The sequence below is a fragment of the Triplophysa rosa genome, linkage group LG16 (assembly GCF_024868665.1).
Source record: "Triplophysa rosa linkage group LG16, Trosa_1v2, whole genome shotgun sequence".
In the NCBI taxonomy this organism is placed as follows: Eukaryota; Metazoa; Chordata; class Actinopteri; order Cypriniformes; family Nemacheilidae; genus Triplophysa; species Triplophysa rosa.
Genome location: NC_079905.1, coordinates 3,670,898 through 3,794,930, shown reverse-complemented (window position 1 = coordinate 3,794,930; position 124,033 = coordinate 3,670,898). Strand labels below are relative to the sequence as shown.

The 124,033-nt window shown below is 37.9% G+C and overlaps 10 protein-coding genes and 1 long non-coding RNA gene across 20 annotated transcripts in view; 7 read left to right on the top strand and 4 right to left on the bottom strand.

The window, feature by feature from the left end:
* Positions 1-2,631: 2,631 nt before the first annotated feature.
* On the bottom strand, positions 2,632-22,505 carry LOC130567298 (class I histocompatibility antigen, F10 alpha chain). Its single transcript, XM_057355297.1, has 8 exons — positions 22,397-22,505; positions 22,015-22,275; positions 5,383-5,661; positions 4,817-5,104; positions 4,371-4,475; positions 4,055-4,072; positions 3,763-3,813; positions 2,632-3,681 (listed from the first exon to the last, which is right to left on the bottom strand). Exons 1-7 carry the CDS (start codon positions 22,443-22,445, stop codon positions 3,767-3,769), a joined length of 1,047 nt encoding a protein of 348 aa, XP_057211280.1. The 5' UTR covers positions 22,446-22,505; the 3' UTR covers positions 2,632-3,681; positions 3,763-3,766.
* LOC130567299 (uncharacterized) lies at positions 14,361-16,303 on the top strand. Its single transcript, XR_008964569.1, has 3 exons — positions 14,361-15,148; positions 15,253-15,328; positions 15,510-16,303. It is a non-coding gene; the product is annotated as an uncharacterized LOC130567299 (long non-coding RNA).
* Positions 22,506-25,396: 2,891 nt separating the features above from the next.
* tapbp.1 (TAP binding protein (tapasin), tandem duplicate 1) lies at positions 25,397-34,579 on the top strand. Of its 3 annotated transcripts, none has more exons than XM_057355295.1 (8): positions 25,397-25,418; positions 30,160-30,354; positions 30,597-30,845; positions 31,096-31,455; positions 32,774-33,097; positions 33,651-33,752; positions 34,029-34,057; positions 34,180-34,578. In XM_057355295.1, exons 2-8 carry the CDS (start codon positions 30,240-30,242, stop codon positions 34,189-34,191), a joined length of 1,191 nt encoding a protein of 396 aa, XP_057211278.1. In that variant the 5' UTR covers positions 25,397-25,418; positions 30,160-30,239; the 3' UTR covers positions 34,192-34,578. The 3 variants fall into 3 exon arrangements, with proteins under 3 accessions (XP_057211278.1, XP_057211276.1, XP_057211277.1); XM_057355293.1 differs by lacking the exon at positions 25,397-25,418 and adding an exon at positions 29,751-29,923 and having other exon boundaries at positions 34,180-34,579; XM_057355294.1 differs by lacking the exon at positions 25,397-25,418 and adding an exon at positions 29,754-29,884 and having other exon boundaries at positions 34,180-34,579.
* A 610-nt stretch (positions 34,580-35,189) lies between these two features.
* On the top strand, positions 35,190-42,553 carry daxx (death-domain associated protein). Of its 3 annotated transcripts, none has more exons than XM_057355289.1 (12): positions 35,190-35,253; positions 35,974-36,028; positions 36,411-36,650; positions 36,820-37,179; positions 37,316-37,447; positions 38,296-38,412; positions 38,572-38,803; positions 39,177-39,346; positions 39,939-40,104; positions 40,345-40,843; positions 41,786-41,909; positions 42,183-42,553. In XM_057355289.1, the coding sequence occupies exons 1-12, from the start codon at positions 35,207-35,209 to the stop codon at positions 42,240-42,242; spliced, it is 2,202 nt and encodes a 733-aa protein (XP_057211272.1). In that variant the 5' UTR covers positions 35,190-35,206; the 3' UTR covers positions 42,243-42,553. The 3 variants fall into 3 exon arrangements, with proteins under 3 accessions (XP_057211272.1, XP_057211273.1, XP_057211274.1); XM_057355290.1 differs by having other exon boundaries at positions 35,198-35,253; positions 36,357-36,650; positions 42,183-42,538; XM_057355291.1 differs by lacking the exon at positions 35,974-36,028 and having other exon boundaries at positions 35,206-35,253; positions 42,183-42,538.
* A 170-nt stretch (positions 42,554-42,723) lies between these two features.
* zbtb22b (zinc finger and BTB domain containing 22b) lies at positions 42,724-49,501 on the bottom strand. The gene is made up of 4 exons (XM_057355292.1): positions 49,375-49,501; positions 47,987-48,201; positions 47,038-47,907; positions 42,724-45,743 (listed from the first exon to the last, which is right to left on the bottom strand). The coding sequence occupies exons 2-4, from the start codon at positions 48,197-48,199 to the stop codon at positions 44,868-44,870; spliced, it is 1,959 nt and encodes a 652-aa protein (XP_057211275.1). The 5' UTR covers positions 48,200-48,201; positions 49,375-49,501; the 3' UTR covers positions 42,724-44,867.
* A 1,320-nt stretch (positions 49,502-50,821) lies between these two features.
* kifc1 (kinesin family member C1) lies at positions 50,822-56,778 on the bottom strand. Of its 3 annotated transcripts, none has more exons than XM_057354260.1 (17): positions 56,684-56,778; positions 55,305-55,352; positions 54,905-54,988; positions 54,729-54,822; positions 54,566-54,619; positions 54,429-54,464; positions 54,123-54,321; positions 53,875-54,040; positions 53,589-53,756; positions 53,380-53,499; positions 53,005-53,289; positions 52,754-52,918; positions 52,347-52,485; positions 51,887-52,026; positions 51,689-51,762; positions 51,492-51,567; positions 50,822-51,407 (listed from the first exon to the last, which is right to left on the bottom strand). In XM_057354260.1, the coding sequence occupies exons 2-17, from the start codon at positions 55,314-55,316 to the stop codon at positions 51,363-51,365; spliced, it is 1,857 nt and encodes a 618-aa protein (XP_057210243.1). In that variant the 5' UTR covers positions 55,317-55,352; positions 56,684-56,778; the 3' UTR covers positions 50,822-51,362. The 3 variants fall into 3 exon arrangements, with proteins under 3 accessions (XP_057210243.1, XP_057210242.1, XP_057210241.1); XM_057354259.1 differs by having other exon boundaries at positions 56,626-56,699; XM_057354258.1 differs by lacking the exon at positions 56,684-56,778 and adding an exon at positions 55,692-55,887.
* Positions 56,703-65,651, top strand: znf384a (zinc finger protein 384 a). 3 transcript variants are annotated; one of them, XM_057354261.1, is made up of 12 exons: positions 56,703-56,854; positions 58,129-58,196; positions 58,526-58,823; positions 59,001-59,096; positions 60,307-60,345; positions 60,713-60,867; positions 61,135-61,211; positions 61,326-61,550; positions 62,472-62,639; positions 62,951-63,029; positions 63,366-63,524; positions 63,603-65,651. In XM_057354261.1, exons 2-12 carry the CDS (start codon positions 58,134-58,136, stop codon positions 63,996-63,998), a joined length of 1,755 nt encoding a protein of 584 aa, XP_057210244.1. In that variant the 5' UTR covers positions 56,703-56,854; positions 58,129-58,133; the 3' UTR covers positions 63,999-65,651. The 3 variants fall into 3 exon arrangements, with proteins under 3 accessions (XP_057210244.1, XP_057210246.1, XP_057210247.1); XM_057354263.1 differs by lacking the exon at positions 60,307-60,345; XM_057354264.1 differs by lacking the exon at positions 62,472-62,639 and having other exon boundaries at positions 56,704-56,854.
* A 1,437-nt stretch (positions 65,652-67,088) lies between these two features.
* On the bottom strand, positions 67,089-72,007 carry flot1a (flotillin 1a). Its single transcript, XM_057354265.1, has 13 exons — positions 71,843-72,007; positions 71,106-71,155; positions 70,936-71,011; positions 70,764-70,854; positions 70,536-70,679; positions 70,220-70,339; positions 70,006-70,101; positions 69,745-69,897; positions 69,450-69,631; positions 69,311-69,356; positions 69,043-69,180; positions 68,702-68,866; positions 67,089-68,323 (listed from the first exon to the last, which is right to left on the bottom strand). The coding sequence occupies exons 2-13, from the start codon at positions 71,146-71,148 to the stop codon at positions 68,306-68,308; spliced, it is 1,272 nt and encodes a 423-aa protein (XP_057210248.1). The 5' UTR covers positions 71,149-71,155; positions 71,843-72,007; the 3' UTR covers positions 67,089-68,305.
* Positions 72,008-72,485: 478 nt separating this feature from the next.
* Positions 72,486-87,765, top strand: LOC130566872 (uncharacterized). Its single transcript, XM_057354686.1, has 9 exons — positions 72,486-72,657; positions 75,336-75,394; positions 76,637-76,657; positions 76,796-77,071; positions 77,416-77,718; positions 78,443-78,730; positions 80,887-81,065; positions 82,819-82,911; positions 83,000-87,765. Exons 2-9 carry the CDS (start codon positions 75,349-75,351, stop codon positions 83,417-83,419), a joined length of 1,626 nt encoding a protein of 541 aa, XP_057210669.1. The 5' UTR covers positions 72,486-72,657; positions 75,336-75,348; the 3' UTR covers positions 83,420-87,765.
* An 85-nt stretch (positions 87,766-87,850) lies between these two features.
* Positions 87,851-92,655, top strand: tcf19l (transcription factor 19 (SC1), like). The gene is made up of 4 exons (XM_057354687.1): positions 87,851-88,354; positions 88,923-89,496; positions 89,650-90,577; positions 91,152-92,655. The coding sequence occupies exons 2-4, from the start codon at positions 89,202-89,204 to the stop codon at positions 91,486-91,488; spliced, it is 1,560 nt and encodes a 519-aa protein (XP_057210670.1). The 5' UTR covers positions 87,851-88,354; positions 88,923-89,201; the 3' UTR covers positions 91,489-92,655.
* A 19,190-nt stretch (positions 92,656-111,845) lies between these two features.
* pvrl2l (PVR cell adhesion molecule related 2 like) overlaps positions 111,846-124,033 on the top strand; it is a 100,797-nt gene continuing 88,609 nt past the window's right edge. Inside the window, exon 1 of one of the 2 annotated variants that reach the window (XM_057353967.1) lies at positions 111,846-112,208. In XM_057353967.1, coding sequence (XP_057209950.1) covers positions 112,145-112,208 — 64 coding nt within the window. In that variant the 5' untranslated portion in view covers positions 111,846-112,144. The remainder of the gene's footprint in view (positions 112,209-124,033) is intronic. The other variant, XM_057353968.1, reaches the window with a different exon arrangement.

Here is a 124,033-nt window from a genome sequence, read left to right as displayed (position 1 = left end):
TTTTGGCAAAATCTGTGTTGGAAAAGGCTTGCAAACTAATTTTGCATTCATCCATTATATGCCACTGTAATGACGATGTGTTTGTTGTGGTCATCCCTTGCATCCTAACCGTGTGGTTCGCCATTATTGTTTGCAGACTTAAATGTTTCTTGGAATGTTCGCTATTATTGGTGTCTGTGATTCATAGTTTATTTTTATTTATGTTTCGGTGATAGATTTTGGGTACTGTGTTGTTATATTAAATGAGAATCTAGCCAATGTACATCTGTTAACATCAAGGATGTTGTTCACTTATACAGTAGATGCACATGTTAATGATCAATGTCAGACTATTTTATATCATCAAATAGTCTCTATTAGCAATATTAAAACACACAGAGACCAGTTGGAGATTACATATGATTTATTTTGTATTATATTGTATATGTGTATGTATCATCTTACATGCCATGTGGCATACTCAACACTTCCTGGACTGATACCTCCTATTAAGAGAGGACGGGAAAATAGTTGGCCTTATTTATTCTTGCGGGTCATACCATATTGCAATGTGGGGCAAAGTAATATATCTTTAGGCTTGAGGTTGTGACCAATTGTTCTCAAAGCTGTTTAAAGAGTTGAATACTCCATAATGGGACATGTTATTTGAAGAATTTTCTTCATTGATTTTATTGTTTAAAGGTTATATGTTGGATATGTACATTGTGAGATTGTGTCACCCCTATAGTTGGTAGGGTTCTTCTATTAGTGAGGCTGGCCAAGGTTATTTAGACCAGTCTAGTTGTAACCTGGGGAGAAGGGTGTCCATGCGCTATGTATTGTTTAAAGCAACTGTTTTCTTTGTTAAGGTTGCGACAAAGTAGGCACTGAGCCTAGTGCCATTATGTTTGTGTACTTGTTGTTAGATTGTTTTCCTTTTATTTGCACTTTTATACCTACCTACATGTTTCCTCAATTTTACCATCAATTAAACACATTTTTGGGACTATATTCAGTGTCTTCTGAACCATACACCGCACACCCCACGACAGCCACATATGTTCTTAAAAAACGTACATTATGCAACATGTCCAATATGAAATATGCAGCCAGTTGTTATCGCAGAATACACAACCCATTCAACAAATTGTTTATTTAATACAATAATAGCCTATAAAATAAAATTAAACAAATTGTTAATTTAATATAATTAATATACAATAAAATATGAATATAAATAAATATAACGTAAATTGTTATATTATAGCCACTAGCCAGACAAGCAAACATAGACCGGAAGAAAACTTCGGGCAAGGTGCGTGCGTCCGATGAAACCATCTATAGTCTAAAAACTTTTTTCCACTACAAAGCGCCTTTTGGGAAACAGATAGCTTCTTTAAATATTTCTTCTTTAGCATCATTTAGCAGCTTTTTTAGGAGTATACCTAATTTCTGGACAGTATATATTTCACCACCTTGGAATTATAAGGTTGTCTGACATTTTTGTCAAAATTTAGTGATTCATATATTCTTATTCTAAATAAGTTCTTATTTGAAATTTTTTCTTTACGTTTTGGGCCTTTTTTAAGAAAATTAAAAGGTTTTACCTACAAAGTTAAATGGAATCCAAAAACTTTGAAGTTTGTTTTCTCAAAACTGCTAGAATGCAGATAGAACCTTATAATTCCAAGCTGATGTTTTGTATTTTCTATGCAGCTGCAATAGCAAAAACTTGATAGGGATATGTAACTATAATGTTTGACACAGAAAATGTGCTCTGACTATTTACATTCTGAATAATGTTCAGATATGTTTTGCTTGCTTTGTATTCTAATGTTTTCAACTAAACAGCTGATCTGTTAAGCATTATGTTTAGGAAAAGTTATTAAGTCTGTTTAAGAACTTCACTATATTTACAATATCATATGTATCATGTCATATTTGAAAGAATAAAACTTGGCAGACGCTTTTATCCAAGCAGCTTAAAGTGCATTTAGTATTTACATGACTTTATCAGCAATGCGGTACCAATTGAGCTACAGGAACAGACAATAGGTTATTTTTGTCAGACAGGGGGCTCGTCCGGGATTTAAACACTGGATCTCTCAATCCCAAAGCATGAATCATACCTCATAGACCAATGAGCGGATATTTACTGTCAAGCAGAAAAGTCTTTGTACCTTATTTACCCTAAAGGGTACATGGATTTATTTTTAAGGTGTTAAGCAGATGTTGTTTAAATTATCCTGCCCTAAGCGTACAGATTTTGCAATTTTGTTTTGCATAGCATAAGCCTGTAACTACAGTTCTGGAATAAGAAATTTACAAACATTTAAAGAATATCCATGATGAGTAAATACAAACTATGCTTCATGAAAAGAGCTGTAATGACACTGATGTATTTCATCCTACATATGTTTCACTTATAAATCAAGTAAAAATTGTTGTCACATTCTTGTCATACTGTATATTGTTTTCTCTGTGTTAAAGTATAGTTGTTTACAATAGAGAATATGACTAATGTGACGAAGCTGATCTTTGATGTAAGTTTTCAAAATGTTATTGGGGTCAAGTCTTCTGTAATACTTCTAACTATACATTTGGCAAACACAAAGGTTTGAACTGATATTTACAAAGACTGACATGCACCACTTCCATTTCATGTGACAGTTTATTTCAAGGCAAAATGAAAGTCAATCTTGGAGAAAGGAAAAAGTTAACATTACATAATTTTGATTTTTACTATGAATAACCCAAAAAATAATATTTTACTGTTTCAAAAGTAATGTACAACTAGAAATTTCAATAGCATTAATTGTCATTATTTTCCTTTTATAGTTTATTCTTAACCTCATCTCTAAAGTAAAAAGAGAAATAATTAAACAAACAGATGAACACCATAAATCATTATATATATTTACAAAGAGTGAGATTATTAACCCAATTTCAATAATGCAACCTTAATTTTAAAAGGATAAATTTCATTATATATAAAAGTAGACAATTTTCTTCTGTCATCCACCACCAATTCTGTTATTTTCTATCTATTCAAGACTTCTCTATAGTTAACCAGGAACATTAAAAGAACAATAAAGTGAATTGTATTATTTTGTAATGAAAGCAATATATGAGTTTTCAGACAATGAAATTACCACATCTTAATAATAAAAAAGAAAAGAAACAAACGCCTTCACTATTTTTCTACACATTGCCCTAGTCAAAATGTTGTTATTAGAGTTTGCTCTTTCATAGCTCTGGAGATTTGATGGAGTTGTCCTTGTGTTTTATATTTTTAACCCAGTCTCAGATGTTTATCTTTAAATTTGTTTAGGGCAAATAAGACAGAACTGAATAAAATCATTAATGTAAAATTAATTTAGAGATTGTATAGATATAGTAATCTGGATTTGGATAAATTGAGTTCATATTGATGTCTTTAATGATTTTGACTTTTGATTTGCAGATTTGTTAAATCTGAGCTCAGGCTGTGACATTTGTTAGATTTTAGTCTTTTTCTGAGGAGAAATATCTGAGACAAAAGAGGCTTAAGCAGTGTGATGAGTAGGTGTATGTGTTATGACAGTATGTTTGTGTATGTTTATGTGTATTTAGTTGAGTGACTGCTGTAGAAACTTTGACTGCAAGATGAGCGTCATGAAGTCATCAGGAAGGTTTAATTCCCTCACAGTCATCTTGTGTCTCCTACAATTGGTAATGAAAAGATTTTATTTTGTGCAGTTGTTTAATTTTACATTTTTCATTGAGTATTAATTACACACTTACATTTTTAGGCTGGTGGTCCCTGACTTGAGTTATTAGAACCACCATCAGAGGCTAGAGCACAAAAAATAAAAGTTAACAAAAAGTATTACAACCGGCACAAATTCTAACACCATTTTTAAGTGAAATATTGGTTATGACATAAGATAATTTAAAAGACAGCATGACTGAAAAATATTTTTGTTTAAATCCTTTTTATGTCATATTTAGATATCCCTAAATTACTGTTCAGATATGTGAGCAATATATTATTTATCAGTCTATTAACCTCAAATACATATTATTAAGGACTTACTGTTGGCAGGAACAAAGCCTATAGAAAAAAAATAAAAAATACGGACTTACGTTCAGTCATTCAGGAAATTAATAAAATAATAACTTCTGTTGTTTTCTGTTAGGCCGAATTGTAAGACACAATATTATATTACAAAATACTTAATAAATAAATAAATGATTGAAACTGAAAAAACACAATTAGTCATGTTTAGCATCATTAATTGATTTCTCTCTCTACACATCTGACAGTGAACTGTGCAATGTTTTCATTAGACTAGACACATTTAAACATGGAGATATGTTTTTCAGACATCAATTATTAAATCAGTTCTCACCTGACTTCCCTTTCTTCTGATACACCATATACCCAATAACTCCAATGACAACCAGCAAGACGAAAGCAGCAACAACACCAACAATGAGGCCAATGGGAACTCCTCCTGTTAGGTCAATAAATTACAAACGATTATTCAATTTGCATTTGGATTTTTGGGCCCCATAAATCCTTACCCAATGGCAGTTTGCTTCAGTTAAATCTGTTATTTCAGTTATATCTAGTAATATATCAACTAGTAAAAAATTATCCAAAACATAAAAAAATATTATCATCATCAACAGTACAATAATAATAATTATTATTACTACATTATTTATGAATTATAATTATTTATTGAACTGAATGTTAATTAATGTGGCTGTGACAGACACACCAGTTTCTATGAGGGCAGCAAGTGAGGCAGAATATTTTTAGTTCTATGATCCACTTATACTTTATAATCACTATTATTAGTTTTGATATCCTGCTCTGTCACAATTGTGTTGATGGTTTTGCCCTGGTGTTCCACCACACAGCTGTACTGGTTCTGCTTCCACTCATCAGTTTTGAGGGTGCTTGTTTTCTGAAAGGTTCCATCTCCATTAGGAACGAGTTCACCAATATCAACATCCTCATAATGGTCTTGTCCCTTTCTCAGCCAGCTGATTTTCACTCCACTGGGGTAGAAACCTGTTGCGTGACACAAGACTGGAGAAGAGGAATCCTTCTGCAACAGAGACACCTGAGGAGAGACTGGAGAGAGCAAGAGAGTGAGAGATTATATCAATAATTTACTAAAACAATGATCAACTGTTTGCAATGCTACCATGCTACATGTGTAAAAAACTGCAAAGACCTCTGCCTCTTTATCTAACACGTTTAACCACTGCATGGCAAATTACATCAAAATATCCAAATAAAAAATAGAAATATATTAAAGTTTAAGATTATTTTACACCGTTTTATTTTATAATTGAAAGACACAAAAAATGTTTAGTTTTCAGTCTAATGTTGGATATAAAGGATCGTACCTGTTTTTTTCAGGCTGTTCTCTGCAAACTGTACATACTTCTTCAGCCACTCAATGCATGTAGTACCATAGTATTGTCTGTCATTCTCAATTTGACCTTTGTCATTGTTCCACTTCAGTAAGGTGAGGGAGGCCTGCTGCACTGGAGAAATATACCTCATCTCCTTTAAATCCAGAGAGAGAAAGTCCTCTCCATCATATCCATACGCTTTAAAACCATTTGTTTCTCCGGTCTCATCATTCCACTCACAGCCATACATTCTCTGGAATGTGTGCACACCTGAGGAAGAAAGTTTAATGTGTCTGTATTAATTATCATTTGTCAGTGTGATCTGGTGACATTTTAAACTGATAAAACTTGACATTACACAAAAATAAAGTTTAAACATGTTTAAACATGACAGAACACTACAGAAAACAGTAGCACAAAATACATTTGTGAAAGAAAGCATAATTGTGTATCAGAATATTGTTAAGATAAATGATAAATTGATTGAACTGAAGTGAACACGTGACGCTTCTCTGTGCGGACATGTGATGCTGCCTCAGATTTTGGCCAAATCATGGTGCTGTCTATCTTTTGAAACAGTCTTAATGTCGGGAGCGTGTCTATGTTGCCTTAAAATACTGTTTATGTGGAGCTCACTGGGTCTTGGAACAGAGCTGCTGCTGTATATTGTCTCGCTGTTCTGACGTTGTCTGTTGTGTCTCACTGTTGAGTTTCTGAACTGTTTAACATTTTTCTTTAAAATACCTGTTCAGATTGCATGCATGCTATGTTGTATGAGTTGATGTTAATCAGCTCGAGTGCTTTCAGACTAAATATGAATAATTGTTGAATCAGACATTTAAGGGACACCGTTGAAGCTTCAGAGAACTGTTGTGAGATCCTCTGTTAGCTCAGAGTTTAACGTCATCTGCTCTGCACATATAAAACATCTCTTCACTCTCTAGTCCTCTCATCTCTGTGTCGACAGCTCACATCACTGCTGTGTTCATTAGGACTCAAAGACACTTCGTATTGTGTAAATACTTTAATGGGGCTCTCACTAAATCCTTAGTGTTTCGAGTCTGACGTCATCAACCGTGTTTTTTGGCAAGTTTAACAATCATAGGTAGTTTAGATGGTTTGAGTTAGGTTAGGGTGTGGGTTAGGGTAAAGGTTACGCAAGACTTGAAACACCAAGGATTTAGTCAAAACCAACACAAGGTTTACAGTGATGGCTGTGTTCTCTATCAACCCTGCTGAAGTCTGTTTAAGCAAAGTCTTGTCATTTTAGTGTTTTGTTCTTGTTCTTGTTATTTTTCTGTTTTACAGTGTTGTGGGTTTTGTTTCCAGTTCTGTTTGCTTAGGACTTTTGTTCAATTCAATTCAATTCAGTTTTATTTATATAGCGCTTTTCACAATGTTTCATTGTTGCAAAGCAGATTTACAGGAAGATAGACACAAAAAATAAGTTAGTAGGATTAAAATAACAAGGGTCCATCTTTGCTCTTGATGGTTGATGGAGATTGCCTGGGCTGGAGCTGATGATCAGTTAAAAGGTTTCTTTCAATCTGCTGTCTGCGCTTGGGTTCATCCTGCCTTAAATCCGACACTACGCATGTAAATGTTTATGTATTTGAAGTTGAGAATGTTACCTTATTTTTAAAGCGTGAGGGTTACACTTATCTTCATTACAGCACTTAACATATAAGATAAGACACCTGAATATATATTACACATGTACTCATTCTGAAATCTAAATGCATGTTTGTGACCCCACCTTTAAAAACCCAGCTAAAATAAATGTTTGAAATGCTTCTCTGTGCAGAACACACGTGATGCTTCTCATGTAGGGCGCTCACTAGGTTTTGAAACACAGTTGCCGTTTTATTTTGTCTAGCTGTTCTGTGTTCTGTAGTTGTCTGTCGTATCTCACACTTTTGTAGGGTTGCGTCTCAAGATTTTCCTTTAAATAAAAAGCCTCGATTTTTAAAGTGTTCAGATCACGCAAAACGTCACGCCTATGAAGTTGAATCTGAAGGTTTGAGCTTCATGTATTATCAGGATGATGTTGATTCTCTAAACCGTCACTGTGCGAGTAGATCTGAATCAGCTCGAGTGCTTTCAAACGAAACTATTAGTAAATGTTCAATGAAATGTTTAAGGGATACGGCTGAAGCTTCAGAGAACTGTTGCCAAATCCTCAAAGTGGAATGTCATCTGCAGTAAACGTAACATAACAAACATCTCTTCGTTCTCTCTAGTCCTCTCATCTCTGTGTCATTAGGTCACATCACTGCTGTGTTCACTAAAGCGGCAATCCGCCATCATTTTGTGCTAAAACTAATCCGAGATCAATTATTGAGTAAATATAGACAGAAAAGTGTTCAAAACGATTGTCTAATCTTCCCCCGATTCACAACGGTAAGCTTATAATAATGATTCATAAATGATCATTTGTGCTGTCGGGTCGCCCCGTGCAGGAAATCTTTACCTCTTTGCGTCATTACATCACGTCGGTAAACAAAGAAGAGGAACCAGCTAGTTTATCACGCGTGTGCTTGTAAAGTCTTTGGGATCTTTCGTTTGAACGCGGACGATATTGGAGGTTAAAGTGATGTAACTTTAACCAGTGTCCTGCCCCAAATCCCTCACACTACGCATGTAAATGTTTATATATTTGAAGTTGAGAATTTGACGCTATTATTAAAGTGTGCGGGTTATAATTATCGTCATAACAGCAGTGAACACATATCAGACATGACACCTGAACATATATTACACATCTGCTCATTCAGAAATCTAAATGCAGATTTGTGACCCTTCCGGTGAAACTCGGCTCAGATCATTCGTTGTGATGCTTCTCTGTATAGGACACACGTGACTCTTCCTGTACGGGACACACGCGGCGCTTCTCTGTTTAGGACACACGTGATGTTGCCTCAGACTTTGGACAACCGAAAGCACTCCGAAGCCAGCATAATTCTGCTATCTACATTTGGGAACAGTCTTCACGTCGGGAATATATCTATGTTATCTTAAAATGCCGTTTATGTAGGGAGTTCACTAGATTTCGGACCAGAGCTACTGCTGTATTTTGTCTCGCTGTGTCGTGTTGTGCAGTTGTCTGTTGTGTCTCACTGTTAACTTCCGTAGTGTTGTCTCAAACACGTTTTTCCCTCAAATAAAATGCTTTTTAGGCTTTTCGGGGTGGTTTCCCAGACAGTTATTAGATGAAACTAGCACTAGGCCTTCGTTAAATCAGGACATTTCAGTAGTTTGTACAAACACGCCTTACAGAAAACATTACTTGTGTGCATTTGGAGACAAAACAATGACGCCGATGTATTTGAAGACGTGTCGGCGCGAGCTGTTTTCAGTTTAGACGACGCTAACGTTTATTTAGTCTAAGACTGGTCTTAAAGCCTGTACCCCTCAACGCTTTCAGATCGCAGGCTTAACTTCCCTCCGTCTTATGAAGTTGAATCTGGCGGTTTGAGCTTCACATGTTCTCAGGATTATGTTTAGCGATGTTATCTGACACTTTACAGCGCAAGTGCTTTCAGACGGAGTTATTGATGATTGTTGAATCAAACGTTTAAGGGACACCGTTGAAGCGTCAGAGAACTGTTGTGTGATCCTCTATGACCACAGGGTTTAACGTCATCTGCTCCGAGCAGAAAACATCATTCTCTCTAGTCCTCTCATCTCTGTGTGGACATCTCACATCACTGCTGCGTTCATGAAGACTCAAACATACTTCAAACTGTGTAAATACTGAAACGCAGAGGTTCTCAAAGGGGGGATCCGCCATCCACAGCTGGGGGGTCTGCGAAATAATATGAGACCCGTGCTAGCGTAATGAGTGTCGGAAAGCACACGGTCTAATTGTGAGCTACGGCAAGAGAAGTGAAAAATGTCCATTTTATAGAACTGGAACAAAAAAAAGTCCATTAAGCTCTTGTCTAGCGATCCCAATGCTCCAAATAGTAATTCAACGTCTGGAATGATCTTTATTTGTACGTTTTCTGAGAGGCGCACCTTCCTGAATCTTTCCTAATACAAAGGATGAATTAAAACATGAGCCTATTTAGCAGCAAACGCTCGAGATGGGTTGGGTTACATGGAGTCTGGAGAAAAGATGTTCAATAAAAGAATCCACCGCAGTCATGCATTTGTGTTTCTACAGCTGTGTTAATAATGTGCGTGTCTGTCTGTGCGTGACTTCATCAGTGTGTTTCTCGAGGCTGAGACATTTCATCTTTAAAAACAGAACAACCTCTATTTAAAAATGTATAGGTTTAAAACGCAGCTGCAGGAATGCTGATTCGCACTAAAGTAAGAGATGACTTTATTTACTCCAGTACTCGCATCTCTTCACTGGAGACCCGTGTCCTTCACTATGAGTTCAAGATGCTCGTGTTTAAATGTCTTCATGGTGTTTTCCTCTCATACCTCTGCAGTATGTTCACTAAATACACTCCAGATCACTCCGATCGTCCAACAGAAACACGCTGGTTGTATCTAAAACACGACTAAATAGTGTCGAGTCTGCCTTTAGTCATTAGTCACGAGCTGGGTGATGTTTATTGTGATGTCCTCGCTGGTCGCACACTACAGCAAACACACAGCGACCGGTGAGTGTCATGGGTTTACTGGGCGGGGTCGTTTTGCTCTGTGATCAGCAGGGGGCGCTGGTGAAACACGCAAAGTGTTTGGTGTTCAAACAAATGATAATACACGTTTATTGTACGCGCTCTATCAGCATACATAAAGGCACATGTGTGGTATCTAAATAAAGACTTTAATAATGACTTGCAGTTGACGTTAAATACGCTCTATACATGAAATCAAGCGAGGCGAATATTCAAATCGCGTAAATGTTAAATAGGACGTCGTTTCTAATGGAGCATCGCTGTACATACTCGGATACCAAAACCATAATATGCGACAAATACTGACAGCAAATGCCGTTAGGATACAATAAACATTTCAACTCAATTATATAACAACGAGTAAATATAACAGCACGCTGCGCTAGGTGAACCTGTTCGAGACGAATATATTCAACCAAACTTAATTGTCACTAAACACAACAAGGAATAAAAGGACGAATGCATGTAAACTACGGCTTTATAACGGGTGATCATCTGAGCTTCAACAAACTAAACGACGAGCTTCTTCAGGGCGGGTCTTAAACACTAACTGTCAATCATACATGAACCTCCAATCAGAAAACATCATGAACGACCGCTAAACCTTTTCGGAAGCAGCTGTTATGGAAGCGTTGAAACAGAACCGTCAAGATGATTCAGAATCAGAGTCTGTGAACTCCTCATGATTCCCACTGAAAGAGTCAGTAGATCAGACAGTTATTCAGACAGCAGTGAGATCAAGTCTTGTCTGATCTCCATACTGAAGTTGATCTGCTGTGAGAGTCTCTACCGTCTGTATATTGAGATCTAATCTTATTCTCCAGCCTGTGGAATCACTTCTAATACACATCTGCACAGGTCAACATCATCTGGTCACATTTGCCCACAGCACATGTTTTATGTTTATGTTTTAACACATGCTTGTATCATGTTTGGTCTCATTCGACGGCTGTTCATTTCAACATGCAACACAATCCACAGAAGAGATATGTTGAATGTGCCTCCTCCCCGTCAGGACACTGTCTCGCAGTAAAGATGTTTCTGAGGTCAATTCTGTTTCCTATCTAATCTTTAGGGTGTTTGATTAACAGTGTTGATCGTGGGTATAATCGGGCAAAGGGTGCAGATGATGGATGAAATGCTTTTATCTCAGCTCTCATGCACACGGGCGTATAGCTCCATCATTCTGGAGGTGTGTGGTCACTTTATTTATCGGTGCGTCTTTTCTATTCTATTCTATTCTTGTTTTGTTGTTAACTTGTCCTGATGATAAATCACTTTCGACTGGTTTAAAGGCTTTGGGAATCTTTCTTTTGAACACGGACAATATTGGAGGTTAAAGTGATGTGACCTCAAAGAGTCCCTTAATAATCACCGCAGTGAAAACTATACACGTTTAGACTCTTGTGTATCATAAATGTAAACCTCTGAGATAGATGTTTCTCTCCCTGATAAACCACACAGGATTTTATTAATGTTCACATAGTTACTTAACATCTCAGGTAAATCCTACACACTGTAAAACATTATAGCATCATTAAGTTATGTCTACTAACAATTTCTATTTAATTCCAATAATCATGACAAGTTTTATATATTAAACTTAAGTTTATACGTTTTTAAAAACTCAGACTTAAATTTACAAGTTGTCTGAACTACAAACCCGATTCCAAAAAAGTTGGGACACTGTACAAATTGTGAATAAAAAAGGAATGCAATAATTTACGAATCTCATAAACTTATATTTTATTCACAATAGAATATAGATAACATATCAAATGTTGAAAGTGAGACATTTTGAAATGTCATGCCAAATATTGGCTCATTTTGGATTTCATGAGAGCTACACATTCCAAAAAAGTTGGGACAGGTAGCAATAAGAGGCCGGAAAAGTTAAATGTACATATAAGGAACAGCTGGAGGACCAATTTGCAACTTATTAGGTCAATTGGCAACATGATTGGGTATAAAAAGAGCCTCTCAGAGTGGCAGTGTCTCTCAGAAGTCAAGATGGGCAGAGGATCACCAATTCCCCCAATGCTGCGGCGAAAAATAGTGGAGCAATATCAGAAAGGAGTTTCTCAGAGAAAAATTGCAAAGAGTTTGAAGTTATCATCATCTACAGTGCATAATATCATCCAAAGATTCAGAGAATCTGGAACAATCTCTGTGCGTAAGGGTCAAGGCCGGAAAACCATACTGGATGCCCGTGATCTTCGGGCCCTTAGACGGCACTGCATCACATACAGGAATGCTACTGTAATGGAAATCACAACATGGGCTCAGGAATACTTCCAGAAAACATTGTCGGTGAACACAATCCACCGTGCCATTCGCCGTTGCCGGCTAAAACTCTATAGGTCAAAAAAGAAGCCATATCTAAACATGATCCAGAAGCGCAGGCGTTTTCTCTGGGCCAAGGCTCATTTAAAATGGACTGTGGCAAAGTGGAAAACTGTTCTGTGGTCAGACGAATCAAAATTTGAAGTTCTTTTTGGAAAACTGGGACGCCATGTCATCCGGACTAAAGAGGACAAGGACAACCCAAGTTGTTATCAGCGCTCAGTTCAGAAGCCTGCATCTCTGATGGTATGGGGTTGCATGAGTGCGTGTGGCATGGGCAGCTTACACATCTGGAAAGGCACCATCAATGCTGAAAGGTATATCCAAGTTCTAGAACAACATATGCTCCCATCCAGACGTCGTCTCTTTCAGGGAAGACCTTGCATTTTCCAACATGACAATGCCAGACCACATACTGCATCAATTACAACATCATGGCTGCGTAGAAGAAGGATCCGGGTACTGAAATGGCCAGCCTGCAGTCCAGATCTTTCACCCATAGAAAACATTTGGCGCATCATAAAGAGGAAGATGCGACAAAGAAGACCTAAGACAGTCGAGCAACTAGAAGCCTGTATTAGACAAGAATGGGACAACATTCCTATTCCTAAACTTGAGCAACTTGTCTCCTCAGTCCCCAGACGTTTGCAGACTGTTATAAAAAGAAGAGGGGATGCCACACAGTGGTAAACATGGCCTTGTCCCAACTTTTTTGAGATGTGTTGATGCCATGAAATTTAAAATCAACTTATTTTTCCCTTAAAATGATACATTCTCTCAGTTTAAACATTTGATATGTCATCTATGTTGTATTCTGAATAAAATATTGAAATTTGAAACTTCCACATCATTGCATTCTGTTTTTATTCACAATTTGTACAGTGTCCCAACTTTTTTGGAATCGGGTTTGTACTTATGAGTTGTCTCTGGGTAGTCAACATTCATTCAACTCACTTCTGTAAGTTATAAATTAGAAGGAGGGGGAGGGGTGTTTGTTTTCTAAAAGACCACGGAAAGTTCAGTTACCCTCAGGCGCTACTATATGGAAAAATTTATAAAAATTGTATACATGTCTAATATATTAAATGTATATGCACGCACAAACACTGGAAGCCAGCGCTCACAGTGGGGCAGCGAGCGTGCACTAAGCACACAGTGGGTAAAAGCACCAACAGCAAACGCTGGGAGTGAGCGCAAACAGTGGAGGCAGCAAGCAAAAACGCAGGCAGTGAGCGCACACATCCCGGGCAGCTGCCTTAGATTGCAGCGGTATGAGCTTGGCTATGCTGCAGCAACAACAAACGATCAACCCGTGTAGTCTTGTGGGCGTGGTCGCAATTTGAAAAATGTAAATCCTTTTTATTGCAATGTAAGAAGTTCCACTCTCCAAAACAGCATGTTTGAGTTTGATTGGATAATAACAACAAATAACTGGCCACTGTGGCCAAAGCGCTCCGTTTGACTTTTCCGAGATCATCTACTCTTCCCTGTGGATGACCTCTGACCTTCTTTCTGTACGATCTGAATTTCTGCGTTTTGAATTTTAGAAAATTGAACTTGATGTTCCGAATTTCTTCTTCATCTTGAAAACGCGAGGCTGTATTTTAAAAAACTGGATATTTGCAATCTAAGAATTCAGAGCAAAACATAAGTTGTTTGAAAATGCATGCCTATAAAACTCTGCCTTAAAAAAAGCAATTGTGTTAAATTTCAAATGTTCAATATTCAAGTAAAAAAAATTCAAATTCGAAATCAAAATCAAATTCAAAACTATTTTAACTCCCATATAATATTCAGTTTTGTTAAAAAACACTTGTCAATAATTCAGATTTACGAAATTCAAATTCAGATTGTTTTGTCATATTTCTGGCTCCATACTACTAGTGATGCTCAGCAGCTGAATTGTCATTAATACATGTTATATACGGCGGCGAAGAGGTAAGTTATCATTTTTTGTCTTGATTCAATGGTGTTATGCTTTATTATATATAAAAGACATTTTTATAATGTTAAAAGAAAGTTTAGCACTTTGACGATGCTCTGCGAGTGCGACGGCGTCACGGCCTGAAAACCTAATCCACGGGTCTATATCGGATAATGTAGTTAGTGAGGGCGTATATAGATTTTAAATGCATAGTAACGTTATGGCATAGTTTGCATTAAATAAATATTTTGATTTTCAGTGTGTGTCAGGGAACGCAAGTTAAGATAGCTGGCTGCACTATCAAAGCTAACGTTAAATATTCAGGGGCATGCACGTCTATTTTTATATATCAAAGTAACGTCAAGTAAATGGGTTATGTAGTGTAGTTTTTATGGGGCTCTCAGTTGGACACACAGGTGGACTAACGTTACCAGATTTTGGGAAAGTAACGTTACTCGAAATCTGTTTGGTGGATGGAAACATATTTTTATTATCGAACTGTTCAGTGTTCACAGCTGGCTTCTTGGAGCATCGAAGGTGTTATGAGCTTATCAAAAGAGACCCCGTGGTAACTGTGGTGGTGCAACTACATCCCCCGGTTGCATAAAGTTACCCTGTTGAAGGAAAGCTGCTCGACACCTCGAGGATGTTCACGTTACAATAAGGTGTTGTTAATGTACTGTTTGCCTAATGCTATCATTTTAATACATTTGCTGTAGATTGTGTAGTTCTTTTCTCATTGTACATTGTCTCCTCGTCTTTTTTTTTCAGTCTTATTTTGTCACTGTGCCTCTCATTGGTTGCATACCCTGTTGAAGGAAAGCTGCTTGTTTATTGAGGACGTTCACGTTACAATAAGGTGTTGTTAATGCACTGTTTGCCTAATGCTATCATTTTAATACATTTGCTGTAGATTGTGTTGTTCTTTTCTCACTGTACATTGTCTCTTTTTTTTCAACGAAGAAAGAAAATCATAGGTGATGAGCCACTCATCTCTGTAGTCATGGACAGGTGGCCTGCATTATGTGATCAGAGACAGGTAACATGCTTTTTAAATGTGATGCATAAATAAACTGTATTGTATTGTAAGTATATTCGGATGACAGTTTTTGCTCTGAATTTCAGAATAATTTTCAATTGTACTTGCTGTGCCTCAACTTTGCTGTTTTCATTATTCAATTACCTCATTACCACTTTGCTGTCTTATGTGTCTATTTCAGATAAGTGCAAAGTTCAATAGAATAGTCACTACAGGTTTGCTGCAGTCCAGCCGTGGTGGTGGAGGAGACGATTGTTCTTTATAACTTCAGAGATGTGCTCACTGCTTTTGCTATGCTAATGGGAACCTACTGCCTAATCCTCCAATATGAAGTACTCGTTTGAATTCCTGCAGAAGGTTGTCATGAGGATTAAACCTGACCACTGTTCAGCTCGGATACACGGACTTGGAAATAAACTGCTGAGGTATCCTTTATAGACTGGTGCCAAGCCTTAAAGGAATAGTTTACTTAAATATGAAAATTCTGTCATATTTTTCTTACTTTCATGTCATGCGTATATGATATCCATTCTTTAGTGTAACAGAGTTATTGTGACTCTTCCTTGTTTTATAATGCTGTTGATGGATATGTGTGAGGAATGGAAGTCATACACACCTAGGATGACTTGAGGGTGAATCAGTTATAACAGAATTTTCATATTTAAGTAAACTATTCCTTTAACTGGATGGAGATGGTGTGCTGACTTGTATAGGCGTGTTCTGAAAAGGACATTTAAATGCTGGTATATCTGAGAGCTTTAGTTACTTGACTTTGTTAGATTAATTTGTAATTTAGCTTATACTTAAATGAAAACTGTCTGATTGTTTTGCACTGTTGATGTTTTGTTAGCATTGAATATATCTGTTTTTATTGCAACTAAGAACGATTTTACTATGTTAATGTTCAGCGTAATAAATGGACAAGTATTGTTTGAACCATTCATATGTCAAAAAGGTATGTGAACTGGTTCATAAAGTACAACTTTAGCTTTTTTACTTATTTGACAACTGGTTGTGTTGTACACAGTCCATTTCTGGTTCCCTAACTTCTTTTTATTCATCTTAATCTTTATCTTTCTCCCAATTAAACATTGAAGAACTCCATGTAATATTTAAAAATTGATGTTTTTAGAATATGTTTGTATGTTGAAATGCATTTTCAAGCCAATGTTAAAATCTGCATAACATGCTTGTTAAAATAAATGTTATATTTTTGGACTAAAGTTGTAAGTTGATTGTGTGAATAACATTAGTAAATATGAAAATTAATTTAAATAAGATGGGAAATTAAAAAAAAAAAAAAGAGTTTTCTGTAACAAAGCAAGTTATTTTAACTCGGATTTAAAAGTTAAAACGACAAATGATCATCAGTTAAACACAATGTAAAACATATCTCTTTAAATTGAAACAAAGAATATAAGTTCACTTAACTCACGTTCTTAAGGCAGCAGGTGAACTTTCGTTTCTAAGTTTAACCAACTTAAAATGTTTTACAGTGCAGCTTCACACTTTGATGGAGTCAGATAAATAATCTGTACAGGACACACATGATGTCTATGTTGCCTTAAAATGTTTCTTATGTAGGGAGGACACTAACCAGGACCATAGTCTTTTCATATCTGTGTGGACATCTCACATCCTTTCTGAGGAAAAGATAATAAATAATGCATACAGACTTTAATGGACATACTTTTAATTACCTCTAGTCTTTGCAATTATATCATCTGTAGAAGATTCAGTGTGTTTGTGCGTGCGTTTCTCTGTTCAGATTATCTATAGATATGTGATGTCTGGTGTGTGTGAAATAAGATTATTCACTTCAGACACACATTTGTTTCTATAGCTCTGTTATAAATGTCCATGTTTGTCTGTGTGTGATTTCATCTGTGTGTTTCTTGACTCTATGAATGATGATGATCTACAGAATAAATGATGATGAATGTGATTTAATTATGAGCTGTATGGACTGATAATAATAAAATTGAGGAGTCTTTGAAAGGAGGCACACTTTTAAAACAGTTTTGGTTTTGATGTCTGTGTTTGGTTTATGCTGTTTGTTAACACGTACTTCTGCTAAAATCGCTGCCAGCTAGGTCACTTCCGCTCTCATAGCACTAAGGGGATTTTTCACCATTTTTGATAACAATGTGTTTAGTAAGAAAACGTTCAAATTTCTGCGAACCGACAGCACTACAGGTGAGCATTGTTAAGTGCCTCTGTGATAATGCCAGAGGTGGACGAAGTACACAACTTCCTTACTTGAGTGAAAGTACAGATACTACTGGTCAAATATTACTCCACTACAAGTAAAAGTTGTAAAGACAGATTCTTACTTGAGTAAAAGTACAGAAGTACGTGCTTTTAAAAGTACTCAAGTATTAAAAGTAAATTTCCTTTATGTCAGTTGTGCATTGTTTTATTGTCGTATACCTTATGCCTCTGAAGCAACCTACTGAATACACTGAGTAGCTCACAGTATCAGTTGTATTAAAGGAGTAGTTCACTTCAAAATTTGCCCCCATTGACTTTCCATAGTAGTTTTTATTCCTACTATGGAAAGTCAATGGGGGCAAATTTTGCAGTGAGCAACTCCTTTAAGAGCTTTATATGTTTAGCACACATATGTTTAGTTTAGATATAATCCTGTATGATCATTTAGCCTAATTATCCTCATTAGCCCCCTAGGCCTATATGTATTTATGAGCAGTGTTCTTTTATTTTGTATATTCCCTTTACCAGTTTTAGCAGCAATTTACCAGTAAGTAGTAAGGTTCTTGTAAATAGTAAAGTGTAGAAGCCATGTGTTTGTTGGATTTATTACCATTTGTATTACCATAATTTAACTACAAACATACTGTAAACTATAGCTAGTATAATGAACTATGTTCATTATATGTTTAGTTGCTGTGGTTTTACTAAAGATTATTAATTGGAGTATGGTTCCTATATATAGAAAATGGTAAATATGTGGATACTGTGGTTTTACTGCAAATACCATCCCTGCTGAAAAAAACAATGAATTTTTGAATTAGAATGAGATTTTTAAATTAAATTCCTCTTTGTAGTGTGTTTTGGGTTTTATTCCAATAGGATTTACCATCCCATCAATAGAATCCATCACATACAAGTAGACAACAAGTATCCATAGTACAATTCCCATTATAACCATTAAATCCATTACATTTTATGTTGTATTTTGGGCAGGGTTCTATTGTTTTTATTTCAACAGGAATACTTCAACTATAGTTACTTCAGTAAAAACATCATTCATTTTCCAAATCGCTTTAAATGATATAGCAGCAGATCAGAAGTTAACACGCACGTGTAGCTCAAGGTGTATGTGATGCTTATTTACCGTTTAGCCGTTATGCCGATCATTTTCATGACAATGTTTCTACGATCTTTGACTGATCGTAACCCACAGATGATTACACCACACTTTAACATGTGCCTTTTTCCTCTTTTAATGTTCTATTTGCCTTTTCAGAGCGCTATCAACGATGTAGCAGCGCCTACGTTTACATTAGTTTAGCGGGGAAGATCCCAGAGTTGCCAGATTTGCGTTAAAAAAATCTGCCAAATGGCCATTCAAAGCTTGCCGGAAAACCGCGAGCTTAGAAAAACTGAAATACTTGGCAACAGTAAAAGGTCCTGGCAGATCGCAAGCCAGATAAATTGTGCACACAGGAAACCCCGCTGCATAGAAACCATTTTCTACTTTTGGACCTTTTTATAAATGTAGTGGAGTAAAAAGTATGATATTTGTCTTTCAAATGTAGTGAAGTTAAAGTACAAGTACTCAGAAAAAATAATACTCAAGTAAAGTACAGATACTCAAAAAGTGTACTTAAGTACAGTACTCAGGCAAATTTACTTCGTTACTGTCCACCTCTGGATAATGCCTCTAGTAAGTGCAAAAGTTCACTTTGCTTTTTTTCATATTTGTTGATATAGGCCTACCTTGAAACGGATAGCCAGAAGTGCTTCTCCTTTTTGGTTGTTGACTTATGGCGAAGTGTTTGAATAATTAGACTCACGTTGTTAATTGTAATCCTATGTGCATCCTGAAGCGAAACGCCATTGTTCCCTATGGCACCAGATGTAACAGAGCTGGCAGAGATTTTAGCGGAAGGACGTCATCGCTTCATGTGCATGGGGCATCCATTACCTTGACCTCCGTAAATGATTAATATGATTCTGAACACAGTTTCCTTTTACTGTTCGCTCTCTACTGCATCAATTTCTATACAAAAAATGTAATACTCTAATAAAAATACGCCTTGTAATACTACACTCTGTAGCACTCTTTCATACCTCTGCAGTATGCTTACTAATTATACTCCAGCATGATCACACAGATCATACAGAAACACTTGTGGAGTGTCATCATTTACTAACCCTTATGTCATTTCAAACCTATAAGACTTTCTTATTTTTGCAGAAAAGAAGATATTGTGAAGAAAGTTGGTAACCAAACAACGGCAGTGCCCTTTCACTTCTATTGTATGGACACAAAACCAATGCAAGTCAATGGGTACAAATTCTTCAAAATATCATCTTTTGTCAAACAGAGTCACACAAGGTCAATCGGGTTTGAAATAACAAAAGAGTGAGTAAATGATGACAGAATTTTCATTTTTGGGTGAACTATGCCTTTAAATACCAATGGAATTCCTTTTCAACAAAAAGATTTTACATAATAACAATGACTTTGACCAGGTCAGACTATCTTAATTGTAGTTGAATAAAGAGGTAAATTAAATAATTCCATTCTTCAACTGTTTTTTGTTTCGTTGATGGTTCAAAAGAGTAGCACATGCTCTTAGCCAGACATTCTCAACAGTCTTTCTAAAGTAGCAATACCAGTCAGATACTGAGAGGGAAAACATCTTTGTATGTGAATCATAAGAACAAAGGGCTAAAGTTTTATCACCTGTGGAATCTGCTGGTGCTACATGAGAGCAGCAGTAACAATACAACTAATGATGGTTTTCAGACATGCTATATGCTCCTAAGTAGTGATGTATAAAGTACCTAAAAGCAATACTTGAGTAAAAGTACAAATATCTTGCCAGAAAATTACTTTGGTAGAAGTGAAAGTATCAGATAAATATTGTACTTAAGTATCTAAAGTACTTTTTATATTAAATCTACTTAAATATTTAAAGTAAAGTTGAAGCAAACGTCTTTAATAAAAATGCAAAAAAATAGCATAAAGATAAACAATGGTGCTTACATAGAAATGTACAACTTTGAAAAAGCTCTGTCTCAAGCTCCGTAGTTTTATCAGGAACAACATGTTGCCAAATTGGTAAACTATAAAAATACAAGTTCAGAAACCACATCTTTATAACTTTACTTTATAACTTTATAAAAGGATAGTTCCCTCCCACCCCCAATATTATCCCTCAACAACTTGGAACAAAATCAGAACAAATCTGTCTGGCCCTTACTTCTTTCTTTCCTTGCATTTCCCTTACAGTAACCCAGTCATTTGAAAATTCATTGAAACTGTAACATTTGCTGTTTATCTTTAAAAGAAGCAGCACATTAAAACCTTGTGTTGAAATTAACTGCAGAGAGCACCTTTTTGCACTTGCACGTTGAGCTTTAACCAAATGATTGGTTCAGCATTGTCATGGTGGTGACCCGATCGCCGACTTGTCTATTTCAGTTTCTATGTAAAAGTCTGCAGAAATATAAAGACTAAAGTAAAAGTAAAGTACAGATACTCTCAAAAAATACTTAAGTACTGTACTTAAGTATTTTTACTTTGTTACATTACAACACTGCTTCTAAGTCATGTTATGTTGCTTTCATCTTAGTGTCTCTCATCTGTCTCACTGCTATGACAATAAATAACAATCACAATCTATACATTTTAATATGTCAATTTAATTATAGAAAATGTAAAAAATATGCACCAAATTAATTAATCCATGTTTACACTATTATTTTATTAGAGAAACAACCTACCCCACCTGCTGTTAAAACTCAAGCTAGGAATCGGGTAAGCTTTCTATACTTGACGTAAAAAAACGTTTCTAAATGCAAGTCAGGGAGAAGTGAGTCCATGTAATTTTCTAATTAACCACCAGGTGGCATCAAGAAGACTCTGAAGCTGCTGCATATACAGTATGTAGCTGCTATAGTATACTGTATACGAGTAATAAGAATAATCAGCTTACTGCATAAAAATACTTTTAAATTTTATTTCATAACTGCTATCATGCTCATCTAGATAATTTGGAGAACATAATAAACATAATGCTTTAAAAATACTACATGAGCTTTTAGATTTCTGGTATATCATATACATAGATGTTTTGTGCATCATGCTGTATTCTTTGAATTCTAAGAAACAATGCTTACACGTATCCGACTTCTGAATACACCTTTTGTGTTTTTTTTCTGATTCTTAAAATATATGTATTGTATGTATTTTCTACAGAGGGACTTTCAATCTGGACATTTTTTAATCTGGGTGTGTAACAGTAGTTAATTACTTAACTTTTTATGTGCATTTTAATGTGATTCAATTTACACTATAAAAAATTTGGCATTCCAATTGTGCAGCTATAACGTTAATTATTTGGTATTTTTTAAGGAATGTTTGTAGTGTTTTACCATGTGTAATCAAACAAAGCAAGAGACAAAAAGTGTATTCATTACAAACCTACACTTACCTCCAGTGTAGTTAAACCGTTGTTTAAGAGTCTCCTGATTAACTTTGCTGTTCTGTTCAAAATTAAGACAGTTGCCAGTGTTCCTCTCCCAGTACTGAGGATCTGCAGCTTTGTTCACCCAGTCCTGTTTGGGCACAGCTTGATGAATCTTGCTATCATAGTAGAACATTTGTTCACCATCGACCATTCCTACAATAACAACCTCTGGAAAGCTCCTTATTTCTGTAGTTGCTGTATAAACGTATTCCAGAGAATGCATTTCTGAGAAGAACAAAGTTCAAATTAAACAAATAACACAACACTAACACAAATTAATCTAAACAGCTAAATCTATTACTGGCTGTTCTAAATATCGTACTACTGATTTATACATGGAACTTACTTGCATAGATGACACCTAAGTTGATTAGCAAAAGTAGAAGCCTCCACATATTTTCGCTGTAGCAAGGAACGAAAACGCACTTCAAGCTTCGGTTTTATTTGAACAAATGATGAATGCGAATGCGATTTGCAGTTTTATATAGCCGAAATGCCACGCCTTTACAGGGGCGTTTTTTGTAATTCTCAGCCAATGCAGTGCGAGTATCTGTAACATCACCAATCGCCAGAACATATTTGCGATTTGGAGTTAACTTCGAAAACGTGCCAGTCAGTGTACCCAATATATACAGTAGCTGTCACATGCAATACTTACATTTGAACTTTTCCCTAACCAAAATGCACAATTCTTTAAATATTTATCGAATGTGTATCATTGAAATCAATTTACAAGGAGGCTGCCACGTTTTTAAGTATTCTTACAGTGTCATAAACAATGAATTTATAGGAAACTATATTTGTTTATTTAGTTGATGCTTCTATCGAAAGCGACTGAACAATAAGCATATAAGCTGTTTATAAGTTTGAAACTAGGTAAAGATGAACAACATAAAATATTTTTTAAATGGTTCAAGGTTTTAAAGAGTCAATTGGTATGTAATAATAACGCGTTACCCAATGTGTCACACCAATTAATAAACATTACAAACTTTTGTTTACAAAGCTTTCATCAGTCTTTCAACAAATCCAAAACCAAAAGAACAATTTATATGCAAATAAACAATGCATACAACTACATTGGCCATACAGGTGTGAGCATCCATGACTTCGTTGCATGATTTACGAGCCACTGTGTACCTTGACAGGTGTTTTGTCGAAGTCTGTTGCCCCTATGTTTCCTCCTATCAGAGTTGTTCCTCATAGCGCCCGCTACGCAATCAGCGTGTAGAGGGCAGGCGCGTGCACGTTCCACTGGTGATTTTTAATTATTTGTTGAAAATACGAGATATTCTCATACCATGAATTATATATATTTTCACATTTCCTTTTTGTATGACTTCTATCCATTCTTTGGTCTGTTCAGTTTGTTTCAAAATGCATTTTGTAGAACAACGCAAAATGTTGAAAAGCAATATAAAATTCGTTTAAATTAAATAAGGATGAATTTAAATACATTGTAAAATGGTTAGTTATGTGTATGGTGAAGATAAAAAGAGTAGTATTGCATACAAATACGATTCTGAACGCATACGATTCTGAACGAATGAATCGCTTTGAATGAATCGGTTGACTGAATGGATCAGTAACTGACTTATATGATCTTGCCTCCACCTACTGGCGGTTCCTTTGCATTGAGAAAAAACATTGGATATTTTAATTGTCTATCGAAAATATTTCAATCGAAATGGCAGGGTGCATGTTTTTGACACTTAGGGTTAGTGTCACAGCCACTTTAGCATAACAAATGTTTCAATAATATTTCTCATCATTGGGATAAGGGAATGCATTTTGTCAGCTATAAATTTCACCATCGAATTCTATTTCCTCCTTGTTTTTTATTCTAATATATTATAATGTTTACATAGACTGATGTAGGTGAAGCTCCTCCCACAACTGGAACAGAAACAGCCACTTTAAAGCCATTACATTAATATTTCTCATCATTTTGGTAAAGGAACGCACTTCGACAGATATATTTTTCACCGTCGAATTCTGTTTCCTCCTTGTTTTTTATTCTAACATGTTATAATGTTTACTTTAATTGATGTAGGTGAAGCTCCTCCCACAACTGGAACAGAAACAGTTCGATAGCCAATTGACCCTTCGCTAAGCCACGCCCGAAAACCGCCACAGGCCAATCGTGGTTTAGCAACCGTAACTAGGCGCGGGAGGTCTGTCAAGCTTTCGAGCGAGGGAAACATGCCGAAGCGTTGTGCGTATGGATTGTGTAAATCTGATAGCCAGTATCCTAAAAGTTTGGACAGGGTTATGGAATTTTTTCCCTTCCCGAAACCTAAAACCCAAGGGGAGAAATGTCGGACGTGGATCAAGCAGTGTGGAAGGCCTCATTCACAACTAAATGTGGGACATTCTAAAACGCTTAACGTGAAAAACGCTTAACGTACCTAAACAGCGATCAAGGAAAACCAAGTTTCTGTCAAACCTTCCTTGTATTAAACACTTGCTGCTGTCAAAAGAACGAACTCTTGGTCCGCGGATAAAGTGAATATCACGTTAAGCGTTTTCTCCCCCATAGAAGTCCATTATAAGGAAACAGTTTAACGTGGCGTAACGTACCTAAACAACGCACTGTATCATCTCATTTATATTTCTGTCCCTTTATCAGAGCTTTTAGAAACATTTGTGCTGTTTTGTTCTAGTTTGCTCCACAGGCTATTCAGCTCGATGTAACAACACTGAAGCCAGGAGTTAGCAACTTTATTGCCTTTCAGCAACATTTCTTAATATTGATTTCAGACAGGGCATAAAGAGTAGGTTACGCCACTTTTCAACACAATGCACGGTGGCTTTTGAAGTATTAATTACAACTAAAATGACAGAAATTTGTCTAAGCCAGGTTAAGCTGTTTTCTCTTATAATGGACTTCTATGGTGAGAACGCTTAACGTGATATTCACTTTATCCGCGGACCAAGAGCTCGTTCTTTTGACAGCAGCATGTGTTTATTAGAAGTAAAATGTGACAGAAACTTGGTTTTCCTTTATCGCTGTTTAGGTACGTTAAGCGTTTTTCACGTTAAGCGTTTTAGAATGTCCCACTAAAGGTCGACAGGATTAACAAAAACACCTGTTTGCTCCAACGTAAGAGACTGCGGTCAGGCCAGCCTCCACTTTGAAAATGACTGTCAAGCCAGCCCTCACGGTGGTTTTCTGTGCGCGCATATATGACAGATTGCGGTAGGAGCGCGGGAGGACAAATTTCAAAATAAAAGCAGTTTCGCACGCTATCATTTGTGGTAGTGTTTTTCCGGTTGCAAGTGATGTTGCTAGTGCAATGAGAGACGATGTTAAAGGGTTGCTATGCAGTTTCTATGATGTTCTGGGTGATTTCTAGGCCGTTGATAAGGTATTTTGGTGGTTGTAAGAGTGTTGCTATGTAGTTTCAATGATTTTCTGTGTGATTGCTCGGCTGTTAAGGCATTCGGGTGGTTGTAAAAGTGTTGCTATGCAGTTTGTGTGGCGTTCTCTGGGTGGTTGCTAGGCCGTTGCTAAGGCATTCTGGTGGTTGGTATTTGCCTAGTGGGGCAGTTGTGGCCTGGTGGTTAGAGAGTCAGACTCGTAACCAAAAAGTTATGGCTGTACTCTGCTCCGGGTGTGTGTGTTCACGACTTGCAGTGCATGTGTTCACCCCTCACACGATTGGTTGAATGCAGAGGTCACATTTCGGTCATGGGTGACCATAACTGACTATGAAATAACTAAAAATAACTGACAAATAGGTAACTTTTAATACACAATATCAGGACTGTCTGATGTGGTGTTTTTAATAAAAGTCCCCTGAATATCCTATATACACTGTTTTTTATATATATGTTCAGATAGGTGTTATAAGGAAACTACCTGTTTTGTGAAAGTGATTTCACCTCATAATCATAGTACACCATCTCAGATTGTCCATCATACAATATCAGGACTGTCTGATGTGGTGTTTTTTAATAAAAGTCCCCTGAATATCCTAAATACAGTGTTTTTTTATATGTTGAGATAGCTGATAGATATGTGCTGACCGCAGTGGTAAGAGCACGCTAATGTTAGCTAGCTAGCTAACTCAGCACATCATTGCTTGGAAATAATGATGGTTCTTTGTTCATAATGCATATATTTGAACGTAAAATAAGATGATTAAAGGCAAGACGGAAATTTGTTTGTGTTGTTGATGATGTATTGCTCAGCTCAGCATCTCTGGCTCTTGCCAGGTCCAAGGCGTAGATTAGACCCACGACGTGTGAGCAGTAGCCTGGCGCGCTACTAAAATATTAAACGGGAGAATGTTATCATTCATAGGCTTTAGCTTCAATTTTGATTAAATTATTTTCTAATCGGTTGCATATTATGTCGTGGATATATCCCTCGAATGCACACTGCAGTCCCTTTTGTCTTGCTCTCTCAGATATTTCACATGTTCGCCAAAAATGACTAATTATCTCCTTGGGAATGTCTGACACCGGTGCATACATACTGTAATACACTTGCCAGGCGTGAAAGCTTGACAGGCGTAGCAACATTAACTAAGGAGGGCGGGGCTTAGCGAAGGGTCAATTGAATAGCCCGGCTTTAAGGGTGAGACCTCCGGAGGACACAAGGACGCATTTTTACGAAACGAGACACAGCTAATGACGCTGTATCGGGGAGGGGGTGTGACCAACTCGAAATGCATTTTCAAGTCCACATTGACTACGCGCTGTGTAAATGAAAATGCAAACCCAAATGTTCAACCTGTTAATGTTAATGCGTTTAGGGAAAATTACATTTGAATTTTCATTTTGCTACAGTTTTGCTTGACTATCTAAAACATATATAATAAATCTGGGAAATGCATTTTCATTTTGCAACTTAAGGAGCGTTAAAAATATCAATTTAAATAACATATTAAAACTAGTGTAGGAACTGACAAATGTAATTTATATAATTTAATTTTTATTTTCAATTTGCACTTAATGTTGTGCAAATGTTAAGCACCTCCGTAACCTCATAGAAACTAACAAAAACAATCTAAGGTTTTTATTTAGTACAGTTGCTAAATTAACAAATAAACAGACATCACCTGATCTGGTTATTCCGCCGCACCTTGGTAGCAATGATTTCATGAATTTTTTTTACAGAGAAAATTTAAAACATAGGAGACAAAATAGTAAAAACTCAACCTCCAAGTCTGTCCTATGAATTAGTACCAACCATCGGCCCAAAAGAAAGGCTACAGTGTTTTTCACCTATAAAACAGGAAGATTTAATTAAACTTATTGCAACATCTAAACCTACAACTTTCTTATTAGACCCCATACCAACTAATTTATTAAAAGTTATTACCCGTATCAATTGAGCCCATTTATAACATTAAAAAGCTTATTCATGCATTTGTGACCTCAAGACTTGACTACTGTAATGCACTTAGTGGTTGTCCTGCATCATCAATAAACAAACTACAGTTAGTTCAGAATGCAGCTGCCAGAGTTCTAACCAGGTCCAGAAAATACCATCACATAACCCCAATGTTATCATCCCTTCACTGGTTACGTATCGTATTGACTTTAAGGTTCTTTTAATCACTTATAAAGCCTTAAACGGTTTAGCCCTACCTACATAACAGAGCTTCTACCACACTACAACCCATCACGCTCTCTAAGATCTCAAAACTCCAGACTTTTGATAACACCTAGAATAACTAAATAACCTAAACTCTGGAATAGCCTTCCCGATACTATTCGAGGGTCAGACACACTCTCCCAATTTAAATCTAGATTAAAAACACATCTTTTCAGCCAAGCATTCACTTAATGCAAAATATGCTAAATAAACCACCGGGAGACTGCATTTATTAGATATTATTTACTAGAATAATCTTGAACCTTGAATCTTAAACACCATGCACTGTGCTGTGTTTTACCTTTTCTTTGTGTTTTTCAGTTTTTCTTATTTTCTCTGTAAAGCTGCTTTGGAACAATGCACATTGTGAAAAGCGCTATATAAATAAAAGTAGAATTGAATGTTGTACATATGTTATTTAAAATAATTGCATTGTCATTTTACATACTGCATTGCCATTTTGCATATTGCATTTCAAATTGAAAATAGCTACCAATATGCTTCCATAGCAAACGTGTACATACTGAGTAACTTTCTATCATCCACCAGCACAAAGCACTTTCTTCTGCATGAAAAATAAATGTAAGAAAAATATAAATTACCATAAGAATAATAGAATAAATCAAATTTCCATCACATCTCGTAAAATGTCCACAAGTATTGTGTATGGAGCAGACCAACAATTTAATGTACACCTTAGTAAAATAACAACAGGCAGAGAATAATGTACATTTAATTTAATTTATTTTTTTAAGTTTGTTTTTCCTTAACATTCTGTTTAATTTTAACCCTTTTACCCTCATATTAGTAAAATAAAACAATAACTTCTGTTTGAAATAAACATAATATTAAAAAATGGTCGGCTCATACAATAAAACGTACAATAAAAACTGGAATAATAATATGTCGCAGGTATTAAAGTGTAAAGGTGAAACATTCAGAAAGATGTATCCAACAGCACAAAATCACTGGTATCAGGTTATGCTTTTGGCTGTGGTTGATCAGAATTTTCAGAATCACTGTCTTGGGCTATAAGACAAAAACAGGTTAGATTAAAGAATGACTTTCTTTTGAGCAAATTTTTTTTAATGAGACTAAAATACATATATTATATTACACATTTTGGCAGGAGAAAAGTAATACTCACTGCTAGCCTTCATGTAGCCTGCAGAGCAACAGAATATATCAAATATATTAAACAGGTTACCTTTAGCTATCAAATGATTTTAATTTATCTTAATGTGCAGCCTTTGTACTTACCCTTGGACTTTTTCCACACAACCAGTCCAATTACAGCAGCAAGAACAGCCAAAGCCACCACACATGGCACAACAATACCAATGATGACGCCAGAGTCTGCAATAAAATCAAAATTACTCTAAGTATTACACTGTACTACAAGCAATTAGGGAAGGAACTGCAAAAACAAAACCTCCTCCCCAACTGTGCAATTTGCTGTTTAATTAGCACACTTGTGTAAGAACCACATACCTAGATTTAATTGGTTCAACGTGTTAATTATGTCATTATTTGTTCAAAACTAAGTACTGTTTAACCTAACGGTTTTAACATACTGTTTAACATAACAACAGACCTGGGTTAGTCCTGACGTTGTTTTCATTCAGGAGGACAAAAATCTCTTTCTCTGCACCCACATGTTGAATCACACATCTGTAGACATCTGGATTCTTCTTCCACTCCATGACCATGACGTTGATTCAACAGTGACACAACGTTGAAATGCCCGCTGGGTACATGATTTCAACCAAATATCAAAGTTGAAGGTCGGTCGTGTGCCAGCTGGGTTACATTGCAAGAGATATGAGCTACTGTTTCTATATTCTATACTACATGACATGAGCTACTATTTTTATGTTCTATATACAATATGATATGAGCTATTTCCCTGTGTCACCAATTGAACTCACTGCATTCCGAGAAACCACGTGCCATTATGGCAAAAACAGAGCAGGCAACATTTGTATTTGGTCAGATTGAAATAGAAACGTTGGCTCGGAGCGACAGCTAGTGGAGACTAGACATGTAATGCTAACGAGTCCAAATCGACCTGCCATCATTTGCGCATGCGTCACAAACATTGAAACAGAAAATGAAACGCACGTAGGTACTCGGATGTTTTGGGGGAAATCCGTCTGGTACAACACGGTAACATGCAAAGAGGCATGATTTCAACCAACAGAGGGAAAATGTCTGAGTTTTTGACCATCTGTAAGTTGTCTATCATCGCGTTTACATTGTTTTTTGGTGGTAAGTTTTGTTGCATTTTTTTCTTCAATAAAATACACAACGCAATACATTTACGTTAAGCATTTCAAATAGCAGCAACTTTGAATTGTTTGACTGTCGCTTCTGTCTCGTTTATGCTTTTACGATTAAAATGTTGCCGTCGAACACGCATTACAGAAATTGTCCAGAAACGAATACAGAGATGTTTATGAATACTGTTATTTATTTAAAACAACTTTCATAATCTGTCTTTGCAGTTTCTGGTTCTGGTTGTCCAGTTCTGGAGTGTTGGTTTGTACAGGAGAAGCCGGGTCACAGAGGGGGTTTCACGGTACCAATGGATCAAGAGAAATCTCTAATGTTCATCACAACTGAAGCCTACAATGAAAAAACATTATCTGAACTTCATCCTCCAGCAGATATCAGCCCGTCCAGAATTTACCATGTCACTGGTCAGTGTCAATGTGGCTTTTGCATTTGCGTTGATTTGTAGACTATAGCTGCGGTAACAGTATTTTATGAATTCAGCTCTCAAATCAAAGAGGATGTTCAGAGTGGTCTTAGTACATTTATATATTACGTTTATTCATTATTCATCTTTAATAGTGACTTACAAATGAGAAAGCATGTAACATTTGTCAACATTTTGTCCAAAACAAGCCATTAATTTAATGGATGAACTGTTATTCTTTAGATCCAGCCGGCACGTTTTGTAGTTCAGCCCTGAACCCACCCAAAGGTTCTGTGAATAAACCCAAGTGTGAGATAAACCCCTTCATGCCTCACGCCTCAATGGTCAGATGGGCAGCTGCTTTGACTGACTCCGCCCAAAGTCCTGTCTACCTGCAAGCTGATTGGTTCTCAGTGGCAGCACAGGGACTTGATGAGCAGCTGACTTTGTCCAATATTATGCGAGCGCCTTCAACTTCTAAAGAGCCAAAAGGTAAAGAGCCTGGCTTCTCGGATTTTACAGAAAAATAGAATATGTGTTTTCTGTATTAAATCACACAACTGTAAAGTTGATTTGTGGGGTTTGTATTAGTAGACACTTGACTGTTGTTAGAAGAAAACTCTTGATCAAGAGCATAAAAAAGGGGGAGACAGAATTTATGTTGGCTTAAGGTTTGGCCACATTTATCTCTTTTCATTCTTGCCTCACTTGTATTTCCTGTTATTCTGTCTGTTTCCAAAAGTGATTCTCAGTGTGTCCAGTAAAACTCCAGTGGTCCGCTCTAGACTGGGGGAGCAGGTTCTTTTGGACTGTGGGTTCTGGGTTGACCCATCATCTCCACTTCACGGCTCTGGTTTCTCTATCGAGTGGCGCTATCAGTTCCGGGGTGAAGGACGTCTGGTCATTGCTTATGATGGCAAGAACGATTGGTTTGCTGAGACATCAGAGACAGGAGCTGATATTGACGTCACAGCTCTCTATGAGTCTGGAAATGCATCTCTGGTTTTAGAGGAGGCTCAAGTGAGACACTCTGGTACTTATATCTGCACTGTTTATCTTCCTCACCTGCTGGCACAGGTAGCTGTGGACCTGGAGATCGTTGGTAAGTTGTTTGTCTACAAATATATTTACACTACATACTAGTGTTGTCACGATACTGGAATTTCTAACTTCAATTCAATACCTAAAAAAATATTGATATTCGATACCATTTTCGATACCACGAGGAATAAACTGCCATAGCAATAATGCCCTAATAAGCAATAGCAATATAGGCCTTTTTAAATTTTATTTGAAGTTAAATTGAACAAGACTAGACAATGAGGTCTATATTTTTACATTATTTATTAATTGTTAATCTAATGTTAATTTTACGAATACATTTACTATTTAAAATCAAAGTTGTATTTGTCAGTATTAATGGACCAGACCCTGTTGAAAAAACCAGCCTATGCTGGTTTGGTATGTTTTGATGCTGGTTTGTGCTGGTTTAAACTGTTCATGTGCTGGTTTAAGATGGTCATATGCTGGTTTAAAATCAAACCAGCATCGATCAAAACATACCTTACCCAGCATATACTGGATTTTTCAACAGGGGAGCTTACATACAACTATTTATTTTTTAACTAACATTTAAAAGAGATTAATAAATACTTCAACAAATGTATTGCTCATTCATTGTTCGTTAATGTTAGTTAATAGCCTACATTTTTATTTGGCTAAATTGGCTTTTATTCACATAGGCCCATACTGTAATCATTGATCAGCGCACATATAGACAGAAACGCAAACTTAAACGCAAGAAGTGTTGCAGAGACTCCGCACTGGACATCTTTCTAACATTAACAACTTTTAACCGGAGCGAATGAGACGAGTGGATGAATCATTGAACAGCGCACACACATAGAGTGCTATGGTAAACACTGGAGTGCAAACGTGTATCACACGCGAGAACTGTTGCGGAGACTTTACTCGCACCAGCATTACTTCAAACATCAAATTAACCGGAGCGAACGAAACGAGTGGATAAAATTATTGATCAGCGCACATACATGGATCGCTATGGTAAACATGGGAAGCGTAACGAGCGTGCACCACGCCAGATGTGTTACTGAGACTGGCCATCTTTTCTAACATTAACACTATTTAACTGCCGCAAACGAGTCAAGTATGTGAGAGGAGGCGGGGCTCTGTTGTTATGCGTTCACGTGCAGTGTGCGTTAACTCACTGTCGGAAAAGAGAAAGAGAGCGGGAACGCGCAGCTGATATCGATACGTGGGACATGGGTATTGGAACCGTTTCAGATTCTTCAGTATCGATACTTATCGAAATATCGATATTTTTGACAACACTACTACAGTCTACATATAAAGGCATAAATGTGTAACCACTGTGTTTTTCTGTTTCTTTGTCTTTCTAGAGCCTCCATCTCTCTCCATCTACCCTTCTCCTCTTCCTCTGCTTGTACCTGGTCAGGTGGTGGTGGCTCAGTGTGAGGCGTCTGGTTTTGCTCCTCACACTCTGGAGCTGGGCTGGGAGTTCACTGGGGCTGATGGGAAGTCACGGTCTCTGGGTCAGGGGAGTGTGACGGGTCACAGACAGGCATCTGATGGCACATTCAGTCAGAGCACCCGTCTGGAGCTGGACTCAGGGAAGCTGAAGCTCGGCCGTGGTGGTGAGGTCACCTGTGTAGCCAAACATGAGGGAGAAGCGAGGAGAGCTAGTGCAACACTCAATGTGATTGGTAAGACATATTGTAATGTTATAAGAAGGTTATTCATGCTTTTTCTTAGAAAGAATAAACATGTTAAATATATGTGTATAGATATATAGGTATGCACATACACTACTTGTCAAAACTCATTCCTTATTAATATTTCTTTCCACATTAAGTAAATTAAGTAAAACTATGGAATAACACAAATGTAATCCTTATTATTCAGAAACAATTTCCCTTTTTAAATCAAATCAAATAGTTTTCTGATGAAAGATTTTTGCGTACAAAATTATTGTAAATATTTAAGCACAACCATTGAGATTAAACTATTTTTAGGATTATAAAAAACATTTCAGTCAAGTGACCCTAAACCTTTAACAGGTAGTGCATGTATTATACACACATCTATATATCTGTTAGTACTGCTATATATCTAACTATATATTTGTTAAAATAACCTTTTGTAATTTAATACTGTAAATGATATCCATTTATTTCATTTTGCATTTTTGCTTTAAAAGAGTATTTATGCGAGTCAGAATGTTCTGGATGTTGTGTTTTTTTATCGTGTTGATATCAGGTGTTAGTGCCCCCTCTATTGAAGACTCTATGGCGATGGTCGCTGTTGCTCTTGTGCTTTATGGAGTCATAAAGGTTCTTTACTGGACAATTAGTTCTGCTGGTGAGTTTGTTCATTGTGATCTTTACAGTGCTTAAATATTTAGTGTCACGTAATAAAACGTAGTACATTTATTAACAAACTAATATATAACTTGCCTCATCTTAAAAACATCCGTTTTCAATGCCTCTCCTCCTACTAGAATGTGAACATTTTGGACATGCAGAACATGTTAAAAGTAGAACTGTGTAATTCCATGAAATGTATTCATTACAATATGTGTGCACAGGAATGTAAACTGTTTTATTTTTTAACTATTTTATTTCTGTTTTTATGTAGACTCCAGTGACACTGATTTAAAGGATAAGGTACATAACATAGTTTTCAATACTATAAACCCTACTGTCAAGCGTTTCAAATATACTTAATGAAGCTTTTAGCTAACGTAAAAAATCTAATTAATCTTTATTCTATGTTTTGTGTTTCCTAGAAGGAGAAATAAACCTGGACGTGGAAGTGGTATTTTCTGTACTGTCACTGCAGAGCTTCTGTTTTTCAACATTCTTCCTAAAAGCTGAATAGTCTGCTATAAAACTGAAAAGAAAAATGCTGTAAATAATTCCCAGAATAGTTGTATGTATTGTATTTCCATATTGGCTTAACATTTTTATTGTAGCTATGGATAAAAATGGATAAAAATGCTATATTTAAGTTGCTTATCAAAATTCTAAAAATGCAAAACCTTTTTGTTAGGTGTAGTTTAACTACTTTATAATTAGCTATATAAAAACAAAAGAAGTGTATGTTTGTCTATGTTTGGGATGCATTTTACATTCAAATATTGTCATAAATGCTGGAAATAAAAACAATTACAACATTTATTTCGTGTCTCAAAGGGATTTTAAATCACTGCAGGGGTTGTTTTCAATATTTTATTATGAGACTCAGGTCTTAGCTATTGTTTGGCTTTTGTTGATAAACAGGACATTATTTCTGATGTAAACATGATGAAAAGTTGATTATTAAATATTAATTATTAGAGAATTAAAAGACACTGTCTGTCACAGATATCAAGCTCTTACCTGTCTGCTTTTTCGACTTTATGCAGGTCCTAAAAGAGAGCAAGATGCAGTATATGTGTTATATTTAGGAAAAATTACAACGTTGTGATATAATTATAGTGTATATAATTTAAGATATAATACAAGGAACTATATAACGTTAATAGTTTTCTTGAAGTCTTTAGGCAGGCAATTACAGACGCCCCGACGTCACAAAATAGCTTCAATGCTTTTTAGTTTTGTTTTCAAACAAACGTCACATCTGCCAACGCTACGAGTTTACAATGACATCACTTAAAGAAAAATAAATGTTGATAAGCAGTTGAGTCTCCTGATCCCTGCGCGGCGCTGATAAGCTTCGAAATAAACTGCGTGGAACACAAACTGCAGAAGAAATCTGACGAGTTCGGCCAATGAGCGATCAGATTACTGGCCGCCAGCGAATCAGCGCGCCTCATGTTGGGCTGTACGCATATCCAGCGCCGAGCTAAGGATCCAAACGCGTAAGTTGTTTTCTTTTTGTCTCAATATACATTGATTAACGAGCTTTTATGATCAATGTAATTATGAAGTGTGTACGCAGATCCCGAGAAATTTGACATGGTATCAAACACGTGATTGTGTTTTTGTGGGGCATTTGAAAGGAAAACGGATGACCAGATATTCATGGCCAAATTATTTAGCCACAGTTTCCAGACAATCAGGCTGTCTCGCCACACTAATTATATGTATATCAAAATATAATTGGGAGATTATTGTAGTGTTAAAGTCACATTGCGTCAATTGTCTTGTAATTCTGGTTGCTGGGGAATTTAAATCACTCGAGTCCCTTACAAACATGTACAGTGATCAACATCGTTGCCGCCTAAATGCCAAAGTAACATAGTAAATGTTTATTATTATTATATGTGAATACATTGATATGGTATCTTCTTTAAACACTAACAAGCTTTCTACCATTTTAGTTGATTTTATTTGGCAGTGTTAACCAATGCCAAGTTACTACATTTCCATCAAAATGTTATATTTAATTAATTCATCACAGGATTTTTTTTAATCAGTTATTTGTCAGTCATCCGTTATAGTTTTTGTCTTCGATGTATACAGTTTCTTTCTTAAAATAAATGTGTGTACTATGTATTGATGGCTTATAAAACTTGCTTGCTTGAGTTATGCCATGTTCTAATCCATACAGAAATATTAAAATGAATACTACTTTTTAGGTACACAAAGACAAGAGTTCTGCATTTGATCATCTTGGACCAATCCATGTTAAATGTATGTAGAAAAAGTGAAACACGAAAAGTGCCATCATGCTTTTTCTTATCTGACATAAATCATGTTTTTCTTAAAACACTAATAGTAATTTTAAAGTACATATCAAATTAGTTTTTATATACGTACATATGTTATTAATATGTTAATGTTTCTTATATTTACCAAAGCAAAAAACAGGCCTATACTGTAATATATATATATTAATGTGTAATGTCATAGACTGCTTTACCAGTTGCCATAACACTGCAGTATAAGTAGCTGTTACCGCTTTGCAAATAAGCTTCATTGTACAGAGGGTAAAATCACAAAGATAATCTTGTGTTCACAGGTATTCCTGTAGTTGAAATGCTGGTCTGACACCTCCTCCTTCATTACTCCCCAGCAAATTCATCCAGCTCCCTTCCGGATGGCCGGAGCAGTGATGGACAGCATTGTGATCCTGGATGATGACGATGAAGAAGCCTCCACATCTGCCTCCTGTTCTAAAGCTCTGAACTGCCAGCCAAGAACACCTCCGAATAAACAGCAGACACAGCCAACACACATCACACAGTCTCCATTCGCCTCTGCAAAGAAAGACACTCGTGTTCTAAAAGTAGAGAATGAAAAACTGTTTGCAGAGGTATGTCTGTGACGTTTTACATTTTATAACAATTGCCTCAAGTAGACGTATTTTGTCATATTATTAATGTTCTTGTCTTTTTACGTTGTCTTTTTGGATGACTCTTCTTTGTCCCACTTCAAACCCAACCAATTCAACCCCTTCGCCAATTGCTCCTGGCTTCATCCAGTTTGTGGAACATTGCACCAAACATGCGGTGGATCACCCGGAGGTCGTGACCTACCTGCAGTCCAGATACTCCAAGGCTCTGCCGACATTCTTGTCATCGGTGGAGTTTCGTAACACTCTCGGCCGCTGCCTCACACGCGCACAGGCGAACGCAGGCAAAACCTTCGTCTACATTAATGAACTCTGCACAGTTCTTAAGCAGCACACAGTTAAGAAACGGACCTCCATACAGCCTCTTCCTTCTGAGGGGAAAATAGAGGACACCATCAATGGAGGGAATGTAAAACAGGAGGAGCAGGGTAAAGAAGAAGAGGAAAATCAGGAGGAAGAGAAGAAAACGAAAAGGGCTTCGAGGAGACAGGTACTAAACACATTTCATCAGAATTCAAAAGTTTTTTTACTCATGGCTCTCTTACATGATCTCAAAGCATTTTTTTTCCAAAGTATTTAATTTAAATGGATATCCAGAGACATGTATTTCTCTCACGTTCTTTCAGATAGCATACCTGGAGAACCTCCTGAAGGTTTACAATGAGGAGATCAGACGACTTCAGGAGAGAGAATTGAGCGTGGAGGATCTGGAGAAGGAGGATTCCAGTTATATTCAAGAGCACAAGCTCAAACGCAAGGTGAGACTTATCCGTTCCTGCTTCATCTGTCCCTGTTTCCCTTTACTTCCGTAGAAATGAAACACCGGAGATTACGTGCAGCTTTTAAAGGAAATTTACTTCAAAAGATTTTATTAAAACATTTGAAAAGCCCCTAAACATACAGACCTCACTGATTTGCTTAAGTGTACTATTTCATACTAAAGAGGGTTTTTCACACTGCGCTTAACCCCGAGTTATCCTCATTCTAAGCCCTGCTTTTAACCCTGGGTAAACGATTGTTTCACACTTGTAACTTTGAAGCAGGGTTAACCCCGCAATGTGGTTCCAAAAGTGTGCAGTGTGAAACGAAGCGGGCTAGAATGATACTACCAGACGCTTAGCAACGGACACCCAATCAAAAACTGAACAGCGCTTACCTCATTTCACAGAAACTCTGTGCGCTGTGTAAACAATCCTTGGATTTTTTTTGCATATTTGAGTAAGTAACGTCTTAGGACGCTTAAAACAGCCAGAAAGGGTTTGCGAGGCGTAATTTTTCCCCAGATGCGGAACAGCGAGGTATTTGGTTATTTAAAGGGACCACACACTATTTTATTCAGTCAGTTTGACGCTGCAGTATTTATCCAATCATGACACCGCAAATATGCAAATAAGAATGTTAACCCAGGGTTTAGTGATGTACAGTGTGAAACATCAGGTTATGAATACCCAGGGTTATCTCTTAACCCCTGGTAAATTATAAGCAGTGTGAAACAGATAACCCAGGATTCTGTTTACCTGGGGTTAAGAATAACCCGGGGTTAAAAATTTCAAGTGTGAAAAGCTGTAATGTGTCCCACCTATGACCACATGTTTTTGCCTGTCAGATGATGAAGATCTATGAGAAACTGTGTGAGCTGAAGGGCTGTAACACACTGACGGGTCGAGTGATCGAGCAGAGGATTCCCTATAATGGAACACGCTACCCAGAGATCAACAAAAAGGTATTTTTTTGCTTCTTAAAGTCTCTTTCATCAAGATTTGTTCTCCAGATTTGGATCAAGCATTAGGCAGTGGAACAAAGTCAAAATACAGAAAACAAATCTATTTGCTACACGACTACTCTCTTTACTTTACTATATATTGTTTTCTCTTGTCTTTAGATCGCACGCTACATTAACAGCGCCGATGTTCTTCACAATCCTCCGGACTACAGTGATATCTTAAGGGTGGTGGAGCGAGCCAGTGACCGTTACAATCTCCTGCTCTCCCGCAAACAGATCACTCAGATCGCTCAGGAAGCCTTTAGAGAGACGGGCAACAAACTGCAGGAAAGACGGCATCTCGACATGGTTTACAACTTCGGCTCTCACCTCACAGATTTATATAAACCAAGTAATTTCATTGTTTGTTATTTAATTAGGCTAGAAAACAAAAACCTAATTTAATGGACGTTTGTAAAGTTTAAGATTGAGTAGGAAAAATCTAAACATTATCCAGGGCTTCAGTCTGTGACCGAAAGGTTGGATAAGTGTCAGTGATAGTTAAGTCACATCCAGGAAGACTTTATTTGCATCTGTGTACAACCAGTGTAGTATATTTGATGATTTTCTTAGGATATCTGTGCCGTGATTGTATTATTTTTTGATTTGCTCTTAATTTATTACATTTTGTAACATTTTTCTAAGATTGTTTTGTGAAGGCTCAATGACAGTATACAGATGTTTCTGGAGTGAATTAAGAGCTGAATGTAACTTTTATTCCCCAGCGTTAGACCCCGCCCTCTCTGACCAAACACTGCATCGCAAACTTCGCTCCAATAGGGACACGGCTCTCAGCAACCTGGAGGATTTGATCAACAAATACGCTGTTAAACAGGAAGACGTGGAGGTAGAGGAGATCAGGAAAAAGCAAGAGCGAGACAAACAGAAAAAACAGGTAAGAGCAAATACATTTAAAGGAAAAGTTCAACTTCAAAATGAAAATTCTGTCATTATTTACACGCCTTTATAACTTTCTTTCTTCTGCACAACACAAAAGAAGATATCTTGCAAAATGTTGGTCCTCATTGACTTGCATTGGTTTTGTGTCCATGCAATAGAAGGCAATGGGTACCAACGGTTTTTGGTGACCAGCATTTTTCTAAATATCTTCTTATGTGTTTTGCAAAAGAAAGAAAATCAACAGGTTTAAAATGACAACATGGTGAGAAAATTATGACAGTATTTTCATTTTGAAAGTGAACTATTCCTTTAATGTCTAAACACAACTGCAAAGCTTAGGAGTAATATTGGTCCAGTAGAGTCAATTGAGAAACCTTTCTTCTCCATCTATATTTTTCTTAAAACTGCATTTTACTGTAAACATTATATTTGTGATGTTAAACTGTTGTTGTGCTTGATTTGTATTACCCTAAAAGATGGTAAGAGAAAACCATTTTCTTATTTAGAAAAGTGAGTAACTTACAATAACAAACAAATAATGCTTGACTGTTTTTACTGTTTTACTTTTCCCTTCTTTACATTTACAGGCACTTAACGGGCAGCAGAATGACAGCAAAGAGAAAGAGAGCGAGGAGACGAAAGAGATTGAGGAGCAGGATAAAGTTGAGAAGGAAGATGATGAGGAAGAGGATTATTCTTCAGATCCTGATATTGAAGAGGAAATCCAAGCCAGTCAGGCACAAGTCGGCCCAGGTAAGTAGTAAAAAAACTTCTTGTCATCATTTATTCACCCACATTCTTCTTTCTGTATAACAAAAAAGAAGATATCTTGAGAAATGTCTCAGTGGATTTGTGTCTATACAGTAGAAGTCAGTGTGAGCCAGTGTTGTTTGCTCGCCAACGTTCTTCAAAATATCTTCTTTTGTGTTCTGCTGAAGGAATTAATTTATAATTAATAACTGTATAAAAGTATTTTTTTCTAATGTGTTTTAGATGACGATGAAGAGGACGTTGAAGATGAGCAATTAAACAGTGACAACGACCAGCCAATCACAGAGAGCGCTCCTCCGTCAATTAAATCATCTGTCCAGGACACAGAGGAGGATCAGGGTGAGGGGGGCGATGATGATCAGCAGTTACCAGTCAGCAGCACAAGTAAGGCGGTAATGGCCACAAATGGCAGACCAGCTAAACAAAGTCCTCTGACCTCAAAGGGCAACAGCCAATCAGAGGCATTGAACTCTACACCTGTCAAAACAGAACTCAATTCGTCGAATCACTGTACGCCTGTGTCTAAAAGCACCAGTTACTGCACTGAGATCACCACCAATCAGGACTCATCCGTTGGGATGAGATCAGCTAGTTGCAGTCCACTACCTCAAAGTCCTGTGCTGATTGATGAGAGGGGCAGATACAAGAAGAGGAAACGCACCTCAAGTGAGAAACATACGGCTGTCCATAATGGGAACGAATGCACACAGGACAGCAGCAGGTAACAACTTACAGAGTAGCTGTTTGTTTAAACGGTTTAATGAAATAAAGAATCAAAACAAAATGAAAAGTGAGCAAAAATGATGGAAATTGAGATAAGGGATGGCATTTGAGCTACAAGATGATAAAATATCACAAATATGTGTATTGCAATAATGGTTTGCGAAACCTTAGTTATTTAAATACTTAAGAAAGTTATGTATGTATGAATTGATGCAGAAAGCAGAGTGTGAAATATTGTTCTTGGTTATATAGTTTTCAGCTTTAAAGGGATTCAGTTCTGTCATTTACTCATCCTCTTGTCATTTCAAACCTGTATGACTTTCTTCCGCAGAACACAAGATCATTTGAAGAAAGTTGGTAACCGAACCGCGCTGGCACCCAATCACTTCTTTAGTATGGATACAAAACCAGTGCATGTGAATGGCTGTTCGGTTAACAACATTTTTCTAAATATCTTCTTTTGTGTTCTGCGGAAGAAAGTCATACAGGTATGAAAACAGGTATGCATATGAAATGACAAGAGGGTGACTAAATGATAAATTATTTTTGGGTGAACGATCCCTTTTAAGGCGGGGTGTCCGATTTCTCATAGCCAAATCACCAAAACAGACACACCCCCATCTTTCGCTTTCATCAGCGCTCGGCTCGACTAATGTCCGTCCTGTGCACCTTACTGCTGATTGGCTATAAGGTTGTTTTGGTACTCGGCCTGACTTTGTCTAAACAAGTGTAATTCGTAAATCAGACACAGCTATAAAATATGACTTTATTTAGTATTATGTAACAAAAACTTGATATTTAGCAGTTTTTGTTTATGTTTTGCTTTTTAAATGACCTTAAAACATCATTTTCACCAAACTGCCAAGTGTTATCCAAGTACATGAAAAAGTTCAAAGCAAGAGGTTAAAAAGAGTAAAAAGATGTTTTTGTTTGTTGTCAGTTACTGTGATATACCTCTGGATATGGGTGTGATCCCTGAGCGAGTGGATTTAACCAGGGCGACAACTCCCACTCAGGGCAACATCAACAGCCCACCACTCACACCACCACCCAAGAGAAATAAGGTGACTGTTTAAGTGTACATGTTTTAGCTTATATTCTACAACTGCTGAAAATGTACCTATGTTCAATTAATTACTTTTTTTAATAATTATTTTTAATTAATTAAAAGTATTTAAATTTCATCAATCTACTTCAGCAGCAAATAGCAGATGTAATAATATTAGAAAGGCTGTTAGCTGCATATTCATGACTTTATACGACTACAACTTTCAGAAACCAAACCCATTGCAGAATGGTGTTACTAAAGTATTATAAATGACTTTCTTTGTTCAAAGGTGAACGCGGCAACACAGTGTGATCCAGAGGAAGTGATCGTTCTTTCTGATTCAGATTGAGCTCTGGAATCCGCTTCCTGTTCCAACAGTGCCTGCCAATGTGAACAAAAAAACTTTTTGTGTTTTAGGAATTCAAGTTTTGAACTGATGATACTTGCAATGCCACGTCACACTTTTTTATACGAAGAAAACGGCGTATTGTTATTCATTTAGGGTTTAAAGGTATTTTTGTACATTGGAAATGGCTATCATCTTTAAATAGTCTTATTCCAGGAGCTTATCTTGTATTTTATTTATGGCGTCAGTGGAGGGTTTGATAGCGATCCTCAGCTGTGCCAAGAGTTTGAAGGGGAAAAACTTTCCCTGCTCAAGTTAATAAAATACTCTTATTTTATCCCAAGTGTTTGATTTATTTTGTCAATGTGCTGTGGATGGATATAGTTTTCCTTTCGCACATAAAGTCATGAGCTACTTACAAACAACAAAAATACTTTCACAGTCGTTGAACGTGTGAAGATGTACAACGTTTGCAAACCCACTGACTCAATAGTAATGAGCACTAATCCGAACCAAATTAAAAAAGCGAGTCATATCTTAAGTTACTTTATTTGATTTAAACGTAGTATCTTGTGAAAATACTGATGTTTTATCTGATACAGCAAAAACGGTCTCGATTGTGTAATTCAATAACCAACAGTAGATCAGATTCACAACAACGACTGAAGATGGAACACTTTTATTTTTCAGTACAAAATGCAGATGTGTCTAACCACATTACTCTATTAGCAAGCACTGAATCATGCTTTTCCTACAGTACCACTCGTGATCATTTCTCAGGTTTATTTTGAATCATCCATACTTCATTATTCTCTTTACCCACTAATCTGAAATGCACACAGGTTTGATGGGAAAGAAACAGGAATGTGTGGATAAGCAACAACTGTATAAGTCTCTGTGATTCTCAAAGATTTATCGTATTGTATACAGTATATTGTAAATATTTACATAAACGTTGAGGTATCTGGTTCTGGGCAACATATTTATCCATGTACAAATCAACTGTTCATTGATGCATACACGTATCAGGACAACCACAAAAGCAGTTCAATAAAGAGTTCAGCCAAAAATGAAAATTCTTTCTTCAATATCATTCCATGACTGCAGGACACAAATGATGATATTTTGAAAAATGTTGGTAACCAAACAACATTAATTGACTACAAAACTACTGAGACATTTCTCAAAATATCTTCTTTTGTGTTTCACAGAAGAAAGGCTCATATACCGAGGTCAGGTCAGAAGTTTTGAGGGTGAATAAATGACAGGGTTTTTTTAATTTTGGGTGAACTATCCCTTTAAATCAGGAGTCCTGAACAGATCCACATCACTTATATCTCGACTAAATTAAACTCCTCATAGTACACTCGGGTCCAGACGTTCACACACATTTGGCATTTACATACTTCATAGTTTTAGGTCCATTCGTTTCCTTTTCCAAACATTGCAAATCATGTCTCGGCAGCCTTCATGGAAGGCAAACTCTTGCATCACTATTGGTACTGTAGGCTATCTTAAGTCCAGCAGGAGTTCAGTAGTTTGGTGTTTGGGTCTAAACTTGTCTTCGGCCGGTAGATTCCTATAGTCATGTGTTTGCAGTTTGGTTATGCCGAGATATATTTTCTAAGGCTCCAAGCAGCGCTGCGATCGTAGAACAGTGATCGATTTGGATAACATCATCAGGCAATGTGCATGGTTGAAACCACATATTCAGGGTTTTTGGAGAAATGAATAAATAATAATAATTAAGGAATTAAATTGATAAATAGGGTGGTTATGACCCTGGTCATGTGTAATATTGTAAAATGTTTAATGTAGCATTTAAATCCAACCACCAACATGATCCTAAACTTTCCTGTTCTTTAATGAGATCATTTACCCAAAAATAAAAATTCTGTCGTTTATTCTGCTTTATGTCATTCAAAACCTGTATGACTCTTTCATCTGTGGAACACAAAAGAAGATATTTTGAGAAATGCCTCTGTGGTTTTGTGCCTATACAATGGAAGTCAATGGGGCCAATGTTGTTTGGTCACCAACGTTCTTCAAAATATCTTCTTTTGTGTTCTGCAGAAGAAAGCAAGTCATACAGGTTTGGAATGACGTGAGGGTGAATAAATAATGACAATTTTTGTGTGAACTATCCCTTGCAAGCAGTGAAAAAAGAATCTCGATTTCTGTCGTCTATCTAGGAAATCAATGGAAATATACCTTATACAGTCATGTTAAAAAGTACACTGAAAGTCCACATCAAGACCAAATGAGTTACAGTAATCTACACGGACTCCACAACATAATCATACAGAACAGAATGGCACTTCAGAGCAACGGTGAACACACATGTTCTGTGCTAGTGAGGCAGATTGTTTGTATGCAACGTTTGTATTCCTGGTCCTGGCAGTCACTATAGCAGCCTGATCTTGATCGTCTTTAAGAAGTTGGTACACAGGTGAGCTAGCAATGGGCACTTGGCTATCGGTTTACTTCCAAACACACCATGTATGGCACATTCACTCAAAGAGGTAAAGAATCAGATTATTGTGCACGTGGTCCCTTTAAAGCCGAAGACGATCACAAACCACGTTTTGTTTTGAGGAACAGTGATCTTGGATTGACTCGTGGCTTAGCTTATGTGACACTGCTTTCATCGACATCCCCCTCACACATTTCCTCCACACGCCCAACGGAACCGAGGCTGTGCACCACACTTTGTGAACCCATTCCTAGGAAAGACCCGGCCGCCGCCATGCCGAGACACGAGACCCCACTGCTGCTAATGGTATGTTGACCCGAGGCCGCGCTTCTGCTCTGACTGATCTCACCGACTGAGGTCTGGAGCTTCAGATGATGTGGCGGAGAGACGATCGAGCCGTCAGCACTCTTGGCGCCCAAGCTGCGCCTCTCACAGTGCGAGCGATGCCTCATAAAACTATCACGCCACATGAACTTCTTCCCGCAGGCGTGACAGTCGTACGGTTTCAGACCCGTGTGGGTCTTCATGTGTTCCGTGAGGTGATGCTTCATCTTAAACTTCTTGGAGCAGACGGGGCAGTGAAAGGGCCGCAGGTCCAGGTGCATGTTGACGTGCCGGTCCCGCATGCTTTTGTGCGTGAACGTTTTGCCGCAGTGACACATGAAGACCTTGCCGGGACCGCCGGCCCCTCCGCCGTCCAGTCCTTCTATGCCGCTGCCCAAAGCGCTTTGCCCGGGTAAAGGGACCGCTCCGTGTTCAAGACTGCTTTTCATAGGTATTCCTCCTGCGTGACCCAATGGAGAGGTGGATTCGAGGGCAGCCTGATTGTACAGGAAAATCTGGTTTCCTTGCATATCCAGAGGAAAGAGTTGAGCTCTGGCAGAAGTGGACTGGACTGAACTGAGCAGAGCAGAAACGGCCCTGCTGGTACATTGACTGGGAGTCTCAGCGGGGTGATGATGAGAGGACGTCTGGTCCATCAAACCCCTCTCATACTTGAGGTAGTCTTCTGAAGACTGGCAATAGTCACCCTATGGGCAGATAGTAGAATTATTAGAATGATGAAGAAATGGTTAAATGTGCTATAAGCAATTTTTTAAAAATAGAAAGCTACAGAACATGGCTTTACTGAAAGAGCTGTTCTAAAAGATCACAATCATCTCTGTGATACTACTACACTATGTAACCTGCAAAAAAAATGTGGCATGGGCATTTTTATTTTGGCATTCAGAGTGTTTATAAGACTTTTCAAACTTTCTTTAATAATTAAGATGGCAGCCCATATACAGTAATGTCCAAAAATAATGTTTAACTTGAAAATCTGTCTTTGCTTTTTATTCAAATATATTATTGAAGATGTATTTAAAATGTTGTATGTGTGTGGCGAAGTTGTTCTTGAGTTATTATAGTTTTGTTTTTAGTTTTACTAATATTTTAATGAGCTTTTATTTTTATATTTTTCAAAACTTTTTAAATTTAGTTAGATTTTTTGCAATTTTGTTATATGCTTTTGTCATTTTCTTATTTATTTTTATGTTGCCATATAAGATTATTTTTATTTTAGTTTTATTTTAGTTTTTGTTTATTTATTATTATTTCAGCACCCTAAACTTATTTCAATTTATTTAAGTATTCAATTTATTTTAAGTTTTAATTTGAGTAAAATTTTAAGGAGACTTGGCAAACAATTCAACAACACATGCACAAAGCAGACTGAGTTAAGGCCCAGGAGAATGACAACAAAATATTATTACATGAGAGAATCAACAAAATATTAATAACAGATCAAATTGTAATTTTCTTTCCTCCAAGCTATGCATTTTTGTATATATTTATAAAACACATTCTCTGATATGAGAATACTTAGACTTTATGGCAAATAAATTTGTTCAATAAATATAATACATTTAGTGTTTTTCTTTACTTTGAACTACGTGTCAAATGTTGATTGTTAGAGCTAATCTGAGGTAGCATTAAAAGAAAAGATTGTACAAATATGCCCTACGAAAATCACTTTAGCCACTACTGAAGAAGTAGTGTCAGTTAAATAACCGTCTGATGCATATTACAAAGAAAACGGATTTTTTTTGTTCTAACTAAGTAAGATTCTAATCCATTCAGCTTTGTTTTCTTGAATCTTTGGGGTTTATTTGATTCAGATTTGGGTATTATCTGTGACATTTACAGTGGTCTTCAAGCACCCCTGTCTTTTGGAAAGAGGTGGCATATTTACATTAGTCTGGAGGATATTATCGAACAACTTATTCATATTTACATTACAGTTTTTATATTCATATTTACATTACAGAAAAACTTGTGACTCACCTGTGCCTCCATTTCGGCCTGTTCCCTCAGTCCCGATAGCGTCCGTACATTTGATATATTAAACGCCCTGTCTCTCTCTCTGACCGTCTCCATCTCTCGTTCCTCTTCATCCTCACCTCCTTCCTCTCCTGACACCACGATGAGGTCATCATCTCTCGAGTTCTCCGTCTTTACCACCACCCACTGTTTTCTTGGCATGATGCTCGGTTGACTATACGACGGGCGCCTCTGGGGCGGTGTGGCATCTCCACCCTGATAAGAGGAAACTCCAAAACTGTCGCTCACCCCGACCTCTTGATCTGAGACGGAGGTTGAATTCTTGCGCTTCCCACCTTCCCGCTCTCTATTCCTGGAAAACAAAAGCTCATCATCTTCCTCTTCTTCCATCAGAAAACCCTCCTCCCCACCGGAGGGGGTGCAGTAGGTGGGAGTGGAGTGGACCACGCTTTCCCCAACTGCCCCGGTGGTCACCGTGCCCCCTCCGAAGTTTGCCTCTCTAGGACTGAAGTAATTGGTGCTGCTGGGAGATTGGCTCTCGCTGAATGATGGTCGGTTTGGAGGTTGAGGAGAAGAAAGTGCATCTTCTCTTTCTGCTTGGGACACCTTGTTGGCACAGCCGCCGAGCCCGGCGTTGGTCTTTTCTCCCGTTCCCTGAGGTCCACTTGAACCTCCCCGCGCTTCTCGGAGAAGCTCGGTGCATTTGTCCACGATGTGCCACATCTGAAGCACGCTGCCGACGGTGAGGTAGTTCACGATGTCATCACGAAGCATCCGCAGCTGTCCTGTGTAAGCACAATTTAGGACGCTTTCGAACGCCAGCGGGTCCATGGCGGCTGGGATGGAGACAGTGGACATGTTCTTCAGCAGCACCTTTGGTGAGGAGAAACACATTTCACTACACAGGCCCTTGATCATCTTTATTTTTAGATCTAATCTTGTGCAGACAAACCTGATCATGGAAGTAAGGTGATGATGCAGCCAGTACACATCTGTGGGCTTTAAACACCTGACCCTGCACATGGATGGAGAGGTCACAGAGATGACCCTCCTCACGCTGACGATTCAAGCTGTCCAGAACCGATGTCTGCACGCTGGGAAAACACACCTGCACCACTGAACCTGACGGGTCACCATAGTCTTGCTCCACTGTGACCGACTGCATCCCTGAAATGGATGATTGTCACAACTTGTGATGAGTGAACATTCTGATCCAGAGACTTTCTCATCGACAGTGATTAAACGCCATTGGAAACTGCTGTCTTCAACTGTGTTGCGTATCAAATGTGATCATTGCATGATTTGTTTGGATTCTTATTCATACATGCCACATCATGTCACGTGTGTTTGCTCAGAGGTCAAATATGATGCACTGGCAATTGTTAAATCACAAAAAATGTACAATCATACCCAGTTCACCCTTTATTCAAATTTATTATACAAGATGAAAAATGCATGTTGTGTAGTTGTGATTTGAGTGCGATCTAAAATTTGACTAAAATTAAACTAAAATTACAACACATGTATAAAGATTACGGAGTAGTCAAGTCCCATAAGAATGACTACTGTATGGTCAAAAACAAGAGAAGTTATATTAATATTATTAAGTAGGTTAAACTGTAGTCAAATAATTTTGTAAAAAAATACCTTATCCAAGTTTTCCTCATTTTGTAATCAGTCCTGAGGGAGCATTAAACGCATTTATTGGACAAATACTCCCTCTGGACATCCCCTTTTGGCCATTACTGTGTAAATATACAACTTAATATATATAAAATTGAACATTGCATATGCATGTTGTATAAAGAAGAAGGTTTTATATGGTATTAGGACAATCATTTTGTTTATTATGATCAACAGTTCTCTTTGGATTTTGTCAGGTCCATAGAACAAGGGCCACTGACCAGACACTGCCGTCTCCGTATTTACTTTATTGACTTTCTGTGACGTAGCCTTTCAGTTTTATAAAGATTACAGCTCATATTACGACTGTATTATCCACAAGCTTAATGAATGTCGTTTATTCCTGAATGTAACGTAAACCTGCGTTAACCTATACGATATAAATGTTTTATTATACGCGAAAGTTGCGTGAATGTTTGACCAACAGCTAGCGGCTTTGTCAACTCGCTATCGACTTGCATTAAACATAAATTTGCCACAAACAGACATTTTGGACAGAAAGAAATATGATAGTGTATTTGATTAAGGGGGATTCGTTGAGTATCCGTGTTTACATTAGCCAGCCGCTACGAAACGGATCCATGCGTGTAGCCTTAAGAAACACAGACGTGGTTTTAAACATCAACACGTCTTTTTATATCGTGCAAGAGATCTTACCTATTTAAATATGTCCGTCTAACATCAACAGATGGGTTTTCATAATGTCAAATCAATCTTTCCCACCGGGCCGAGACTAATGGTGGACTGACACCAGGGTTGAGTCTGCAGACGGACCGCTGCTTTACCTTTAAGGATCCCAGACAGCTGCGCAGACTCTGCCGACTAAAACACAGGAGCCGAGGGTGGAGCTCTGTTGTCATGGCAACAAGATGTGGTTTAAAACCCGAACTCTCCAAACATCGGCACAAAAACATTAAGATATTATATTGCTACTAACCTCAGCCTTAAACAGCCTTTTCCTAATTCTTGTAAATACAGTTGTATGAATGAAGAGGTTTCATAAAATATTTAGTTTTTACAAAACTAAAGTTTAGTTTAAGTGCATTAAACTGGGGCCCGTTTCAATAAGGAGGTTCAACCAATACCGAGTTAAAATGTGAACTCTTAGTTGATTTACACCGAGATACGAAATTTTTTTGGTTTCAGAAATAATAAAAAAATGATCATGTTCTCACTCACAATCTAGTGATGAGTGTGATACGTCATGCTGTATAATACACTTGTTAGGGTGTCAAAGTTATACTGGTCTGCGGTTCGAACCCTTTTTTGGGTAGGAATGGTTGCACATCTCAGTTGTTTATTACCTTTATCGCTTCATTTATGCATTTGTCTGTATTTATTCATGCACTTTATTTATACAGTTTATTAAGTCATTTCTTATCCTCCATAAAAAACTACCATTTGTGAGGGCATGTAAGGGAAAGAATATGCTCTGATGTAATGCACTTTATAGAAGGCTGATGTTATTGATGTAAGGAGGGATGAGATATAATTTGAAACATCTAATTCACTGTAAAGAACATTGGTTCAGTTTTAATAAAAAAAAGCACAGGGAAATCACAAACTTCCACTCGGGTCCTAAATTGCTCTCCTGAAATCAAAGTACATCACTATGAATCTTCACATACAGGATCCTCTATAAAAGAAATGACATTTTAGTCACTGACATGGTCTCTGTGTGATCAAAATGTGTGCCATGAATGACTGTATTAATGAATGAGGTACACCACTTGCGCTTTAAAAAGGGGGAAGAGATCGAAAGAAACTCTGGGTTTACCAAAACCTGCTCATGGCCAGGTTAGGTTCACAGAGTAAGTTACTACGGTTACTGACTCAGAGTATAAGTTACCTCTCTTTTAGAAACGGGCTTGAGTTAACCCACTTTCTCGGGGTTGACATACCTCACATTCTGAAACGATAAACCCAGTTTCCCTCATTTCAGGGTTAATATAATCCGTTTTCACTTAACCTCATTTCTGAAACGGCCCCTGGAAAACTGAAATGATTGCATTATCTAAATATAAACATATTCATAAATAAAAATAGACAAAAGAAACCTAAACGTGGGAAACAATCATTGAATTGACATAAGACAAAACAACAAATAATAAATGTTTCCTACTGCTTGGTTACCTAATATGCATCTAGATATTCCAATCTTTTATTGGCAAAGAGTGACAATATTTCTAATAGTACAAATATATTTATAAAACTATCATTTAAGGCTTCCCTCAAAACGAATATAGACAGACATTGGTTATTCAAGGTCAATTTTGGTAACGTTACATTTATCAATGTGAATTTCATACATTTACATACATTTTACAAAAATAACAGACAGACTTCACAACAAACCAGACATTTAGAGAGCAAACTTTGTCCACTTGGCAATATAACCATGCCGATCACTGTATTTAAATTTATTGAGTTCACTTACAAGTTTACGAACAATATGCATTGAAAAACAGATAAAAATGTATCTGCCAAGGACATCGTACATTAAAACGCATCATATATATATATATATAAAATTATTTCACAAAGCAAAGGGGATGAGAGTTATGATGGAACAAGTAAGAAAATCAGATAAAAAGTTAAAAACATTTACAAAAAAGACAACAAATTGAGCAAATATGATGGCTAGACTACTTTCGATTAGCAGAGGCTGTTCCAATGACACAGTCGTTTACCTGCAACACAGAAACCAAACAAATATTAATTTATGAAATGTGTGACTAAAAAAATAAAAAATAGTTTCATCATTTAACACTGACCTTGCTGGCAAAGCGCAGAGAATTCAGACTCTCACTGAAGCTCTCTTCCTCAGGTGATATATTGACAAACATCAAACTAAAATGGAAAAAATATAATTTCTTTAAAACACAAAAATATTAAAAATAATATTTAATAAAAAAATATTCAAAAGAAAATGACGTTGGTCACAGCCACATGAAACACATGTCCTGCTTACGTTTTGCTGTTGCCTCCAAGGCAGTTCTGCAGAAGGTAGGTGAGCTTTGAGTTACGATAGGGAACAAAGCTGTCCTATAAAAGGTTAAAGAGACAAAGCATCTGGGTCAAATATTATCATTGTAAAACAAAAACAAGCAACGTATTTTGACTAAAAACTATATACAGTACATAATACACTTAAATCACATCAATGTACCTTGTTGGCCAAAGCTGCAATCACAATCCCCAGGTTAGTGAGGGAAGAGTTGATGGCTGTCATTTCTTTAAAGCGTTCTCCTTGTGACTGACTCTTCTGCACTCGTTCACTACCGGCCAGATCCACCAGACACAGTATGGCTGAAATGCAATTGCAACAAACATTTAACAGACCATCAAAGAACATTTCCCCAGCCCTTACATCAAATACCAAGTTATGGCTTTAACTCTACTATACAGTTTTTTTATTACAAGAGTTTTCCCTTTATCTAATCTAGACCTTGATTCCAATCTTTAAACATCCAACTCTCAGGTATCCATTTGAAATAATGTTCTTACATTAAATATCTGACTCTGAATTTGATTTTTGATAACTGTTCTTATCTGGACCTACAGTCCCCGTTAAAGCAGTGTATTTAACATATCAAACAGAGTCATTATAGAAGCTATGAGATACTTACACTTGCATTTGGTGTCTCGAACAACGTTCTCTCCCTCTATGTCTAGCTGGAACACAGAGTGAGAACGAGAGGAGTGATCGTTCATGCAGGTGCGGGCAGTCGAGCGGTTCTGGTTTGCCAACATGATCAAGTTGTGCACCTGAAACACAAAGAAATGCAAGTAAATAAGTATCAACACACATATGAAGAGACATTTCTGAAATGTAAATTTGTTGTCATTTATAGTACTCTTAACAATTAAAGTAAGCTGATTTCCCTTTTTAAATCTTGAGTATTAGTTCTCAAACAAGGCTGTTAAGAGAAAACCAATTTTGTTTAAAAACCAACTATTACTTCTAAACTTATGAACCTGTGACTTTAATCTTAAGTATATTACTGATGCTAAAATACTTCTTGTAAAACACTACCTCATCTTCATTGTTGACTTTTTGGTAGGTCAGGTTGGTAACTGTGATCTCCGTGTTGGACACCTTCCTGATCTCATGTTCAGGTCTCTTGTTTGGTTTTCCAGTGTACAGAAGATCTCGAAGGGTCTCGTTGTAGATCTCCACAAAGCTGGCGGTAAAGGTGTACTAAAAAGCAAAAAGTAGTTACATTCGAAGCACATAAAGTTACATCACTCATAATTATGTTACGAATAATCCTTTGTCGATCTTACCTTCCACCCTTGCTCACCGAGCGCTTTGGCAGACTTAAATATCTGCTTGACAGCACGAGGAATAACCCCCCACGAATCCTCCAGATCGCCTCCTTCCATGGTGAAAGTCTTACCACTGCCGGTCTGTCCATAAGCAAAGCAACAAACGTTGTACCCGTCCAAAGCCGACTGCACCAGCAGGGAAATCTCTTCGAAAACATCGTTTTGAGCAGTGCGTGGCCCAAACACACGGTCGAAGCTGAAGTTATAGCTTTTCTGTGTGTCAGTCGTGCGACCGGTGTGCGACTAGAAAGAAAAAGGGGAAATTGTAGAACCTCTTCATGTGCTTTCAAAAGGAGATTACAAGAAATCAAGAGTAGGTAGGGGTAAATTTACCTCCTCCATTTTGGCAAGCGTGAGAGATTTGTTGTCATGGGCCGGCAACTGGATATGCAGAATATCAGACTGATTGCTGTTCAGAAGTGGGCGGACCCTACAAAAGACTCTGATGTTGCCCTAAAACAGAATGTAAAAGAATGAAAATCTAAGAAAAATGAAATGTAAACAGATGTATACACACATGAAAAGGATTCATCACTGCTTACTTTCAGTTCCTGAATGGTGTTGTGGAGTTTCCTACGCTCCATTTCTCCAAGATGAAGCTCTTCTCGTTGACGGGCCACTATCTCTTCAAGGTTCCTGACCATCTCCTGACTCTCCTTCAAACCGTCCTGACACCGGCTCAGTGCAGAGGTCTGAATGGAGAGCTGAGTCTGAGAAAGAACACAGATTGATCATTTACACCTACTCATGACAAAGATAAAAACACTTCAAATAAAAGAACACATCTCAACCAATCCGATCACTAGTGGACACGCATGGTGGATGTACCTGTACATTACGGAGCTCAGACTCCAGATGGTCCCTGAGTCCCTCCAAAACCTTGTGCTCCTCAGTTAGCCTGTTGAGATTTTTTTGGAAATCATCTCTCTCTTTTGAGGTCTGCTCCAGATCATCTCTCACAGTCGCCAACTTGACCAGCTCTTCTTCACAGTTCCTAAAACAAGAGGAGCAATATTAGACAAATACTGTGCCACCAGGTTGAGTTATGCTCGGTTTAGTTTTTTTAATTCACTAACCTGAGGCGTATTTTGAGAGCATTGTTCTCCTCTTTAATTTCAGCTTCACGTTTGTGAACTTTGTTTATGGATTCTTTCAGAGTATCGTTCTCATGATTTATAGATTTTACTCTGCTCTGATAATTCTGGACCTTGGCCTCCATGTCACTGACTTTGCCCTTCAGGTCCCAACCTGGCCTTCGGGACATACCTGTAGTTACTAAACATGAATGAACTCCAGTAAGTCGTCTTAAAAATATAACAATCGACTATTTAGTAGATTGTCTATAACAGTAGACTATTTTATTCTGTTCAAGTTATTTTTACCTTTGGCAACTGCTGCGATTGGTCTTTTTTGGTCACCTTAATGCAGAGACAATATTCATGTTAAGTTTTAAATAGATTTATTTACTTAAAATATCAGATGTGATTAAAGATATACCTATAAAGTCAAATTTAAATACCTCTTGATGGGGCAACAGCCACTGTTGCAGCTCCAGTTGGACGAAGAGGTTTGACTGATGAATGATGAGAGGTAAATATAAATCTTCCAAACTCTAATACATTTGCTCTTTTATTCAGAGACCTTTAAAAAGTCATGAGATGCTAAATCACAGCATTACTAACCAGCAGCTTTGACCGGCACAGGTCGTCTAGGAGGCACAACACTAGCGGGTTTGAACCTCTGAGGTGGCTCTGCGTCCACCTTACGCATTTTCTTCTGAAGAAACAGAGTTTATTTAGCATATATCCAAAACATCAAAAAAGTGAAATAATACAGAGTACATGTTAAAAAGATAGACCTGTGCAGGCTGTTGTTGCTCCCCATCCATGCTATTGGTGTGTGCACGTTTCCCAGACATAACTGGGAGGCGGGATGTTGTATTCTGAAAAATAAAAATAATAAAATAATCTGTTTGACAGAAGGAGTATAATAGACCTTCATAGGCACACATTGTTTTGTACGTATGACAGGAGGCGTAGGCACTTCAAGCATATACAATGCAGAGGAATGTTGTGTTTAGATACAAGTTATATTCATGTATTCAGCACTCAAACGTGCTGTTGTGGTATGTAATGTAATGCATGCATTCATCTTACCATATAAATACATCATGCAAAATAACGGCCGCATGTTTATTTTGACAGAACCCAAGCTTCAAATGCATGTACACAAGCGTTTATGTTAGTGCAAAATCTTACCTCTTTGTTCATAGATCTTCTTTAATTCTTCCTCAAGACAAGCACAAACTAAACACAAAACCCAAAATGTAATTTAACGTTAGTTGGTAGATTTATTATTTATATCAAAAACAGAAACAAATAAACAAAGCACAATTTATTGATTTTCGTTGTTTAAAAATAATAAAAAGAGAGCTGCAAATGTGAATCCACAAAAACAAAGAGTGGTTGCGTATAAGATCGTATTGTATTTGAACGTAGCCGACGTCAGTCGTTTAACTTTACAAAACACACACATTCGCACAAAATAAACGTTATTTTGATAAAGAAAATATAAATATGTTCAACACGCATGAACGTTACAATATTTACTCTTGATGTACATAAACAAACAGGAAAATAACCCACCTTACATACGAAATTAAGAGCTACGATGCTAAAACACTCCTGTCCCGTAGCCGTTTGGATTTCAAATTGAAAATGTGTTTGGTGGCTGTTCGGCCGCCACTCATTGGTCGGATCTGAACCAATCAATACAAAGCACAGAGAAGTTCCGCCTAAATGGGCGGGAACAGTCGTTCTTCTCCTTTTTCAATGGATACTTCAGTTCACCGCCCCAAAATGAAAGTTCTGTCATCATTTAATTCAAGTTGTTCAAAATCTGTGTACATTTCTTTGTTCTGATGAACACAGAGAAAGATATTTGGAAGAATGCTTATAACCAAACAGATCTTTCCCCCCATTTACTCCGATAGTAGGAAAAATGCTTTATCATTTTGTTCTGTTGAACACAAAAGAAGACATTTTGAAGAATGTAGAACAGCAAACCGTTCTGGGGCACTTTTGACTACCATTGTATATTTTCCTACTATGGTAGTCAATGGGGGGCAAAATATGCATTCTTCCAAATATCTTTCTATTGTGTTCATCAGAACAAAGACATTTATACATTTATACAGATTTGGAACAACTCGAAGGTGAGTAAATGATGACATTTCAGTGGGATAACCAACGCTTTTAATTAAAATGTAGAATATGTCTGATGTTGAAAATAAAATGTATCAAATGTTATCAGTTTGCGTAACATGTCTTTATTAGAATGGAATATTGGGATATTTCTGACACATCAATACATCATGTATAAGTATTAATAATGCGTAAACACGCAGATCATTTCATATTCACAAAATTCAAAAAGTTGGAAACGCATTGGGAAAAGCCATTTATTTCAAATTCATATTTATTAAGAAGCATAATCAGACATCAACATTACAAATTTCAAACACCCGACTAAAAAGCATAACTTAGATAAACAATTGTTAAACAAAACAAAATTAAAGACCTCACATGCCGGAAGTCATTTAGGCGGTGAGCCTCTTTATCATTTTGACCTCATTTACCGGAAGTACAGTCGAGCGGAGTCGGTCGGACAGCCCTTCGAGAGAAAAAAATAGAAAAAAATTGAGGGGAAAAATCGGTGAATCCAAGGGGTTCGGGCGGATTTGGACGAAGTTTCCGAACTGTCCCAGCCCGGAGGAGCCCTGGGGGTTGAAAGGGAATCGCCAGCACCGGTAATTAACATAGAGTTATGAGTCAATTGTGAATTATTTCTCCAAATATGAGCAACTCACACGGGCGCTTCTCCCCCTGTCTCGCCAGCCGGAAGTCTGCATGAAGCTGCGTCTCTTTCGCATTGGCGTCGACGTTTTTTTCTCTCTTCGTTTTTTTATCCTCGACTTTTTTTTCTTTTTTTCTTTTCTCAGCGAGAGTAACCGAGAGAGGGATGGAGGCGTATGGGGCATTATTGTTTGCGAGCGGAAGTTTACATGTTGTTTAGTTTGTGGCAGTGCTTCTTGCGCGGAAAACAAAAGCTGACCTTTAATGGAGGCTGGTTATGGAAGCCCCGATATCATTAATGGGTGTTTTGTATCTTTTCAGCTACCTTGTTCATGCATATGTTATTAGCGGCAGGCAGGCACTGCCACTTGGCTGTTCTTGCAGTATAAAAACATGTCTGCAACCCTTGAAAAACAAATTATTCAAGAAGTTGCTCGCGTGGTGCCCATCCCCTGGTTTTATTTAGGCATGCATACGAAATTAAAAGATTAAGTCAGATTATGCACAGTATTCTATTCTTCTAATAAACTGAACGATTGCTGTGGTTTTGCTTGTATCAGCAATTGCAGACATTCAGGAAGTTCTCGTCGCAGGATCGCGAGGCGATGCTTTTTGTTTTGATGTCTATGGCACGCGCTTGGTTGAGCGCCCATGCAAGATATGAAACTCCTTTCCGTCTTTAATGCAATAAAGAATTTCAGCAGAAAAGTTATGTATATATGTAAATAAAAGTCAAAATATAAGAGGGTGTAAATGCTGTGATTTTATTCTACTGTTGTGTTTTTTTGTTGCTTTTCACTAATCCACAGTATGCCTAAAGACTTGTTTTTTTTACGTGTGTCTGTTTTACACATGTGTGCATGCGTCATGAATCTGAAACCCAACCTCTTTGCCTGTCTTATGATAGACATTTGGGTCATCCACTAGAAAGATGTCCATACACTCTTTGCCTGAACTCATAAAGGCATTACTGTCACAAGAATAAATATGCATGACATGGCGGTTAGCAGATGTTTCAATGAAAATATATGAGTCTAAGATACAGGTTACAGCAAGTAGCCATGTTGGAATGTGTGGGACGCTTGGGTGTCAAAATGAATGTTTATTCCCCAAGTAAACACACCTTTAAAAGGCCGCACCGGAAAAATAAAATGGCGAGGTGTCATTTCACAACTGTTGCCAAAGGCAGAGTGGGTGTTTTACAAGTTATGTTGCTTTTCAATTTCAGAAATAATGGAAGATTCCCATTTCAACTCATCATACTTTTGGTCTCCCGTTTCAACAGTACAAGGACAGGTAGACACCTTATTATTGGACTCTCTTGTATCATTGCGTCTTTCGACGAGACACCACGCCAACAGAGCACAATCTAGTAATAAAAAAGACAAAACAACCAAACAAGTCCAACACCAGCCCTCTCACTGTGCACTGATCCATGTGAAAGTTACACACTGGAACCCGTGCACGAGCTTTTCGAAAAATAAAAATAACCCTTCCCTCGCTGCTCTCTCCTCTCCCCTTCATCCATCTGTTCATCGTCTGCATTCATCTCTCACTCCATCCTTTCTCTTTCCTCGCTCCCTTTTTCCCTTGTTTTTTCCCCATATACTCCCCCTGTGATTTAGATCGAGAACGCCATGTTTCTGAACAAGATGAAGGAACAGCATGGGCCGGAGAAGAACGCTTCTTTTGCGCACTCGTCCATGGCGCACTACCCGACAGCGGTGTTGACGGTGCCAGGCTCAGTCGCGATGGACGTGGGAGCTGTTGGGAGGGTACCCAAACAAGAGGGTGGCGGAGGTGGCACTGGAGGTGGGGCAGCAGGGGCTCAAATGGGTGGAGTTGGAGCACATCTGCACCCGCCTCACACGTCCCAGAACATCACGGTGGTGCCTGTGCAATCTACTGGCATCCTGACATCAGGTGGGTTTTCAAGGTTGCAATGTAACTTTCACTAAACATCAGGAAACCCCCATGATGATGGAGATATGATATATGAGTATATAAGTTAAGGGTTTTAATGACGTTTTAGCGTGTAAGCTGTACAATATGGTGTTAGTAGAATTTTTTATCTATTCATTTTTCTTTTTCCCCTCTCAGCTGGGTTAGTGATCGCAACTCCTGCTTCCTCTCAGTCATTTGTGTCTGGACCGCCCACCACAACCATGATTGTGTCTGCATTGCAAACAAACACAGGTATACACCTCTACTAACCGGTCTGACCCACTCACCATCCCTTTATTCTTTGGAGATTTTACATATTTGTAATAATAATGTTTCTTTACACTGCTGTATACACAAAACATACCAAGGTTCATTAATGTAATATGTATTACCTTATTAAAGAGTAACTATTACAATGTCCTTAAAATGACATTTCATGCAGTGAGTAATGTTGCTGTGTGTCAATGGAAAGCAGTCTGCCAAGCTGTAAAGCCGAAAGTGAACGAATAACAAAGTTATCGGCTTGGGAAAAAAGGAGTCGACTCTGAATCACCTGAATGAGTCGTCTATCGTTCTAATTTCAGTTCCGGGTCAGATTTGCATCACTCCGTGTAATGCCCGCCTACGTTCTATTTGCGACACTGCACGCGGTAGACCAATCACAGCAGACTAGACCATCAGACCAATCAGATCAGAGTAGGCTGACAGAAAGGATGGGATTAGAGAGATGAATCGCCGAACGAATCATTTGAGAGTCAGTCAAGAAGTGAGGTAATAATAACTGCCTATTATTAGAAAATTAAAGTGTTCTTACACCGTGTATGTACGTAAACTTGTTGTTGGACACTCCATAAACCAAAGTAGGACCTTAAAAATCACAAAATATTTACTCTTTAAGTACTTAAAAAAGCAACAAACCACATTTTTTTATATTTATCACATAAAATATATGTGTTTTAAAGCTTTGTATGTGTACCTTTGTAATAAAATGCAATCTTACAAGCTGGTATTGAAAATATTGTATTTAGTTTGAAGTACATATGGGTTAGGATGCTTAACCAGTTTATAGTTTTCTTAGGTTTTTATATATATATATATATTTATATGTATATATTTTTTTTTCAGCGAGAACCAGGTTATACAACACACCAGAGGCAAGGTCTAGTTGTAGTTTTCTAGTTTATCTAGTTTGTTTTTAGGCAGAAAGTGGTATCAGTTGAATCAGACTCCATAAACTGGATGTGTCCGATAAGGGAGACAAATAAATTGTGCGGTGCTGAAGCTTCATAAAAGCCAAGACGAAGAACTGGAGATTTATAACAAATAACAGCCACACACTCTAAATCAGTGGTCTCCAACGTGGAGGTGGCCCGCATGAATTCTGTAAGGTGCCCGCCAAACACAGTGCTCAACAATAATGCTCAGCACTATATGTTGAGAATGTTCTGCTCTTTTCTATCAGAGGCTGGCCTGCCCCCCTCCCTCTATTTCCACAACCATTGTGAGTAAAATAGCACACATACATTTTTAATAACTAGAAGCACTGAATGAAACCCACTTCTACTGAAGTGAAGTAGCATTTCTAGTCAACTTTATAATGTGTTAGTGATTTTATTACATAGTTTAGAAATGTACTGGCTACAAATTTGGTCTAGAAATGTGATATGCAGCATAATAAAAAGAAAAGTCATTGCCATAGAAAACAAACAATGGTTTGTGGTCGATTCCAAATTTTTGGCCCATTACATGGTTACAGGGTTTAATATCTGTATTTAGGATTGAGCACATGCTCATGTTAGAGGATTTAGCTTTAGCTAAATATAGATCATATTAATGTTTTTTTCTTTTTGTTCTCCTGGTATGCATAGACAAAAAAGAGGATGGCAGTATTCCACCAGCTGTGGTCATGCCAGTGCCCTCAAAGCGTGGCAGAAAGAAAAAGTCTACGATGCCAAGAGCAGCCCACGCGCTCGCCACAGGAAGTGATGCACTCATTCTGGCACACCTGGCTGCCGGGGGACAGGTGAGATGATGCAGAGGTGTCGTAACAATCCGTACTTTCATATAAATAATTTTTGTTTACATCATTTTCCAAAAAGCCAGAATTGACTAACCCAGCAAAGTTAAACATTCATAGTGTTGAAATGTTGTTTATTTCTTTATTATATTATTTGATAAAAAACTATTGGAAACATTGTAATAATTCAAATTGTAAGCTTAGCTATTAAAGAAAGCTTGTGAGTTGAATCTCTGAAGCACTGAAAGTTTACCAGAACTCCCTCTTCCACAGCACAACACGAGCGACCCCTACGACCTCTCTAATGATGAGGATGACCCTCCAGGCAAAGACGGGAACAAGTCCTACAGGTATATACAATCCAAATGATGGAGTAGATTTATAGTACCATGAAAAGGAAATAAGCCACCACTATCATTAATTAATTTAATTTCAATTATTTACGAAGATAATGTTTTCTACAGATGCCGAATGTGTTCAGTGACCTTCTTCAGCAAGTCAGACATGCAGATTCATGCCAAGTCACACACAGAGGCGAAACCGCACAAGTGTCCTCATTGCTCGAAATCCTTCGCCAACTCCAGCTATCTGGCGCAGCACATCCGCATCCACAGCGGCGCCAAACCCTACACCTGCTCCTACTGCCAGAAAACCTTCAGGCAGCTCAGTCACTTACAACAACATACACGGTACAGCACACAATACATGCTTGTGTGTGTTTATGTTACATGGGATGACAATCCAAGTCACAGCATTTGTTTTGTTGTTCGAGATAAGCATCTTTCTCAATGCTTTTTCAATGCTCTATCCTAACATTATACTGTTACATACACACACACTCTTATAGATAGGATGCCAGTTTAGCATATTTTCTGAAGGTGAAAACAAACCTTTGGTCATTTCTCCAGCGCTTAGTTTGTTTCTTACACACATTTTTCTTTTGTTTCATTTACTCATTTTGGCACACTTTAGGTCGCTTAATGTCTTAATTTTGCGTCCTTAATGTGGCATTATTTTCTATATTGTGTACTTTCACAACCTGTTTGACTTTTCATATATTTGCTTTTCCTCAGCTCATGTTTATTGTATGCCTTATGGGCTTCCAAGTACTTTACATCTCCGTTGGTTTTATACTCTGTATCATTTCATCTCAGTTTGTTTCTGAAGCATTATTTCTTCTCTACGCTATTATTTTAATAGCGTTATCTTCTCTTCCTCTCATTTGCCCGTTATATTTATTTCTTATTTTATCTCTATGTATTTCTTACTATGTTTACCTTCATCCTTCATATGATTTTCATCTCTTTCAACTCTTGAGACTTTCCCATGTTGGTTAAACATGGGCTCTGGGAAGGTCTGAAATGGCCCTATACCACACAGAAGTAAGGGAGAGAGAGAGGGCAAAAAGGAGAGGGTGTGAGAGAGAATGAGACGAGAGAGAGGATGAGAACATCGTGCCTTGTGACTCAGACACAACGGAGCACACTGCTATAAGCATGAACCCGACAACACATTTTTAAAACGATCATGATTTGATCCATATTGGTTCTAATACATCTCTCTCTTTGTTTTTTCTCTCTTTTCATCCCCTACCCTTAATCCCCTGTTAGAAACCACACAGAGGGCAAACCGCACAAGTGTCCTCACTGCTCCAAATCGTTTGCCAACTCCAGCTACCTGTCCCAGCATATCCGCATCCACAGCGGCGCCAAACCTTACACCTGCTCCTACTGCCAGAAAACCTTCAGGCAGCTCAGTCACTTACAACAGCATAACAGGTAACAGACAGGGAGAGATAGAAAGAAAGAAAGAAAGAAAGAAAGATAGATAGATAGATAGATAGATAGATAGATAGATAGATAGATAGATAGATAGATAGATAGATAGATAGATAGATAGATAGATAGATAGATAGAATATTGAACCACCCCACACATTCTTCCTCTTTCTTTCATCCTGTCATCTCTTGTGCCATAGTTGTGAGCTGAGATTGGTAGGCTTTCTAGATACATTGTTTGTGGTTAGACAGTGTAGAATGAGAATATATTCATTTTGATCTCCAGTTAATTTATTATTTATTTTTTTAAAGGATTCATACTGGTGATCGACCATATAAGTGTGTCCATCCTGGCTGTGAGAAAGCTTTCACCCAACTTTCCAACCTCCAGGTAAATACATCTTCAACTGTGCTTCAGTTGACTTGGGTCAGTTGTAACTATAGACCAATAAGGCTTGCCAAACACAACGCTTTTGTCAATATAGTTTAGTAAATCAAACCGTGGTTCGCAAACTAGCTACCTAGCAATGTTATTATGCACTCTTGCTGTAGAGCAGCATGTCAAAGAAAAGTGTTCATTTGTATTTTTTTTTGCAAGTGTTTTGTTAAGGAGCTTTTTAAAAGCTCACATTACATTCCTGAACATGTAAACACTAAATGCACTGCAAGTCGAGTGTAAAAGCGTATGCACAATACGTAAATGTTAACATGTCTCCTTGTTTTTCAGTCTCATCGAAGACAGCACAACAAGGACAAGCCATACAAATGTCACAATTGCAATCGTGGTTACACGGATGCAGCCAGCTTGGAGGTTCACTTGTCCACACATACCGTGAAACATGCCAAACTTTACTCCTGCGGCCTCTGCAACCGAGCATACACATCTGTAAGATTCTGCTAACAATACCCAAACCCCTAACTTCCGGTGTTTTGTGTTTCCAATTGTGTTGTTTTTGTGTTTCAGGAGACGTATCTGATGAAACACATGCGTAAGCACAACCCAGATCCTCTGACTGTTGCGGCTGCAGTGGCTGCCCAGCAAGCCCAGCAGGGCCAAAACCCAAATCAACTGTCAGGCGGGGGGAACGGCCGTGTTCGCGGACGGGGCAGGGGCGGCGGAGCCACGGCTACAGGACCCGGAACAACGGCTCAAGGGCAGATCCAGCCGAATCCCAATCCACCAACCAGTTACTCTGTTACAGAGGGAATTCCCTGCCCCTTCGATCTGCATCAGTACAAGACCGTGTCGGTTGGAGAAATCCAGTACAAGGCCGCCAGCGTTGCCGACCTGGCGGCCCACAAAGACCTCTGCCTAACCGTCTCCACCTCTGCCATCCAGGTGGAGCATATGAACTCATAGTGGAATTCAGAGAGAGTGAAAAGACATTGACCATTAAATGGAACGGAAATAAAAACACTGCCTTGGGAAAAAAAGCAAGAATTCCAAATAGAGAGAGATTTGGCAGGATTGCAGATGGAGGACTCTATTGAACGCGACGCATGAACTATTAGAAAACATCTTTCTTAAGAGTTGCTCTGCAGTGTCACTAAAAGGCCTTACCTCTCATGACAGCTTTATATAATAGCAATGGGATTTGCTACATAACAGGAATCATGGGTTATTAAAAAACTATAACCATTAATCGGGGGAATCTTTATCAAAACCATCCCATAAATCTATTGACTTGCAACCCAAACTATGATGTAACCCACTATGTTACTACACAACATTACACCTGTTAACCAAATTGCATGTGTTCCTGTAGCTCAATTGTAAGAGCTTTGGTTAGCAACACAAAGGTTGTGGGGTCATGTCCCAGGGATCACACATGGAGATATAAAATATGTAAATTAAATGCACTGTGGGTCTCTTCGGATAAAAGCATCGGCCAAATACATATAGAAAGATGTTGCACAAATGTCTTCATTTTGCACCAGCATTTTAGCCAGATTTACCATATGACGTTAAATACAATGTGAATTCAACTTATATATAAGCTGTTGTGTAAGTTTATACCTTATCAAACTCCCAGCCCCTGTTATGAAGTTGTAATGCCTTTTATGACGCTGCTTTGCTGGCCTCCTATTGGACATTTCATGTAAACGTGAAAATGGTTTGTCATGAGAAAATGCCAGCTGAGACCTGTTGGAAAGAGGTGGCTAAAGACTGCACTAAAGTGGGGAGGGATAAAACAGAAGCTAAAGCTTATATGGGAGATGGCACTTAAAACCTTTTCTATTCTTCGTTTGTTTTTCGTCATTACATTTTAGCCATTTATTACATGTATGTATTTTTCTATGTCTTTGTATGTGTGTGGTTCGATTGAAAGCGCATGTTGAGAACATTTATGGAAAGAGGAATGTGTGAAAACATCAGTTGTCCGGTTTTTGTTAACCTAAAGAGTTGAGTCATTTTATATTCCCTTGATCCTTCCTACAGAGTGTTTGCTTTTTTCCAGAAAGGGAGAAACAATGGTTGTGCAAACAACAATTTGGTTACCAGGTACTACTTAGTAGTGTTTTTTTAAAACCTTTAATATCAATTATTATTATATTAACAGTTATTTTTATGCAGTTATTATCATCATTATTCATTGGGCTTTACTGTGTATGTGTGTGTATATATAAAGACGTGTTCATTCTATAAAGGGAAGGATTGCTTTTCTGGTCCAGCTGAAATATAATTTTTAAAAAATGTATAAAAGGCAACACTAGAGATCAGAGAATGGGAGGTTAACATGCTCCTAAACCATCTGTTCACTGACCTCCATGCTGCCGTCTGTGTCCAGTAAACAGCCAGGTGATTGGCTGATCCTCCATGTATAACCCCTGTTGTAACCCATGCTGTCTTTGTAAAATAACACAGTTCTCAATATTATTATTAGTGTTGCTTCTGTCGCTCCTAATACTTATTATTAACTAATCTTTAAACGACTTCACTGTATAGCTCAACACTCATTCATCCAACGTAACTGTTTCTCCTTATATGAACAATAAAAAGTTACACAATTAATATGGAACATGTTTTATTTTACAATGTAAACAATATTATAAAACTGTATCATAACTGCAATATACAGGTATAACTTTTTCTACTTCCAAATGTTGATATATTAGGAGAATTTCTGTAGTTTATTTAGTATATTTTGTGGCATGTACATTTGTTTTAATTCTTAGTCAACAACAGGTATTGCTTTCATATTGTCACTACCCCTCAAGAATTACTTCATTTAATCGTACAGTTCATGGAGATAAACTGCTTTTTCTTTAGAACCAACTTGCATACTTTGTTATTATAAAGCTAAAAAATGCCATTATCTAGGGTAATATATATATTATATCAACATATAAGGTGTGTTGTATATATACAATATAAGTTGTCTTACCTGAATGATTCTTACCTTATTTGCAAATCCCGAGATTCGTCAAGTCAGATGTTTTCATTATAAGTTTAAAAATAATGAACGACCAATCAAATATTTAATCACGGTCTTTAGCCAATCAAACTGTTGTCACCAGGCAGATTACGCATACGCATCAATGAACGTTGGAAAACTGTAGGATTTTTTACCTCAGGCATCGATTTGTAAAATTTGCTTTCACAATCAAACTATGCTGTTATTTTGAATGATAACTTGTTTATTTTTTTCAATTACGTTCACTTTTTTATTTTCGCCCGTCTTGTTCAAGTATAACGTTACATCGGTGTAACGTTAACTGCGGCGGTGGACCAGTCATTGAACCAGAGAAGTAACTTACAAGTAACGTTACACACTTCGTTCACAAACGTTATTAAACACTTACAGCAAAAATATGCCCCTGCATTTTAATGTCTTTTTTGGTTGTGTTTTCATAAATTTCACTGGTTCGTCGTGTAGCCATCCTCTGTGTTTGGGGGTTAAATGATTATAGAAATACATAGCATACTTATCTTTCCTTGCCATTTATCACTACAGCTCAAAGGCACCACAGTCGTTACCCGCTGCTTCTCTCAGCGACAGTGGCAAGTTCTTTAACTAATTCCTTCTTTGGATAAAAGCGTTAACTAAACTAAATATAACGTTAAATCACTTTACAGTTCCCAGACTAACAGAAAGTTCGCAGGTTCTTGTTCTAGTTGTGTACTTGTTTTTATTTAAACTGAACAAATAACAACTAATATTTTATGTTGTGAGTTTAAGGCATCATAAGCACAAATAGTTTATTCAGGGTACATTGTTTTTTTTTGTTAGTCTTTTCATGCATTAGTGTGAAAGAAAGAACAGTTAAAACTGGTGATTTGGTTAAACAGGTAAAGTAATATAGCGGAAAGCCTCTATTAAATAAATGACAAATACAAATGTCTTTAATGTTTTATAACACACTGACATAGCAGCACTAGCCTACACAGCTCCACAGTCTAATGCCTTCAAACATTTCATTTATCTAAACAATACAGTATCGGCCTGAATAAGATAATAATCAAGTTTATTCTGCTCGCCAATAATAAATGGACAGAGCTTCGAGTGATGTATCTCACTTATGATATAAAATATTAAGAATTAAAGATGTTAAAGATTGTAAAACAAATACAGAAAAGGTATCGGAAATGAACGGTTAGTTAATTTTGAATTGCATACAACATCTTTGAGACTAAAGTACAGTAACAGTGTTACACACATCATTATTGGTATGACATCAGAATGTTATCAAGTATTACATAAGTGACAAATAATAGTGCTCAATAAAATAACAATAAGTCAACACAAGTAACTTTAAAATATACTGACATTTAAAAATAAATCCTTCAGCATAAATATTCATGTATATGTGTATCACATAATCAGGTAGTATTGTAACATAACCAACATACTAAATACTGCAACAGTACTTGACTATAAAAACGGAAAAGGAAACAGTTTGGATCAAATCTGTCCTCTGAAATAAACGTGAAATCATCTTACAAACAGCTTTTCTTGTTAACTCTATTCCTAGAGTAAACTACAAAGTGATGATCACTCAAATGTTTTACTTTAGGACTCTCAGTACCAACACATACGGTATATGAAGTGATTTAACCCTGCAGTCATGAATGAAAACTTGACATCATATGATACTGATAAAATAAATCATTCCTATTATTACAATTACATACACACAACGACATATTCTCAAACAAATATAACTAAACTATTAAAACTTCCATAAAGAAAAGTGAAACTATCAAAAATAGATGACACAGCATCAGTTACTCACATCAACACATGCTGTGGCAAAAGCTTATAAATGCTTGCTTTCCTATATGAATCCCTTTATACTACTTTAGTTTTCAAAAACTCAACAACAACTAATGGAAACGTCAACTGTAACCTGAATGAAACGTTCTGTCATTGTCAAAAGCTGTAGTGTCTGATGGCATTCAACATAGACATTAGAAAATATAAAGAACAGCATCTTTAAAATGCACTTTGGGTTTTGGCAGCAAGGCAGTGTTAGTAGACAGACTCATGAACATGAAAAAGAGACAACCAAAAATATGCATTGAGGAGAAAGACAAAGAGTACGAGACACACAGAGTTACAAAAAGGAGACTAAAAAGATTTCAATAAAATGAGAGCGAGATAGCAAGAACAGTACAGAGTATGCATACTGCTAAAAAGTCATGGCTGTGTTGGAGAACAGGTGGGTTTAACCAGTGCGGGCCACCTAAAGAGGAAGAGAGATTGAGTCGGTGTCACTTATGTATGCAAGTATATGAAGAGTTTGGTTCCAAAATGAGATAACCATGTTTTTTTATTAGTTATGTTTTTATTGTGTTAGTTAGCTGTATTTTTTTGTTATTATGGCTTAAATCAAAACAAACCAAATGCAGTTTGATTGATATTAATTGGAATGCACAATAAAAAAACATGTAAAAAAACGGAGTTATCTCATTTTGGAACCAAACTCTTCATATACCAACACTACATATTTAACTAATAATGTCATGATTGTTGATGATATTTCTTGATTATATGTCTGTTTATTGACATTGGTTACATATGCATGTACAAAAGAAAACGTGTGTAGTGGTCAAATTTTTACCTGGGAAATGCTGACCCCGGTCAGCTTCTCAATAGTTTCAGGCAGTTTAGTCATGATGTCCAGCACTTCACCTGCCAGCTTGGCTGCACCAATCTCTGAACCTCCACTGGAAACCATGGTAACCTTATTGGTGGCTGACAAAGGCTTACTGATCTCTTCTGCCATCTAGTGTAGGACAGAAAGAACACATCAAGACAATGCATCAAATCAAGCCACATTCAAACACTAGGAGGCGCTGTCTGCTTTTTAGGATTTGGCTGTAGTATAATCTCTTAAAGATGATAGTTCTTTAACGTCAGTATTTTGTCATATTAAAAATATCACTATTAACACCGTCTCACCAGTGGCAGTTTCTCCAGAAGCATGTCAACCATTGCTCCTTCCTTGTACTGCTGGAAGGCCTCAGCTTTCTTGGTCATCTGCTCTGCTTCAGCCCGACCTTTAGCCTCCACAGCGTACGCTTCAGCTTCTCCTCTCACCTGATCAAAACATTTTACTCAATACAACTGAAGGTAGGCATTTAGGTCATAACTTAAATCCATAAACAAACTAAATGTCTGTGTTGGGTGAATAAATGAATCGATTGTTTAATCTAAACTGATCACTTACTCTTATGGCTTCTGCCTCGGCTTCAGCCTCCATGATCAGTTGAAGACTGTCGGAGAGCACATAATAAAGTAATATTCATATTAAAACCTAATATTCATTTTGAAATATGGACCCAAAAACATCACATTATCCATCTCACCGTTCAGCTTCCGCTATTTTCTCCAGCCGGTATCTCTCTGCCTCAGCTGGTTTCTTGACTTTCGCCTCCAGCTCTTTCTCTTTACGTGTGATCTCCTGTTCCTGCAGCGTGATTTGCTGCGAGCGCTCCACCACCAGCACCTGCATCTTCTCCTCCTCGATCCGTTGCTTCGTCTTTGCCACCTAACACAACATTTATACAGCAGATGCTTTAAAAGCTTCGTGGAACATTTGATTTTGTTATACCATATATTTTTCTGAAATAGTACACCTGAAAGGCTTGGTTGATGATTTACCTGTAACTGGTACGCCATTTCAGACTCAGCTTTTTTGGTGTTGACTTCAATGTCATAGGTAGCCTTCTTCAGCTCATAGTCTCTCTGAGCCTTAGCCATCTCAATCTCGTTCATGTATTGGGCTGATACCTTCTCCTGCATTGCATGAGCCTCCTATATACAGAAATGAGAGACACATAATGTGTAATATAATACTACCGGTAAGAGTACAGAGGCATTCATCATATAAAGATAGACTGCTGCAATAGAGAGAACTCTTACCCTGATCACAGAATCTCTTTTATTTTTGGCTTCCCCAATACGAGCATCCTTCTGCACCTGTGCCGTACGGGCCTTTCCCAAAGAGTGCAGGTAATCCTGAAAGAAAGACAGATTTTATTTTGAGATCACGTGGGCCCATCCTTAAACCTATAAAAGCCTTCCCAAAACAATTTAACTTTCACAAACAAGTTTAATAAACTTCTAGAAAACAGACCTGGTCATCGTGAACATCTTTAAGTGTGTAGCTGACCACGCTGATGCCCATGTTGACAAGGTCGGATGAGGCCACCTTGTAAACCTGCTCAGAGAACTTCTTGCGATCTTTGTAGATCTCCTAAAAAACAAATTTAACAAATACAAAGTTTCTGTACAATATATTTTGATCAGCATTCACACATTTTTATTACAAGTTTTGTTTGATGATGCAGAGTGCAATCGCATTCAATTTATACTGAAACGTAAGTCGCTTCGTTTCTAAATTTAAACAAATTTGCAAGCTAAACACAAATCGTTTACATGCATGTATTTACCTCTACAGTCAAGTGAGCAATAATGGCTCTCTGGTGACCCTCCAATGTTTCCAAGGAAATATGGGCAATCTCGGCTTCTGACTTTCCCATGAACATCTGACACGCCGCAGCCAACATCTGCTTATTCTGCCCTTGAATCTTCATCTGTGGTCAAATCAACACTCAGTTTTTGTGCTTATTCTACCCTATGAAAGGTTGTTTACAGCGTATTAAAGATGATAAGAAAACCTGTGCAATTCCAGTGACAGAAATTGGCACTCCATGACGCGTGTAGACTTTATCACTTTTTACGTTTAGTGTCATAGTGTTCAAAGAGATCCTGTAACAGAAAAATAAAAAGAACTGCGAGTTATTTAAAAATCACACAAGCACATACAAACACTCATAATAACAATAATACCTTTGGATCTGCTGAACACATGGAACAACAAAGACTCTTCCGCCAGAGATCATGAGTGGAGGAGAGCGGCAGAAACCTGGGACAGGTGTGACATCAACATGTTCACTTATTATTGATTTCTACCAAAAATGTATTTAAAAACACAATTTTGTGATGTGTTTTAGTCTTACCTGACACCACCATCGCCTCGTTAGGACCGCAAGTGTAAAACATCTTCACACTTTGGACCAAGCATCGAATCACGTGACGTGAAATTGAATAGGTTTACGAAGAAAAAAAGAATTACAATTATTCAGAGGAAATATTCAAAAAATATAATGCAAACAATCAGGTAGCTATGACTAATATGTGTAATATTTTTATTCCAAGAAATTGCACGATATCTTGTAATCGGCATTTTAAAGCCTTCCATGTCTTTAAGTGCTATCGATTGGGTGACGAGTTAAATGCGTCTCAGAAATGGTGGGATCGGACGCTAGACGGCATAGTCCTACGTTTGAGTAAGAAAAAAACGGCCCTTTATCTCGCTTTTAAACACAATAAGCTATAAAATTTCGTCGAGTTTCACGACGACGTTCGTATTTTATAGTTAAATGTGTTCGATGCTGAGATCTCTGTAAACACTGAATCCAATCAAGCGTCGAGGCTCCAGTAATAATGATAACGCTAACTTAATTATAGCACAACGGATGTTATTTAAGCCCCCTGCTACAACAAAAGCACATTGTATATTCGTAGTACATTCAAAATAACAGAAATGATAAAACTGACCATGAATAATAATATTGTATACAGGGACGGGAATGAATCCAGTGTTTACGTTTATCACGTCGCAGTTCACATCAACGTAAAATCGCTCGGAGCAGACTGAATAGAAAACATTATAATGAAACCATAATATGCTTACCGTTGGTTGAGTACTTAGTAAAACAATCAAATAACGGAGTGGATGATAGCACCGGATTGAGGTAATTCTGTAAAGCGCATACGAAAAAGACGCAGTAAGCAAGCTGTTTCTAGCAGCAGTGCGTGTGCCGTAGAGGTGGCGCCCCGCCCGGATCACAGAAGCATACTGGCGCCATCTCATGGCGGGATTTAATTAGAGCAGAAAATGCGCTCCGAGCTAATAACTTGTCTGGTATTACGTGTACTACAAACATTATCTCTCTCTCTCGTTCGCTTTTTATTTGTACTTTTTTTGCTATAAATACATATCAAATATCAGGTACGTGTGTAATGCATACGCTTGTGTAGTTGACTATGTCATTTTAATTAACAGTTGTAGGATGTGTAGGAAATTTCGTATTTGCCATATTTTCAAACAGGATGTTTATTTTAGGCGTTTATTGATGCGTGATAAATATGATATTACTATAAATGATACGATTATAAATCATTTGTCCTACTTTAAATGATATATTTTTGTATCACAAATAAACACAAATTGTTTTAGCGATGCATGGTGGAGAGAGAGAGAGACAATGCTTCCGGAGAATACCGACATTCTCCGAGCGTCGCCGATCTCCAGTGCTCTTTAAAACGAAATCAGCCGAAGGCTTCCAGAAATCGCCGATTTCTAAAGCCATAGAAGTGTCTTTCTTTGGCAGATTGGGGGCGAGGAGGAAGGCTTGGGAAAAAGAAGGATACCCCAAATCATCCTTTTTATTCAGATTTCGCCTTCATTTCATTTGTTTGACTATCATTTGGATCACATATACAAAGGTAACTATAGCACTTCTTTATGAAATGGCTTATAAGATTCGGGGGGCTTTCACACGAGGTAAGAGGGAAAAGGGTTAAATGATGCAGTTCATTGTCGTTTTCACTTTTCGCCTGTTCAGAGATATATTGTTATTAACACGTGATTAAAGGCGTTTTCTATCGATAATGTAAGGCAAGGAATAGTTTGTGTCGAGACAGGCTACGACACGAAATGAGACATATGTGTAAAATATAATAATTTCATAATAATAAATGCAAATGGACGTTTTTGACCATTTATCTCAAAGATTGAAAATTCAGCACCTTGAATGAGAAAATCGTATTAGTAACACGAGAAAATATTGATTTATAGTTAATGAATGCAGTCTCCCGTTGAATGGGACATACAATACACCCATGACATACTGTGATTAAAAGGCACGCGTGGTTTTTTTAACGCCACGACGCTGAGCGTCGGCAGACCACCAGTTTATTTATGTAACGCAACCGGCACACAAAATAGCGGTCTTTATATAAATACTTTACGGTTGTAAATATAAATACTATTACAAAATATAAATACAACTGTTTTCACTTCTGTAAATAATCTGCTTTGTTTAAGCGTATACGTAAGGGGGTAGAAAGAAGGAATGGTTCGTGTATGTGTGTGTGTTGCAAGTGTATATACGTTTTGGGATTGTATAACAAATCTTATTGTAACCGAGTTTCCTGCACGTCAGGTCTGCGTCCAAATGTAGCCTAAATGGGGATTGTTTTATTCCTGTATGTTTGACGGGACAGCACGAGCAGGGGAGTGCGACACACCCTTGTCGCATCAGCGAAACAAAAAGACGCCTTTAAGACGCAAGATACGGACAAAACCACGGATGTGTTAAATGCTGTGCGGGCATTCTCAACACTACAGGGATTAGACGGATCCCTGTAATAAACCAGTCGTTTAACTGGTGTTTAATTGGAATAGACACACGAGCCAGCGATTAGAAACATGCAGATGTCGTTAAACTGATGAAGAAACAGCTGAAACCATCACAGAAATCTGCATTTAATGGAAATTGATTTTGATTAAATGCAAACTGTAATGGTCTCTAATCTGTGAGATTTCATCTGGCACCATTAAAACATAATTGCCCGGTGTAAAATGTCTGGTTCCTTTCGAAGTTTCTTTCTGTGTTTTGGATCACCATTAAAATCAACTCAGAAATAGGCTGGATGTTGTGAGGGAATTCTTCTGCAGATGTGGGAGCACAAAAACAAGACACAGAGAGGCATCAAGCTTTTGAACTCATTTATTTTAGAAACTACAAGTCTTTATATACGTGCCAAAAGACATCTGGCAGGTTTCATATGTGCAGGGGTTCACAGGATGACCAAATAAGGTATAGAAGCTCAAGACAAAGAATGTTTAGCTTAGAAGGAATCCCTTCCTCCTACTATATAGCCAGCAATGTATTCAGTGAGCTTAACAACTTCACAATTCATTATTTTGTGGACTTGTATTCATTTATGCGGAAATTAAATCTAACAACCGGTTTCACAGACGAGGCTTGAGACTAGTCCCAGACTAAAATGAAAGTTTGAGCCGTCTTAACTGAAAATAAATTGCTCTGCCATATATTTAAATGCATCATTGCCATTGTTTTGTCTCAAGATGCACACCAGTAATGTTTTTATCAAATGCATTTCATTAAAAGCGACTTAAATATCCTAATTTAACAAAGGCATAGGCCTGGCTTAAGACAAGCTTTGTCCTTGAAAACTCAAAAAATACATCGTAATAGTTTCAATGGTCATCCGCTTATGGTTCACAATGGTGTTCATAAAGCAATCCATTGGAATTAGCATTATGTTTTCATCAAGGTTTTTCTTTTTTTTGCACTCCAGCGGTTGTTTACATTCATATAGGTTATTCAAAGACAACAAACAGATCAAATTTGTTAATCAACGCACAGAATAATGAAACCATTTGTTTTAAACGTGCACCCATTTAAATAAGGAGCAGATGCAGTTCACATTCATGCTGAGGCGCTCAAATCTGATTCAGTACGAGGCCAGAGAGTACCTTGGCAATGCATGAGAACAAAGCAGATCGTCTCTCTCTTTCTCTCCCCTTCAGGCTCTGTGCATCTCTTTTCTTGCTTATTAAGAAATTAAGGGTTGTGATTATTGACTCGGGCTTCTATAGAAGAGATAATGAATGAGATAAATACTGGGAGAGACACAAAAAGACCGATTTGAGCTTTGGGGTTCTGGCAGACGTTTGGCAGTCAGCAGCCTTCAGTCTGGGCAAGCAGTCCTGCCATCCACATGATCTCATAGCACCACAGAGCTTGTGTTTGCCAGTAAATCAGCTCATTTAATCACATCTACAGTGTCTTAAAGAGAGAGTGCTCCGTCAGGCCATACGGTTTGATCTAAAAGCGCTTTTTTGATCTTGTATCTGTGGTTGGATTCAATTTGCATGAATGATTCATGCTTAGGCTTTCAGTTAGATAACTAGGTCTTTTAGACAACGAAAATCCTTTTTAATTATCTTTGCTTACTGTCATTTCTTATTTAGACCTAATTTTGCATTCTGAACTTATACAATATGTGGTTTGTGTTTTACTTGTGTATTAATTCCATTTGAATCGCAGTCGTAACATAATGCATTTTGTTCCCCATTACATTTATTTTCATAGAAATCTGTCTAAAATGGGCCTTATGTGTGTGGTGGTCCTCAGTACCCTCCTGTGTTCAGGTAAGAGTAAAAGAATGCTTTTCACTGCTTTTCAGATTTCATCGTCATATATTCGTCATGTATTGTTTTAAAACCTTCTTCTTTCATAAGAGGAGGAATGTTGATACTGCTGAAAGTAAATGGTGAATGACGTCTCGCATTATAGCATGAGGGAAGAGATTTATGTGGGTTTGGCAACACCAGGGTGAATACATCTGTATCTCTATTGTAGGTTGATTTAAAGCATGTTTCTGACAGGAGACGTTAATAAAAAAGCATGGTGTAGATCTCGTAGATATGTTGCTTAAATATCAGTCTTTTTTCTTGTCTGATAGATTTTACGATCGAAGGCTTTATTTATTTCCAGGCTAACATTTTGTTGCATAAATAATTGGACGATGTTGGACTGATAGTGCATGGTTGGCAGTTTGACTTGGCTTTATTCCTAATATTCTTTTTATAGTGGGCGCTGTAGAGAAGGGAAACTTGCATATCCTTCCCCTTGATATCTGACATCTCAATCACTATTAAATCTGAGTGTTTTATGTAGTCAGCAAAAGATGTATATTTATGTATCATATATTAGGTATATTTTTAGGACCTGTGTCTGCAGGCCATAGAATTATAAATGCTTGGGGTGATTGTGTTCTCTTTCTGTCTTTACAACTATAATGCAATGCATTGACGACACATAGGGTTTCTTAGTCTGAAAACATTTAAGGTTTGTTTACAATGTAGAAATGTAAAAAATAAATGAAGAAATAGCCTATAGCATGAAACGTAATAAAAACCTATTCTCCTTGCTCTTCTCCTTCACAACTGCTGATTTGTGAGTCCAACACGACTCCATTCCTGAAGAGCTTTTATAGGGCAAATTCATTGCCGTTTTGCAGCAGTTATATAGACAAGCTAAATTTGATCTAATAGAAATTGGATCTGTCATATGAGCAAAAATTACCTCTCCAGTGAGGTTTGAAACTGTCTTTGTGAGCGAGTTCATTTAACAGTATGTCCAATTGAATGAACTTATAAACTCGGCAGGTAGCCAGACATTTAGTATTCATTTGAATAAGTCATTACACAACACCCAAACGCCTGAATGAAACTAAAAGTTATCAATCAAAGAGCAAATCATTTTAAGTCACTCTGAAAGTTCTGTTTAATTTAGTGCTATTTTCTGGATTTTGTCTGGAAAAGAAAGAACTTAATGAAATAGAAAAGTCTTGCTGAAATCTTGATCTTGTTTTCTTTCTTTTTTCACAGTTTGGTCATCAACCATTAAAGGTAAAATGCCTCTACAAGGAATACCTTTCGATATTCTTTATTATCTTATTCTGGACAGCTTCGCCCTTCCAAACTTTCTATAAAGATGTGTTTGAACTTATCTGACTCAAAGCGTGTGTCTTTCATCTCGCTCTGCAGCAAAAGATGAACACCGTACAGCTTTTTTCGGGGAGGACGTTCATATTCCCGTGCCGGATTTGGACGCAACAGAGGTGACGTTCATGCCGAGGTTGAATCCGCTGTCTGAGCGCACTCTGCTGAAGAACGGGAAGATTGTGTACGTAGGAGCCAAGCTGAACGCTCACATCAGCCACTTGATTCTGGAGGATGTGGGTGAAGAAGATGAGGGAACGTATGTGGTGAGGAATTCTGCGGCCCCCGCTGATGTCAGACGGATCATTCTCATTGTTAGAGGTATATGTCACGATCAATGGATATCAGGAGAGCATAGCTTTTGAATAACATTTACATGTTTACTTTTGCACCAAATTCTTATAAGCATTTTCCACCTTTCGAGTTTAAACCAGAGAGTCTTCCTGAGGCGGTTCAGTTTAATTTGTTATTGATTTACTATGATTGTTAACACGGTTGTTTACTAAAGCAATAAAGCACAAAGGGACATTAACTTTACTGTAGGTGATGTGCTCACGGATGTGCTCACTTATTTTATATGAAAAAATGCCCCCCCCCAAAAAAATAGTTGTAAATACTAGTTTTCCACAAGTCTTTTACATTTTTCATTTCTGTTTTTCTTTTAGACTGTGCGACAGAGACTGTGGTGAAATATGGAGACACGTATCATATCCCGATCAACCCTAACATCGGTCCATACACCCTTGAGTTCAGGTCGGCGGGTCAGACTCATGTTAACGTGACCACGGAGGAACCACCCGTATTACTTCTCAACCAGACGGTCATCACGTCCGAAGAGTACCAGAACCGTCTGATCATCAGCGAGAAGAGAGTCAACCTTCATCTGGTTACAGGAGCCGATGAGGGCAGCTACACCCTCATTGACAGCGATGGCAAAGTCAGAATGAGGACCTGTCTCAATGTGAAAGGTGACAAATGTATTTTAAACTTTGGTAACCCTTTACATTAAGGTACCCTTTATAAAGCATTTATAAATGTGCTCATTAATGATTAATAAGTCATTTACAAATGCATTATGAAGCAGTTATAACTGCATGAATAAAAAGAGGGATTCTAACGAAATACTTGCCAAATAGTGAGACATTTTATGTTATAAAAATTTATTTGACTCGAAAGCAGATTCATTATTATCTTGATGTTGTTTGCAATATAGGCTGTCAGAGTGGACACTGTAGGGTGTTAGGTTGTTTTTCTAATACCTGCTCACTATTTGGAAGGTTTTTCGTTAGAATCCCCCTTTTTATTCATGCAGTTATAACTGCTTTATAATGCATTTGTAAATGACTTATTAATCATTAATGAACACTATAAATGCTACATGAAGGGTACCTTAATGTAAAGTGTTACCAAAACTTTATATAGCGGTCGGAATACCAAGGGTGTATGAGGGGTCATTGCAAAATGCTGATATGAGTGACGTTTCAAGGTTTTTGAATAGTGTAAACATACAAAGAGAAAGTGAAATAGGAAATGAAAAGCAAAACAAAACCTGCTAGAATGCTTTCTCTAAAGACATATTTACTTCTTTAAAACAGCATGTCTCATTTCCTGAATTTTGGAGTGGAGTCCAAATATCTCATTGGATCTATCATCTGAGTAAACTCTGGTTGTTTGCTATATCCCATAACCCAGATCACCATATCTTTGAGCACCTGAAATACGGAGGAACCCTGAAGATCAAGCTCCATGTAGACTACACCAAAGTCCGAATGGTCTACATCCCAGACACTGACCACAAGGAGCGACTCATCCTGGACCAGGGCGAGCTGGTGATGCCTCTGGACCCTGCTTTGGACGGTCGAGTGTCTGTAGAAGAATCAATGTTCTACCTGAGGAAGGTCAAAGTGAGCGACATGGGTCTCTTCAGAGTGATGCATTTTTCAGGCTTCCGCATAGCTGACGTCTACCTTCACGTGGAGCGTGAGTAAAGAATGGAGGATATACACTCTAAAAAACACTGGGTTAAAAACAACCCAACTTACCCAGCTGCTGGGTAAATATAGGACAGAACACATTTGGGGTTAAACTAACCCAAGAAGTTGGGTTATTCATTTTAACCCAGCAAATGGGTTGTTTTTCGACCCAAAAATGGGTTATTTTTTACAAAAATACTGGGTTAATTTGATTTCATAAATGAGTTATATTTTCAAATGTTTTTTATTCCTTTTAAAATAATCGTTTAAAGTAAAATAAATCATATGATAAACAAATGATCAACATTGTATTAGCTTTATTTTTTAATAATTATTTTTTGGACATTACACACATTTACATACAAGTCATAAACTCCTCAATGCTCAGAAAACCTCAAGGTTCAGTAAATTTTTATATTTGACTTTCTTTCCTCTGTAGAACACAGCAGAAGATATTTTAAAGAATGTTGGTAACTGAACAACAGCGGTACCCGCATTTGTTTTGTGTCCATACAATAGAAGTGAATGGGTACCACCAATTGTTCGGTTACCAACATTCTTCAAAATATCTTCTTGCGTGCTCTGCGGAAGAAAGAAAGTCATACAGGTTTTCATTACTGGGTAAACTATTGCTTTAAGAATTCAGTCTACCCATTACCTGGCATGACTGTCCCACATGGGGCATCATCTTTCTCTCCTTGTGGTGGTCTCAAGCGCCTCAGTCACTCTTCAATGAACCCAGTGGCTGGTCTATTATTTTGGCATTGGGCGTACCATGTTCCCTGGAAAGACATTGAAAATGTATGAACATACAATACACATGAACCCAGGGCCTGAAGTTCATTGTGAATAATACTACATATTTCCACAGGTTGTGCAATTATAATGCGTAACACGCACTATTTACATAGCAACAAATCTTACTACTCACATAACCACAGGCAGTTTTATCATGCAGACAGGGGAATGCATGTAGTAAGACTGATGCTAGGTTCTTTTTTGTCTCCGAGCTTGGTCTATGAAAAAGAAACGACAAAAATAGTGAATAATCAGATTTTTTTTTTTACAAATTTTGATAACGTTGTCATGTGTACGTGAAACTTTTTGGAAAACGTTTTCTACTCCATAGTTTACTTCACTTAAGAACATGGCTCTACACGACTGCCTGCAGCGTCTTCACACACAGACAAAACTTAAAACAGAAATGTGAAGGGTTATTTAACCGTAATCATGAGATTTGAATATAGTCTAGTGCACTTTAATACCCTTTGAAAGAAACATGTACGTTCGCTCCCTTCGAACTGGAATCATGGCAATGTCCTGTGATGTAAGTTATATTGATGCCATGGTAACTTACCGGATCTTGTAAATAATGGTAATAGCTGGTTTTAATGGTTTAATGGCAATTTTATTATCTATGTATGGCAATAAGTCAAATTAACGTTAGATAAGATCAAAATTGTCACCTCGAGAACGGTTGCTGTGGGTGTGTCAACACGGACAGTCGAGAGCAGGTCTGAGGGAACAAATATACATTTTAGTCAATATATTCTTATTGTGAAAAAACGCATCCCACGGAAAAAAACGTTACACCTTGTGTGCAGTTTGGCAATGCACTAAGTTACGCTTTAGGTGATTATGATCTAACGTTAAATACATCACATGGTTCCCTGAAGCTCACGTCTCCGAAAACATCCAAGCAAATTTTTAAACAGACGCAATCTTTATTAACCGACCACAGATTTGAACTTTAAACACATACATTCTCGCCTAAATAACTCTTAAAAATACATTTAGTGACTAAATAAAAGAAATAATATGCAGCTTTTCTGCCTATCGCCTTTCACTTCCACCTCGAATTCAGACAGCTCGAGCTGCGGTGCGCTGAGTTGTTTTGACCCAATGAGCTGGGTTAATACGTCCGGGTGGGGAAGGGGATGCATTAATTCAACTCTCAGCGAAAATGACCCAGAGTATAACCCAGCGTTTGGGTTACACACAACTACCAAAAACTACCCAGGACGGACAAAATAACCCCCCAAAATGACCCAAATGGCTCAACCCAGCATTTGGGTAGAAAAAATAACCCAGGAGTTTTTAGAGTGTAGGATCTGAGTTGTTCATCTTTCTCTTATTCCCATGATCCTCTTCTTCCCACAACAGCTTATAAATTGCCACAGCTTTACGTGGCGATCATCGCCCTGCTGTCTCTGCTAGCCTTTCTGCTGCTGGTGTGTCTGCTGTCCTGTCTGATTAAAGTTCACCGGCGGGCGGAGAAAGCGCGTAAGATCACCCTCATCGCTCAGCAGGCTGGCAAGGGCGAGGGAGAGGTGTTCAGACAGGTAAATAAATGCAAGAATAAGTGTGCACATGTCAGAAAAGATAAGAATATTACAAAACACTTGAATTGTTTGTCTACCAAGATTTAATTATCCCAGATGAAAGATAGATGAGTTTTGCTATGAATATTCAAGCTTTTATTGTTGTAAAATAATACAACGCTAATTGAATCCGTTTCAATTTTAGCAAATGTGATATGTGTCAAAAAGTGTGTGTGTGTGTGTGTGTGTGTGTGTGTGTGTGCGTGTGTGCGTGTGTGCGTGTGTGTGTGTGTGTGTGTGTGCGTGTGATAATTCTCCTGTCTTTGTTCCTTCTCTTTGTGTAAACCGAAATATAGTAGCCAAGCTCTTGAATTATGCACTATATTATTTTACACTTGTTTACTTGGAAGACAAAACTTTGAGTAGGTTGATGGTTAGACCGCAGAAAAACTTCCCCATTTCAAAGCCTTACATCCACCAATCCAGTCAGAATCTGTCCAGTTTTGTGTAACACTACAAATATAACGTGAGACGGAGCATGTGTATATTCAGTTATTCCACCCGTGGACATTCATTTCAAATAGCTGTTGTGGTGGTTTTGTAGTAGTTAACGATTGATCTGCGTTGCATTTCTCCTTCCTGAAGGATCATCTGATGGATTTCCCAGCGGGTGAGAGAGCTCTGCGTTGTGCTGTTGTTTGTTTTCTTTCGAGCTGAAGTGATGAATCTCTATTGGTGTTGTGGTAGCGTAATAGGGCTCTTAAAGACCTTCCTTCACTCAGTGACTGTGTATCCTGTTCATTACTTTCGCTTTGAAGTACCTTCAGGTGTATTGCTTAGTATTACTTTGAGTTGATATGTAAATCTAAAGGTATATACACCTGTGTGTTAAAGCTTCTGCTGCGCTTAAACACACATGCACATATGGACATTTAATGTGTCGATATGGAGAGGTAAAAATAATATAAATCTATGTGTATGTGTGTATGTGTGCTGAATTCTGTGTCTATGTTGGTGCGAGTGTGTTTGTTTTTATGAATGGTTGGCAGTGATAAATGGAGTCAGTCATAGTAATATTTTTTTTATTCATACAAATATTTATTTAAATATTTTATAATTAAATATAGTTGATATATTATTAATTTATTCAATATTTATTTTATACTGCATATTTTGCCAAATATAAAATATCATTCGGATTATCCGCGTGTAAGAAATGTGCATACTACAAACAAAACAAATGCAACAATACAGTACACACTACATACTTGTAAGTGTAGTATGCTAATCTGAAGATTCTGACTCAGGGAAATGAATCATTTGCCAGCCTTGTGAAAGTCTTCTGTGTTTGTCATGTCATTGTGTTTACCCGCAAAGCCTTATGGGTAATTGTGAATAAGGTTTTTTTTACTATATTCTCATACTGTATAAATATTGTGACACTGAGATGGGGCAGATACAGACACTGATACCCTGACGTATGTTGTGGTTTATAACAACAAATCAAATATCAGTGTCTTCGAAATTGATATCAGATGTATTCATATACATTTGTATAGTGTAATTTAGTTTTCACAATGTTACAGTATACAGTATCTTCCATTTCACACTTGGTTTGTTTGCTTGGTCCAACTTGAGTCCGGCAAACAGACCACAAGTTCAGTACGCTCTTGCTCTCATTTTTGTACTGTTGTGGGGCCAACAATGGCACAATGTGGACAATATACCACAATATGATTTTGTACGTACAGTATATAATAGCAATGTTTTGCAGGTGGTTCATGACGCTTACACTAGATTCACAGAGGAATCCACTGTGCAGTCCACATGGGAGAACGTCACAGAAAGCACGGAAGTTGAGATCAAAGTAAGCGAATGTGAAATGTAAACAATATAGTTTACCTCTAATATTTGTGTATTCAAATTTTAGAATGATAATTTGACTTTTCTGTTAGGGTCTCGAGGTATCAAAACCAGGTCAATACCAGGCCCTCCAATCTGACAAAAACTTCTTGGAGATGAACGACTCAGGCGTGGAGTTCGCCTCATCCGCGCTCCCTCTGGACAGCGACACGGATGTACCCGACAATCTCATCTCTCACAAGGCCCTGCTTGAGTCTGACACCCTCGCCGGTGTCGCCCCGGCCCTTTCCGAGGGCGAGCACAGCGCCACTCGCACCCCTGACTCTGATCTGAGCGCCAGCCCTGCCACCCAACCCAAATCTGGGGCTCAGACAGATGACGGCCTGATCGGAGCGACCACACCTGAGGAAACGGCTCAAGCCAACGGGCTGGATGCAAAGATAAGCAAAGATGCGTCGCCGCTTTCCGATAAAGTCGCTGTGGTGGATCCAAGTAACGCAAGCACAACCTGAGTGCCGCAGAAGGGTTAGTTTCACCAACCAACTCATCGTGTCTTCTTTTGCGCCCACTTTGCATCCGTAACATCTCACCGCTTGCATTGCTCATCGTGACACGTGGATTCATCTGATGTGTAACAAATGGTTTGTCGAACAAGCAGAAACCCACAAGAACAAGTCTAACACACTTAGAAAAAAAATGAATAAAACATGACGTTGGAAGAAATGGTTAATGGTTCTGCACTATGCATGCCTGTAAATTGAGTTCCGCTAACAGCCGAGTGCTGGATTAGAGAGAGCATTTAGTGCATGTGAAGAAGAAAATAAAAACCTTACAACACTTTCAAGACGCACATACGGATGGTAAATATTTCAGACGTTACTCATGCAACTGTACCAGGAACTGCCTGAGTTTGAAGCAACTGAAAAGGAGAGTACATGGGTCACATATTTTACAAACACTTCACCTACCAGATGCCAAAAGAATACACATAACTTCATTTCAAGATCAATTTGAATGCAGTATTTGCTCCACCTGGTGTTTCCGGACTTCCTCTAGTGACTCACCACCAACTCAGACGCGCAGTGCTGATCTTCTTTGTCAATGCTAAACTAAACACTTTTGTTCAGGATCACACAGATGACAGGAGTCTGATATGGTGGCTCAAACGTTGTAAATAGGATAATCTGCATTGAGGGTTTTCGGCCCAGAGGGGCTCTGCTGATGGAACGGCTTGTGTCAGCAGTTAAAGGTGCTGACTACACTTGGGCTTTTCTTTGTCCTCGTTTCCTCATCCACTCATACTATCCCCTATTCTTCTTTATTTCATTTTAACTAGGGCTGTCAAACGATTAATCGCGATTAATCACATCCAGAATAAAAGTTTGTGTTTACTTAATATGTGTCTGTGTGTTGTGCATATTAATTTTGTATTTATAAATACAAAAACATACACATACATGTACATATATTTAATACAATTTTGAGATGTATTATTTATATTTACCAATAACTTAAATGACATAAACGTTTATTCATTTGTATATGTTATATTTTTCTTAATCGTATGCATGTATGTGTATGTGGTTATAAACACAACGTTAATATGCACAGTACACAGACATATATTATGTAAACACAAACTTTTATTCTGGATGCGATTAATCGCTTGACAGCCCTAATTTAAACATGTTTGAACAGATGAAAGATCTTTGGATAGTTGTAGGTCCGTAGTGAAAAGTGTTCTTGATTCTGAATGGTAACTTTGTGGAGTGTCTATCACCTCTTTTAATTTTTTGTATTTATTTACATATTTGTTTTAGAATATTTGAATAACCTTACTGAACAAAGATGTCGACAATTGGGCTTGTGCAATTTATGAAATGAGTGAAAATGATTCTGCATGTCGGCGCAGTTAGCCCTGTGGTGAGTTTGATTCCCAGCTCGGAAGTCCTTTGCCGAGCTCCCATCTGTGCCCAATGCATTCCTGTCATTTCTAAACTGTCCTTTCCCTATAGTAACAAAAAAAAGAAATAACGTAGGAATTCTGATGTAAATATAAATAGTTAAAATAAAAGTTAAATTCACCTTAGGACATGATACAACTTCTAAAACATCAACATACATATACAACCCACATTCTTTAGATAACATTTTCATAGAACTTAATCATAAACTTAATTGTAATCATTATTTTTACTAAATGCATTTATGCTGAGAAATGATGTGTGTGGAAGATTATAATGCAATATTAAAATGAGTTAGCTAGCCATGGGGTCGTACCCTGATGCTTCATGAGATGGGGCTTGACCTGCTGGTAAAATTGCTACCTCATGTTTTGATGTCTGCAGGACACGCACACAGTATGATAAAACAGAGACAGGGTGAAAAAATTATAATAAACAATAGGGATGTAACGATTCACCGTGAGCCGGTTGAAAATCGGTTACAATGAGTGACGATTCAAATCGGTTGAGGTGTGAACTGAATCGCAATACGTTTTTTGAACAGCAGGGGCCGCTATTTTCACTGCAAACCTACACGTGGACATGCTGATATTTCTTAAATGCAAAAAAATCCAAGAAAAGCTCAGACAGTATTAGTTTGTTTATATTAAAGAGACTTTTTCTATTATTAATTTGTTATAAAATTGCAGTTTAGTTTTGTTATTTGAAATAAAACATTATTTTATTATACAAAGAAACGTGAAGCATTTAAGAAAATGCAAGGGAAGTTGTTCATTTCTAATTTGTTTCAACTCATTTTGTAAAAATAAATCGTGAATAAATCGCATCGTGAGATCAGAATCGTGACTCGCATCGCATCGTGAGCTGAGTGAATCGTTACATCCCTAATAAACAATTAAAGCACAATGAAAATTAAAGCCTTGAAATGCTCTTGAAATCGCAGCTAATGTTAAAACAGCGGTTTGCATAACGAAATTATGATAAAAACGAATAATCTCTTTTGATCTTTGAATGATTCCTGTATTAAATGCAATTACAGAGCAGATTGCTTGTCATTTTTAAACAACTTTCTAAATTCTACTGACATTGCGAGAACAGTCCAAAAGAGTTTTGGATTGTGTTGATGCCAGTGAGATGCATTTGATGATCTCGCTGCAATTTTTGACTAGCTTTTATTAAAGACCCCCATTCCTTCAATTCTAGTATTAAGATTTTAATTTTAGGGTTCTTGTGTATCACACGGAGTGAATGTGCAGTTATTGGGCCTTATGAAGCAATATTAGTGTGAAAGCACTGCACACACACACATGCATACTGGGTAGGTGCAATAGTATGAACAAACATACACCTTCTGTACATAAATATATTGCATGTAAATGATCAATTACCTTTCTATCCAATGATTGCTGGCTTCTCTTTTTACTCACAATAACACACAAAGCTTAATGGCAAAACATACAAGTGAGTTATGATCTCACATTCAACAAATTGTCACGCTTTACTAATGCATTGACTGCTTTTTATCTTATCACTTAAGAATGATTTTAATTATGCAAGACACAGCAAAAGACTATTGTTACTCTTATTGATTCAATTATACTCTCTCTTGTATGCACTGATGTCATAGATCTAGTATATACGCAATTTAAAGAGATACATATGCATGCTGAACGAGGTTGCTTGTTAGAGAGTTCATATCACATTACTTTGTCTCTGATGAGAAGTATTCTTAAAGCCAGTGTTCATGTAGTGATGCATATCAAATTGTTTGACTTACATTGTAAAAACAAATGTGAACCTCTTCAACTCAAAATGTTTTAATGACAACATTTTTGATTTAATAGAAAAACAGATAAAGTCACTAGAATAGGCGTGGCTTTTTTAATAGTTGTTCAGACTTATGAAAATTAGTTTTGGTATGTCACTTCAGTTTTTATTCATAGTTATGACATTTAGAGTAATGAAAATGATGTTTATGAGCAGTTTGTACATTTTCAATTCTTGGGTATTTTAATGTTTGTTAATAAAAGGAACGCCTTTTTTTCATTTCTCACTAGGAAATCATAGACGACCGTTTTAAAAATAGCTTTAGTGCTTGTTAAGGTGCACTTCAGGTATTTCACACCTGAAGTCTCCCACAGTAAATGTACCAATATATCATTTTGATATTTTTGACCATTTGAAGCATACAGTAAATATATGCTGGTTGTATTTACGGTTTAAGCTTGGAATGTTATTGATTGTATTTGATTGTAAAACAAATCTTTACCCCGACTTTCTAAACAATTCACTTTGGTTCATTTGATGTTTTTAAATGCGCATTTACAGGTAGCCTACAGTGCGTCTAAATCATAATCCTACATAAGAATATGCACTTATCACACCGACAGGCTCACTCGCATGTTAAAACAAGATTTTTGAGTGGTATAGATTACCAGCAATACAAATCCATCCCTGAAGCCTGCTCGGGTGTGACCAAACCTTTGATATCACATCATTCAACAAGCTCAGGAGTGTATGTTCTTCTAAATTATTTAAGATAATTACATTTTTTAAATGTTACATGAACTGATCTTCTGCCAGTTTACACGCAAGAATTCTCAGGAGAAAGGTTTATCAAAGTTATCTTGTCTAGACATTTTGTTCTTCCAAATAACCGTTGAGAACCATTGATTCACAGCCAGAGAATGAAGACCGTTAATGATTGATATTGCTTTGATGGCATGAGATTAATGACAGACTTTAATGTAACCACGGATATTAACAATACTTCACAGTCATGTACAAAGTAAAGATGATCATGTTTTGGGCTGTACTTGTGGCTTCAAATTGGTTTACTTTAAGCAAATTTTTTTTCTGGAATGAATGATGAAAATAAAGGACCTTTGATTGACTTTAAACGTTTCATAGTTTGTTTTCAATGAACTTTCAATGCTTTCAGTGATTCAGACTCTATGAATAGATTTCTATGAATTCCAGCACCACGTGAATGTGACATTCAGTCACTTTCTGAATATTAAAAATACACAAAACATGTAATTTCATGAGAACATTATGCATTAAACATTTTTAAAGTAGAATTAGATGGCTTATATAAAATGTTTTACATTTAAGTCTAAAAAACCCACTACTATTATTTCAATTCATCATTATTTCTATAAAACAGCTTTACTTTAACTAAGAATTAGAACATAATATAAAACAAGAATACAAAAAGGAGTATTGATGCATATATTGAAAGTTTAAAACTTGAAAATGATGACACGTTAAAACTCCCCATTGTAGTTTTCCAGTCTCCTTGACAACAGAGACGGAAGTGATGTTGAATTTCGCGCAAGGAAACCAGCGCGGCTCCCGGCGCGCCAAATTTCAAAGAACTTCCTGCGCAGGGAGGACGATCAGATTGACCACGGAGCCGAAATAAAACGCAATAATATCTTTTTACAAAATCTCACCCTCCTATTTTGGGCATGGGATGCTTTTGTAAGTGTTTTTTAATCACATTGTTCGATGAAACAAAATGGTTGTGTATGTAAAATAGCTGTTTTTGTGTGAATGCGTTCAACTATATGCTTTCAGAAGTAGCACGCTAGCGGCGTGCTGCTATACGCTTACATGACTCCTGCAAACATTTCCTTTTGTGATTGAACTCTGTTTAACAACTGTTTACCAGTTAAATGTCTGTTTTTGATGTGGGTTTTGGAATATCTTTAAGTATTCATTTGTTGAAGTAGTTTGTAAGGTGTGTGTGTGGTGTCAGTGTGGTAAATCTTTGGCAGTGCGTTGACGATGTAACGTCACAGCCATCGAACTTTACTATTTGATTATGTATTGTTTCATGTCATGCCATGTTTACGTTGTTTATTTAAAACTATATATTTATGTTAATGTAAGCAAAATAAGCATCGTGCAACTGTCATTGCATAATAATAAAATATTGAAGTACTTAAGTCATTTTTAGCAGAACGTTGTCAGTCTTGTAGTGTTGTTAAATATGTGAAATGTTTGACATTAAATGTCTTGTTAAAGTATTGTTATTGGTTTTTTCCAGAATGAAGATCGTCAAGTGACAGCATCTGACTGGACACATTCAATACTAGTAGAACTCTTATTTTAGAAAAGTTTGACTGACAGTATCCAAGCTAAACTAAAATATCATTTTAAATAACATGTCATATCAGCCTGACCAAGTATCATTTTAACATCAGTGCTTTTATAAACCTCGCATAGAAAATACATTTTAAAAGAAGAATATCTTCAATGGAGGACATTTAGTCTGTTTAATAGAAGTGTTGCAGTTTTCCTCCACATTCATTTGTGGAATGCCAAAATGTCGACAGGAGTCCAGCCGTGTTTTCAGTTGTTAAGAATTGGATTGTCGTCCACTGCGAATAATGTCAACACAAATGGAAATGAGTCATCTGACTCTGTTCGTGACCTGTACACGTTTCGACCAGAGCTGCCCCAGTGTGTGTTCCGGCTGGGCCGGGCCGCAGAGCTGTGTGATGTCACCCTGGACTCGATGACTGTGTCCCGTATCCACGCTGAGCTGCACGTGGAGAAAGTAACTGATGCCTCTGGAGAAGAGGGGTGGAAAGTCTGTGTGAAGGGCCGCAGCGGTTATGGTGAGTGATGCGGTCTCTAAAAACCTACCCAGTACATATCGTAAATTGTTTGTATCACGATATATTTTGGCACACAATTTTTTTGACTATCATGTGGAATAAGTTGAAATAAATTCTGCAATGGAGACAATAAACCCCCTCTGTGTTCTACAGGCACATGTGTGAATGATGTAAACCTCCAACAGGGAGTCTTATGCGAGATCTTTGATGGCGATACCCTAAACATTGGTGGCCAATCAGGGAAGACTAGCCCAGAATTCTACTTCCTCTTCCAAAAAGTACGAGTCCGCCCTCTGGACTTCGATGCCATCACTGTGCCTAAAGCAGGTGTTTTCTCATCCGACATTAAGAACCGTATCAGAACGTGCTTGGAACGTAAAGCAGACCCCGCGTTGGATATTTCAAAACTGTCCATTAACAAAGCCACGGTCATTCTGAACTCCATCGGCAGCCTGAGCAAGATGAACGGAAGCTGCTGGACGTTTAAGAAAAGCGATAAAACTACCAGTTTAAAAAATGCCAACACTCCAGTGTTTGCGGCTTTGGCCCCTCCCTCCACTCCGCCCCCCTTCCAAGCTGACGGTGAGATCGCATCCAAGTCTGTCCCGCCATCGTCAAAGAGCCGACGCAAGTCAGCCCACACTGTTCTCCTGGAGGACGACAGTTCAGACGATCCCGTAAATCGCAGAGATGTGGAGGATGGACGCAGAATACAGGCGAGGAAAAGACGACGACTTTACAAGTCCGAATCAGACGTGTTTCATCCTCCTCTACCCAAACTGGAGCAGAATTGCAGGTCACAGTTAGATGTGTCGAAACACAACGGCAGCACGGCACCTAACAGAAAGTTCAATCATCATATCACGAACATGAGTCACACCAAAGGCATCAATTTGACTCCGCTTCACCAGCAGAAGTCGTGCTTGTCTGGTCCTGGAAGAAGACAAAGAGCGAACAGCTCTCCGGTATATACGGCCCTGGGGACGGGAGGTGAGAATTACAACCTGACCTCACCATCAGCGAGGACATCCAAGACGGAGAAAGCGAGGGGGGCGATTTCTCGGTTTCAGGCCTCGACTGGGTGAGCAGATATAGGGTCACACACACTCGAAGATTAATACAATCTCAAAAAGTCATGCATGTTTTTATAGTCAAAGTACATTTGAATAGAACATTTTATTGCTAGATATTTTGGAAATGTTTTGCAAATTTTTTGGTCCAAATGCAATACTTGTTCTTTTAAAAGATGCACCTTCACCTTCAAAATGAAAATTTGGTTCTCATTTACTCACCTCGTTGTCATTTTAAACCTGTGTGATTTTCTTTCTTCTGCAAAACACACAAAAAATAGAAATTTAAAACAATGTTGGTAACCGAAAACCGTTGGTCCCCATTGACTTCCATTGTATGGACGCAAAACCAATGCAAGTCAATGGGGACCAATGGTTTTCTGTTACCGTCATTTTTCAAAATATCTTCTTTTTTGCTGCAGAAGAAAGTGATACAGGTTTGAAAAACATTTTGAACGTGAAATATTCCTTTAAAAACATTAGCAATACAACATGTATTCTGAGCTATTGTTGGCAGCTCAACACATTAAATAAAATGTTTTAATGCTAAGTGTTTTATACACAACTTGTCCTATCTCACTGTAGCCGACGACGTGGAAGACCCAGAAAACATCCTCCACCCCGTCCATCCCTTCCATCACCCTCTTCTTCCTCATCCTCCAGCTCATCTTCCTCCTCATCGTCTTCCTCATCCTCCTCTGAAGATGACAACGAAGACACTGGGGTCACGCAGGGCGTCGAACCGTGCGCATCGGCGTGCTGTCGCTTCCCGCAGCAGGACACCGTGCAGTGGATCCAGTGCGACGATTGTGATGCCTGGTACCATCTGGACTGCCTGCCGCACGACCGCAACCGAGCCGCGCTGCTGCTCGACCCGAATGCAGACTTCCACTGCGGCTGCCGCAGAGGCAGAAACCACTGAGACCATGAATCATGCTCGCATTCAACTCGTTAATAAACCAAATATGCTGAAAGACATTGTGTTATTACAATCAGACGCATGGGGGATTGGGAGCTTGCTTCTTGGCTCTCATATAGAGAAACGCGTTTGTAGTGATGGCAGGAATAAATAAGCGTGGTATTAATGTTGTGTGCAGTGGTGCTAATTGCTTTGAGGGGTGATGTAAACTGGTTTGGCTCAGATGGATGTTCTGAACTTGCACACCAGCTTGGCAGGATGGGTTTTAAGAGCATCCAAATGTGCTCGAAGCACTGAATCCCATTAGAACCAGCACTGGATAGTTTCTAGCCAGTTACAATATGTATAATAAATAATTACAAAGGGGGATGAAGAGGTATGTACTTCAAAAGCTTAAAAAATATGTAAATGTTGAATACAGAAATGAATTATTGTTGGCTATTGTAAGTAATTTTAGAAGAATGGATGAATTAGATATTTAGAGGCATTGTTTACCCCAAAATAAAAATGCTGTCGTCATTTACACCCTCATGTTGTTCAAAACCTGTTTATGACTCTTCTGTGGAACACAAAAGAAGATATTTTGAGAAATGTGGTTTTGTCTACAATGGAAGTCAATGTGGTCCAATGTTGTTTGGCTGCCAACATTCTTCAAAATATCTTCTTTGCCGTCCTGCAGAATACAGAAAGTATTCTGAAATGACAAGGGGGTCTATAAATGATGGAAGAATTTTCATTTTTGGGTAAACTTGGTTGGACTTCAGTATGCTTTCTTAACTAGATACTGATTGTTAAGCATGCTTTATCCACATAATGGCTTTTATATAATATGTTATCATTAAATACTGTACAAAATGTAAACAAGGGTAGCTAAAGACAGTTGTGATGACTTATTCATAGTAAATTAAGTACAAAGCTTGATTCGACGGAATATTCTTAAAATGTCAATGCACAGAAAACATTTAAAGAGAATTGTGAATTGTTTTTGATATGTGGTCTGCTATTAGCAAGCTTTGAGTGTCATCTTGATTAACCCGATGTAGTCGTATCTGTTGTAGAATCTGAGGTATGAGTGTTAAAAATACTTTCACTGTCTTCACTTTAACTCAACATAACAGATATGATGAATGACACTCAGAATGTTTCTCATGTTGGGAATTGGGAACTGAATAAAGAATGATATATTTAAAATATAAACTGTCTGGCTTTTAGTGAAAGATATTTTGAATGTGATTGTATAATTGTACATTTCTTTGTTATAAGGATCCGTATAAGTTTTTTTAAAGTTTTTTTATGAGCACAGATGCCAAGAAGTGTGAAAAACTAAATTCACAAAAACAAATTTTAGATCCACAATATCCCTCCAAATGTGCTTTCAGCCTAACAGAATTGTCAGAACAATTTCATATTGCGCAATGTGGCTGATTTGTGAGCTCCCAGAATGCATTGCAGCATTCATAAATAATGCAGTAACTGTTAGAGAGGGACTGTGTGTTATAGGGTTATGGTTTTGCTGTTGGCTAACATGTTTTGTCATTACTAATTTAGTTGATTATCTTTTTGCATAATGAGATAATTTTTTTGTAGTAATTATTTGTTTGGTTAAGGTGGTATATGCGTCTCTATATAAAACGATTGAATGTAATGCCTTTGCAAAATATTCTCAGAGTTTATTTGACATAAAATCATATAAAATATTTAATATCCCAAAGACGTTTCTCTAAAGAGAAAACAAAACTATGGTTTTATCCTCTTTTAAGCGTAACCTACTTTCTCAGCTTTGCAAGATATCATCAAACGTTGAGCGATGTTCTTTTTTATTTTAAACCAAAACTCAACGAAGCTGCACAATATTTGTTTACATGCTTTTTGCCGTTATTTCAACTCCATGTTTTAAATGCTTGTGGTTGTTTTTTTTTAATGTACAAAGACAAAACAAAAAACCAGCACAGCCAAAGCATAAGACTCTTTGTTCGGCTCTGCTTTTGATCCAATTGGACAACGCTGCCATATATTTAAGAGTGGAATGATTGTCAGATAGAATTCAGTGGAATACTTTCGACCTTTATGAAGTCTGTGACCTAAATGTCTGAATCACCTATTGTCACATCACATTCTGTCTCATCTGTCCATTCGCTGAACATCCCTGCTGCTCCGGGAGGCATTGTAACACCCTGTGGGCTTCAGGTCAGTGGACACCTATACCTGTGCATTACAGAAGATGTCTCTCTGGTGGATGAATGACTTATATTACCTGTCCTCTGGTCAGATAAAGTGAAACTCCAGTCCTGTGGAAGTACATTAGCGATGGCTATTTTATATTTGCAGAGATGTTCCCTGAAGAATGCATCCTTAAAAAACCTTTAGACAAAAAATATGGTTTTATTATGTGTAGTGACACGTTTTTGGTGGATTGTTTGTATTATCACAGTTTCACTAAATGATACATATCAAATTCATATAAACTTTATATAAATGTATATTATAAACTTATATTTTGGGTACTTTAGTGAGACAATGGTTCATTTGTGGTTATGGCTTTACTACAAAGAAAAACATATATTTTTGGCATATACACATGGTTACTATAGTGAAACCACTGTAATCTTATTTTTGTATGATCAACACATTGTAGCACAATATGTTACATTTAATATTACAATTTTCATTAAATATAATAGGCTACTTACATTATTATTACGAAAATAATAAGACAATTTTACCAATAGGTCATGTTGAATTAAATTAATAACGATACAATAACGATAGGCCTATTTATTAATTAAAAATGAACTACCTTAAAAATAACCAGCATATTACATTTCCGCAGCAAATTACGGATGGGATAATGTATTATTAACATCATTATGTGTCCAGCACTGAGCACAGACAAAATGTGTGTTTCGCAGGAAGGCCTAACTTACTCACTGCTGTAGTCTCTTCACACTAACCCATAATTCTTGAAATATAACTATGTACTGTACTGTAGAGATTGTCGTGTCAAGCTGACACGCGTGTACATTATCAAGGAGAGATGGGCAGTGAAATCTTTACTGGCTCTTCCTAATGAGGCCAATGGATTGCAGTTCGTCCGTGTTGCCATGGCGACGCCTCGTGCAGTCAGTGGAAGTGTGCGGCGAAGGCAGGCTGCAGCAGGACCTGTCAGACGCAAGACAAAGGTGAAAGAGAAAATCTCATACAAGGACACTCAATACTGCAGTGTTAGTGAAAGTCAGACTTAGAAGAGATGAAACAAATTGAATTGTTTACAGAGGAAGATGAATACACATATAAAGGGTAAAATCTTAGTTTAGTAGTAGTTTTGTAAGGCCGCCAGGGGGCAGACTTGTTCTGTTAGCTCGCGCTTCAAAGAATAGAGTGGCATTGAAGTCATATTATCGCTTGAAGGTAGTAACATAAAATAAACGTTTTCTTTGCTAATTCAAGCCTACAGTATATACATTCCAACAGCGTTTTTAAACAAAGTTAGCACAAAGTAAGATAAAGAGGTGCACTCGCCCGGGGAGGGGACATTCAAGTTAAACACAGCAGCAGTGAAGTTACGTAGCGCGAGCGCTTTCAATCGTATGTAAGCAAAACATGAGTAAGTTACTTTCATTATTTTATTTGTCTGTTCATTTGAAAGTTAAGAGAGTTTTGTTTACAGGTTAGAAAATTTCTACCAAAAATTCCAGTAGAAAGTAAACCCTCTTGAAGGAACCACTAATCAGAAACCTTTCCAACCTCGTAGCACGGCTGTCAACAACCCACAACATCTTGGCATTGTGGCACAGGATAATATGTAATATTGATATTAATTGACATGAACGACAGAAGTTGCTTATGACCCTTACAAAAATAAACCATGGTTTTACTACAGTAACCACAGTTAACCTGCATCATTTGTAGCGAAACCAAAAATGTGTATAACTATGGTAATACAAATATTATTCAATAGGCTGAAAAACATGGTTTCCACATTTTTGCTATAATAGAACCACAATTGATTTCCTTGAGGGTAGCTTAATCATAAAATGTATCTATAAAGTTCAACTTAAAAGAAGACATAATTTTGTGGTAGTTTAGAGCGTGATGGACTGCAGCCAGATGGCACAGCTATCTGAACATGTCTCTTGAGTTTCAGATCATCGAGGTGATTGACAGGGATCTAATGGGATCACAGTGCGTGCAGACTGCTTTCAGCTTGCCATCCACGTGCTTTCCTGCCTCAAAATGTAGACAATTCTCTAGACCAAGACTTACAATGATAAAACAGACAGAACAACACCAGCTACTTTTGCACGAAAACAATGCACTTTAATTTATTTGTCAACGAGGATCACATAATGTAGTATACATTTTTGCAGGTCCACACATTAACCACAGCCATTAACCTGCTTACAAACCCTTTCATCAATTCAGAGAACCTGATGAAATATATTTTTGCTGTATTGACTTTTATCGTTGTCCTTGTGCTTGCCTTACAGCCCACACAGACAGGCACAGACAAATGAATCATGATTTGACATAGCACATGGACATGGTTGGCGTGTTGGTGCGAATAGGACACAGGTGCCTTCATCATGTGCCTCGGCACATATCTCTTCTCCTCCCATCATCGGCGGGTTGATGCGAGTGGATGGATGATAGCGCTACCGTGGAAACGGCTGAGTGAGTTCGATATCTGCAATATTCTTTTCACTCATGCCTAAATTTCAGATCACTGAGCAGAAAGTACACGGGTAAATCTGAAGGTTTTATGTTCAATACACTTGGTTACACAAACTCTATAGGGGGGTTTACAACAGGTGGTCACTTGTCATGAATGTTCTCAATTCAAAATAACTGTAGGATTATTCAAAATTATTATTATAAAAAAATATTCAAAATTATTATTTAATTGTATGTTTAGAATACATAAAGTGACTATAGCAGTGGCCAATAAGCCAAGGGCCAATTTATAACAAAAATATTTCAAATATTATCCAGATCTCACTACCAGCTATCGTATGTCTCCTCTTGGAATATATCGCACAAGTCATACAGGGTGTTTTCACAGTATTTGATAGCTTGACAGCCTCAGTTCTCATTCACATTCATTGTGAATGTTGGGTGAACTATTCCTTTAATAAAAACATCACACATGTTTGTATTCTAACAGTCTTGTGTGCGCACATTTATTCATGCACTTTAACTCAATAAATCACAGACAGAATGATTATGAGACCGTCACTTAAAAATGACATGACCTTATGATGACATTCCATTACAAACACACACACACACGCACGCACGCACGCACACACACACACACACACACACACACACACACACACAGCAGTGGGACTGAAGTTTGGTGTGTGTGTTTATGTACACTCAGTCAGGACCATTCTAAGCAGATCATGGTTGACAAGCAGACGTCCCACAGCTCTGTTATGACAAAATCCCTCCATCTCATTCCTATTCTCATCTGTGTCAAAGTCCGCCTGCAAGCCACAGATAAAGACTGCACGGCCGTAATCAACTCAGTGCTTCTACTCTGCTGTGGCGCTTACGCCGTTTACCAACAACGACATCTTGCTGAGAACATGTCAGAATGTAGGACACAATATACAGCCGCGGATAAAAGACCCTTTCGGAACTTTTTCAGTTTTTCTGAATTTACTATTTATAGGTATGTGTTTAGGTAAAATCGTTTTTGTTTCATTCTGTGAACTACTAACAATATTTCTACCAAATTTTACATAAAAATATTTAATATTGAGTTTATTTACAGAAAATGAAGAAACGGAGAAACGGGTCAAAATAACAGAAAAGGTGCTCTGTATTTTTCAGGCCTCAAATACTGCAAAGAAAACAAGTTCATGTTCACTTTTAAGCAATACAACAGTAATATTTCTAAATGTATTTAGGAAAAGTTAAAAATATGTATTTATTATGTGATTACCTCGGTTTTATCACAGTTTTCATGTGTCTTGTCATGCTGTCAGTCTTTCACATTGCTGTTGGATGACTTCATGTCACTCCTGAGGTTTGATTTTGTTGAAATCCAACAGACACTGGACTGGAATGGCCACAATACATCTCGAAAAATTTGTAATGGTCTTTCTCCGCAGCTGGATGTGGACATACAACGCAAATAGTGCGATGTAAAAACATCGACAAATAGTTATTTGGTTGTGTTAAAATAGAAAAAGGAAACAAAATAAAGATGCAGCACTGATTATTTTTGCGTTTGCCCTGAAGGATGTTTCACTTCACTGTTTCTGAATGGTTTGTTTTATCATGCCTCGTCTTGACGTTGAATGTTTGGAATATTGATTTTAAATTTATAACAAGAATTTCATTACATTAGCATTCACGCCCCTTTATTCAGAAACTTGAACGACAGGAGTAATGACCTCCTGGCTTTGTTTCTAAAAAATCTCAGAAGCAAAATTTGAGAGGTTTCTCATATTTTTCATGCACACCTCCTTCAGCTTTCTCAGAAATTATGGATGAAATGAATCAGTAAATGCAATCTCCTGACTCCCCACAGACTTTTCTTGCAATTCAATCCAGCCTTTGACTGCTCTCATATATTCAGAAATACTCCAACTTTGTCTTGACTGTTTACCTCAAACTGTCGCCATGCGTAAAGTCTTCTGCTTGAACGAGGTTGTGTACACTCTTCAAATACCTGTCTGTTCTTGACTTCATTCAATGGGCCCTTCATCCACAAGCCTGCAGCTCACAAGTGGCGACTTCACCATAAACATCTGATTGATGGAGTGATGCTGAGATGGTTGCAGGTTCCTCAATCTCTTTATTGTTAGTGTGAAATTCCAATTTCAACCAAAAGAGCTTCACAGTCTGATGGTACAGAACCTTGTATTCACTAGTGCTTTCTTTAGAAATATATGTTTCAAGAGGCAATATACTGATCTGAGGAACCTATAATGTATCATCAGGAAATGTTTTCTCAAAAGAAACATACCCAGAAGGACGTTTTATTGTTCAGAGGTTGTTCTGTCAAGGCTCAGGAGATTTATTGGAGTCTGAGATCATTTTAAAGTCAAATGCGTGTCATGTACAGTAATAATTTATCTAGTTACATTTCGATGTTGCTTAACAAAGAAAGACTAAACTACACAATAGGGAATTAACATAGCTTACGGGGGAATTCTTAAACAGTCAATTACAATAAATGCAGTGCAAAAGAGGCAATGCAATATAATACAAGGTGTAGAATACAGAGTAGCCAAAATACATTTTTTTATTGTTAGAACGTGTCGAATAAAAAAATAAAAAAATGGCGAAGAACGTGTACAGTGCACCATTGCAAGTTTGTGCAAGTCTGGTAAACCTATATATATTCAGCACATAGGTGGGAATTGAATAGCAGCTATTGAGTGACTGAGCTATTTTGTTCTATGCTGGTTTTGGTCATGATGGCTTTATTTTTCTCAGCTGCGCACTATACACTCTCTCCTTTTTATTTTCAAAATGTCTTGTATGTGATATAAATATATAAAGATGAGAGAGAAGAGCCCTGTTGAAAGAGGAAATGAGACATAGCTAACAACCTTTACTGCTTCACACATTCAGTTCCTGCTATTTTTTCACACACTCACATTTAATCCTTTTTTTCAAATGTTGTTTGCATCCCTGAGGCGGAGTTATAAATGGCGGGGTGTTGAGAGGATGTGAGCCGATCAGAGCGAGCCACTCATTATGTATCTGTGTGTATGTGCTACATTGTGGACTGACACAAAAGCCCCACAAAACAACAAATACAATCCTAAAAATAAAGGTGCAAAATAAAAACATGCTATATGGTTACATGGTTCCAGAGTGAAACTTTAAAGAAATAATTCACGCAAAAATGAAAATTCTGTTATTATTTATTTACCCTCATCTCATTCCAAACCTGTGTGACTTTCTTTATTCTGCAGAACACAAAAGAAGATATTTTGAAGAACGTTGATATCCAAACAACACTGGACTGCATTGACTTCTATTGTATGTACACGAAACCACTGAGACATTTCTCAAAATATCTTCTTTTGTGTTCTATAGAAGAAATAGTTTTGAACTACGTTAGGATGAATAAATTATTATATTTATTTTGGGTGAACTAGCATCCACAAAACCGTTCTGTTTTACAAAAGGTTCTTTAGATTATAAAAAGGTAAGAATGATATCACTGTAAAACTTTGCTATAGTTTTGCCAGTAACTTACTGTAGATGTGCGACACCTTTTCAACGTGTTTGCTTTTTTACAATTTTCACACAGGAAGCGAATCCTCACACATCTACAGCTAAATTAAGACGTATAGACTTAAGACGTATAGACTCAACACTTCAGTTTGCCTGTCGTTCTATCCAATGTAGTCAAACCTGTACACACGTACGTACACACACACACGCACATACGTACACACACGTATGTACGTACACACACACACACACGCACGCACACACACACACAGACATACACGTACGTACATACACACACACACACACACACACAGACATACACGTACGTACGTACACACACACACATGCACCTACGTACGTACACACACACACACACACACACACACACACACACGTACACACACACAGACGTACACGNTGGGGTCACGCAGGGCGTCGAACCGTGCGCATCGGCGTGCTGTCGCTTCCCGCAGCAGGACACCGTGCAGTGGATCCAGTGCGACGATTGTGATGCCTGGTACCATCTGGACTGCCTGCCGCACGACCGCAACCGAGCCGCGCTGCTGCTCGACCCGAATGCAGACTTCCACTGCGGCTGCCGCAGAGGCAGAAACCACTGAGACCATGAATCATGCTCGCATTCAACTCGTTAATAAACCAAATATGCTGAAAGACATTGTGTTATTACAATCAGACGCATGGGGGATTGGGAGCTTGCTTCTTGGCTCTCATATAGAGAAACGCGTTTGTAGTGATGGCAGGAATAAATAAGCGTGGTATTAATGTTGTGTGCAGTGGTGCTAATTGCTTTGAGGGGTGATGTAAACTGGTTTGGCTCAGATGGATGTTCTGAACTTGCACACCAGCTTGGCAGGATGGGTTTTAAGAGCATCCAAATGTGCTCGAAGCACTGAATCCCATTAGAACCAGCACTGGATAGTTTCTAGCCAGTTACAATATGTATAATAAATAATTACAAAGGGGGATGAAGAGGTATGTACTTCAAAAGCTTAAAAAATATGTAAATGTTGAATACAGAAATGAATTATTGTTGGCTATTGTAAGTAATTTTAGAAGAATGGATGAATTAGATATTTAGAGGCATTGTTTACCCCAAAATAAAAATGCTGTCGTCATTTACACCCTCATGTTGTTCAAAACCTGTTTATGACTCTTCTGTGGAACACAAAAGAAGATATTTTGAGAAATGTGGTTTTGTCTACAATGGAAGTCAATGTGGTCCAATGTTGTTTGGCTGCCAACATTCTTCAAAATATCTTCTTTGCCGTCCTGCAGAATACAGAAAGTATTCTGAAATGACAAGGGGGTCTATAAATGATGGAAGAATTTTCATTTTTGGGTAAACTTGGTTGGACTTCAGTATGCTTTCTTAACTAGATACTGATTGTTAAGCATGCTTTATCCACATAATGGCTTTTATATAATATGTTATCATTAAATACTGTACAAAATGTAAACAAGGGTAGCTAAAGACAGTTGTGATGACTTATTCATAGTAAATTAAGTACAAAGCTTGATTCGACGGAATATTCTTAAAATGTCAATGCACAGAAAACATTTAAAGAGAATTGTGAATTGTTTTTGATATGTGGTCTGCTATTAGCAAGCTTTGAGTGTCATCTTGATTAACCCGATGTAGTCGTATCTGTTGTAGAATCTGAGGTATGAGTGTTAAAAATACTTTCACTGTCTTCACTTTAACTCAACATAACAGATATGATGAATGACACTCAGAATGTTTCTCATGTTGGGAATTGGGAACTGAATAAAGAATGATATATTTAAAATATAAACTGTCTGGCTTTTAGTGAAAGATATTTTGAATGTGATTGTATAATTGTACATTTCTTTGTTATAAGGATCCGTATAAGTTTTTTTAAAGTTTTTTTATGAGCACAGATGCCAAGAAGTGTGAAAAACTAAATTCACAAAAACAAATTTTAGATCCACAATATCCCTCCAAATGTGCTTTCAGCCTAACAGAATTGTCAGAACAATTTCATATTGCGCAATGTGGCTGATTTGTGAGCTCCCAGAATGCATTGCAGCATTCATAAATAATGCAGTAACTGTTAGAGAGGGACTGTGTGTTATAGGGTTATGGTTTTGCTGTTGGCTAACATGTTTTGTCATTACTAATTTAGTTGATTATCTTTTTGCATAATGAGATAATTTTTTTGTAGTAATTATTTGTTTGGTTAAGGTGGTATATGCGTCTCTATATAAAACGATTGAATGTAATGCCTTTGCAAAATATTCTCAGAGTTTATTTGACATAAAATCATATAAAATATTTAATATCCCAAAGACGTTTCTCTAAAGAGAAAACAAAACTATGGTTTTATCCTCTTTTAAGCGTAACCTACTTTCTCAGCTTTGCAAGATATCATCAAACGTTGAGCGATGTTCTTTTTTATTTTAAACCAAAACTCAACGAAGCTGCACAATATTTGTTTACATGCTTTTTGCCGTTATTTCAACTCCATGTTTTAAATGCTTGTGGTTGTTTTTTTTTAATGTACAAAGACAAAACAAAAAACCAGCACAGCCAAAGCATAAGACTCTTTGTTCGGCTCTGCTTTTGATCCAATTGGACAACGCTGCCATATATTTAAGAGTGGAATGATTGTCAGATAGAATTCAGTGGAATACTTTCGACCTTTATGAAGTCTGTGACCTAAATGTCTGAATCACCTATTGTCACATCACATTCTGTCTCATCTGTCCATTCGCTGAACATCCCTGCTGCTCCGGGAGGCATTGTAACACCCTGTGGGCTTCAGGTCAGTGGACACCTATACCTGTGCATTACAGAAGATGTCTCTCTGGTGGATGAATGACTTATATTACCTGTCCTCTGGTCAGATAAAGTGAAACTCCAGTCCTGTGGAAGTACATTAGCGATGGCTATTTTATATTTGCAGAGATGTTCCCTGAAGAATGCATCCTTAAAAAACCTTTAGACAAAAAATATGGTTTTATTATGTGTAGTGACACGTTTTTGGTGGATTGTTTGTATTATCACAGTTTCACTAAATGATACATATCAAATTCATATAAACTTTATATAAATGTATATTATAAACTTATATTTTGGGTACTTTAGTGAGACAATGGTTCATTTGTGGTTATGGCTTTACTACAAAGAAAAACATATATTTTTGGCATATACACATGGTTACTATAGTGAAACCACTGTAATCTTATTTTTGTATGATCAACACATTGTAGCACAATATGTTACATTTAATATTACAATTTTCATTAAATATAATAGGCTACTTACATTATTATTACGAAAATAATAAGACAATTTTACCAATAGGTCATGTTGAATTAAATTAATAACGATACAATAACGATAGGCCTATTTATTAATTAAAAATGAACTACCTTAAAAATAACCAGCATATTACATTTCCGCAGCAAATTACGGATGGGATAATGTATTATTAACATCATTATGTGTCCAGCACTGAGCACAGACAAAATGTGTGTTTCGCAGGAAGGCCTAACTTACTCACTGCTGTAGTCTCTTCACACTAACCCATAATTCTTGAAATATAACTATGTACTGTACTGTAGAGATTGTCGTGTCAAGCTGACACGCGTGTACATTATCAAGGAGAGATGGGCAGTGAAATCTTTACTGGCTCTTCCTAATGAGGCCAATGGATTGCAGTTCGTCCGTGTTGCCATGGCGACGCCTCGTGCAGTCAGTGGAAGTGTGCGGCGAAGGCAGGCTGCAGCAGGACCTGTCAGACGCAAGACAAAGGTGAAAGAGAAAATCTCATACAAGGACACTCAATACTGCAGTGTTAGTGAAAGTCAGACTTAGAAGAGATGAAACAAATTGAATTGTTTACAGAGGAAGATGAATACACATATAAAGGGTAAAATCTTAGTTTAGTAGTAGTTTTGTAAGGCCGCCAGGGGGCAGACTTGTTCTGTTAGCTCGCGCTTCAAAGAATAGAGTGGCATTGAAGTCATATTATCGCTTGAAGGTAGTAACATAAAATAAACGTTTTCTTTGCTAATTCAAGCCTACAGTATATACATTCCAACAGCGTTTTTAAACAAAGTTAGCACAAAGTAAGATAAAGAGGTGCACTCGCCCGGGGAGGGGACATTCAAGTTAAACACAGCAGCAGTGAAGTTACGTAGCGCGAGCGCTTTCAATCGTATGTAAGCAAAACATGAGTAAGTTACTTTCATTATTTTATTTGTCTGTTCATTTGAAAGTTAAGAGAGTTTTGTTTACAGGTTAGAAAATTTCTACCAAAAATTCCAGTAGAAAGTAAACCCTCTTGAAGGAACCACTAATCAGAAACCTTTCCAACCTCGTAGCACGGCTGTCAACAACCCACAACATCTTGGCATTGTGGCACAGGATAATATGTAATATTGATATTAATTGACATGAACGACAGAAGTTGCTTATGACCCTTACAAAAATAAACCATGGTTTTACTACAGTAACCACAGTTAACCTGCATCATTTGTAGCGAAACCAAAAATGTGTATAACTATGGTAATACAAATATTATTCAATAGGCTGAAAAACATGGTTTCCACATTTTTGCTATAATAGAACCACAATTGATTTCCTTGAGGGTAGCTTAATCATAAAATGTATCTATAAAGTTCAACTTAAAAGAAGACATAATTTTGTGGTAGTTTAGAGCGTGATGGACTGCAGCCAGATGGCACAGCTATCTGAACATGTCTCTTGAGTTTCAGATCATCGAGGTGATTGACAGGGATCTAATGGGATCACAGTGCGTGCAGACTGCTTTCAGCTTGCCATCCACGTGCTTTCCTGCCTCAAAATGTAGACAATTCTCTAGACCAAGACTTACAATGATAAAACAGACAGAACAACACCAGCTACTTTTGCACGAAAACAATGCACTTTAATTTATTTGTCAACGAGGATCACATAATGTAGTATACATTTTTGCAGGTCCACACATTAACCACAGCCATTAACCTGCTTACAAACCCTTTCATCAATTCAGAGAACCTGATGAAATATATTTTTGCTGTATTGACTTTTATCGTTGTCCTTGTGCTTGCCTTACAGCCCACACAGACAGGCACAGACAAATGAATCATGATTTGACATAGCACATGGACATGGTTGGCGTGTTGGTGCGAATAGGACACAGGTGCCTTCATCATGTGCCTCGGCACATATCTCTTCTCCTCCCATCATCGGCGGGTTGATGCGAGTGGATGGATGATAGCGCTACCGTGGAAACGGCTGAGTGAGTTCGATATCTGCAATATTCTTTTCACTCATGCCTAAATTTCAGATCACTGAGCAGAAAGTACACGGGTAAATCTGAAGGTTTTATGTTCAATACACTTGGTTACACAAACTCTATAGGGGGGTTTACAACAGGTGGTCACTTGTCATGAATGTTCTCAATTCAAAATAACTGTAGGATTATTCAAAATTATTATTATAAAAAAATATTCAAAATTATTATTTAATTGTATGTTTAGAATACATAAAGTGACTATAGCAGTGGCCAATAAGCCAAGGGCCAATTTATAACAAAAATATTTCAAATATTATCCAGATCTCACTACCAGCTATCGTATGTCTCCTCTTGGAATATATCGCACAAGTCATACAGGGTGTTTTCACAGTATTTGATAGCTTGACAGCCTCAGTTCTCATTCACATTCATTGTGAATGTTGGGTGAACTATTCCTTTAATAAAAACATCACACATGTTTGTATTCTAACAGTCTTGTGTGCGCACATTTATTCATGCACTTTAACTCAATAAATCACAGACAGAATGATTATGAGACCGTCACTTAAAAATGACATGACCTTATGATGACATTCCATTACAAACACACACACACACGCACGCACGCACGCACACACACACACACACACACACACACACACACACACAGCAGTGGGACTGAAGTTTGGTGTGTGTGTTTATGTACACTCAGTCAGGACCATTCTAAGCAGATCATGGTTGACAAGCAGACGTCCCACAGCTCTGTTATGACAAAATCCCTCCATCTCATTCCTATTCTCATCTGTGTCAAAGTCCGCCTGCAAGCCACAGATAAAGACTGCACGGCCGTAATCAACTCAGTGCTTCTACTCTGCTGTGGCGCTTACGCCGTTTACCAACAACGACATCTTGCTGAGAACATGTCAGAATGTAGGACACAATATACAGCCGCGGATAAAAGACCCTTTCGGAACTTTTTCAGTTTTTCTGAATTTACTATTTATAGGTATGTGTTTAGGTAAAATCGTTTTTGTTTCATTCTGTGAACTACTAACAATATTTCTACCAAATTTTACATAAAAATATTTAATATTGAGTTTATTTACAGAAAATGAAGAAACGGAGAAACGGGTCAAAATAACAGAAAAGGTGCTCTGTATTTTTCAGGCCTCAAATACTGCAAAGAAAACAAGTTCATGTTCACTTTTAAGCAATACAACAGTAATATTTCTAAATGTATTTAGGAAAAGTTAAAAATATGTATTTATTATGTGATTACCTCGGTTTTATCACAGTTTTCATGTGTCTTGTCATGCTGTCAGTCTTTCACATTGCTGTTGGATGACTTCATGTCACTCCTGAGGTTTGATTTTGTTGAAATCCAACAGACACTGGACTGGAATGGCCACAATACATCTCGAAAAATTTGTAATGGTCTTTCTCCGCAGCTGGATGTGGACATACAACGCAAATAGTGCGATGTAAAAACATCGACAAATAGTTATTTGGTTGTGTTAAAATAGAAAAAGGAAACAAAATAAAGATGCAGCACTGATTATTTTTGCGTTTGCCCTGAAGGATGTTTCACTTCACTGTTTCTGAATGGTTTGTTTTATCATGCCTCGTCTTGACGTTGAATGTTTGGAATATTGATTTTAAATTTATAACAAGAATTTCATTACATTAGCATTCACGCCCCTTTATTCAGAAACTTGAACGACAGGAGTAATGACCTCCTGGCTTTGTTTCTAAAAAATCTCAGAAGCAAAATTTGAGAGGTTTCTCATATTTTTCATGCACACCTCCTTCAGCTTTCTCAGAAATTATGGATGAAATGAATCAGTAAATGCAATCTCCTGACTCCCCACAGACTTTTCTTGCAATTCAATCCAGCCTTTGACTGCTCTCATATATTCAGAAATACTCCAACTTTGTCTTGACTGTTTACCTCAAACTGTCGCCATGCGTAAAGTCTTCTGCTTGAACGAGGTTGTGTACACTCTTCAAATACCTGTCTGTTCTTGACTTCATTCAATGGGCCCTTCATCCACAAGCCTGCAGCTCACAAGTGGCGACTTCACCATAAACATCTGATTGATGGAGTGATGCTGAGATGGTTGCAGGTTCCTCAATCTCTTTATTGTTAGTGTGAAATTCCAATTTCAACCAAAAGAGCTTCACAGTCTGATGGTACAGAACCTTGTATTCACTAGTGCTTTCTTTAGAAATATATGTTTCAAGAGGCAATATACTGATCTGAGGAACCTATAATGTATCATCAGGAAATGTTTTCTCAAAAGAAACATACCCAGAAGGACGTTTTATTGTTCAGAGGTTGTTCTGTCAAGGCTCAGGAGATTTATTGGAGTCTGAGATCATTTTAAAGTCAAATGCGTGTCATGTACAGTAATAATTTATCTAGTTACATTTCGATGTTGCTTAACAAAGAAAGACTAAACTACACAATAGGGAATTAACATAGCTTACGGGGGAATTCTTAAACAGTCAATTACAATAAATGCAGTGCAAAAGAGGCAATGCAATATAATACAAGGTGTAGAATACAGAGTAGCCAAAATACATTTTTTTATTGTTAGAACGTGTCGAATAAAAAAATAAAAAAATGGCGAAGAACGTGTACAGTGCACCATTGCAAGTTTGTGCAAGTCTGGTAAACCTATATATATTCAGCACATAGGTGGGAATTGAATAGCAGCTATTGAGTGACTGAGCTATTTTGTTCTATGCTGGTTTTGGTCATGATGGCTTTATTTTTCTCAGCTGCGCACTATACACTCTCTCCTTTTTATTTTCAAAATGTCTTGTATGTGATATAAATATATAAAGATGAGAGAGAAGAGCCCTGTTGAAAGAGGAAATGAGACATAGCTAACAACCTTTACTGCTTCACACATTCAGTTCCTGCTATTTTTTCACACACTCACATTTAATCCTTTTTTTCAAATGTTGTTTGCATCCCTGAGGCGGAGTTATAAATGGCGGGGTGTTGAGAGGATGTGAGCCGATCAGAGCGAGCCACTCATTATGTATCTGTGTGTATGTGCTACATTGTGGACTGACACAAAAGCCCCACAAAACAACAAATACAATCCTAAAAATAAAGGTGCAAAATAAAAACATGCTATATGGTTACATGGTTCCAGAGTGAAACTTTAAAGAAATAATTCACGCAAAAATGAAAATTCTGTTATTATTTATTTACCCTCATCTCATTCCAAACCTGTGTGACTTTCTTTATTCTGCAGAACACAAAAGAAGATATTTTGAAGAACGTTGATATCCAAACAACACTGGACTGCATTGACTTCTATTGTATGTACACGAAACCACTGTGACATTTCTCAAAATATCTTCTTTTGTGTTCTATAGAAGAAATAGTTTTGAACTACGTTAGGATGAATAAATTATTATATTTATTTTGGGTGAACTAGCATCCACAAAACCGTTCTGTTTTACAAAAGGTTCTTTAGATTATAAAAAGGTAAGAATGATATCACTGTAAAACTTTGCTATAGTTTTGCCAGTAACTTACTGTAGATGTGCGACACCTTTTCAACGTGTTTGCTTTTTTACAATTTTCACACAGGAAGCGAATCCTCACACATCTACAGCTAAATTAAGACGTATAGACTTAAGACGTATAGACTCAACACTTCAGTTTGCCTGTCGTTCTATCCAATGTAGTCAAACCTGTACACACGTACGTACACACACACACGCACATACGTACACACACGTATGTACGTACACACACACACACACACACACACACACACACACACACACACACACACACACACACACAGACATACACGTACGTACACACACACACACACACACACACACGCACATACGTACACACACGTATGTACGTACACACATACACACATACACACACACACACACACAGACATACACGTACGTACATACACACACACACACACACACACAGACATACACGTACGTACGTACACACACACACATGCACCTACGTACGTACACACACACACACACACACACACACACACACACGTACACACACACAGACGTACACGTACATACGTACACACACACATGCACCTACGTACGTATACACACGCACGTACGTACGTACACACGCACAACTTAAACCTCACAGTTCCAGTGAAGCCTGACAGAATTCAAATGAATAGAATAAAAAACAAAGTACTTGATATTATCAACATGTGACTAAAGAAAATGAAGATTAATGGAGTAGCCCACTGAAAACTGAGGTATATGATGAAAGATGTCTTATAAAAATTTGATGGTGTTAGGAACTAAGTAGGACATTGAGGGAAATTAACCGAGACGTTTACAGCGTGTGTGTGCACATTCGACACGCAAACTGGTGCATGCGTAACGCACAATCACCCTTCTGCGGGGTGTTAGCCTGCTTTGGCCTTTAATGTGTTTAATCATAGCGCATTATCAGCGACCCCCTTGGAGTGCCATTAGCAGAGCCACACTTAGCTGGGTCAGTTTAATGGCGTCTTAACATATACTGTAATAATGGAGGGAGGGAGGCAACAAGCGTGAGAGCAGCAATAAGAAAAACCCACAGTAAGGGGGATGGACACTTCGTAGTATCAATCAGACTGTCAGAGCGCTAGAGTTATGCCTGTAAAGGTGTCGATGGGCAACTGATAAATGAGCACATTAAAGCAGTCGCTGAGCTTAATCAATCCGAGCCCGCTGGGCTGAGCCGAGGTACAATCTCTCAAAAACCTCAGACAGAAGGGACAAGCGTATGCGCGTGTGCGCGCGAAGGAGGATTCAGGTCATTTTTAAGGACTGTCAGATTTTGACTGTTAGACCCGTGGTTAAGACATTGTGTTGTAGACAGAGACACTGAATGCTTGAAAACGTATCATTAGTGCCAAACTGTCGGCGAATGTTTAAAGCGTTTAGGTCTGTGAGCGGCAATTCAAGCTATCTTTTGGCCCAGACGAGACATGGCCAAACACAACCGAACACCTCGTCTGAGTGGAAAAATACATAAAGATTTTAATAGGATTCAATTGCTCTATGTCCTGTGTGCGGAATAACCGTGACTCAGCTACATTGAGGGTTACTCTGGATGCAGTAGAGGGTCTGAGTACTGTTAGGTAACATCGTAATCAAAAGTCGTCTAAACCTTTCATTGAATTTTAGAGTGGAATGGAAAAAGTGCATTTGAGGGTCACGGGTTGAATGTGATTACGGTGGACTGTCTCTGAAAAACATGACTTAAGTTTACATGACTCTTAATTATGAAAAGGATTTTCACTGCTAGAAATGCTGCAAATTGTGTCCGGATGGATTCTGATTACACCTAGGATGACTTTCTATTCATCCATCAACTGCATCTATCCACCCATCCATCCGTCTGTCTAAATATCCATCATGGTTTAATGCAGCACAGTCAAGTTTGACCCACCTTCATGCAAAAAAAGCTTATAGCAAAAACGTATTTGTGTTATTTTAAGATTGAGAATTATTTTAAGACGGCGCAGGATTGAAACTCAACTCTGCAGGAAGGTGGACCTTCAAACTGATGGCTTGGTGGTCTGTGTATTGATCTGGAAGATCTTGATCTGCAAGGAATAGCAGACCACAAGAAATGCAATCACTCCAAGTTTTGGAACATCTATATTCAACACTGATGATTTAAAAAAATCCATTTATTCCATTTTAATCGTGCTCAAACCGACTCCTGGAAATCTAACTTCCTGCTGTTTAGCTCAAACTCTAATCAAACACACTACAGTAATGACAAAGAGCTAATCAAGGTCATGGGGTTCACGTGTAATTTACAGCAGGTGTGTTAGAGCAAAGTCACAGCTAAACTGACGGAAAATACATCTCCAGATGCAGGTGGGATTGGGCACCTTAGATTTATTTGTTCTTAATTTCAGGCTGGATCTGTACCAAACGATGTTGTCTACATAACACTGAGAAGGAAAACATTTTATGTTTGCCACAGCTGTTATGCGAAGCATATCTCAAAGTATTCATATTACAATGTGCCTACACAACCTTCAAACTCCAAGGTTTCTTTGAAAATGTCAAGCCACATCAAAGTTTGTCCTGACTAATTTTCCTCTTCTATAAACGCAAATAGTAACCGTCTGTGCATAATGGAGTGGACGCTGCGTTTCTTCTGACAGATTTAAAAGTCAGGGCCAGGTTGGCGCGTCTTGCATGCCGATGAACGTGGGCGCGTAATTGCACACAACTGTCAATAGATGGCACAGCGAGGTCACTGATTAGTATGCAAGCCATTCCCAGAAGAGGAGACTGCACCGAGCACACTTGAATTCATCAATCTCGTCCCTCATTTCTGTTCATTATGCTTTTGACTAAGTCGCGTTTTGGTGACACTCAATCAACTATAACAGCAGGAGTCCATTTAGATGTACAACTTCGTTGAAACCACGCAATACGTTATTGGATGAGATTAAACACTTGAAAGTCGTGCGCTTTGCAATGCGCAACAACAACATGAGTTTGTCACGCGTTGCGTTACTAGCGCAGACGTCGTGAGTCGCGTGAACACACATTGAAAATAATATATACCATATTTTATATTTGGCTTGAGTAGCAAATGCACAAATGTATAAATTATTCTATTTACAGAACCAGATAGAACCATTATAAAGCAGCAGGAGGGCGACCGAACGCGTAAGGGTCCTGGTTTTTGTAGTTGAGTGATGGCAATGTTCGCCTAAAGACAAGCATCCAAAAGTTACCCAAATTACGCAAACCAGAAAACCGGACATTCGAGTCCTTCCGCGTATCGAAACGGCCCCTCATACAAGTTCTAACTATGACGTGACGCTGCAATGACATCACAACCAATTCCATCGCTCGAGCTTGGCAGCTTTTGATCGTCGCGTCAGGCAGAGAGCTCGCAGCATTCCGCCGTTCGCGCAACCGGGCTCATAAAAAAACATACCTGTACACACGCCGGGAGGAGGGCTTTAAAAGCTGTTGATATATGCGGGAGGGAGAAGACCGCAGAGATTGAGCTCCCGATCCGACGAGCGAAACCACATCGTCACAGCGGCTCGCGCTGAAAAGTGAACGAGCTTTTATGGTAAAGTTTCAAGGATTGTTTTAACCTCCCCCGGACTGCGTTGGTTTACAAGAGCGGAATGACCGACTTTGCGATGATAAACTGTTGGCTGCTTCTCGGCGCGTGTCTTCTGGCCAGCCAAGGTAACGTGACACAGTAACCTGTGGGTTAATCTTTGCTTTGTCTGCGTGCGCGCATTACTATTGTTATTTTGAACACGTAGACGTCATTTGCATGATGTTTACAGACACTGAAAGCTTAACGTGAAGTCGGCCGTCCCAAGTGGATTGAGACGCAACTATGTATCACGCTCGTGCACGCTGATTTCTACAGCTTACCTGTTTATCTGGCTTATCTTGGACAACTTGAAAGAGCGACTGACCGTAACCTGTATCCCTTGTTTTAGTACGCCATGTTACGCAAGGTGTGGCCTGTCATCAATTTTTGCGTGCGCTCGTGTAATTCTTCTTACACGTTCACTTTAACGTAAACGTCATTATAACAACAGTGCAGAACTATTGCATATTTTTATCTTTGTTTATGATTAATGCAAAGCATGTCCGAGGCACGCAAAGCAACAGGGTATTGGTATTTCTATGTGAGATTTACGATATGTTTTTGATCAGTGTGTCTTTATTAGGTGATGCAAAGATGTCTCCAATATATGCAAGTTGTTACAATGTTTTCAAATTGAATCACTGTAAGATACCATTTCAAGTTACTGTTCTAATCGCTGTTTAAATGGTCACACTGGTCTTGGTGATGGATCTGGACAGTTACGCCCTGGTGGCTTGAGCGGCAGTGATTTGATGGCGCCTGGAGTCTCAGAGGGGCTGTTCTGCTCTGATAAGGAGAGACATGTCTGGGGTTTGCTTACAGGTACACGGATAGGGGAGGGCATCTCGACAAGATGCCAACTGTAAATGATTTCAGATTCCGGGCCGCCCCTGTGCATATATTTCCCATGAAGAAGGAGGGAGCGTCTTGGCCGTTGGATAAATGAGTTTTGGATGGATGAATTGTGGCACCTCAATTAGTCATGCCAAGATTCCAGTGCTGCTCAACTTGCGTGGGCACACTCTGGGGTTCGCCTCGATTAATTTCTTTGTGGGATGAGGCGTTTTACACTTCAGGACCCGCGGTGGGTTATTATCATGTGTGCGAGCTATTCCTTAGACTTTTGGGAACCCATTTATCTTTTCGAGATGTGTCAAAGGGTTGTGTATTGGGCGGTCTTCAGGGATGAGGTGGAGGTTCCTCATAGTTGTCATGGAGACCTCTTTTCAGGGGCATCCATCTTGTTTTGAAAGTCTTGAAGGGAATTTAAAACATTATTGCAAAGTGCTAAATTCAGCTTGGGATCGCCGAAACCCGACAAATGGAAGTAGATGTTCTATATTGACTCCCCCTGGTCCTCCATTACTGTCACAAGCAACAAATGTCAGAGCGGCGGCGTAGAGCAACGAAACCGTGATAATGTAGTTTCCTTGTATTTTTTTGTTTCTTCTCCCCGAACAATAAGCTTCTGTGCCGACAGGTTCCTAAGAACAAAAGACTTCAGTCTCGGCATTGTCCAGAGGAGAGTGTAGAATGAAACTCGCACCTCCACAAGAAAACCTTTCTCTGTCTTCCCCTTTGACACTCACCCACACCCACGTCGAGCATGCGAAGGGGGACTGAAATTGCAAGCTTTTTGAATGAGTGCCCTTTCCCCGCACCCCACCTTTTTCCAGCAGCCATTCAAAGCTCTGTCTCAAGTCTTTGTTCTGCTGGCATTAGTGATTGGTCGCTTATAAGACCCCTCTGTCTCTGTAGCTTCCATTGTTTATGAGTGTCTGAGCATGAGCAAAAGTAGGTTTCTTTTGAATGGCCAGGTTTCATATGATCATACGGGTGCAGACCCCCTTCTTAGTCTCTTTAAAACACTTTTTTTGGGGCTAACTTTTCTCCAAATTCTTCCAGAACGGCTCAGTGCATTGTGCCATGATCATCTGTGAAATTGTTTCAATTCGGAAAGTTCACCCAAAAAGAAAAATGATTTTATTCACCCTCATCTCTTTCAAAACATTATTCAGTGGAACACAAAAGAAGATATTTTGAGAAATGTCCCTGTGGTTTTGTCTCCATATACAGTGGAAGTCAGTGGGGTCCAAGGTTGTTTGGTAAACAACATCCTTCAAAATATCTTCTTTTGTGTTTTGCAGAAGAAAGAAAGTCATAACAGGTTTTGAATGACACGAGGGTAAACAATTGATGTGAAAATTTCCATTTTGGGGTAAAATATCCCATTAGAAAAGTCCTGTTGTATGTGGTTGCTTGTGGATGATGTTCCATTAAAAAAGTTGTTATACTTTCAAGTGTTATTTGCATGTAATGTGAGCATGTTGTGATATACTGAGTGTAGTGAAATGTATCTGTACAGTAATATTCCGATGTTTATATGCCGCACAATGGAGCTGACATGCCCCCCTAAATCTGCAGCTATGCTGTTGTGCAATGTAGATTACATTTAAAATGACGGAAGTTCCAACAAACTCCACGTAGGTGAAAACTGTTTGGTAGGCATAATCTTGTGCGTTGGACTTGAAAATATGCTGCAGTCATAAATAGGCATTCAGATTTTACTGCATAACAGATGGAAAATCTGTTCTGTGTCTCTGTCCGTCTCCCGATTGATCTGTTTGTCTTGCTCGGTGCACCGTATAAGAGATACTCTGTCTTGGTGTCTCTTTGACTCCCCACCTCCCTCTTTTTCTCTTTCGTCCTCTGCTCAGCTTTGAGGTAGTCATACCGTACTGTTAGTGAAGGCCGGAGGTCTCCTGGAGCCAAGCCGCGCCGTCTTATCACCCACCACTGTGCCTGATAAAATGAAGGCTAAAGAGAGGGATTTCTTGTGTGGGCTCGAAGATCAGCCTTTTCCGTGACCCCGGGCTCATTCAAAGGGTTTTTACGATTCTCTTAAAACCTTCGACACTTTCATTTCTATCAGACCTTTCAGAAACAACCTACAGGCATTTGATTACTATTCTCTCTGAGCATTTTCTTTATTCTGGTAGACCATTCTGCTGTGAATTCTGAAATAACCACAATACATAGACACATTTTGTGGATATGTTTAGCTTTTGTAACTATTATACTTCAGAAATTTAGGTTTCTTCTATTGATTTGTACTGACTGAATGTTCAGCGTTCAGCTGACAGTGATGTGTCATCATGCATTGTGATTTGGTCTTTTACTTCGTGCACCCCTTTAAGCATATAGCCGCCTTCCCACTTCAAAGGCTCCGTCGCATTATGTGTTGATTGTCATATACAGCTGACAGCAAACAAGGCGTGACACCTGAGTGTCATGAGAAAAGTCAAAGCACTCTCGATGTAGAATTTCATTTACACAGACTCTTAAAATAACTAAATCTACTTAAAAACTTTATTCGCACATTCAGCTCGCTCCTTTAGAAAATGTGAATCTAGTTATTTATTTCAGATTTACGTTTCTTAAATTGCACTATGGCTGGCCCTTTTATCTTGCATATGCGTTGCTGGTGGATTAAGCACATAAAGTACCCCTTTATTAGCTCTGGAGATGTAACAGTTTTTTTGTGTTTTATTAAAGTGTTAACTCAAACTCTAATGTTTCTTTTAATATATTTTCAGATAAATAGACATGAATGAAACTATTGTTGATGAAGTGAACAGCGTTGGCTACCCTTGATACTGCCCAAAGGAATGCAATGAGTTTGACTTTTGAAACATTTTGACTTTTGATTACATAATGTAGTAGAAAGCAGGTTAGCTTCCTCTTCATCTGACAGATGCAACGTTGGGAGGCGGCGCTGTGCTGCACCGATTCATTTAGATCCTCTTGAGGGAGGAGCTGAAATTGGCTTAATTACCGTCTGATCTTTAGAAGCCAGCTGCTTGATTGACTCCTAGCCCGACGTTGTTAGCGCCGAGGCTGTTAATTGTACCGGCACACATGAAAACGTAATCCACCTTTTTAATAGAAACCTCGCTTCCACCTCAGCAGACCTCCGCCGTGTTAACCTCATTACCAACAATAAATTTCCTGTCATCTCAAAGAAGGCAGGACGGCTTACACGATCTCATTTTCCAGCCTCTGCCTTTTATCTGAGAGATGAGTTTGAAGACCATGTCAATTGTAACTTGTAATTAAACATTGTTGCGTTACACGTGCCGCACTAGCGTTTTGGGTCTTCGCAATATGTTAGCACGGGAGTACATAACAATACTTGAGTCGAATGTTTTCTGGAGAGCTGCTTGAGCGAAGCTTAGAAACAACGAAATAGGCAATTTAAATGCAAAAATTTCCTTTGTTTTTAATATCTCTGAGTCTGTCAGGTGATAATCAGGGTAAACGGAGAAGAAGCTGTTATTCCGAGACCTTAAGAGTAAACAAAACTTAATAGATATAACGTTTATCTCTGGTTTGGGCTTTAAATTGGGTTTGGAGAATTGAAATGACAGGCATGTCTCCAGCCAGAGATTTAAACCCTGAAGAGATTCTTTCCTCCAGTCGCTGCGATCCAAAGCTCCGAGTTGAAGGGTGAAAGGCTAATGCTTCTGGAGCTTTCTACGGTCCTCCAGTCATGGAGATAAAGAAAATGTCTTCTGTGGGGAGTTTTTTTGAATGTTTATTTGGGATGTCTTGTTTTTCGTGTGCGTTTCTGCTCTTTTTAATTCCAACTGACTGGCCTGTTACATGTCTGCAAGAATTGTTGCAATGATAAAAAGCTACAAGACGTTTTGGTAATGGAGCAGAAGTGGTGCGGTGATGAAAACTCTAAAATGGATAACAAAGAGTAAAATCACAAGGATATCCAGCTGTGGCGACACACTCCAGACACATTAAGCGCACTTCAACGTTTTCACAAGGGTACTTTGACCACGTAGGTGTGCGTCTGGAAGTGGACACTTACAAATTTAGAAAATATATATCCGTACGCAGGCACCTGGAGGAAATTTGTATTGCTCAGAGGCTGCTCTTTGCTAGCGCTGGAGATTTGGGCCAGAAACACACGCTACATAAACTGTTGCTTCACCAAATATGATCTGAGAGGAACCCTGACCTGAGAAGACACGCTAATATTGCCTCTTTAGGCCATGAGAACGTAATTCATACATGTATTGCATTATGAATTCTGCTTTGATGCGTTGAGTTGCGCTCGCTTAGCCAGAAGCATTTGTGTTGTGTAGAGTAGCACGCCTCAGATGATTTGGTTTGCGAATAACTTAATGAGAAATATAGTGTTCATACTGAAACTTCTGACTTTTGATTTCATGCTCTGGTGTTTCGTCAAATGAGCACACAAATGAGTCTTCTAGAGTTTTCTCTTCGGATGAGGTCTTTATTTGCTCTCTCAATTTTTATTTGTAAGGACAGATCTCTTTTTCTTTCTACGTGAATGGTATGGCAGAGATTGGCATGATCGTTTTCTCTCAATTTCTTGCATCCGATACCCGTCTCTGTCTGTCACGTAAAACCTCATGTGATGGGTTCAGCGTCAGGTCCGTTGACACTACGCAGGTGATTGCTCTTAGATCCGGACACTGGGATAATTTTGGGATACTGGGATAACACTTGGATAAAATAAAAGTTTTCAGAGTTTGTTTGTACTGTCTTAGCCGAGGCTATTTTCAAGTTCTCTCAGCCTCTCTCTCCCTCTTTCTTTCTATTGCACCATCTCCCAAGACGGTGATTGAGAGAAAAAGAGCAGAGCCACAGGAAATTGACTGTAAGTCAGCCGACAGAGGTTAATTCCTGATTCATTAGAAAGCGTGGTCCGAATCATAAGAAGGATGTTGTATGTGAAAGCCCTTCTCGGGATGGAGAATAAGTCATAGAGTGAAGGTGTTGAATTTGTGTTGAATAAAAGAGGCAGAGCTGAATTTGAATTGACTTGGACGATGAACGCATCACATGCACGGCGTTGGTCACGAAAAAGTGGGTTGTCTGTGTTTTCTGATAGGGTGTCAGTGCCAAATAAAACGCAACTGAAGACAATGCGCAGTCAGGATGGCGAAATGAATAGGATTTTTATTTTTGCAAATGAAAAGAAAAAACTTGACATGTCTATTGCTGATTTCAAAGGCTTGTGTTCCATCAAAAGTATTTTAGCACATCTATCTGTCACTAAATGTTTGCCAAATTACACATCCACAAAGCATACAAAACTATTCAAGGTATAAGAAAAGAGGGCTGTCAAACGATTAATCGCGATTAATCGCATCCAGGATAAAAGTTTTTGTTTACATAATATATGTCTGTGTACTGTGCATATTAATTTTGTATTTATTAACACAAAAACATATTTAGGAAATATTTAGATGTATTTATTTATATTTAACAATAATTGAAATTATAAATAAACATTTATAAGAAAGAATATTGTATATTATATATATTCATGTATGTGTTTATTAATTCAAAATTAACATATGAACACTACACAGACATATATTATGTAAACACAAACTTTTATTCTGGATGCGATTACTCGTTTGACAGCCCTATAAATTACTTTTTTAAATTACATTTTTCATTTCAGTCATGTTAATAATTTTGTATTTTGGGCCGATGCAGTTCATGGATTTGATAATCATACACATTTAAATGGTTTAATATAAAAAAATTAACATTTTAATTAGGGTGGTATTAGATATTGTGTTGGGTTAAATATTGTGCAGTTTAGTCGTGACTTAATGTCTAATGTAAAATCTGGGTCCTGAAGCAAGACCAGTTGAGAACCACTGGCTTGTGAATAATGCTAATACCTGTGTTGGCATTCGACCAGCCTTTTCTTGTGTTATGATCTTACCTGATGGTTTTTTAAAGTAGATCATTCTTATCTTTTATAAGCTGTTACCTGTTCTGCTCTATCACATGATCAGATTAGGGCGGGTATGGAAATGCAATTCCAGGTTAATTCCTGGTTTTGCTTTGTCAATGACAAGTTTCTCCAGAACGTCATCGTGCAAACATCCACATCCTGTTGACTGTTTCTGGGAAGTCATTACTCATGTTTTAACCTGACTTCCATAAAACATAACGCAAGCTCATTATAACATAACATAGCGACCTGTCAGACGTTTCTTTGCATGCTTTTTTCATAGCAAGTTGTTTGATTGACAGCTCAGAGGCTGGCAATGAGCTGTAAAATTGCCTGGATTTACCTGGAATGTAACCCTCGATGTTAAAACCCAACAGTCTGACTGATGAATCACAAAGCTGCATTGCATTAATTGACGAAACCTAACTCGGGCTTGATAGCAAGACAAAGCAAAGTGTTATTTTCAATACCTTTCCCCCCCCAATAAAGCTACGTTGTGGGGTGTTATCAAACACATTTCCTGACAGCTCTACTTGAGAAGGGAATAATGAAGGAAGGCGGGATTTAGGGCTTGTGTGCTTTAGTGCACTTGAGTGGCGGTTTAGCATAAGGGCTGCCATAGGGCACGTCGCAATCATGACACACCCAGAACCATTCTGGAAACAATGATTGTTCAGACGGAGCCTGCCATGAATAACTTGTGCGATTGTTTGTTTTTCTGCTTTTAAGGAGTCTATACAATGGCAGTTTACAGTGAAAGTGAAATCTAAATGAACGTATTGCTCAACACATGTTCTTGCTTTTATTGTAAACGATAGTATGTGGATATATGTACTGTAGATAGATTGATAGATTGTATATACAGAGTGTGTATATATTGATACAAAAACAATCTACACTGGGTACACAAAAAATAAATAAAAAAATGCACAGTATAAGTGAGGTAACAAAGAAGGCTGTATCTACAAAAGTGTGCGTGTGATGTATTAAAGTTTATGTATTAAAGTTTCTTTAGTTTACAATAAATTGAACTTGTTCCACCTGTGAAATGACCTACATATTCCAACCACCTGACATAAAAGAAACACTTCACAATAAAACCAGGAACGTGTATTGATAAAGTAAATAACGAACTTTCGCTTTCATATTGAATCTAGCACACTTTATCTGCTTCAGATATGGCTGTTTTTATAGAGGTGACTGTTGATATTTCAGTCCTGTTAAGTCTTGCTGAGTCTTTGCAGGGGTCCTATGCTTGCACAGAAGCCAGGCTTGTCATGTGGGCATCCTTGGCATGCCATGAAGCTGAGGTAGTCTGGTGCCCTTCCAGATGCCCAGCACTTGCAGGAACGGAAGTGATCGCCAAAGACTCGCTATGCTGGAGCCTTCAGCCTCATGTCTGAGAGGATGAGTCACGCTTTTATAGAGCCGAGGATGTGTGTGTGTGTTTGCAGGAGGTAGCTATATAGATAGATAGATAGATAGATAGATATGTCTGCTATTAAAATACCTGCCCTCAGTAATGGAGATGCTTGCTTTCAAACGAAAACATTGCATTCAATGCGCATAAGAGCTGTGGACTGGTTGGGAATGCAAGCCAGTACGGGTTTTTATTGGCCAATGTTGATGTTCAAAATACAAGACATTTATTTAAATAACATTTTCAGTGTGGTGCTTGCAACGCCATTGTTTTTGGTTGATCCTATAGAACACACATGCTGAGATAACGTGTAGCTTGAATGCACTGTAATTGGCTTTTAGATGAAAGCGTCTGCCGCACGCATGCATAAACATGAGCGTCCTGTATAAATGCATCCGATTATGGATATAAACTGGGTTGTGCGCGTCATGTTGAATGTCTAATAATGTGAAACGTTTAACATCATCTGACACTTTAGGCTGTGAATTTCTTCTGGACGTTTTTAATTATACACGGTATCAGTTGTCCGTGTTTCTTGTTACAGCATTTATTTCTGAGTGTCTGCCTTCTTATTTCAGAGTGTTAATGTGTTTTGTAATCAGTGTGTCTGACGGTGTGTTTGTGTGTGTGGGTGGGTTGATGCCCTCGGCTCAATACAGGTTACCCCTCTCAGTCACACATTCCATTACCATATATGGGCAACGGAGCAAGACCAAGCAATTACTGTAGACCACGGTGCTCTTTCAATGGAACCTCCTCCCTCTCTCCATCTCTCGCTCTCGCCCTCTTTTTCTTTCTCCCTGTCTGTTTTTTTCATTTGTCTGTCACTCTTTAAGAACTTAGTACTTGAGCCCTCTCTCTCACTCACTCCCTGTCTCTCCTCACTGTTTCTTTCTTTCTCCTTCACTCATAAATGACCCCTTTACTTTTTTATTTCCTTCTCAGTTTCTTGCTCCAGGGCTTGTCTGCTTGCGAATTCATATACTTTGTATACCTCCAAAGTTTGTGCAAAAGTTCGTGTATATTCATGTATGTTTTTTGGCCTTTATCACTTCATCGGCAGGATAGTGAGGAGAGGGGTCAAGGAGACTGTAAAGGATCACAAGTCGGGTTTAATCAGATGGCAGATAACTTGAGACTTTCTCATCAAATCCATCCAAGACCAATTTCACTGGCTTACTCTTTCCCCATCAGTTTTATTGTTCTTAATTGTTTCTGGATGTAAGCAATTGTTTTATTTGTGTTAATGTAAGGGGAATAATCTTGGACTTAGATTTTACTTTTTGTGCTTAAATGAGACATGCTTGAGAGAAGTCTCTAAATCCTATTGAAATCAAGCTGGCTGCGATATGCAATGTGTCGATATTTTTTTTAATGCGTAGCTTGTCCGTGAAGCACGGCTCTGGGATCAGTAGGAAATGCTGCTCGATCTAAAAGCAGTGCGAGTTTGAGTCGCTTATAATGTGCATTTGAAAAAGCAACACCCGTCAAACATGATCATTATAAATATACTTTATTATCATCAAAATACCTGATGAGGCTTGAGTAACAGTGATAAAAAGATGTCCATAGGCATTTCCTAGATTCTAGAACGTGTTATTATCGTCTTCTTCTGCAGTGCGTATTTGGAGTTTCCGCACGAGAGCGCCCTCTGGCTTTCGGATGCAGCAGCATTTTCCCGTACTTCACTCAAAAGCTGTGCATAAATCACGTGATATTTATCATATAAGGGCTCGACATTAGGGCTCGACAGCCCTAATTGTTATGTATTTTACAACCCACTTGTAGGTCCAAAATGAGTTGCGATACATTCACAATGTTTATTTCTAGCAGCTCATTCATTGGGAGTCGAACCTATGAGCTTTTCATTGCTATGGTACAAATGCAAATCAAAATGCAGTCTCCGTCCTGTTCAGTTTCCAAAACACGTCACGCAGACGTTCCGTTGGGTCCCGGAGACCCGGGCCAAGGGTTTCTGTGCATGTCTGTTAAAGAAATTCCTTTTAGGCCTTTACCAGCCACTCTGTTGACGCTCTTCTTATCAAACGCTTTCCTTCGCCTTGATGCCATTTCCTCGCCGCGTTCGCTCATGGATTGGTTCCGATTTAAAGTGTTTTCTCTGCTGAGATTCAGAACAATGGAAGGTTTTAATGCATCAGCCCGCTAGAAACAAAACATAAATGGCCTTGTCAGGCAAAAAAACATATCTCGGTTCTTTCGGTGTAAAAAGGGCTTAGCAGAATGATTACCTGTGAAAGCTAAATTGGCTTTCTGCCCCCTGTCTTCCACAGCCACCCATTCAGTTTCCCTCACACTTGTTTTCTCCGTCTCTCTCCCTCGCTTCTCTTTAACTCTGTTTCTTTTATACGTTGTAACACACAAAATCTGTAGGTACTGGAGAAGCGCTCTCCTCTCGCTCTTTTGTTTTTCTGTCTCGTTTAAGTGCATTGAGAAGGTCAAGACTGTGTGTCTATTTCAGCCCTTATCTTTGTCAATGACCTCCTTCCAGTCAAGCCGAGATGCCATTCTTTGATGTCTGACAGACTGACTAGACCTCACTTCCTCCTCTTCGTCTGTTTTCATTTTCCTTTGTCGTCTTAATCTTTTTTCTGCCTATTTATTTCTTAATAGAGACACACAGGGGTATTGTCTGGATGGAGGTACACCAGAAAGCTATAACTGAACTATAAAGAACTTTCTAGAATGGGGGTAGGGGAATTATGGCTCTTTGGCCCAGGGCCGAGAAGGCTCACATACTCTTATGTTTTGACCTTTCTTAACGGATTAAAAGAAAACAAGGGTTTACGCATTATTGTGTGCTTACGTGTACAAGTGTAAAGGCCTGATAACTACATTTGCGTCCACACCAATAGACAAAAGGTTTATTAAAAGCTTAATAAAAGGTAAATTTTTACATGTTCAATGCTGCCTTATTCTCCCTTATAGCTTAAAAAGTTGCTCTAAAAGTGATTCCAGCCATATTGTTCCTCTGTATTGTTATTGTAATAGTTGTGGTGTGGTGTGGACTATTATTCTCATAATTTTGGGAAGATTTTTAAATCTTTATCCTTATTTGTCTTGTTAACACTAACTATAAAGTAACAATATGTCATTTATTCACCCTCATGGTGTTTCTAAACTTGTATATGACTCTTCCTTCTGTTGAACACAAAAGAAGATATTTTGAGAAATGCCTCGGTGGTTTTGGGTCCGTACAATAGAAGTCAATGGGGGCCAATGGTTACTCGCGTTCTTCAAAATCTTTCGTGTTCTGCAGAAGAAAGTCACACAGATTTGGAATGACACAAGGGTGAATAAATGAATTATTGGGTGACCTCTCCGTCTCACTTGTCATACATTTCAAACCTTAATTTACGTCTCTGTTTATTGTAAAACAATGTTTTTTATTTAACCAATAGCGCCATTTGAACAATTTGCTAGTATAGTTCTAATCTAGTTAGTGCGACACATTTTCATCATTTTATTACCAGACTATGCAAATATTATAAACTATTATAGCGCGAGATAACAAACCTCTCTATCTCTCTCCCCCTTCTGTTCTGGATATACACTCCTAATCTGTCATTCCCAGACGCTTGTGCCCGGCTCAGCAGACATCATTGGAAAAACTGTCAGTGGAAGACATGTTTATTCTCTCTTTCTCTCTGTCGCTCTTACGGTCTTTCAGAAGCTTTTCAGTA

Bases quoted from the DNA above. Each gene is read 5' to 3' on its own strand.
- LOC130567298 (XM_057355297.1), bottom strand. From the start codon at position 22,445: ATGTGGAGGCTTCTACTTTTGCTAATCAACTTAGGTGTCATCTATGCA. The intron at 22,276-22,396 runs GTAAGTTCCATG...TGTTCTTCTCAG, and splicing joins CTTAGGTGTCATCTATGCAA to AAATGCATTCTCTGGAATAC. The intron at 5,662-22,014 runs GTAAGTGTAGGT...TTTCTTCCTCAG, and splicing joins ACGGTTTAACTACACTGGAG to GTGTGCACACATTCCAGAGA.
- daxx (XM_057355289.1), top strand. From the start codon at position 35,207: ATGTTGGGCTGTACGCATATCCAGCGCCGAGCTAAGGATCCAAACGC. The intron at 35,254-35,973 runs GTAAGTTGTTTT...ACTACTTTTTAG, and splicing joins CGAGCTAAGGATCCAAACGC to GTACACAAAGACAAGAGTTC. The intron at 37,180-37,315 runs GTACTAAACACA...ACGTTCTTTCAG, and splicing joins AAAGGGCTTCGAGGAGACAG to ATAGCATACCTGGAGAACCT.
- kifc1 (XM_057354260.1), bottom strand. The intron at 54,041-54,122 runs GTTAGTGAATTA...CTCTTGTTTTAG, and splicing joins GCTCTCAAAATACGCCTCAG to GAACTGTGAAGAAGAGCTGG. The intron at 53,290-53,379 runs GTAAATTTACCC...TTTTCTTTCTAG, and splicing joins CGCTTGCCAAAATGGAGGAG to TCGCACACCGGTCGCACGAC.
- LOC130566872 (XM_057354686.1), top strand. From the start codon at position 75,349: ATGGGCCTTATGTGTGTGGTGGTCCTCAGTACCCTCCTGTGTTCAG. The intron at 78,731-80,886 runs GTGAGTAAAGAA...TTCCCACAACAG, and splicing joins CGTCTACCTTCACGTGGAGC to CTTATAAATTGCCACAGCTT. The intron at 81,066-82,818 runs GTAAATAAATGC...AATGTTTTGCAG, and splicing joins AGGGAGAGGTGTTCAGACAG to GTGGTTCATGACGCTTACAC.
- znf384a (XM_057354261.1), top strand. From the start codon at position 58,134: ATGGAAGATTCCCATTTCAACTCATCATACTTTTGGTCTCCCGTTTCA. The intron at 61,212-61,325 runs GTATATACAATC...TGTTTTCTACAG, and splicing joins GACGGGAACAAGTCCTACAG to ATGCCGAATGTGTTCAGTGA. The intron at 61,551-62,471 runs GTACAGCACACA...ATCCCCTGTTAG, and splicing joins CACTTACAACAACATACACG to AAACCACACAGAGGGCAAAC.
- flot1a (XM_057354265.1), bottom strand. From the start codon at position 71,148: ATGTTTTACACTTGCGGTCCTAACGAGGCGATGGTGGTGTCAG. The intron at 70,855-70,935 runs GTATTATTGTTA...TTTCTGTTACAG, and splicing joins TGTGTTCAGCAGATCCAAAG to GATCTCTTTGAACACTATGA. The intron at 68,867-69,042 runs GTGAGACGGTGT...GTCCTACACTAG, and splicing joins TTCTGGAGAAACTGCCACTG to ATGGCAGAAGAGATCAGTAA.
- tapbp.1 (XM_057355293.1), top strand. From the start codon at position 29,827: ATGCAAAGAGGCATGATTTCAACCAACAGAGGGAAAATGTCTGAGTTT. The intron at 30,355-30,596 runs GTCAGTGTCAAT...GTTATTCTTTAG, and splicing joins CAGAATTTACCATGTCACTG to ATCCAGCCGGCACGTTTTGT. The intron at 30,846-31,095 runs GTAAAGAGCCTG...TGTTTCCAAAAG, and splicing joins AACTTCTAAAGAGCCAAAAG to TGATTCTCAGTGTGTCCAGT.
- zbtb22b (XM_057355292.1), bottom strand. From the start codon at position 48,199: ATGCAGTCGGTCACAGTGGAGCAAGACTATGGTGACCCGTCAGGTTCA. The intron at 47,908-47,986 runs GTTTGTCTGCAC...TCCTCACCAAAG, and splicing joins CACCTTACTTCCATGATCAG to GTGCTGCTGAAGAACATGTC. The intron at 45,744-47,037 runs GTGAGTCACAAG...ATCTGCCCATAG, and splicing joins AGGCCGAAATGGAGGCACAG to GGTGACTATTGCCAGTCTTC.
- tcf19l (XM_057354687.1), top strand. From the start codon at position 89,202: ATGTCGACAGGAGTCCAGCCGTGTTTTCAGTTGTTAAGAATTGGATTG. The intron at 89,497-89,649 runs GTGAGTGATGCG...TGTGTTCTACAG, and splicing joins GAAGGGCCGCAGCGGTTATG to GCACATGTGTGAATGATGTA. The intron at 90,578-91,151 runs GTGAGCAGATAT...ATCTCACTGTAG, and splicing joins CGGTTTCAGGCCTCGACTGG to CCGACGACGTGGAAGACCCA.